The sequence below is a fragment of the Rissa tridactyla genome, chromosome 23, assembly GCF_028500815.1.
Source record: "Rissa tridactyla isolate bRisTri1 chromosome 23, bRisTri1.patW.cur.20221130, whole genome shotgun sequence".
Classification (NCBI taxonomy): Eukaryota; Metazoa; Chordata; class Aves; order Charadriiformes; family Laridae; genus Rissa; species Rissa tridactyla.
In genome coordinates, this window is record NC_071488.1 from 1,625,418 (window position 1) to 1,765,540 (window position 140,123).

The 140,123-nt window shown below is 50.6% G+C and overlaps 10 protein-coding genes across 11 annotated transcripts; 4 read left to right on the top strand and 6 right to left on the bottom strand.

Moving 5' to 3' along the window:
* Positions 1–47,907: 47,907 nt before the first annotated feature.
* LOC128901045 (scale keratin-like) lies at positions 47,908–48,308 on the bottom strand. Its single transcript, XM_054182794.1, has one exon. The coding sequence runs from the start codon at positions 48,271–48,273 to the stop codon at positions 47,908–47,910; it is 366 nt and encodes a 121-aa protein (XP_054038769.1). The 5' UTR covers positions 48,274–48,308.
* A 1,305-nt stretch (positions 48,309–49,613) lies between these two features.
* Positions 49,614–60,074, top strand: LOC128900929 (scale keratin-like). Of its 2 annotated transcripts, none has more exons than XM_054182619.1 (2): positions 49,614–49,679; positions 50,097–50,484. In XM_054182619.1, the coding sequence occupies exon 2, from the start codon at positions 50,119–50,121 to the stop codon at positions 50,482–50,484; it is 366 nt and encodes a 121-aa protein (XP_054038594.1). In that variant the 5' UTR covers positions 49,614–49,679; positions 50,097–50,118. The 2 variants fall into 2 exon arrangements, with proteins under 2 accessions (XP_054038594.1, XP_054038593.1); XM_054182618.1 differs by lacking the exon at positions 49,614–49,679 and adding an exon at positions 59,956–60,074 and having other exon boundaries at positions 50,119–50,389.
* LOC128900930 (scale keratin-like) lies at positions 54,067–54,537 on the bottom strand. The gene has a single exon (XM_054182620.1). It carries the CDS (start codon positions 54,535–54,537, stop codon positions 54,067–54,069), a length of 471 nt encoding a protein of 156 aa, XP_054038595.1.
* A 2,093-nt stretch (positions 60,075–62,167) lies between the features above and the next one.
* LOC128900906 (scale keratin-like) lies at positions 62,168–62,605 on the bottom strand. The gene has a single exon (XM_054182563.1). The coding sequence runs from the start codon at positions 62,603–62,605 to the stop codon at positions 62,168–62,170; it is 438 nt and encodes a 145-aa protein (XP_054038538.1).
* A 5,442-nt stretch (positions 62,606–68,047) lies between these two features.
* On the top strand, positions 68,048–68,485 carry LOC128900907 (scale keratin-like). Its single transcript, XM_054182564.1, has one exon. The coding sequence runs from the start codon at positions 68,048–68,050 to the stop codon at positions 68,483–68,485; it is 438 nt and encodes a 145-aa protein (XP_054038539.1).
* Positions 68,486–75,055: 6,570 nt separating this feature from the next.
* LOC128900909 (scale keratin-like) lies at positions 75,056–75,454 on the top strand. The gene has a single exon (XM_054182566.1). It carries the CDS (start codon positions 75,059–75,061, stop codon positions 75,452–75,454), a length of 396 nt encoding a protein of 131 aa, XP_054038541.1. The 5' UTR covers positions 75,056–75,058.
* A 4,926-nt stretch (positions 75,455–80,380) lies between these two features.
* On the bottom strand, positions 80,381–80,737 carry LOC128900908 (beta-keratin-related protein-like). Its single transcript, XM_054182565.1, has one exon. The coding sequence runs from the start codon at positions 80,735–80,737 to the stop codon at positions 80,381–80,383; it is 357 nt and encodes a 118-aa protein (XP_054038540.1).
* A 5,223-nt stretch (positions 80,738–85,960) lies between these two features.
* LOC128901176 (scale keratin-like) lies at positions 85,961–86,296 on the bottom strand. Its single transcript, XM_054183014.1, has one exon. The coding sequence runs from the start codon at positions 86,294–86,296 to the stop codon at positions 85,961–85,963; it is 336 nt and encodes a 111-aa protein (XP_054038989.1).
* Positions 86,297–103,353: 17,057 nt separating this feature from the next.
* Positions 103,354–103,716, top strand: LOC128901177 (feather keratin 4-like). Its single transcript, XM_054183015.1, has one exon. It carries the CDS (start codon positions 103,354–103,356, stop codon positions 103,714–103,716), a length of 363 nt encoding a protein of 120 aa, XP_054038990.1.
* A 31,272-nt stretch (positions 103,717–134,988) lies between these two features.
* Positions 134,989–135,576, bottom strand: LOC128901121 (beta-keratin-related protein-like). Its single transcript, XM_054182927.1, has 2 exons — positions 135,273–135,576; positions 134,989–135,170 (listed from the first exon to the last, which is right to left on the bottom strand). The coding sequence occupies exons 1-2, from the start codon at positions 135,574–135,576 to the stop codon at positions 134,989–134,991; spliced, it is 486 nt and encodes a 161-aa protein (XP_054038902.1).
* Between the last annotated feature and the right edge of the window lie 4,547 nt (positions 135,577–140,123).

A 140,123-nucleotide genomic window follows, 5' to 3' on the forward strand; every position in this document is an offset into this window, starting at 1 on the left:
TTGGCCTGGCCAGCGCTGAGAGGAGGGCAAGGATCCCCTCCCTCACGTGCTGGCCACACTCCTCCGCATGCAGCCCAACACACCGCTGGCTGCCTTGGCCCCAAGCCACCTTGCCAACTCATGCTCACCTTGGTGTCCCCCAGGGCCTTTCCTGACACGCTGCTCTCCAGCGTTGACGGCCATTTCCCAAGCCTTGGCTTGAACGCTGGCTCTCGTCCAGCCTCCTCTGTGCGGGTGCCCAGAGCTGCTGCCTTGCTTCTGCAGAGCAGCGGGACCCGGCAGAGCTGGTGCCACTCCTGGGCGGAGAAGGCCAGGCAAGGAAGCACTGCCAGCCCCTCTCCTGCCCTCTGCCCTTTCCCCACATCCTGCAAGCCCCACCAAAAGGCTCTCTCTCCCCTGCCTGCTGCCTCCAGCCTCCCTCTCCCCAAACCGCCCACCCTCTCCCAGCCTGGGAAGCTCAGGAACAGCATTTGCCCTCCCACTGCTGCTTGGCCCCCGCACCGGCGGTCTTCCCAACTTGCGACAAGGAGGGAGGGAGACGTGACTTGCATGCAGGAAACCTTTATTGTGCCCAGAGGGGCAGGAGAGAGCGACAGAGAGACGGTGGGCAAGACCCGACCCAGAGAGGCTGGATGCCACGTGTAGCAGCAGGCAGAGGAACCTTCTGCAGGGCATGGCTTCTCGCTCCAGATGGCTCCTTGGTGCAGCATTCCAGATGTTGAGGACTTGGCCCATCAGCCCCGCAGAGCCTTTTGGGTCCAGCTCCTTCCCTGAGCGAGAGCTGGGAGGCAAGGGCAGGAGAAGAGGCCAGGGAAGGGCCAAGGGTGTGCGGCACGGCGAGTGCCCCGTGCCCTCCAGCTCAGCCCTGCATGGCTGGTTGTGGCGTTGGCGTTTGGGCTGGGGGCAGCGCCCGGGTCTGGGCTGCGTCTAGCAGGGCCCACAGGTGTCCCAGAGCTTCTTGGTGTAGCGGGGCAAGACGCAAGGGCTGCAGGCAGGAGCAGCGTAGGGTCTGCCAAAGGTGCAGAGGCCTCCCGAGCCCTGGGTGGCGCCGGCACCGTAGAGGCCCCCCAGCCCCAGGGAGCCCCCAAAGGCGGGTGCTCCGGAGGAGCCCACCACGGCTTGCTGGGGGAAGGAGCTGAGGATGGGGCCGGGGAAGGTGACCACGACCGGGGGCGGCTGGATGAAGGCCGAGGAGTCGGGGCACTGGCGGGCGCACAGCTCGTTGCAGCTCTCAGCGATGGGCTGAGGGACGGCGACGCTGGTTTTTGGTGGGCACAGGTCGTAGCAAGACATCTTTGTGCGGGATGAGATGGTGCTCTGCAAGAGGGCAGAGATGGTGAGAGAGCAGCAGAGGGGAGCGCCCAAGACAAAAGAACCCAGGTCCTTGCAGGGGTCCAGGAGGAGAAGCGCTCGCGGACTTACCCTGTTCCTCGAGGAGAAGGCAGCCAGAGCAGTGGTTGGGAGAGCGTGGCAGAGGGAGAGCTTTTATAGTGGCCCCGCCATTGCTCAGCACCACCTGGGCCAATCTGCAGAGGCGGCACTCCCTGCTGCTGAGGAAGATGGGGCTGTCCTTCTGCCCCTCCCTGAGTCAGCATCCCCTCGCCACACCAGCACATGCCGCTTCCCAGGCTTTCCTCCCCTTTCTGCTCCATGGACTAAATGAGAGCAGGCATCTCCCTGCCGGGGGCGCGCACAACAGGAGAGGGCCCTGCTCCTGCAGCTCCTCGCTGCCTGCCTCGTGCTCTGCCCTCCAAAGATAGCTGTGCCCTGTGCCCGCAGCCAGGCTCTGCTGGCAGGAGAGCCGCGAGTGCCAGCTGGGCCAGCCCAGCCGGGGGCTGCTGTGGTCGCGCCAGCAGACGGAGCTCCCATGTCAAGAGCACGCCAGGGACAGCCCCTGACCAGCACCATCTCCCAGCAATGGGCTTGCGGGGACACTTGAGAGGGCTTTACAAGGCTGGGGCAGGGCTGGCAGGAGCCTGCGCCCTGTGGGTCCAGGTGGGTGTCTGTGCTCCTTGCACCATGTACCTCCGGGAAGAGCACGAGGGGTCTTTCTCCCCCAGGCTTGCACAGGTCCATGGCCAGGGCCTGCAGGCGCATGGAGGCCGGCTCCGTTGGACTGGCGAGTGATGCATCGTGCTGAGCAGGCAGTGTCCGAGAGGAGTGCCTTTCCTTTGGCATTTCGTAACCTCGCGCCTCGGCAGATAATAGCCACACAGTGTACGTCATGTGGGCGCTGGCATGCGGGAGGCCTTTGCAAGGCTGCCTTCTTGGCCAGCACCACGAGCCCGGACTTCCCTGTGGCACTGCAAAGAAGGCCTGGGTCCGCCCCGAGAGCAAGCCCTTGGGGAAGAGCTATGGCACGCAGGGCGCCTGCAGTCAGCCTTTGTCACGCTGCGTGCCCTCTTACGCAGCCAGATAATGAAAAGACAGCGGGGCTCATTTGGCCCATGAGGTGGCAGCTGGCAAGCGTGCGAGCGGGGTAATTGCAGGGGCTGATAGAGCGGGTTGGGGCTGCTGAGGAAACGGCGTCAGCAAAACAGCCCCGTGCCACGCAGGGAGGAGGCAGGGGCTTGGTTGCCACGGGCCACGTGCCCCCGTCGTGGCCAGCTCCTCCCCACGCTCGCTGGAGCAGCATAAAAGCGCTGGCCTGGCCGAGCGCTGGCATCCAGTGCTCCTGCCTCGCTCTGCTCAGGAAAAGGGTAGGTGGTGCCTGTGGGTCTGTGCCTCCTCTGGCAGGGGCCGGCGTGGGGCCTCCCTGGCCAGGAGAGCCCTGACGGCAGCGGCCGTGCTGGCAGCAGCCTTGGATGGCCAGGGCGCGCTGAGCCGCGGCAGGAGGAGGAAGGAGCCCCGTGGCTGCGGCACCCACAGCCGGGCCCTGCACAGGCTCTTGGGGAGGCCTTGCGTGCCCTCTGTGCACGCAGAGAGGGCAAGGCGAGGGGTGCGGAGAGCAGGGCACTGAGTAGGGCTGGCTGGGCAAAGGGCAAGCGGCGGGCGGTGTGGGCAAGGCGGTGGCTCTGTCCCCTCCAGCTGCGGGGCAGCTCTGGGAAGAGGGCACTGCTTGGATGGGGCATCTCCCCCTCGCTCACGACATCTCTCCTTGCGGCCGTGTCTTTCAGGCTCAGCTCTCTCACAGCAACGATGTCTTGCTACGACCTGTGCCCACCAAAAACCAGCGTCGCCGTCCCTCAGCCCATCGCTGAGAGCTGCAACGAGCTGTGCGCCCGCCAGTGCCCCGACTCCTCGGCCTTCATCCAGCCGCCCCCGGTCGTGGTCACCTTCCCCGGCCCCATCCTCAGCTCCTTCCCCCAGCAAGCCGTGGTGGGCTCCTCCGGAGCACCCGCCTTTGGGGGCTCCCTGGGGCTGGGGGGCCTCTACGGTGCCGGCGCCACCCAGGGCTCGGGAGGCCTCTGCACCTTTGGCAGACCCTACGCTGCTCCTGCCTGCAGCCCTTGCGTCTTGCCCCGCTACACCAAGAAGCTCTGGGACACCTGTGGGCCCTGCTAGACCCAGCCCCAAAGACCCCAGAGCCTCTGGGCCACCTCCGCTTCACGCCCCCTCTCCTTTCTCCTCTCCTGCCCCGCTCTCCATGACACCACTCTGCCTTGCTCTGGCCCGTGCCCACATGCACAACTCCACCAGCGTCCCACCGGGCACTTGCTTGTCTCTGCAACGACCACCGCCTGCCAGAAGCCTGAAGGAGCAGCTCTCTTGAAGCCTGGGGGGACAACCCGCCTGCCTCTGCCTTCCGTGTCTTTCTCCGTTCAATAAAACAAGCCTGCCTCCAACCCCTGCCTCTGCGTTTTCCCTCTCAAGGCCCAGGGTGGGCTGCAGGGCCTCCTCGCCCTGCCCGTGCTCCCCGCCAGCCGGGCCAGGGCAGTCTCTCAGCCCCAGCAGAGCCAGGCCCAGCTGCCTTTGGGGACAGCCCCCAGCCCTGCCATCTCTGGCCACACACGCTCCAAGGGCCCTGCCTGAACACAGGCTGCTCCCGTCCTGCAGGACATGCAGCTCCAGGGCGTTTGCAGACCTACAGCCTCCCTGCGCCTGAGCCAGGAGCAATTCCCGCCATGGCTCCAGCCCCTTTGTGTCTCTACGACTCTGCCAAATGCCCTATGACAAAAAGCAAAGGGCAATATTTCTTTTCCTCTTTACTACCCCGTTCCCTTTGGTTCCCTTTGGTTCCCTTCCCGCTTCTTCTGACCCTTCCTTCTCCCCTTCCACCTCCTCCTTCCCTTTCTCAACTCCTGCACAGACTGAAAACACTCCATGCTCCTCCGTTCTCTTCCACAGACAGCCCTGGGGCGTTTGCAGACCTCCAGCCTCCCTGCGCCTGAGTGCGGCTGCCCCAGGGGCCGGGAGCCTGCCAGGAGCAATTCCTGCCATGGCTCCAACCTCTTTGTGTTGCCCGAGGTCTGCTAAAGGCCCTGGGAGGAAAAGCAAAGGGGAGGCTCCCGCTACCCCTTCCTCTTCCCTATCACCTTCCCATTCCCTTTCCTCTTTTCTTCCCCTTTCGTTCCTTCTTCTTCTTCCTCCGCTTCTACTTCTTTCTATTCCTTTGCCCTCGGATTCTCCTTCCTCTCTCCTTGCCCTTTGCTCCTTCACCTTCTCTTTCCCCTTCCACTTCCTCATCACCTTCTCACAGCCACAACACACCAACACACTCCATGCTGGTCAGCTCTCTGGCCCAGACAAAAAAAAATCACAGAAATCACAGCCTGATTATTGTGGCAGGAGCCTTTGCAGGGCATCTTGTCCTGCTGCCGCCTCCAGCAGCGTCGCCCAGAGCCAGCTGCCCGGGACCATCGCCAGAAGACTTTGGCAAACGTGCAAGGACGGAGACCCCCGCAACCTCCCAGGTCAGCCGCTGCCGCTGCTCGCTCACCCTCACAGTGCAAAGAGTGGTTTGGGATTTGGAGGTGGAACCTCCTGCGTTTCAGCTGGTGCCCGTTGCCTCTTGTCCTGGCACTGGACACCTCTGAAAAGAGCCTGCCTCCATCTTCTTCACGCCTTCCCTTCAGGCACGTGTGCACCTCGAAGAGACCCCTCCCACCCCTGGAGCCTCCTCAGCACCAAGAGGAACAGTCCCAGCTCTCTCAGGCTCTCCCCACAAGAGACCTGCTCCCTGTCCCTGCATCACCTGCGTGGCCCTTTGCTGCGCTCTCTCCAGTAGCCCCACATCTCTCCTGTGCTGGGGAGCCCAGCGCTCCACACAGCACCACAGATTTGGCCTGGCCAGCGCTGAGAGGAGGGCAAGGATCCCCTCCCTCACGTGCTGGCCACACTCCTCCGCATGCAGCCCAACACACCGCTGGCTGCCTTGGCCCCAAGCCACCTTGCCAACTCATGCTCACCTTGGTGTCCCCCAGGGCCTTTCCTGACACGCTGCTCTCCAGCGTTGACGGCCATTTCCCAAGCCTTGGCTTGAACGCTGGCTCTCGTCCAGCCTCCTCTGTGCGGGTGCCCAGAGCTGCTGCCTTGCTTCTGCAGAGCAGCGGGACCCGGCAGAGCTGGTGCCACTCCTGGGCGGAGAAGGCCAGGCAAGGAAGCACTGCCAGCCCCTCTCCTGCCCTCTGCCCTTTCCCCACATCCTGCAAGCCCCACCAAAAGGCTCTCTCTCCCCTGCCTGCTGCCTCCAGCCTCCCTCTCCCCAAACCGCCCACCCTCTCCCAGCCTGGGAAGCTCAGGAACAGCATTTGCCCTCCCACTGCTGCTTGGCCCCCGCACCGGCGGTCTTCCCAACTTGCGACAAGGAGGGAGGGAGACGTGACTTGCATGCAGGAAACCTTTATTGTGCCCAGAGGGGCAGGAGAGAGCGACAGAGAGACGGTGGGCAAGACCCGACCCAGAGAGGCTGGATGCCACGTGTAGCAGCAGGCAGAGGAACCTTCTGCAGGGCATGGCTTCTCGCTCCAGATGGCTCCTTGGTGCAGCATTCCAGATGTTGAGGACTTGGCCCATCAGCCCCGCAGAGCCTTTTGGGTCCAGCTCCTTCCCTGAGCGAGAGCTGGGAGGCAAGGGCAGGAGAAGAGGCCAGGGAAGGGCCAAGGGTGTGCGGCACGGCGAGTGCCCCGTGCCCTCCAGCTCAGCCCTGCATGGCTGGTTGTGGCGTTGGCGTTTGGGCTGGGGGCAGCGCCCGGGTCTGGGCTGCGTCTAGCAGGGCCCACAGGTGTCCCAGAGCTTCTTGGTGTAGCGGGGCAAGACGCAAGGGCTGCAGGCAGGAGCAGCGTAGGGTCTGCCAAAGGTGCAGAGGCCTCCCGAGCCCTGGGTGGCGCCGGCACCGTAGAGGCCCCCCAGCCCCAGGGAGCCCCCAAAGGCGGGTGCTCCGGAGGAGCCCACCACGGCTTGCTGGGGGAAGGAGCTGAGGATGGGGCCGGGGAAGGTGACCACGACCGGGGGCGGCTGGATGAAGGCCGAGGAGTCGGGGCACTGGCGGGCGCACAGCTCGTTGCAGCTCTCAGCGATGGGCTGAGGGACGGCGACGCTGGTTTTTGGTGGGCACAGGTCGTAGCAAGACATCTTTGTGCGGGATGAGATGGTGCTCTGCAAGAGGGCAGAGATGGTGAGAGAGCAGCAGAGGGGAGCGCCCAAGACAAAAGAACCCAGGTCCTTGCAGGGGTCCAGGAGGAGAAGCGCTCGCGGACTTACCCTGTTCCTCGAGGAGAAGGCAGCCAGAGCAGTGGTTGGGAGAGCGTGGCAGAGGGAGAGCTTTTATAGTGGCCCCGCCATTGCTCAGCACCACCTGGGCCAATCTGCAGAGGCGGCACTCCCTGCTGCTGAGGAAGATGGGGCTGTCCTTCTGCCCCTCCCTGAGTCAGCATCCCCTCGCCACACCAGCACATGCCGCTTCCCAGGCTTTCCTCCCCTTTCTGCTCCATGGACTAAATGAGAGCAGGCATCTCCCTGCCGGGGGCGCGCACAACAGGAGAGGGCCCTGCTCCTGCAGCTCCTCGCTGCCTGCCTCGTGCTCTGCCCTCCAAAGACAGCTGTGCCCTGTGCCCGCAGCCAGGCTCTGCTGGCAGGAGAGCCGCGAGTGCCAGCGGGGCCAGCCCAGCCGGGGGCTGCTGTGGTCACGCCAGCAGACGGAGCTCCCATGTCAAGAGCACGCCAGGGACAGCCCCTGACCAGCACCATCTCCCAGGAATGGGCTTGCGGGGACACTTGAGAGGGCTTTACAAGGCTGGGGCAGGGCTGGCAGGAGCCTGCGCCCTGTGGGTCCAGGTGGGTGTCTGTGCTCCTTGCACCATGTACCTCCGGGAAGAGCACGAGGGGTCTTTCTCCCCCAGGCTTGCACAGGTCCATGGCCAGGGCCTGCAGGCGCATGGAGGCCGGCTCCGTTGGACTGGCGAGTGATGCATCGTGCTGAGCAGGCAGTGTCCGAGAGGAGTGCCTTTCCTTTGGCATTTCGTAACCTCGCGCCTCGGCAGATAATAGCCACACAGTGTACGTCATGTGGGCGCTGGCATGCGGGAGGCCTTTGCAAGGCTGCCTTCTTGGCCAGCACCACGAGCCCGGACTTCCCTGTGGCACTGCAAAGAAGGCCTGGGTCCGCCCCGAGAGCAAGCCCTTGGGGAAGAGCTATGGCACGCAGGGCGCCTGCAGTCAGCCTTTGTCACGCTGCGTGCCCTCTTATGCAGCCAGATAATGAAAAGACAGCGGGGCTCATTTGGCCCATGAGGTGGCAGCTGGCAAGCGTGCGAGCGGGGTAATTGCAGGGGCTGATAGAGCGGGTTGGGGCTGCTGAGGAAATGGCGTCAGCAAAACAGCCCCGTGCCACGCAGGGAGGAGGCAGGGGCTTGGTTGCCACGGGCCACGTGCCCCCGGTGTGGCCAGCTCCTCCCCACGCTCGCTGGAGCAGCATAAAAGCGCTGGCCTGGCCGAGCGCTGGCATCCAGTGCTCCTGCCTCGCTCTGCTCAGGAAAAGGGTAGGTGGTGCCTGTGGGTCTGTGCCTCCTCTGGCAGGGGCCGGCGTGGGGCCTCCCTGGCCAGGAGAGCCCTGACGGCAGCGGCCGTGCTGGCAGCAGCCTTGGATGGCCAGGGCGCGCTGAGCCGCGGCAGGAGGAGGAAGGAGCCCCGTGGCTGCGGCACCCACAGCCGGGCCCTGCACAGGCTCTTGGGGAGGCCTTGCGTGCCCTCTGTGCACGCAGAGAGGGCAAGGCGAGGGGTGCGGAGAGCAGGGCACTGAGTAGGGCTGGCTGGGCAAAGGGCAAGCGGCGGGCGGTGTGGGCAAGGCGGTGGCTCTGTCCCCTCCAGCTGCGGGGCAGCTCTGGGAAGAGGGCACTGCTTGGATGGGGCATCTCCCCCTCGCTCACGACACCTCTCCTTGCGGCCGTGTCTTTCAGGCTCAGCTCTCTCACAGCAACGATGTCTTGCTACGACCTGTGCCCACCAAAAACCAGCGTCGCCGTCCCTCAGCCCATCGCTGAGAGCTGCAACGAGCTGTGCGCCCGCCAGTGCCCCGACTCCTCGGCCTTCATCCAGCCGCCCCCGGTGGTGGTCACCTTCCCCGGCCCCATCCTCAGCTCCTTCCCCCAGCAAGCCGTGGTGGGCTCCTCTGGAGCACCCGCCTTTGGGGGCTCCCTGGGGCTGGGGGGCCTCTACGGTGCCGGCGCCACCCAGGGCTCGGGAGGCCTCTGCACCTTTGGCAGACCCTACGCTGCTCCTGCCTGCAGCCCTTGCGTCTTGCCCCGCTACACCAAGAAGCTCTGGGACACCTGTGGACCCTGCTAGACCCAGCCCCAAAGACCCCAGAGCCTCTGGGCCACCTCCGCTTCACGCCCCCTCTCCTTTCTCCTCTCCTGCCCCGCTCTCCATGACACCACTCTGCCTTGCTCTGGCCCGTGCCCACATGCACAACTCCACCAGCGTCCCACCGGGCACTTGCTTGTCTCTGCAACGACCACCGCCTGCCAGAAGCCTGAAGGAGCAGCTCTCTTGAAGCCTGGGGGGACAACCCGCCTGCCTCTGCCTTCCGTGTCTTTCTCCGTTCAATAAAACAAGCCTGCCTCCAACCCCTGCCTCTGCGTTTTCCCTCTCAAGGCCCAGGGTGGGCTGCAGGGCCTCCTCGCCCTGCCCGTGCTCCCCGCCAGCCGGGCCAGGGCAGTCTCTCAGCCCCAGCAGAGCCAGGCCCAGCTGCCTTTGGGGACAGCCCCCAGCCCTGCCATCTCTGGCCACACACGCTCCAAGGGCCCTGCCTGAACACAGGCTGCTCCCGTCCTGCAGGACATGCAGCTCCAGGGCGTTTGCAGACCTACAGCCTCCCTGCGCCTGAGCCAGGAGCAATTCCCGCCATGGCTCCAGCCCCTTTGTGTCTCTACGACTCTGCCAAATGCCCTATGACAAAAAGCAAAGGGCAATATTTCTTTTCCTCTTTACTACCCCGTTCCCTTTGGTTCCCTTTGGTTCCCTTCCCGCTTCTTCTGACCCTTCCTTCTCCCCTTCCACCTCCTCCTTCCCTTTCTCAACTCCTGCACAGACTGAAAACACTCCATGCTCCTCCGTTCTCTTCCACAGACAGCCCTGGGGCGTTTGCAGACCTCCAGCCTCCCTGCGCCTGAGTGCGGCTGCCCCAGGGGCCGGGAGCCTGCCAGGAGCAATTCCTGCCATGGCTCCAACCTCTTTGTGTTGCCCGAGGTCTGCTAAAGGCCCTGGGAGGAAAAGCAAAGGGGAGGCTCCCGCTACCCCTTCCTCTTCCCTATCACCTTCCCTTTCCCTTTCCTCTTTTCTTCCCCTTTCGTTCCTTCTTCTTCTTCCTCCGCTTCTACTTCTTTCTATTCCTTTGCCCTCGGATTCTCCTTCCTCTCTCCTTGCCCTTTGCTCCTTCACCTTCTCTTTCCCCTTCCACTTCCTCATCACCTTCTCACAGCCACAACACACCAACACACTCCATGCTGGTCAGCTCTCTGGCCCAGACAAAAAAAAATCACAGAAATCACAGCCTGATTATTGTGGCAGGAGCCTTTGCAGGGCATCTTGTCCTGCTGCCGCCTCCAGCAGCGTCGCCCAGAGCCAGCTGCCCGGGACCATCGCCAGAAGACTTTGGCAAACGTGCAAGGACGGAGACCCCCGCAACCTCCCAGGTCAGCCGCTGCCGCTGCTCGCTCACCCTCACAGTGCAAAGAGTGGTTTGGGATTTGGAGGTGGAACCTCCTGCATTTCAGCTGGTGCCCGTTGCCTCTTGTCCTGGCACTGGACACCTCTGAAAAGAGCCTGCCTCCATCTTCTTCACGCCTTCCCTTCAGGCACGTGTGCACCTCGAAGAGACCCCTCCCACCCCTGGAGCCTCCTCAGCACCAAGAGGAACAGTCCCAGCTCTCTCAGGCTCTCCCCACAAGAGACCTGCTCCCTGTCCCTGCATCACCTGCGTGGCCCTTTGCTGCGCTCTCTCCAGTAGCCCCACATCTCTCCTGTGCTGGGGAGCCCAGCGCTCCACACAGCACCACAGATTTGGCCTGGCCAGCGCTGAGAGGAGGGCAAGGATCCCCTCCCTCACGTGCTGGCCACACTCCTCCGCATGCAGCCCAACACACCGCTGGCTGCCTTGGCCCCAAGCCACCTTGCCAACTCATGCTCACCTTGGTGTCCCCCAGGGCCTTTCCTGACACGCTGCTCTCCAGCGTTGACGGCCATTTCCCAAGCCTTGGCTTGAACGCTGGCTCTCGTCCAGCCTCCTCTGTGCGGGTGCCCAGAGCTGCTGCCTTGCTTCTGCAGAGCAGCGGGACCCGGCAGAGCTGGTGCCACTCCTGGGCGGAGAAGGCCAGGCAAGGAAGCACTGCCAGCCCCTCTCCTGCCCTCTGCCCTTTCCCCACATCCTGCAAGCCCCACCAAAAGGCTCTCTCTCCCCTGCCTGCTGCCTCCAGCCTCCCTCTCCCCAAACCGCCCACCCTCTCCCAGCCTGGGAAGCTCAGGAACAGCATTTGCCCTCCCACTGCTGCTTGGCCCCCGCACCGGCGGTCTTCCCAACTTGCGACAAGGAGGGAGGGAGACGTGACTTGCATGCAGGAAACCTTTATTGTGCCCAGAGGGGCAGGAGAGAGCGACAGAGAGACGGTGGGCAAGACCCGACCCAGAGAGGCTGGATGCCACGTGTAGCAGCAGGCAGAGGAACCTTCTGCAGGGCATGGCTTCTCGCTCCAGATGGCTCCTTGGTGCAGCATTCCAGATGTTGAGGACTTGGCCCATCAGCCCCGCAGAGCCTTTTGGGTCCAGCTCCTTCCCTGAGCGAGAGCTGGGAGGCAAGGGCAGGAGAAGAGGCCAGGGAAGGGCCAAGGGTGTGCGGCACGGCGAGTGCCCCGTGCCCTCCAGCTCAGCCCTGCATGGCTGGTTGTGGCGTTGGCGTTTGGGCTGGGGGCAGCGCCCGGGTCTGGGCTGGGTCTAGCAGGGCCCACAGGTGTCCCAGAGCTTCTTGGTGTAGCGGGGCAAGACGCAAGGGCTGCAGGCAGGAGCAGCGTAGGGTCTGCCAAAGGTGCAGAGGCCTCCCGAGCCCTGGGTGGCGCCGGCACCGTAGAGGCCCCCCAGCCCCAGGGAGCCCCCAAAGGCGGGTGCTCCGGAGGAGCCCACCACGGCTTGCTGGGGGAAGGAGCTGAGGATGGGGCCGGGGAAGGTGACCACGACCGGGGGCGGCTGGATGAAGGCCGAGGAGTCGGGGCACTGGCGGGCGCACAGCTCGTTGCAGCTCTCAGCGATGGGCTGAGGGACGGCGACGCTGGTTTTTGGTGGGCACAGGTCGTAGCAAGACATCTTTGTGCGGGATGAGATGGTGCTCTGCAAGAGGGCAGAGATGGTGAGAGAGCAGCAGAGGGGAGCGCCCAAGACAAAAGAACCCAGGTCCTTGCAGGGGTCCAGGAGGAGAAGCGCTCGCGGACTTACCCTGTTCCTCGAGGAGAAGGCAGCCAGAGCAGTGGTTGGGAGAGCGTGGCAGAGGGAGAGCTTTTATAGTGGCCCCGCCATTGCTCAGCACCACCTGGGCCAATCTGCAGAGGCGGCACTCCCTGCTGCTGAGGAAGATGGGGCTGTCCTTCTGCCCCTCCCTGAGTCAGCATCCCCTCGCCACACCAGCACATGCCGCTTCCCAGGCTTTCCTCCCCTTTCTGCTCCATGGACTAAATGAGAGCAGGCATCTCCCTGCCGGGGGCGCGCACAACAGGAGAGGGCCCTGCTCCTGCAGCTCCTCGCTGCCTGCCTCGTGCTCTGCCCTCCAAAGATAGCTGTGCCCTGTGCCCGCAGCCAGGCTCTGCTGGCAGGAGAGCCGCGAGTGCCAGCTGGGCCAGCCCAGCCGGGGGCTGCTGTGGTCGCGCCAGCAGACGGAGCTCCCATGTCAAGAGCACGCCAGGGACAGCCCCTGACCAGCACCATCTCCCAGCAATGGGCTTGCGGGGACACTTGAGAGGGCTTTACAAGGCTGGGGCAGGGCTGGCAGGAGCCTGCGCCCTGTGGGTCCAGGTGGGTGTCTGTGCTCCTTGCACCATGTACCTCCGGGAAGAGCACGAGGGGTCTTTCTCCCCCAGGCTTGCACAGGTCCATGGCCAGGGCCTGCAGGCGCATGGAGGCCGGCTCCGTTGGACTGGCGAGTGATGCATCGTGCTGAGCAGGCAGTGTCCGAGAGGAGTGCCTTTCCTTTGGCATTTCGTAACCTCGCGCCTCGGCAGATAATAGCCACACAGTGTACGTCATGTGGGCGCTGGCATGCGGGAGGCCTTTGCAAGGCTGCCTTCTTGGCCAGCACCACGAGCCCGGACTTCCCTGTGGCACTGCAAAGAAGGCCTGGGTCCGCCCCGAGAGCAAGCCCTTGGGGAAGAGCTATGGCACGCAGGGCGCCTGCAGTCAGCCTTTGTCACGCTGCGTGCCCTCTTATGCAGCCAGATAATGAAAAGACAGCGGGGCTCATTTGGCCCATGAGGTGGCAGCTGGCAAGCGTGCGAGTGGGGTAATTGCAGGGGCTGATAGAGCGGGTTGGGGCTGCTGAGGAAATGGCGTCAGCAAAACAGCCCCGTGCCACGCAGGGAGGAGGCAGGGGCTTGGTTGCCACGGGCCACGTGCCCCCGGTGTGGCCAGCTCCTCCCCACGCTCGCTGGAGCAGCATAAAAGCGCTGGCCTGGCCGAGCGCTGGCATCCAGTGCTCCTGCCTCGCTCTGCTCAGGAAAAGGGTAGGTGGTGCCTGTGGGTCTGTGCCTCCTCTGGCAGGGGCCGGCGTGGGGCCTCCCTGGCCAGGAGAGCCCTGACGGCAGCGGCCGTGCTGGCAGCAGCCTTGGATGGCCAGGGCGCGCTGAGCCGCGGCAGGAGGAGGAAGGAGCCCCGTGGCTGCGGCACCCACAGCCGGGCCCTGCACAGGCTCTTGGGGAGGCCTTGCGTGCCCTCTGTGCACGCAGAGAGGGCAAGGCGAGGGGTGCGGAGAGCAGGGCACTGAGTAGGGCTGGCTGGGCAAAGGGCAAGCGGCGGGCGGTGTGGGCAAGGCGGTGGCTCTGTCCCCTCCAGCTGCGGGGCAGCTCTGGGAAGAGGGCACTGCTTGGATGGGGCATCTCCCCCTCGCTCACGACACCTCTCCTTGCGGCCGTGTCTTTCAGGCTCAGCTCTCTCACAGCAACGATGTCTTGCTACGACCTGTGCCCACCAAAAACCAGCGTCGCCGTCCCTCAGCCCATCGCTGAGAGCTGCAACGAGCTGTGCGCCCGCCAGTGCCCCGACTCCTCGGCCTTCATCCAGCCGCCCCCGGTGGTGGTCACCTTCCCCGGCCCCATCCTCAGCTCCTTCCCCCAGCAAGCCGTGGTGGGCTCCTCCGGAGCACCCGCCTTTGGGGGCTCCCTGGGGCTGGGGGGCCTCTACGGTGCCGGCGCCACCCAGGGCTCGGGAGGCCTCTGCACCTTTGGCAGACCCTACGCTGCTCCTGCCTGCAGCCCTTGCGTCTTGCCCCGCTACACCAAGAAGCTCTGGGACACCTGTGGGCCCTGCTAGACCCAGCCCCAAAGACCCCAGAGCCTCTGGGCCACCTCCGCTTCACGCCCCCTCTCCTTTCTCCTCTCCTGCCCCGCTCTCCATGACACCACTCTGCCTTGCTCTGGCCCGTGCCCACATGCACAACTCCACCAGCGTCCCACCGGGCACTTGCTTGTCTCTGCAACGACCACCGCCTGCCAGAAGCCTGAAGGAGCAGCTCTCTTGAAGCCTGGGGGGACAACCCGCCTGCCTCTGCCTTCCGTGTCTTTCTCCGTTCAATAAAACAAGCCTGCCTCCAACCCCTGCCTCTGCGTTTTCCCTCTCAAGGCCCAGGGTGGGCTGCAGGGCCTCCTCGCCCTGCCCGTGCTCCCCGCCAGCCGGGCCAGGGCAGTCTCTCAGCCCCAGCAGAGCCAGGCCCAGCTGCCTTTGGGGACAGCCCCCAGCCCTGCCATCTCTGGCCACACACGCTCCAAGGGCCCTGCCTGAACACAGGCTGCTCCCGTCCTGCAGGACATGCAGCTCCAGGGCGTTTGCAGACCTACAGCCTCCCTGCGCCTGAGCCAGGAGCAATTCCCGCCATGGCTCCAGCCCCTTTGTGTCTCTACGACTCTGCCAAATGCCCTATGACAAAAAGCAAAGGGCAATATTTCTTTTCCTCTTTACTACCCCGTTCCCTTTGGTTCCCTTTGGTTCCCTTCCCGCTTCTTCTGACCCTTCCTTCTCCCCTTCCACCTCCTCCTTCCCTTTCTCAACTCCTGCACAGACTGAAAACACTCCATGCTCCTCCGTTCTCTTCCACAGACAGCCCTGGGGCGTTTGCAGACCTCCAGCCTCCCTGCGCCTGAGTGCGGCTGCCCCAGGGGCCGGGAGCCTGCCAGGAGCAATTCCTGCCATGGCTCCAACCTCTTTGTGTTGCCCGAGGTCTGCTAAAGGCCCTGGGAGGAAAAGCAAAGGGGAGGCTCCCGCTACCCCTTCCTCTTCCCTATCACCTTCCCATTCCCTTTCCTCTTTTCTTCCCCTTTCGTTCCTTCTTCTTCTTCCTCCGCTTCTACTTCTTTCTATTCCTTTGCCCTCGGATTCTCCTTCCTCTCTCCTTGCCCTTTGCTCCTTCACCTTCTCTTTCCCCTTCCACTTCCTCATCACCTTCTCACAGCCACAACACACCAACACACTCCATGCTGGTCAGCTCTCTGGCCCAGACAAAAAAAAATCACAGAAATCACAGCCTGATTATTGTGGCAGGAGCCTTTGCAGGGCATCTTGTCCTGCTGCCGCCTCCAGCAGCGTCGCCCAGAGCCAGCTGCCCGGGACCATCGCCAGAAGACTTTGGCAAACGTGCAAGGATGGAGACCCCCGCAACCTCCCAGGTCAGCCGCTGCCGCTGCTCGCTCACCCTCACAGTGCAAAGAGTGGTTTGGGATTTGGAGGTGGAACCTCCTGCGTTTCAGCTGGTGCCCGTTGCCTCTTGTCCTGGCACTGGACACCTCTGAAAAGAGCCTGCCTCCATCTTCTTCACGCCTTCCCTTCAGGCACGTGTGCACCTCGAAGAGACCCCTCCCACCCCTGGAGCCTCCTCAGCACCAAGAGGAACAGTCCCAGCTCTCTCAGGCTCTCCCCACAAGAGACCTGCTCCCTGTCCCTGCATCACCTGCGTGGCCCTTTGCTGCGCTCTCTCCAGTAGCCCCACATCTCTCCTGTGCTGGGGAGCCCAGCGCTCCACACAGCACCACAGATTTGGCCTGGCCAGCGCTGAGAGGAGGGCAAGGATCCCCTCCCTCACGTGCTGGCCACACTCCTCCGCATGCAGCCCAACACACCGCTGGCTGCCTTGGCCCCAAGCCACCTTGCCAACTCATGCTCACCTTGGTGTCCCCCAGGGCCTTTCCTGACACGCTGCTCTCCAGCGTTGACGGCCATTTCCCAAGCCTTGGCTTGAACGCTGGCTCTCGTCCAGCCTCCTCTGTGCGGGTGCCCAGAGCTGCTGCCTTGCTTCTGCAGAGCAGCGGGACCCGGCAGAGCTGGTGCCACTCCTGGGCGGAGAAGGCCAGGCAAGGAAGCACTGCCAGCCCCTCTCCTGCCCTCTGCCCTTTCCCCACATCCTGCAAGCCCCACCAAAAGGCTCTCTCTCCCCTGCCTGCTGCCTCCAGCCTCCCTCTCCCCAAACCGCCCACCCTCTCCCAGCCTGGGAAGCTCAGGAACAGCATTTGCCCTCCCACTGCTGCTTGGCCCCCGCACCGGCGGTCTTCCCAACTTGCGACAAGGAGGGAGGGAGACGTGACTTGCATACAGGAAACCTTTATTGTGCCCAGAGGGGCAGGAGAGAGCGACAGAGAGACGGTGGGCAAGACCCGACCCAGAGAGGCTGGATGCCACGTGTAGCAGCAGGCAGAGGAACCTTCTGCAGGGCATGGCTTCTCGCTCCAGATGGCTCCTTGGTGCAGCATTCCAGATGTTGAGGACTTGGCCCATCAGCCCCGCAGAGCCTTTTGGGTCCAGCTCCTTCCCTGAGCGAGAGCTGGGAGGCAAGGGCAGGAGAAGAGGCCAGGGAAGGGCCAAGGGTGTGCGGCACGGCGAGTGCCCCGTGCCCTCCAGCTCAGCCCTGCATGGCTGGTTGTGGCGTTGGCGTTTGGGCTGGGGGCAGCGCCCGGGTCTGGGCTGCGTCTAGCAGGGCCCACAGGTGTCCCAGAGCTTCTTGGTGTAGCGGGGCAAGACGCAAGGGCTGCAGGCAGGAGCAGCGTAGGGTCTGCCAAAGGTGCAGAGGCCTCCCGAGCCCTGGGTGGCGCCGGCACCGTAGAGGCCCCCCAGCCCCAGGGAGCCCCCAAAGGCGGGTGCTCCGGAGGAGCCCACCACGGCTTGCTGGGGGAAGGAGCTGAGGATGGGGCCGGGGAAGGTGACCACCACCGGGGGCGGCTGGATGAAGGCCGAGGAGTCGGGGCACTGGCGGGCGCACAGCTCGTTGCAGCTCTCAGCGATGGGCTGAGGGACGGCGACGCTGGTTTTTGGTGGGCACAGGTCGTAGCAAGACATCTTTGTGCGGGATGAGATGGTGCTCTGCAAGAGGGCAGAGATGGTGAGAGAGCAGCAGAGGGGAGCGCCCAAGACAAAAGAACCCAGGTCCTTGCAGGGGTCCAGGAGGAGAAGCGCTCGCGGACTTACCCTGTTCCTCGAGGAGAAGGCAGCCAGAGCAGTGGTTGGGAGAGCGTGGCAGAGGGAGAGCTTTTATAGTGGCCCCGCCATTGCTCAGCACCACGTGGGCCAATCTGCAGAGGCGGCACTCCCTGCTGCTGAGGAAGATGGGGCTGTCCTTCTGCCCCTCCCTGAGTCAGCATCCCCTCGCCACACCAGCACATGCCGCTTCCCAGGCTTTCCTCCCCTTTCTGCTCCATGGACTAAATGAGAGCAGGCATCTCCCTGCCGGGGGCGCGCACAACAGGAGAGGGCCCTGCTCCTGCAGCTCCTCGCTGCCTGCCTCGTGCTCTGCCCTCCAAAGACAGCTGTGCCCTGTGCCCGCAGCCAGGCTCTGCTGGCAGGAGAGCCGCGAGTGCCAGCGGGGCCAGCCCAGCCGGGGGCTGCTGTGGTCGCGCCAGCAGACGGAGCTCCCATGTCAAGAGCACGCCAGGGACAGCCCCTGACCAGCACCATCTCCCAGCAATGGGCTTGCGGGGACACTTGAGAGGGCTTTACAAGGCTGGGGCAGGGCTGGCAGGAGCCTGCGCCCTGTGGGTCCAGGTGGGTGTCTGTGCTCCTTGCACCATGTACCTCCGGGAAGAGCACGAGGGGTCTTTCTCCCCCAGGCTTGCACAGGTCCATGGCCAGGGCCTGCAGGCGCATGGAGGCCAGCTCCGTTGGACTGGCGAGTGATGCATCGTGCTGAGCAGGCAGTGTCCGAGAGGAGTGCCTTTCCTTTGGCATTTCGTAACCTCGCGCCTCGGCAGATAATAGCCACACAGTGTACGTCATGTGGGCGCTGGCATGCGGGAGGCCTTTGCAAGGCTGCCTTCTTGGCCAGCACCACGAGCCCGGACTTCCCTGTGGCACTGCAAAGAAGGCCTGGGTCCGCCCCGAGAGCAAGCCCTTGGGGAAGAGCTATGGCACGCAGGGCGCCTGCAGTCAGCCTTTGTCACGCTGCGTGCCCTCTTACGCAGCCAGATAATGAAAAGACAGCGGGGCTCATTTGGCCCATGAGGTGGCAGCTGGCAAGCGTGCGAGCGGGGTAATTGCAGGGGCTGATAGAGCGGGTTGGGGCTGCTGAGGAAACGGCGTCAGCAAAACAGCCCCGTGCCACGCAGGGAGGAGGCAGGGGCTTGGTTGCCACGGGCCACGTGCCCCCGGCGTGGCCAGCTCCTCCCCACGCTCGCTGGAGCAGCATAAAAGCGCTGGCCTGGCCGAGCGCTGGCATCCAGTGCTCCTGCCTCGCTCTGCTCAGGAAAAGGGTAGGTGGTGCCTGTGGGTCTGTGCCTCCTCTGGCAGGGGCCGGCGTGGGGCCTCCCTGGCCAGGAGAGCCCTGACGGCAGCGGCCGTGCTGGCAGCAGCCTTGGATGGCCAGGGCGCGCTGAGCCGCGGCAGGAGGAGGAAGGAGCCCCGTGGCTGCGGCACCCACAGCCGGGCCCTGCACAGGCTCTTGGGGAGGCCTTGCGTGCCCTCTGTGCACGCAGAGAGGGCAAGGCGAGGGGTGCGGAGAGCAGGGCACTGAGTAGGGCTGGCTGGGCAAAGGGCAAGCGGCGGGCGGTGTGGGCAAGGCGGTGGCTCTGTCCCCTCCAGCTGCGGGGCAGCTCTGGGAAGAGGGCACTGCTTGGATGGGGCATCTCCCCCTCGCTCACGACACCTCTCCTTGCGGCCGTGTCTTTCAGGCTCAGCTCTCTCACAGCAACGATGTCTTGCTACGACCTGTGCCCACCAAAAACCAGCGTCGCCGTCCCTCAGCCCATCGCTGAGAGCTGCAACGAGCTGTGCGCCCGCCAGTGCCCCGACTCCTCGGCCTTCATCCAGCCGCCCCCGGTCGTGGTCACCTTCCCCGGCCCCATCCTCAGCTCCTTCCCCCAGCAAGCCGTGGTGGGCTCCTCCGGAGCACCCGCCTTTGGGGGCTCCCTGGGGCTGGGGGGCCTCTACGGTGCCGGCGCCACCCAGGGCTCGGGAGGCCTCTGCACCTTTGGCAGACCCTACGCTGCTCCTGCCTGCAGCCCTTGCGTCTTGCCCCGCTACACCAAGAAGCTCTGGGACACCTGTGGGCCCTGCTAGACCCAGCCCCAAAGACCCCAGAGCCTCTGGGCCACCTCCGCTTCACGCCCCCTCTCCTTTCTCCTCTCCTGCCCCGCTCTCCATGACACCACTCTGCCTTGCTCTGGCCCGTGCCCACATGCACAACTCCACCAGCGTCCCACCGGGCACTTGCTTGTCTCTGCAACGACCACCGCCTGCCAGAAGCCTGAAGGAGCAGCTCTCTTGAAGCCTGGGGGGACAACCCGCCTGCCTCTGCCTTCCGTGTCTTTCTCCGTTCAATAAAACAAGCCTGCCTCCAACCCCTGCCTCTGCGTTTTCCCTCTCAAGGCCCAGGGTGGGCTGCAGGGCCTCCTCGCCCTGCCCGTGCTCCCCGCCAGCCGGGCCAGGGCAGTCTCTCAGCCCCAGCAGAGCCAGGCCCAGCTGCCTTTGGGGACAGCCCCCAGCCCTGCCATCTCTGGCCACACACGCTCCAAGGGCCCTGCCTGAACACAGGCTGCTCCCGTCCTGCAGGACATGCAGCTCCAGGGCGTTTGCAGACCTACAGCCTCCCTGCGCCTGAGCCAGGAGCAATTCCCGCCATGGCTCCAGCCCCTTTGTGTCTCTACGACTCTGCCAAATGCCCTATGACAAAAAGCAAAGGGCAATATTTCTTTTCCTCTTTACTACCCCGTTCCCTTTGGTTCCCTTTGGTTCCCTTCCCGCTTCTTCTGACCCTTCCTTCTCCCCTTCCACCTCCTCCTTCCCTTTCTCAACTCCTGCACAGACTGAAAACACTCCATGCTCCTCCGTTCTCTTCCACAGACAGCCCTGGGGCGTTTGCAGACCTCCAGCCTCCCTGCGCCTGAGTGCGGCTGCCCCAGGGGCCGGGAGCCTGCCAGGAGCAATTCCTGCCATGGCTCCAACCTCTTTGTGTTGCCCGAGGTCTGCTAAAGGCCCTGGGAGGAAAAGCAAAGGGGAGGCTCCCGCTACCCCTTCCTCTTCCCTATCACCTTCCCATTCCCTTTCCTCTTTTCTTCCCCTTTCGTTCCTTCTTCTTCTTCCTCCGCTTCTACTTCTTTCTATTCCTTTGCCCTCGGATTCTCCTTCCTCTCTCCTTGCCCTTTGCTCCTTCACCTTCTCCTTCCCCTTCCACTTCCTCATCACCTTCTCACAGCCACAACACACCAACACACTCCATGCTGGTCAGCTCTCTGGCCCAGACAAAAAAAAATCACAGAAATCACAGCCTGATTATTGTGGCAGGAGCCTTTGCAGGGCATCTTGTCCTGCTGCCGCCTCCAGCAGCGTCGCCCAGAGCCAGCTGCCCGGGACCATCGCCAGAAGACTTTGGCAAACGTGCAAGGATGGAGACCCCCGCAACCTCCCAGGTCAGCCGCTGCCGCTGCTCGCTCACCCTCACAGTGCAAAGAGTGGTTTGGGATTTGGAGGTGGAACCTCCTGCGTTTCAGCTGGTGCCCGTTGCCTCTTGTCCTGGCACTGGACACCTCTGAAAAGAGCCTGCCTCCATCTTCTTCACGCCTTCCCTTCAGGCACGTGTGCACCTCGAAGAGACCCCTCCCACCCCTGGAGCCTCCTCAGCACCAAGAGGAACAGTCCCAGCTCTCTCAGGCTCTCCCCACAAGAGACCTGCTCCCTGTCCCTGCATCACCTGCGTGGCCCTTTGCTGCGCTCTCTCCAGTAGCCCCACATCTCTCCTGTGCTGGGGAGCCCAGCGCTCCACACAGCACCACAGATTTGGCCTGGCCAGCGCTGAGAGGAGGGCAAGGATCCCCTCCCTCACGTGCTGGCCACACTCCTCCGCATGCAGCCCAACACACCGCTGGCTGCCTTGGCCCCAAGCCACCTTGCCAACTCATGCTCACCTTGGTGTCCTCCAGGGCCTTTCCTGACACGCTGCTCTCCAGCGTTGACGGCCATTTCCCAAGCCTTGGCTTGAACGCTGGCTCTCGTCCAGCCTCCTCTGTGCGGGTGCCCAGAGCTGCTGCCTTGCTTCTGCAGAGCAGCGGGACCCGGCAGAGCTGGTGCCACTCCTGGGCGGAGAAGGCCAGGCAAGGAAGCACTGCCAGCCCCTCTCCTGCCCTCTGCCCTTTCCCCACATCCTGCAAGCCCCACCAAAAGGCTCTCTCTCCCCTGCCTGCTGCCTCCAGCCTCCCTCTCCCCAAACCGCCCACCCTCTCCCAGCCTGGGAAGCTCAGGAACAGCATTTGCCCTCCCACTGCTGCTTGGCCCCTGCACCGGCGGTCTTCCCAACTTGCGACAAGGAGGGAGGGAGACGTGACTTGCATGCAGGAAACCTTTATTGTGCCCAGAGGGGCAGGAGAGAGCGACAGAGAGACGGTGGGCAAGACCCGACCCAGAGAGGCTGGATGCCACGTGTAGCAGCAGGCAGAGGAACCTTCTGCAGGGCATGGCTTCTCGCTCCAGATGGCTCCTTGGTGCAGCATTCCAGATGTTGAGGACTTGGCCCATCAGCCCCGCAGAGCCTTTTGGGTCCAGCTCCTTCCCTGAGCGAGAGCTGGGAGGCAAGGGCAGGAGAAGAGGCCAGGGAAGGGCCAAGGGTGTGCGGCACGGCGAGTGCCCCGTGCCCTCCAGCTCAGCCCTGCATGGCTGGTTGTGGCGTTGGCGTTTGGGCTGGGGGCAGCGCCCGGGTCTGGGCTGCGTCTAGCAGGGCCCACAGGTGTCCCAGAGCTTCTTGGTGTAGCGGGGCAAGACGCAAGGGCTGCAGGCAGGAGCAGCGTAGGGTCTGCCAAAGGTGCAGAGGCCTCCCGAGCCCTGGGTGGCGCCGGCACCGTAGAGGCCCCCCAGCCCCAGGGAGCCCCCAAAGGCGGGTGCTCCGGAGGAGCCCACCACGGCTTGCTGGGGGAAGGAGCTGAGGATGGGGCCGGGGAAGGTGACCACGACCGGGGGCGGCTGGATGAAGGCCGAGGAGTCGGGGCACTGGCGGGCGCACAGCTCGTTGCAGCTCTCAGCGATGGGCTGAGGGACGGCGACGCTGGTTTTTGGTGGGCACAGGTCGTAGCAAGACATCTTTGTGCGGGATGAGATGGTGCTCTGCAAGAGGGCAGAGATGGTGAGAGAGCAGCAGAGGGGAGCGCCCAAGACAAAAGAACCCAGGTCCTTGCAGGGGTCCAGGAGGAGAAGCGCTCGCGGACTTACCCTGTTCCTCGAGGAGAAGGCAGCCAGAGCAGTGGTTGGGAGAGCGTGGCAGAGGGAGAGCTTTTATAGTGGCCCCGCCATTGCTCAGCACCACCTGGGCCAATCTGCAGAGGCGGCACTCCCTGCTGCTGAGGAAGATGGGGCTGTCCTTCTGCCCCTCCCTGAGTCAGCATCCCCTCGCCACACCAGCACATGCCGCTTCCCAGGCTTTCCTCCCCTTTCTGCTCCATGGACTAAATGAGAGCAGGCATCTCCCTGCCGGGGGCGCGCACAACAGGAGAGGGCCCTGCTCCTGCAGCTCCTCGCTGCCTGCCTCGTGCTCTGCCCTCCAAAGATAGCTGTGCCCTGTGCCCGCAGCCAGGCTCTGCTGGCAGGAGAGCCGCGAGTGCCAGCTGGGCCAGCCCAGCCGGGGGCTGCTGTGGTCGCGCCAGCAGACGGAGCTCCCATGTCAAGAGCACGCCAGGGACAGCCCCTGACCAGCACCATCTCCCAGGAATGGGCTTGCGGGGACACTTGAGAGGGCTTTACAAGGCTGGGGCAGGGCTGGCAGGAGCCTGCGCCCTGTGGGTCCAGGTGGGTGTCTGTGCTCCTTGCACCATGTACCTCCGGGAAGAGCACGAGGGGTCTTTCTCCCCCAGGCTTGCACAGGTCCATGGCCAGGGCCTGCAGGCGCATGGAGGCCGGCTCCGTTGGACTGGCGAGTGATGCATCGTGCTGAGCAGGCAGTGTCCGAGAGGAGTGCCTTTCCTTTGGCATTTCGTAACCTCGCGCCTCGGCAGATAATAGCCACACAGTGTACGTCATGTGGGCGCTGGCATGCGGGAGGCCTTTGCAAGGCTGCCTTCTTGGCCAGCACCACGAGCCCGGACTTCCCTGTGGCACTGCAAAGAAGGCCTGGGTCCGCCCCGAGAGCAAGCCCTTGGGGAAGAGCTATGGCACGCAGGGCGCCTGCAGTCAGCCTTTGTCACGCTGTGTGCCCTCTTACGCAGCCAGATAATGAAAAGACAGCGGGGCTCATTTGGCCCATGAGGTGGCAGCTGGCAAGCGTGCGAGCGGGGTAATTGCAGGGGCTGATAGAGCGGGTTGGGGCTGCTGAGGAAACGGCGTCAGCAAAACAGCCCCGTGCCACGCAGGGAGGAGGCAGGGGCTTGGTTGCCACGGGCCACGTGCCCCCGGCGTGGCCAGCTCCTCCCCACGCTCGCTGGAGCAGCATAAAAGCGCTGGCCTGGCCGAGCGCTGGCATCCAGTGCTCCTGCCTCGCTCTGCTCAGGAAAAGGGTAGGTGGTGCCTGTGGGTCTGTGCCTCCTCTGGCAGGGGCCGGCGTGGGGCCTCCCTGGCCAGGAGAGCCCTGACGGCAGCGGCCGTGCTGGCAGCAGCCTTGGATGGCCAGGGCGTGCTGAGCCGCGGCAGGAGGAGGAAGGAGCCCCGTGGCTGCGGCACCCACAGCCGGGCCCTGCACAGGCTCTTGGGGAGGCCTTGCGTGCCCTCTGTGCACGCAGAGAGGGCAAGGCGAGGGGTGCGGAGAGCAGGGCACTGAGTAGGGCTGGCTGGGCAAAGGGCAAGCGGCGGGCGGTGTGGGCAAGGTGGTGGCTCTGTCCCCTCCAGCTGCGGGGCAGCTCTGGGAAGAGGGCACTGCTTGGATGGGGCATCTCCCCCTCGCTCACGACATCTCTCCTTGCGGCCGTGTCTTTCAGGCTCAGCTCTCTCACAGCAACGATGTCTTGCTACGACCTGTGCCCACCAAAAACCAGCGTCGCCGTCCCTCAGCCCATCGCTGAGAGCTGCAACGAGCTGTGCGCCCGCCAGTGCCCCGACTCCTCGGCCTTCATCCAGCCGCCCCCGGTCGTGGTCACCTTCCCCGGCCCCATCCTCAGCTCCTTCCCCCAGCAAGCCGTGGTGGGCTCCTCCGGAGCACCCGCCTTTGGGGGCTCCCTGGGGCTGGGGGGCCTCTACGGTGCCGGCGCCACCCAGGGCTCGGGAGGCCTCTGCACCTTTGGCAGACCCTACGCTGCTCCTGCCTGCAGCCCTTGCGTCTTGCCCCGCTACACCAAGAAGCTCTGGGACACCTGTGGGCCCTGCTAGACCCAGCCCCAAAGACCCCAGAGCCTCTGGGCCACCTCCGCTTCACGCCCCCTCTCCTTTCTCCTCTCCTGCCCCGCTCTCCATGACACCACTCTGCCTTGCTCTGGCCCGTGCCCACATGCACAACTCCACCAGCGTCCCACCGGGCACTTGCTTGTCTCTGCAACGACCACCGCCTGCCAGAAGCCTGAAGGAGCAGCTCTCTTGAAGCCTGGGGGGACAACCCGCCTGCCTCTGCCTTCCGTGTCTTTCTCCGTTCAATAAAACAAGCCTGCCTCCAACCCCTGCCTCTGCGTTTTCCCTCTCAAGGCCCAGGGTGGGCTGCAGGGCCTCCTCGCCCTGCCCGTGCTCCCCGCCAGCCGGGCCAGGGCAGTCTCTCAGCCCCAGCAGAGCCAGGCCCAGCTGCCTTTGGGGACAGCCCCCAGCCCTGCCATCTCTGGCCACACACGCTCCAAGGGCCCTGCCTGAACACAGGCTGCTCCCGTCCTGCAGGACATGCAGCTCCAGGGCGTTTGCAGACCTACAGCCTCCCTGCGCCTGAGCCAGGAGCAATTCCCGCCATGGCTCCAGCCCCTTTGTGTCTCTACGACTCTGCCAAATGCCCTATGACAAAAAGCAAAGGGCAATATTTCTTTTCCTCTTTACTACCCCGTTCCCTTTGGTTCCCTTTGGTTCCCTTCCCGCTTCTTCTGACCCTTCCTTCTCCCCTTCCACCTCCTCCTTCCCTTTCTCAACTCCTGCACAGACTGAAAACACTCCATGCTCCTCCGTTCTCTTCCACAGACAGCCCTGGGGCGTTTGCAGACCTCCAGCCTCCCTGCGCCTGAGTGCGGCTGCCCCAGGGGCCGGGAGCCTGCCAGGAGCAATTCCTGCCATGGCTCCAACCTCTTTGTGTTGCCCGAGGTCTGCTAAAGGCCCTGGGAGGAAAAGCAAAGGGGAGGCTCCCGCTACCCCTTCCTCTTCCCTATCACCTTCCCATTCCCTTTCCTCTTTTCTTCCCCTTTCGTTCCTTCTTCTTCTTCCTCCGCTTCTACTTCTTTCTATTCCTTTGCCCTCGGATTCTCCTTCCTCTCTCCTTGCCCTTTGCTCCTTCACCTTCTCTTTCCCCTTCCACTTCCTCATCACCTTCTCACAGCCACAACACACCAACACACTCCATGCTGGTCAGCTCTCTGGCCCAGACAAAAAAAAAACACAGAAATCACAGCCTGATTATTGTGGCAGGAGCCTTTGCAGGGCATCTTGTCCTGCTGCCGCCTCCAGCAGCGTCGCCCAGAGCCAGCTGCCCGGGACCATCGCCAGAAGACTTTGGCAAACGTGCAAGGATGGAGACCCCCGCAACCTCCCAGGTCAGCCGCTGCCGCTGCTCGCTCACCCTCACAGTGCAAAGAGTGGTTTGGGATTTGGAGGTGGAACCTCCTGCGTTTCAGCTGGTGCCCGTTGCCTCTTGTCCTGGCACTGGACACCTCTGAAAAGAGCCTGCCTCCATCTTCTTCACGCCTTCCCTTCAGGCACGTGTGCACCTCGAAGAGACCCCTCCCACCCCTGGAGCCTCCTCAGCACCAAGAGGAACAGTCCCAGCTCTCTCAGGCTCTCCCCACAAGAGACCTGCTCCCTGTCCCTGCATCACCTGCGTGGCCCTTTGCTGCGCTCTCTCCAGTAGCCCCACATCTCTCCTGTGCTGGGGAGCCCAGCGCTCCACACAGCACCACCGATTTGGCCTGGCCAGCGCTGAGAGGAGGGCAAGGATCCCCTCCCTCACGTGCTGGCCACACTCCTCCGCATGCAGCCCAACACACCGCTGGCTGCCTTGGCCCCAAGCCACCTTGCCAACTCATGCTCACCTTGGTGTCCCCCAGGGCCTTTCCTGACATGCTGCTCTCCAGCGTTGACGGCCATTTCCCAAGCCTTGGCTTGAACGCTGGCTCTCGTCCAGCCTCCTCTGTGCAGGTGCCCAGAGCTGCTGCCTTGCTTCTGCAGAGCAGTGGGACCCGGCAGAGCTGGTGCCACTCCTGGGCGGAGAAGGCCAGGCAAGGAAGCACTGCCAGCCCCTCTCCTGCCCTCTGCCCTTTCCCCACATCCTGCAAGCCCCACCAAAAGGCTCTCTCTCCCCTGCCTGCTGCCTCCAGCCTCCCTCTCCCCAAACCGCCCACCCTCTCCCAGCCTGGGAAGCTCAGGAACAGCATTTGCCCTCCCACTGCTGCTTGGCCCCCGCACCGGCGGTCTTCCCAACTTGCGACAAGGAGGGAGGGAGACGTGACTTGCATGCAGGAAACCTTTATTGTGCCCAGAGGGGCAGGAGAGAGCGACAGAGAGACGGTGGGCAAGACCCGACCCAGAGAGGCTGGATGCCACGTGTAGCAGCAGGCAGAGGAACCTTCTGCAGGGCATGGCTTCTCGCTCCAGATGGCTCCTTGGTGCAGCATTCCAGATGTTGAGGACTTGGCCCATCAGCCCCGCAGAGCCTTTTGGGTCCAGCTCCTTCCCTGAGCGAGAGCTGGGAGGCAAGGGCAGGAGAAGAGGCCAGGGAAGGGCCAAGGGTGTGCGGCACGGCGAGTGCCCCGTGCCCTCCAGCTCAGCCCTGCATGGCTGGTTGTGGCGTTGGCGTTTGGGCTGGGGGCAGCGCCCGGGTCTGGGCTGGGTCTAGCAGGGCCCACAGGTGTCCCAGAGCTTCTTGGTGTAGCGGGGCAAGACGCAAGGGCTGCAGGCAGGAGCAGCGTAGGGTCTGCCAAAGGTGCAGAGGCCTCCCGAGCCCTGGGTGGCGCCGGCACCGTAGAGGCCCCCCAGCCCCAGGGAGCCCCCAAAGGCGGGTGCTCCGGAGGAGCCCACCACGGCTTGCTGGGGGAAGGAGCTGAGGATGGGGCCGGGGAAGGTGACCACGACCGGGGGCGGCTGGATGAAGGCCGAGGAGTCGGGGCACTGGCGGGTGCACAGCTCGTTGCAGCTCTCAGCGATGGGCTGAGGGACGGCGACGCTGGTTTTTGGTGGGCACAGGTCGTAGCAAGACATCTTTGTGCGGGATGAGATGGTGCTCTGCAAGAGGGCAGAGATGGTGAGAGAGCAGCAGAGGGGAGCGCCCAAGACAAAAGAACCCAGGTCCTTGCAGGGGTCCAGGAGGAGAAGCGCTCGCGGACTTACCCTGTTCCTCGAGGAGAAGGCAGCCAGAGCAGTGGTTGGGAGAGCGTGGCAGAGGGAGAGCTTTTATAGTGGCCCCGCCATTGCTCAGCACCACCTGGGCCAATCTGCAGAGGCGGCACTCCCTGCTGCTGAGGAAGATGGGGCTGTCCTTCTGCCCCTCCCTGAGTCAGCATCCCCTCGCCACACCAGCACATGCCGCTTCCCAGGCTTTCCTCCCCTTTCTGCTCCATGGACCAAATGAGAGCAGGCATCTCCCTGCCGGGGGCGCGCACAACAGGAGAGGGCCCTGCTCCTGCAGCTCCTCGCTGCCTGCCTCGTGCTCTGCCCTCCAAAGATAGCTGTGCCCTGTGCCCGCAGCCAGGCTCTGCTGGCAGGAGAGCCGCGAGTGCCAGCTGGGCCAGCCCAGCCGGGGGCTGCTGTGGTCGCGCCAGCAGACGGAGCTCCCATGTCAAGAGCACGCCAGGGACAGCCCCTGACCAGCACCATCTCCCAGCAATGGGCTTGCGGGGACACTTGAGAGGGCTTTACAAGGCTGGGGCAGGGCTGGCAGGAGCCTGCGCCCTGTGGGTCCAGGTGGGTGTCTGTGCTCCTTGCACCATGTACCTCCGGGAAGAGCACGAGGGGTCTTTCTCCCCCAGGCTTGCACAGGTCCATGGCCAGGGCCTGCAGGCGCATGGAGGCCGGCTCCGTTGGACTGGCGAGTGATGCATCGTGCTGAGCAGGCAGTGTCCGAGAGGAGTGCCTTTCCTTTGGCATTTCGTAACCTCGCGCCTCGGCAGATAATAGCCACACAGTGTACGTCATGTGGGCGCTGGCATGCGGGAGGCCTTTGCAAGGCTGCCTTCTTGGCCAGCACCACGAGCCCGGACTTCCCTGTGGCACTGCAAAGAAGGTCTGGGTCCACCCCGAGAGCAAGCCCTTGGGGAAGAGCTATGGCACGCAGGGCGCCTGCAGTCAGCCTTTGTCACGCTGCGTGCCCTCTTACGCAGCCAGATAATGAAAAGACAGCGGGGCTCATTTGGCCCATGAGGTGGCAGCTGGCAAGTGTGCGAGCGGGGTAATTGCAGGGGCTGATAGAGCGGGTTGGGGCTGCTGAGGAAACGGCGTCAGCAAAACAGCCCCGTGCCACGCAGGGAGGAGGCAGGGGCTTGGTTGCCACGGGCCACGTGCCCCCGGCGTGGCCAGCTCCTCCCCACGCTCGCTGGAGCAGCATAAAAGCGCTGGCCTGGCCGAGCGCTGGCATCCAGTGCTCCTGCCTCGCTCTGCTCAGGAAAAGGGTAGGTGGTGCCTGTGGGTCTGTGCCTCCTCTGGCAGGGGCCGGCGTGGGGCCTCCCTGGCCAGGAGAGCCCTGACGGCAGCGGCCGTGCTGGCAGCAGCCTTGGATGGCCAGGGCGCGCTGGGCCGCGGCAGGAGGAGGAAGGAGCCCCGTGGCTGCGGCACCCACAGCCGGGCCCTGCACAGGCTCTTGGGGAGGCCTTGCGTGCCCTCTGTGCACGCAGAGAGGGCAAGGCGAGGGGTGCGGAGAGCAGGGCACTGAGTAGGGCTGGCTGGGCAAAGGGCAAGCGGCGGGCGGTGTGGGCAAGGCGGTGGCTCTGTCCCCTCCAGCTGCGGGGCAGCTCTGGGAAGAGGGCACTGCTTGGATGGGGCATCTCCCCCTCGCTCACGACACCTCTCCTTGCGGCCGTGTCTTTCAGGCTCAGCTCTCTCACAGCAACGATGTCTTGCTACGACCTGTGCCCACCAAAAACCAGCGTCGCCGTCCCTCAGCCCATCGCTGAGAGCTGCAACGAGCTGTGCGCCCGCCAGTGCCCCGACTCCTCGGCCTTCATCCAGCCGCCCCCGGTCGTGGTCACCTTCCCCGGCCCCATCCTCAGCTCCTTCCCCCAGCAAGCCGTGGTGGGCTCCTCCGGAGCACCCGCCTTTGGGGGCTCCCTGGGGCTGGGGGGCCTCTACGGTGCCGGCGCCACCCAGGGCTCGGGAGGCCTCTGCACCTTTGGCAGACCCTACGCTGCTCCTGCCTGCAGCCCTTGCGTCTTGCCCCGCTACACCAAGAAGCTCTGGGACACCTGTGGGCCCTGCTAGACCCAGCCCCAAAGACCCCAGAGCCTCTGGGCCACCTCCGCTTCATGCCCCCTCTCCTTTCTCCGCTCCTGCCCCGCTCTCCATGACACCACTCTGCCTTGCTCTGGCCCGTGCCCACATGCACAACTCCACCAGCGTCCCACCGGGCACTTGCTTGTCTCTGCAACGACCACCGCCTGCCAGAAGCCTGAAGGAGCAGCTCTCTTGAAGCCTGGGGGGACAACCCGCCTGCCTCTGCCTTCCGTGTCTTTCTCCGTTCAATAAAACAAGCCTGCCTCCAACCCCTGCCTCTGCGTTTTCCCTCTCAAGGCCCAGGGTGGGCTGCAGGGCCTCCTCGCCCTGCCCGTGCTCCCCGCCAGCTCGGCCAGGGCAGTCTCTCAGCCCCAGCAGAGCCAGGCCCAGCTGCCTTTGGGGACAGCCCCCAGCCCTGCCATCTCTGGCCACACACGCTCCAAGGGCCCTGCCTGAACACAGGCTGCTCCCGTCCTGCAGGACATGCAGCTCCAGGGCGTTTGCAGACCTACAGCCTCCCTGCGCCTGAGCCAGGAGCAATTCCCGCCATGGCTCCAGCCCCTTTGTGTCTCTACGACTCTGCCAAATGCCCTATGACAAAAAGCAAAGGGCAATATTTCTTTTCCTCTTTACTACCCCGTTCCCTTTGGTTCCCTTTGGTTCCCTTCCCGCTTCTTCTGACCCTTCCTTCTCCCCTTCCACCTCCTCCTTCCCTTTCTCAACTCCTGCACAGACTGAAAACACTCCATGCTCCTCCGTTCTCTTCCACAGACAGCCCTGGGGCGTTTGCAGACCTCCAGCCTCCCTGCGCCTGAGTGCGGCTGCCCCAGGGGCCGGGAGCCTGCCAGGAGCAATTCCTGCCATGGCTCCAACCTCTTTGTGTTGCCCGAGGTCTGCTAAAGGCCCTGGGAGGAAAAGCAAAGGGGAGGCTCCCGCTACCCCTTCCTCTTCCCTATCACCTTCCCTTTCCCTTTCCTCTTTTCTTCCCCTTTCGTTCCTTCTTCTTCTTCCTCCGCTTCTACTTCTTTCTATTCCTTTGCCCTCGGATTCTCCTTCCTCTCTCCTTGCCCTTTGCTCCTTCACCTTCTCTTTCCCCTTCCACTTCCTCATCACCTTCTCACAGCCACAACACACCAACACACTCCATGCTGGTCAGCTCTCTGGCCCAGACAAAAAAAAAACACAGAAATCACAGCCTGATTATTGTGGCAGGAGCCTTTGCAGGGCATCTTGTCCTGCTGCCGCCTCCAGCAGCGTCGCCCAGAGCCAGCTGCCCGGGACCATCGCCAGAAGACTTTGGCAAACGTGCAAGGATGGAGACCCCCGCAACCTCCCAGGTCAGCCGCTGCCGCTGCTCGCTCACCCTCACAGTGCAAAGAGTGGTTTGGGATTTGGAGGTGGAACCTCCTGCGTTTCAGCTGGTGCCCGTTGCCTCTTGTCCTGGCACTGGACACCTCTGAAAAGAGCCTGCCTCCATCTTCTTCACGCCTTCCCTTCAGGCACGTGTGCACCTCGAAGAGACCCCTCCCACCCCTGGAGCCTCCTCAGCACCAAGAGGAACAGTCCCAGCTCTCTCAGGCTCTCCCCACAAGAGACCTGCTCCCTGTCCCTGCATCACCTGCGTGGCCCTTTGCTGCGCTCTCTCCAGTAGCCCCACATCTCTCCTGTGCTGGGGAGCCCAGCGCTCCACACAGCACCACCGATTTGGCCTGGCCAGCGCTGAGAGGAGGGCAAGGATCCCCTCCCTCACGTGCTGGCCACACTCCTCCGCATGCAGCCCAACACACCGCTGGCTGCCTTGGCCCCAAGCCACCTTGCCAACTCATGCTCACCTTGGTGTCCCCCAGGGCCTTTCCTGACATGCTGCTCTCCAGCGTTGACGGCCATTTCCCAAGCCTTGGCTTGAACGCTGGCTCTCGTCCAGCCTCCTCTGTGCAGGTGCCCAGAGCTGCTGCCTTGCTTCTGCAGAGCAGCGGGACCCGGCAGAGCTGGTGCCACTCCTGGGCGGAGAAGGCCAGGCAAGGAAGCACTGCCAGCCCCTCTCCTGCCCTCTGCCCTTTCCCCACATCCTGCAAGCCCCACCAAAAGGCTCTCTCTCCCCTGCCTGCTGCCTCCAGCCTCCCTCTCCCCAAACCGCCCACCCTCTCCCAGCCTGGGAAGCTCAGGAACAGCATTTGCCCTCCCACTGCTGCTTGGCCCCCGCACCGGCGGTCTTCCCAACTTGCGACAAGGAGGGAGGGAGACGTGACTTGCATGCAGGAAACCTTTATTGTGCCCAGAGGGGCAGGAGAGAGCGACAGAGAGACGGTGGGCAAGACCCGACCCAGAGAGGCTGGATGCCACGTGTAGCAGCAGGCAGAGGAACCTTCTGCAGGGCATGGCTTCTCGCTCCAGATGGCTCCTTGGTGCAGCATTCCAGATGTTGAGGACTTGGCCCATCAGCCCCGCAGAGCCTTTTGGGTCCAGCTCCTTCCCTGAGCGAGAGCTGGGAGGCAAGGGCAGGAGAAGAGGCCAGGGAAGGGCCAAGGGTGTGCGGCACGGCGAGTGCCCCGTGCCCTCCAGCTCAGCCCTGCATGGCTGGTTGTGGCGTTGGCGTTTGGGCTGGGGGCAGCGCCCGGGTCTGGGCTGGGTCTAGCAGGGCCCACAGGTGTCCCAGAGCTTCTTGGTGTAGCGGGGCAAGACGCAAGGGCTGCAGGCAGGAGCAGCGTAGGGTCTGCCAAAGGTGCAGAGGCCTCCCGAGCCCTGGGTGGCGCCGGCACCGTAGAGGCCCCCCAGCCCCAGGGAGCCCCCAAAGGCGGGTGCTCCGGAGGAGCCCACCACGGCTTGCTGGGGGAAGGAGCTGAGGATGGGGCCGGGGAAGGTGACCACGACCGGGGGCGGCTGGATGAAGGCCGAGGAGTCGGGGCACTGGCGGGCGCACAGCTCGTTGCAGCTCTCAGCGATGGGCTGAGGGACGGCGACGCTGGTTTTTGGTGGGCACAGGTCGTAGCAAGACATCTTTGTGCGGGATGAGATGGTGCTCTGCAAGAGGGCAGAGATGGTGAGAGAGCAGCAGAGGGGAGCGCCCAAGACAAAAGAACCCAGGTCCTTGCAGGGGTCCAGGAGGAGAAGCGCTCGCGGACTTACCCTGTTCCTCGAGGAGAAGGCAGCCAGAGCAGTGGTTGGGAGAGCGTGGCAGAGGGAGAGCTTTTATAGTGGCCCCGCCATTGCTCAGCACCACGTGGGCCAATCTGCAGAGGCGGCACTCCCTGCTGCTGAGGAAGATGGGGCTGTCCTTCTGCCCCTCCCTGAGTCAGCATCCCCTCGCCACACCAGCACATGCCGCTTCCCAGGCTTTCCTCCCCTTTCTGCTCCATGGACCAAATGAGAGCAGGCATCTCCCTGCCGGGGGCGCGCACAACAGGAGAGGGCCCTGCTCCTGCAGCTCCTCGCTGCCTGCCTCGTGCTCTGCCCTCCAAAGATAGCTGTGCCCTGTGCCCGCAGCCAGGCTCTGCTGGCAGGAGAGCCGCGAGTGCCAGCTGGGCCAGCCCAGCCGGGGGCTGCTGTGGTCGCGCCAGCAGACGGAGCTCCCATGTCAAGAGCACGCCAGGGACAGCCCCTGACCAGCACCATCTCCCAGGAATGGGCTTGCGGGGACACTTGAGAGGGCTTTACAAGGCTGGGGCAGGGCTGGCAGGAGCCTGCGCCCTGTGGGTCCAGGTGGGTGTCTGTGCTCCTTGCACCATGTACCTCCGGGAAGAGCACGAGGGGTCTTTCTCCCCCAGGCTTGCACAGGTCCATGGCCAGGGCCTGCAGGCGCATGGAGGCCGGCTCCGTTGGACTGGCGAGTGATGCATCGTGCTGAGCAGGCAGTGTCCGAGAGGAGTGCCTTTCCTTTGGCATTTCGTAACCTCGCGCCTCGGCAGATAATAGCCACACAGTGTACGTCATGTGGGCGCTGGCATGCGGGAGGCCTTTGCAAGGCTGCCTTCTTGGCCAGCACCACGAGCCCGGACTTCCCTGTGGCACTGCAAAGAAGGTCTGGGTCCACCCCGAGAGCAAGCCCTTGGGGAAGAGCTATGGCACGCAGGGCGCCTGCAGTCAGCCTTTGTCACGCTGCGTGCCCTCTTATGCAGCCAGATAATGAAAAGACAGCGGGGCTCATTTGGCCCATGAGGTGGCAGCTGGCAAGTGTGCGAGCGGGGTAATTGCAGGGGCTGATAGAGCGGGTTGGGGCTGCTGAGGAAACGGCGTCAGCAAAACAGCCCCGTGCCACGCAGGGAGGAGGCAGGGGCTTGGTTGCCACGGGCCACGTGCCCCCGGCGTGGCCAGCTCCTCCCCACGCTCGCTGGAGCAGCATAAAAGCGCTGGCCTGGCCGAGCGCTGGCATCCAGTGCTCCTGCCTCGCTCTGCTCAGGAAAAGGGTAGGTGGTGCCTGTGGGTCTGTGCCTCCTCTGGCAGGGGCCGGCGTGGGGCCTCCCTGGCCAGGAGAGCCCTGACGGCAGCGGCCGTGCTGGCAGCAGCCTTGGATGGCCAGGGCGCGCTGGGCCGCGGCAGGAGGAGGAAGGAGCCCCGTGGCTGCGGCACCCACAGCCGGGCCCTGCACAGGCTCTTGGGGAGGCCTTGCGTGCCCTCTGTGCACGCAGAGAGGGCAAGGCGAGGGGTGCGGAGAGCAGGGCACTGAGTAGGGCTGGCTGGGCAAAGGGCAAGCGGCGGGCAGTGTGGGCAAGGCGGTGGCTCTGTCCCCTCCAGCTGCGGGGCAGCTCTGGGAAGAGGGCACTGCTTGGATGGGGCATCTCCCCCTCGCTCACGACACCTCTCCTTGCGGCCGTGTCTTTCAGGCTCAGCTCTCTCACAGCAACGATGTCTTGCTACGACCTGTGCCCACCAAAAACCAGCGTCGCCGTCCCTCAGCCCATCGCTGAGAGCTGCAACGAGCTGTGCGCCCGCCAGTGCCCCGACTCCTCGGCCTTCATCCAGCCGCCCCCGGTCGTGGTCACCTTCCCCGGCCCCATCCTCAGCTCCTTCCCCCAGCAAGCCGTGGTGGGCTCCTCCGGAGCACCCGCCTTTGGGGGCTCCCTGGGGCTGGGGGGCCTCTACGGTGCCGGCGCCACCCAGGGCTCGGGAGGCCTCTGCACCTTTGGCAGACCCTACGCTGCTCCTGCCTGCAGCCCTTGCGTCTTGCCCCGCTACACCAAGAAGCTCTGGGACACCTGTGGGCCCTGCTAGACCCAGCCCCAAAGACCCCAGAGCCTCTGGGCCACCTCCGCTTCATGCCCCCTCTCCTTTCTCCGCTCCTGCCCCGCTCTCCATGACACCACTCTGCCTTGCTCTGGCCCGTGCCCACATGCACAACTCCACCAGCGTCCCACCGGGCACTTGCTTGTCTCTGCAACGACCACCGCCTGCCAGAAGCCTGAAGGAGCAGCTCTCTTGAAGCCTGGGGGGACAACCCGCCTGCCTCTGCCTTCCGTGTCTTTCTCCGTTCAATAAAACAAGCCTGCCTCCAACCCCTGCCTCTGCGTTTTCCCTCTCAAGGCCCAGGGTGGGCTGCAGGGCCTCCTCGCCCTGCCCGTGCTCCCCGCCAGCTCGGCCAGGGCAGTCTCTCAGCCCCAGCAGAGCCAGGCCCAGCTGCCTTTGGGGACAGCCCCCAGCCCTGCCATCTCTGGCCACACACGCTCCAAGGGCCCTGCCTGAACACAGGCTGCTCCCGTTCTGCAGGACATGCAGCTCCAGGGCGTTTGCAGACCTACAGCCTCCCTGCGCCTGAGCCAGGAGCAATTCCCGCCATGGCTCCAGCCCCTTTGTGTCTCTACGACTCTGCCAAATGCCCTATGACAAAAAGCAAAGGGCAATATTTCTTTTCCTCTTTACTACCCCGTTCCCTTTGGTTCCCTTTGGTTCCCTTCCCGCTTCTTCTGACCCTTCCTTCTCCCCTTCCACCTCCTCCTTCCCTTTCTCAACTCCTGCACAGACTGAAAACACTCCATGCTCCTCCGTTCTCTTCCACAGACAGCCCTGGGGCGTTTGCAGACCTCCAGCCTCCCTGCGCCTGAGTGCGGCTGCCCCAGGGGCCGGGAGCCTGCCAGGAGCAATTCCTGCCATGGCTCCAACCTCTTTGTGTTGCCCGAGGTCTGCTAAAGGCCCTGGGAGGAAAAGCAAAGGGGAGGCTCCCGCTACCCCTTCCTCTTCCCTATCACCTTCCCATTCCCTTTCCTCTTTTCTTCCCCTTTCGTTCCTTCTTCTTCTTCCTCCGCTTCTACTTCTTTCTATTCCTTTGCCCTCGGATTCTCCTTCCTCTCTCCTTGCCCTTTGCTCCTTCACCTTCTCTTTCCCCTTCCACTTCCTCATCACCTTCTCACAGCCACAACACACCAACACACTCCATGCTGGTCAGCTCTCTGGCCCAGACAAAAAAAAAACACAGAAATCACAGCCTGATTATTGTGGCAGGAGCCTTTGCAGGGCATCTTGTCCTGCTGCCGCCTCCAGCAGCGTCGCCCAGAGCCAGCTGCCCGGGACCATCGCCAGAAGACTTTGGCAAACGTGCAAGGATGGAGACCCCCGCAACCTCCCAGGTCAGCCGCTGCCGCTGCTCGCTCACCCTCACAGTGCAAAGAGTGGTTTGGGATTTGGAGGTGGAACCTCCTGCGTTTCAGCTGGTGCCCGTTGCCTCTTGTCCTGGCACTGGACACCTCTGAAAAGAGCCTGCCTCCATCTTCTTCACGCCTTCCCTTCAGGCACGTGTGCACCTCGAAGAGACCCCTCCCACCCCTGGAGCCTCCTCAGCACCAAGAGGAACAGTCCCAGCTCTCTCAGGCTCTCCCCACAAGAGACCTGCTCCCTGTCCCTGCATCACCTGCGTGGCCCTTTGCTGCGCTCTCTCCAGTAGCCCCACATCTCTCCTGTGCTGGGGAGCCCAGCGCTCCACACAGCACCACAGATTTGGCCTGGCCAGCGCTGAGAGGAGGGCAAGGATCCCCTCCCTCACGTGCTGGCCACACTCCTCCGCATGCAGCCCAACACACCGCTGGCTGCCTTGGCCCCAAGCCACCTTGCCAACTCATGCTCACCTTGGTGTCCCCCAGGGCCTTTCCTGACACGCTGCTCTCCAGCGTTGACGGCCATTTCCCAAGCCTTGGCTTGAACGCTGGCTCTCGTCCAGCCTCCTCTGTGCGGGTGCCCAGAGCTGCTGCCTTGCTTCTGCAGAGCAGCGGGACCCGGCAGAGCTGGTGCCACTCCTGGGCGGAGAAGGCCAGGCAAGGAAGCACTGCCAGCCCCTCTCCTGCCCTCTGCCCTTTCCCCACATCCTGCAAGCCCCACCAAAAGGCTCTCTCTCCCCTGCCTGCTGCCTCCAGCCTCCCTCTCCCCAAACCGCCCACCCTCTCCCAGCCTGGGAAGCTCAGGAACAGCATTTGCCCTCCCACTGCTGCTTGGCCCCCGCACCGGCGGTCTTCCCAACTTGCGACAAGGAGGGAGGGAGACGTGACTTGCATGCAGGAAACCTTTATTGTGCCCAGAGGGGCAGGAGAGAGCGACAGAGAGACGGTGGGCAAGACCCGACCCAGAGAGGCTGGATGCCACGTGTAGCAGCAGGCAGAGGAACCTTCTGCAGGGCATGGCTTCTCGCTCCAGATGGCTCCTTGGTGCAGCATTCCAGATGTTGAGGACTTGGCCCATCAGCCCCGCAGAGCCTTTTGGGTCCAGCTCCTTCCCTGAGCGAGAGCTGGGAGGCAAGGGCAGGAGAAGAGGCCAGGGAAGGGCCAAGGGTGTGCGGCACGGCGAGTGCCCCGTGCCCTCCAGCTCAGCCCTGCATGGCTGGTTGTGGCGTTGGCGTTTGGGCTGGGGGCAGCGCCCGGGTCTGGGCTGGGTCTAGCAGGGCCCACAGGTGTCCCAGAGCTTCTTGGTGTAGCGGGGCAAGACGCAAGGGCTGCAGGCAGGAGCAGCGTAGGGTCTGCCAAAGGTGCAGAGGCCTCCCGAGCCCTGGGTGGCGCCGGCACCGTAGAGGCCCCCCAGCCCCAGGGAGCCCCCAAAGGCGGGTGCTCCGGAGGAGCCCACCACGGCTTGCTGGGGGAAGGAGCTGAGGATGGGGCCGGGGAAGGTGACCACCACCGGGGGCGGCTGGATGAAGGCCGAGGAGTCGGGGCACTGGCGGGCGCACAGCTCGTTGCAGCTCTCAGCGATGGGCTGAGGGACGGCGACGCTGGTTTTTGGTGGGCACAGGTCGTAGCAAGACATCTTTGTGCGGGATGAGATGGTGCTCTGCAAGAGGGCAGAGATGGTGAGAGAGCAGCAGAGGGGAGCGCCCAAGACAAAAGAACCCAGGTCCTTGCAGGGGTCCAGGAGGAGAAGCGCTCGTGGACTTACCCTGTTCCTCGAGGAGAAGGCAGCCAGAGCAGTGGTTGGGAGAGCGTGGCAGAGGGAGAGCTTTTATAGTGGCCCCGCCATTGCTCAGCACCACGTGGGCCAATCTGCAGAGGCGGCACTCCCTGCTGCTGAGGAAGATGGGGCTGTCCTTCTGCCCCTCCCTGAGTCAGCATCCCCTCGCCACACCAGCACATGCCGCTTCCCAGGCTTTCCTCCCCTTTCTGCTCCATGGACCAAATGAGAGCAGGCATCTCCCTGCCGGGGGCGCGCACAACAGGAGAGGGCCCTGCTCCTGCAGCTCCTCGCTGCCTGCCTCGTGCTCTGCCCTCCAAAGATAGCTGTGCCCTGTGCCCGCAGCCAGGCTCTGCTGGCAGGAGAGCCGCGAGTGCCAGCGGGGCCAGCCCAGCCGGGGGCTGCTGTGGTCGCGCCAGCAGACGAAGCTCCCATGTCAAGAGCACGCCAGGGACAGCCCCTGACCAGCACCATCTCCCAGCAATGGGCTTGCGGGGACACTTGAGAGGGCTTTACAAGGCTGGGGCAGGGCTGGCAGGAGCCTGCGCCCTGTGGGTCCAGGTGGGTGTCTGTGCTCCTTGCACCATGTACCTCCGGGAAGAGCACGAGGGGTCTTTCTCCCCCAGGCTTGCACAGGTCCATGGCCAGGGCCTGCAGGCGCATGGAGGCCGGCTCCGTTGGACTGGCGAGCGATGCATCGTGCTGAGCAGGCAGTGTCCGAGAGGAGTGCCTTTCCTTTGGCATTTCGTAACCTCGCGCCTCGGCAGATAATAGCCACACAGTGTACGTCATGTGGGCGCTGGCATGCGGGAGGCCTTTGCAAGGCTGCCTTCTTGGCCAGCACCACGAGCCCGGACTTCCCTGTGGCACTGCAAAGAAGGCCTGGGTCCGCCCCGAGAGCAAGCCCTTGGGGAAGAGCTATGGCACGCAGGGCGCCTGCAGTCAGCCTTTGTCACGCTGCGTGCCCTCTTATGCAGCCAGATAATGAAAAGACAGCGGGGCTCATTTGGCCCATGAGGTGGCAGCTGGCAAGCGTGCGAGCCGGGTAATTGCAGGGGCTGATAGAGCGGGTTGGGGCTGCTGAGGAAACGGCGTCAGCAAAACAGCCCCGTGCCATGCAGGGAGGAGGCAGGGGCTTGGTTGCCACGGGCCACGTGCCCCCGGCGTGGCCAGCTCCTCCCCACGCTCGCTGGAGCAGCATAAAAGCGCTGGCCTGGCCGAGCGCTGGCATCCAGTGCTCCTGCCTCGCTCTGCTCAGGAAAAGGGTAGGTGGTGCCTGTGGGTCTGTGCCTCCTCTGGCAGGGGCCGGCGTGGGGCCTCCCTGGCCAGGAGAGCCCTGACGGCAGCGGCCGTGCTGGCAGCAGCCTTGGACGGCCAGGGCGCGCTGAGCTGCAGCAGGAGGAGGAAGGAGCCCCGTGGCTGCGGCACCCACAGCCGGGCCCTGCACAGGCTCTTGGGGAGGCCTTGCGTGCCCTCTGTGCACGCAGAGAGGGCAAGGCGAGGGGTGCGGAGAGCAGGGCACTGAGTAGGGCTGGCTGGGCAAAGGGCAAGCGGCGGGCAGTGTGGGCAAGGCGGTGGCTCTGTCCCCTCCAGCTGCAGGGCAGCTCTGGGAAGAGGGCACTGCTTGGATGGGGCATCTCCCCCTCGCTCACGACACCTCTCCTTGCGGCCGTGTCTTTCAGGCTCAGCTCTCTCACAGCAACGATGTCTTGCTACGACCTGTGCCCACCAAAAACCAGCGTCGCCGTCCCTCAGCCCATCGCTGAGAGCTGCAACGAGCTGTGCGCCCGCCAATGCCCCGACTCCTTGGCCTTCATCCAGCCGCCCCCGGTGGTGGTCACCTTCCCCGGCCCCATCCTCAGCTCCTTCCCCCAGCAAGCCGTGGTGGGCTCCTCCGGAGCACCCGCCTTTGGGGGCTCCCTGGGGCTGGGGGGCCTCTACGGTGCCGGCGCCACCCAGGGCTCGGGAGGCCTCTGCACCTTTGGCAGACCCTACGCCGCTCCTGCCTGCAGCCCTTGCGTCTTGCCCCGCTACACCAAGAAGCTCTGGGACACCTGTGGGCCCTGCTAGACCCAGCCCCAAAGACCCCAGAGCCTCTGGGCCACCTCCGCTTCATGCCCCCTCTCCTTTCTCCGCTCCTGCCCCGCTCTCCATGACACCACTCTGCCTTGCTCTGGCCCGTGCCCACATGCACAACTCCACCAGCGTCCCACCGGGCACTTGCTTGTCTCTGCAACGACCACCGCCTGCCAGAAGCCTGAAGGAGCAGCTCTCTTGAAGCCTGGGGGGACAACCCGCCTGCCTCTGCCTTCCGTGTCTTTCTCCGTTCAATAAAACAAGCCTGCCTCCAACCCCTGCCTCTGCGTTTTCCCTCTCAAGGCCCAGGGTGGGCTGCAGGGCCTCCTCGCCCTGCCCGTGCTCCCCGCCAGCTCGGCCAGGGCAGTCTCTCAGCCCCAGCAGAGCCAGGCCCAGCTGCCTTTGGGGACAGCCCCCAGCCCTGCCATCTCTGGCCACACACGCTCCAAGGGCCCTGCCTGAACACAGGCTGCTCCCGTTCTGCAGGACATGCAGCTCCAGGGCGTTTGCAGACCTACAGCCTCCCTGCGCCTGAGCCAGGAGCAATTCCCGCCATGGCTCCAGCCCCTTTGTGTCTCTACGACTCTGCCAAATGCCCTATGACAAAAAGCAAAGGGCAATATTTCTTTTCCTCTTTACTACCCCGTTCCCTTTGGTTCCCTTTGGTTCCCTTCCCGCTTCTTCTGACCCTTCCTTCTCCCCTTCCACCTCCTCCTTCCCTTTCTCAACTCCTGCACAGACTGAAAACACTCCATGCTCCTCCGTTCTCTTCCACAGACAGCCCTGGGGCGTTTGCAGACCTCCAGCCTCCCTGCGCCTGAGTGCGGCTGCCCCAGGGGCCGGGAGCCTGCCAGGAGCAATTCCTGCCATGGCTCCAACCTCTTTGTGTTGCCCGAGGTCTGCTAAAGGCCCTGGGAGGAAAAGCAAAGGGGAGGCTCCCGCTACCCCTTCCTCTTCCCTATCACCTTCCCATTCCCTTTCCTCTTTTCTTCCCCTTTCGTTCCTTCTTCTTCTTCCTCCGCTTCTACTTCTTTCTATTCCTTTGCCCTCGGATTCTCCTTCCTCTCTCCTTGCCCTTTGCTCCTTCACCTTCTCTTTCCCCTTCCACTTCCTCATCACCTTCTCACAGCCACAACACACCAACACACTCCATGCTGGTCAGCTCTCTGGCCCAGACAAAAAAAAAACACAGAAATCACAGCCTGATTATTGTGGCAGGAGCCTTTGCAGGGCATCTTGTCCTGCTGCCGCCTCCAGCAGCGTCGCCCAGAGCCAGCTGCCCGGGACCATCGCCAGAAGACTTTGGCAAACGTGCAAGGATGGAGACCCCCGCAACCTCCCAGGTCAGCCGCTGCCGCTGCTCGCTCACCCTCACAGTGCAAAGAGTGGTTTGGGATTTGGAGGTGGAACCTCCTGCGTTTCAGCTGGTGCCCGTTGCCTCTTGTCCTGGCACTGGACACCTCTGAAAAGAGCCTGCCTCCATCTTCTTCACGCCTTCCCTTCAGGCACGTGTGCACCTCGAAGAGACCCCTCCCACCCCTGGAGCCTCCTCAGCACCAAGAGGAACAGTCCCAGCTCTCTCAGGCTCTCCCCACAAGAGACCTGCTCCCTGTCCCTGCATCACCTGCGTGGCCCTTTGCTGCGCTCTCTCCAGTAGCCCCACATCTCTCCTGTGCTGGGGAGCCCAGCGCTCCACACAGCACCACCGATTTGGCCTGGCCAGCGCTGAGAGGAGGGCAAGGATCCCCTCCCTCACGTGCTGGCCACACTCCTCCGCATGCAGCCCAACACACCGCTGGCTGCCTTGGCCCCAAGCCACCTTGCCAACTCATGCTCACCTTGGTGTCCCCCAGGGCCTTTCCTGACATGCTGCTCTCCAGCGTTGACGGCCATTTCCCAAGCCTTGGCTTGAACGCTGGCTCTCGTCCAGCCTCCTCTGTGCAGGTGCCCAGAGCTGCTGCCTTGCTTCTGCAGAGCAGCGGGACCCGGCAGAGCTGGTGCCACTCCTGGGCGGAGAAGGCCAGGCAAGGAAGCACTGCCAGCCCCTCTCCTGCCCTCTGCCCTTTCCCCACATCCTGCAAGCCCCACCAAAAGGCTCTCTCTCCCCTGCCTGCTGCCTCCAGCCTCCCTCTCCCCAAACCGCCCACCCTCTCCCAGCCTGGGAAGCTCAGGAACAGCATTTGCCCTCCCACTGCTGCTTGGCCCCCGCACCGGCGGTCTTCCCAACTTGCGACAAGGAGGGAGGGAGACGTGACTTGCATGCAGGAAACCTTTATTGTGCCCAGAGGGGCAGGAGAGAGCGACAGAGAGACGGTGGGCAAGACCCGACCCAGAGAGGCTGGATGCCACGTGTAGCAGCAGGCAGAGGAACCTTCTGCAGGGCATGGCTTCTCGCTCCAGATGGCTCCTTGGTGCAGCATTCCAGATGTTGAGGACTTGGCCCATCAGCCCCGCAGAGCCTTTTGGGTCCAGCTCCTTCCCTGAGCGAGAGCTGGGAGGCAAGGGCAGGAGAAGAGGCCAGGGAAGGGCCAAGGGTGTGCGGCACGGCGAGTGCCCCGTGCCCTCCAGCTCAGCCCTGCATGGCTGGTTGTGGCGTTGGCGTTTGGGCTGGGGGCAGCGCCCGGGTCTGGGCTGGGTCTAGCAGGGCCCACAGGTGTCCCAGAGCTTCTTGGTGTAGCGGGGCAAGACGCAAGGGCTGCAGGCAGGAGCAGCGTAGGGTCTGCCAAAGGTGCAGAGGCCTCCCGAGCCCTGGGTGGCGCCGGCACCGTAGAGGCCCCCCAGCCCCAGGGAGCCCCCAAAGGCGGGTGCTCCGGAGGAGCCCACCACGGCTTGCTGGGGGAAGGAGCTGAGGATGGGGCCGGGGAAGGTGACCACGACCGGGGGCGGCTGGATGAAGGCCGAGGAGTCGGGGCACTGGCGGGCGCACAGCTCGTTGCAGCTCTCAGCGATGGGCTGAGGGACGGCGACGCTGGTTTTTGGTGGGCACAGGTCGTAGCAAGACATCTTTGTGCGGGATGAGATGGTGCTCTGCAAGAGGGCAGAGATGGTGAGAGAGCAGCAGAGGGGAGCGCCCAAGACAAAAGAACCCAGGTCCTTGCAGGGGTCCAGGAGGAGAAGCGCTCGCGGACTTACCCTGTTCCTCGAGGAGAAGGCAGCCAGAGCAGTGGTTGGGAGAGCGTGGCAGAGGGAGAGCTTTTATAGTGGCCCCGCCATTGCTCAGCACCACGTGGGCCAATCTGCAGAGGCGGCACTCCCTGCTGCTGAGGAAGATGGGGCTGTCCTTCTGCCCCTCCCTGAGTCAGCATCCCCTCGCCACACCAGCACATGCCGCTTCCCAGGCTTTCCTCCCCTTTCTGCTCCATGGACCAAATGAGAGCAGGCATCTCCCTGCCGGGGGCGCGCACAACAGGAGAGGGCCCTGCTCCTGCAGCTCCTCGCTGCCTGCCTCGTGCTCTGCCCTCCAAAGATAGCTGTGCCCTGTGCCCGCAGCCAGGCTCTGCTGGCAGGAGAGCCGCGAGTGCCAGCTGGGCCAGCCCAGCCGGGGGCTGCTGTGGTCGCGCCAGCAGACGGAGCTCCCATGTCAAGAGCACGCCAGGGACAGCCCCTGACCAGCACCATCTCCCAGGAATGGGCTTGCGGGGACACTTGAGAGGGCTTTACAAGGCTGGGGCAGGGCTGGCAGGAGCCTGCGCCCTGTGGGTCCAGGTGGGTGTCTGTGCTCCTTGCACCATGTACCTCCGGGAAGAGCACGAGGGGTCTTTCTCCCCCAGGCTTGCACAGGTCCATGGCCAGGGCCTGCAGGCGCATGGAGGCCGGCTCCGTTGGACTGGCGAGTGATGCATCGTGCTGAGCAGGCAGTGTCCGAGAGGAGTGCCTTTCCTTTGGCATTTCGTAACCTCGCGCCTCGGCAGATAATAGCCACACAGTGTACGTCATGTGGGCGCTGGCATGCGGGAGGCCTTTGCAAGGCTGCCTTCTTGGCCAGCACCACGAGCCCGGACTTCCCTGTGGCACTGCAAAGAAGGTCTGGGTCCACCCCGAGAGCAAGCCCTTGGGGAAGAGCTATGGCACGCAGGGCGCCTGCAGTCAGCCTTTGTCACGCTGCGTGCCCTCTTATGCAGCCAGATAATGAAAAGACAGCGGGGCTCATTTGGCCCATGAGGTGGCAGCTGGCAAGTGTGCGAGCGGGGTAATTGCAGGGGCTGATAGAGCGGGTTGGGGCTGCTGAGGAAACGGCGTCAGCAAAACAGCCCCGTGCCACGCAGGGAGGAGGCAGGGGCTTGGTTGCCACGGGCCACGTGCCCCCGGCGTGGCCAGCTCCTCCCCACGCTCGCTGGAGCAGCATAAAAGCGCTGGCCTGGCCGAGCGCTGGCATCCAGTGCTCCTGCCTCGCTCTGCTCAGGAAAAGGGTAGGTGGTGCCTGTGGGTCTGTGCCTCCTCTGGCAGGGGCCGGCGTGGGGCCTCCCTGGCCAGGAGAGCCCTGACGGCAGCGGCCGTGCTGGCAGCAGCCTTGGATGGCCAGGGCGCGCTGGGCCGCGGCAGGAGGAGGAAGGAGCCCCGTGGCTGCGGCACCCACAGCCGGGCCCTGCACAGGCTCTTGGGGAGGCCTTGCGTGCCCTCTGTGCACGCAGAGAGGGCAAGGCGAGGGGTGCGGAGAGCAGGGCACTGAGTAGGGCTGGCTGGGCAAAGGGCAAGCGGCGGGCAGTGTGGGCAAGGCGGTGGCTCTGTCCCCTCCAGCTGCGGGGCAGCTCTGGGAAGAGGGCACTGCTTGGATGGGGCATCTCCCCCTCGCTCACGACACCTCTCCTTGCGGCCGTGTCTTTCAGGCTCAGCTCTCTCACAGCAACGATGTCTTGCTACGACCTGTGCCCACCAAAAACCAGCGTCGCCGTCCCTCAGCCCATCGCTGAGAGCTGCAACGAGCTGTGCGCCCGCCAGTGCCCCGACTCCTCGGCCTTCATCCAGCCGCCCCCGGTCGTGGTCACCTTCCCCGGCCCCATCCTCAGCTCCTTCCCCCAGCAAGCCGTGGTGGGCTCCTCCGGAGCACCCGCCTTTGGGGGCTCCCTGGGGCTGGGGGGCCTCTACGGTGCCGGCGCCACCCAGGGCTCGGGAGGCCTCTGCACCTTTGGCAGACCCTACGCTGCTCCTGCCTGCAGCCCTTGCGTCTTGCCCCGCTACACCAAGAAGCTCTGGGACACCTGTGGGCCCTGCTAGACCCAGCCCCAAAGACCCCAGAGCCTCTGGGCCACCTCCGCTTCATGCCCCCTCTCCTTTCTCCGCTCCTGCCCCGCTCTCCATGACACCACTCTGCCTTGCTCTGGCCCGTGCCCACATGCACAACTCCACCAGCGTCCCACCGGGCACTTGCTTGTCTCTGCAACGACCACCGCCTGCCAGAAGCCTGAAGGAGCAGCTCTCTTGAAGCCTGGGGGGACAACCCGCCTGCCTCTGCCTTCCGTGTCTTTCTCCGTTCAATAAAACAAGCCTGCCTCCAACCCCTGCCTCTGCGTTTTCCCTCTCAAGGCCCAGGGTGGGCTGCAGGGCCTCCTCGCCCTGCCCGTGCTCCCCGCCAGCTCGGCCAGGGCAGTCTCTCAGCCCCAGCAGAGCCAGGCCCAGCTGCCTTTGGGGACAGCCCCCAGCCCTGCCATCTCTGGCCACACACGCTCCAAGGGCCCTGCCTGAACACAGGCTGCTCCCGTTCTGCAGGACATGCAGCTCCAGGGCGTTTGCAGACCTACAGCCTCCCTGCGCCTGAGCCAGGAGCAATTCCCGCCATGGCTCCAGCCCCTTTGTGTCTCTACGACTCTGCCAAATGCCCTATGACAAAAAGCAAAGGGCAATATTTCTTTTCCTCTTTACTACCCCGTTCCCTTTGGTTCCCTTTGGTTCCCTTCCCGCTTCTTCTGACCCTTCCTTCTCCCCTTCCACCTCCTCCTTCCCTTTCTCAACTCCTGCACAGACTGAAAACACTCCATGCTCCTCCGTTCTCTTCCACAGACAGCCCTGGGGCGTTTGCAGACCTCCAGCCTCCCTGCGCCTGAGTGCGGCTGCCCCAGGGGCCGGGAGCCTGCCAGGAGCAATTCCTGCCATGGCTCCAACCTCTTTGTGTTGCCCGAGGTCTGCTAAAGGCCCTGGGAGGAAAAGCAAAGGGGAGGCTCCCGCTACCCCTTCCTCTTCCCTATCACCTTCCCATTCCCTTTCCTCTTTTCTTCCCCTTTCGTTCCTTCTTCTTCTTCCTCCGCTTCTACTTCTTTCTATTCCTTTGCCCTCGGATTCTCCTTCCTCTCTCCTTGCCCTTTGCTCCTTCACCTTCTCTTTCCCCTTCCACTTCCTCATCACCTTCTCACAGCCACAACACACCAACACACTCCATGCTGGTCAGCTCTCTGGCCCAGACAAAAAAAAAACACAGAAATCACAGCCTGATTATTGTGGCAGGAGCCTTTGCAGGGCATCTTGTCCTGCTGCCGCCTCCAGCAGCGTCGCCCAGAGCCAGCTGCCCGGGACCATCGCCAGAAGACTTTGGCAAACGTGCAAGGATGGAGACCCCCGCAACCTCCCAGGTCAGCCGCTGCCGCTGCTCGCTCACCCTCACAGTGCAAAGAGTGGTTTGGGATTTGGAGGTGGAACCTCCTGCGTTTCAGCTGGTGCCCGTTGCCTCTTGTCCTGGCACTGGACACCTCTGAAAAGAGCCTGCCTCCATCTTCTTCACGCCTTCCCTTCAGGCACGTGTGCACCTCGAAGAGACCCCTCCCACCCCTGGAGCCTCCTCAGCACCAAGAGGAACAGTCCCAGCTCTCTCAGGCTCTCCCCACAAGAGACCTGCTCCCTGTCCCTGCATCACCTGCGTGGCCCTTTGCTGCGCTCTCTCCAGTAGCCCCACATCTCTCCTGTGCTGGGGAGCCCAGCGCTCCACACAGCACCACAGATTTGGCCTGGCCAGCGCTGAGAGGAGGGCAAGGATCCCCTCCCTCACGTGCTGGCCACACTCCTCCGCATGCAGCCCAACACACCGCTGGCTGCCTTGGCCCCAAGCCACCTTGCCAACTCATGCTCACCTTGGTGTCCCCCAGGGCCTTTCCTGACACGCTGCTCTCCAGCGTTGACGGCCATTTCCCAAGCCTTGGCTTGAACGCTGGCTCTCGTCCAGCCTCCTCTGTGCGGGTGCCCAGAGCTGCTGCCTTGCTTCTGCAGAGCAGCGGGACCCGGCAGAGCTGGTGCCACTCCTGGGCGGAGAAGGCCAGGCAAGGAAGCACTGCCAGCCCCTCTCCTGCCCTCTGCCCTTTCCCCACATCCTGCAAGCCCCACCAAAAGGCTCTCTCTCCCCTGCCTGCTGCCTCCAGCCTCCCTCTCCCCAAACCGCCCACCCTCTCCCAGCCTGGGAAGCTCAGGAACAGCATTTGCCCTCCCACTGCTGCTTGGCCCCCGCACCGGCGGTCTTCCCAACTTGCGACAAGGAGGGAGGGAGACGTGACTTGCATGCAGGAAACCTTTATTGTGCCCAGAGGGGCAGGAGAGAGCGACAGAGAGACGGTGGGCAAGACCCGACCCAGAGAGGCTGGATGCCACGTGTAGCAGCAGGCAGAGGAACCTTCTGCAGGGCATGGCTTCTCGCTCCAGATGGCTCCTTGGTGCAGCATTCCAGATGTTGAGGACTTGGCCCATCAGCCCCGCAGAGCCTTTTGGGTCCAGCTCCTTCCCTGAGCGAGAGCTGGGAGGCAAGGGCAGGAGAAGAGGCCAGGGAAGGGCCAAGGGTGTGCGGCACGGCGAGTGCCCCGTGCCCTCCAGCTCAGCCCTGCATGGCTGGTTGTGGCGTTGGCGTTTGGGCTGGGGGCAGCGCCCGGGTCTGGGCTGGGTCTAGCAGGGCCCACAGGTGTCCCAGAGCTTCTTGGTGTAGCGGGGCAAGACGCAAGGGCTGCAGGCAGGAGCAGCGTAGGGTCTGCCAAAGGTGCAGAGGCCTCCCGAGCCCTGGGTGGCGCCGGCACCGTAGAGGCCCCCCAGCCCCAGGGAGCCCCCAAAGGCGGGTGCTCCGGAGGAGCCCACCACGGCTTGCTGGGGGAAGGAGCTGAGGATGGGGCCGGGGAAGGTGACCACGACCGGGGGCGGCTGGATGAAGGCCGAGGAGTCGGGGCACTGGCGGGCGCACAGCTCGTTGCAGCTCTCAGCGATGGGCTGAGGGACGGCGACGCTGGTTTTTGGTGGGCACAGGTCGTAGCAAGACATCTTTGTGCGGGATGAGATGGTGCTCTGCAAGAGGGCAGAGATGGTGAGAGAGCAGCAGAGGGGAGCGCCCAAGACAAAAGAACCCAGGTCCTTGCAGGGGTCCAGGAGGAGAAGCGCTCGTGGACTTACCCTGTTCCTCGAGGAGAAGGCAGCCAGAGCAGTGGTTGGGAGAGCGTGGCAGAGGGAGAGCTTTTATAGTGGCCCCGCCATTGCTCAGCACCACGTGGGCCAATCTGCAGAGGCGGCACTCCCTGCTGCTGAGGAAGATGGGGCTGTCCTTCTGCCCCTCCCTGAGTCAGCATCCCCTCGCCACACCAGCACATGCCGCTTCCCAGGCTTTCCTCCCCTTTCTGCTCCATGGACCAAATGAGAGCAGGCATCTCCCTGCCGGGGGCGCGCACAACAGGAGAGGGCCCTGCTCCTGCAGCTCCTCGCTGCCTGCCTCGTGCTCTGCCCTCCAAAGATAGCTGTGCCCTGTGCCCGCAGCCAGGCTCTGCTGGCAGGAGAGCCGCGAGTGCCAGCGGGGCCAGCCCAGCCGGGGGCTGCTGTGGTCGCGCCAGCAGACGAAGCTCCCATGTCAAGAGCACGCCAGGGACAGCCCCTGACCAGCACCATCTCCCAGCAATGGGCTTGCGGGGACACTTGAGAGGGCTTTACAAGGCTGGGGCAGGGCTGGCAGGAGCCTGCGCCCTGTGGGTCCAGGTGGGTGTCTGTGCTCCTTGCACCATGTACCTCCGGGAAGAGCACGAGGGGTCTTTCTCCCCCAGGCTTGCACAGGTCCATGGCCAGGGCCTGCAGGCGCATGGAGGCCGGCTCCGTTGGACTGGCGAGCGATGCATCGTGCTGAGCAGGCAGTGTCCGAGAGGAGTGCCTTTCCTTTGGCATTTCGTAACCTCGCGCCTCGGCAGATAATAGCCACACAGTGTACGTCATGTGGGCGCTGGCATGCGGGAGGCCTTTGCAAGGCTGCCTTCTTGGCCAGCACCACGAGCCCGGACTTCCCTGTGGCACTGCAAAGAAGGCCTGGGTCCGCCCCGAGAGCAAGCCCTTGGGGAAGAGCTATGGCACGCAGGGCGCCTGCAGTCAGCCTTTGTCACGCTGCGTGCCCTCTTATGCAGCCAGATAATGAAAAGACAGCGGGGCTCATTTGGCCCATGAGGTGGCAGCTGGCAAGCGTGCGAGCCGGGTAATTGCAGGGGCTGATAGAGCGGGTTGGGGCTGCTGAGGAAACGGCGTCAGCAAAACAGCCCCGTGCCATGCAGGGAGGAGGCAGGGGCTTGGTTGCCACGGGCCACGTGCCCCCGGCGTGGCCAGCTCCTCCCCACGCTCGCTGGAGCAGCATAAAAGCGCTGGCCTGGCCGAGCGCTGGCATCCAGTGCTCCTGCCTCGCTCTGCTCAGGAAAAGGGTAGGTGGTGCCTGTGGGTCTGTGCCTCCTCTGGCAGGGGCCGGCGTGGGGCCTCCCTGGCCAGGAGAGCCCTGACGGCAGCGGCCGTGCTGGCAGCAGCCTTGGACGGCCAGGGCGCGCTGAGCTGCAGCAGGAGGAGGAAGGAGCCCCGTGGCTGCGGCACCCACAGCCGGGCCCTGCACAGGCTCTTGGGGAGGCCTTGCGTGCCCTCTGTGCACGCAGAGAGGGCAAGGCGAGGGGTGCGGAGAGCAGGGCACTGAGTAGGGCTGGCTGGGCAAAGGGCAAGCGGCGGGCGGTGTGGGCAAGGCGGTGGCTCTGTCCCCTCCAGCTGCAGGGCAGCTCTGGGAAGAGGGCACTGCTTGGATGGGGCATCTCCCCCTCGCTCACGACACCTCTCCTTGCGGCCGTGCCTTTCAGGCTCAGCTCTCTCACAGCAACGATGTCTTGCTACGACCTGTGCCCACCAAAAACCAGCGTCGCCGTCCCTCAGCCCATCGCTGAGAGCTGCAACGAGCTGTGCGCCCGCCAATGCCCCGACTCCTTGGCCTTCATCCAGCCGCCCCCGGTGGTGGTCACCTTCCCCGGCCCCATCCTCAGCTCCTTCCCCCAGCAAGCCGTGGTGGGCTCCTCCGGAGCACCCGCCTTTGGGGGCTCCCTGGGGCTGGGGGGCCTCTACGGTGCCGGCGCCACCCAGGGCTCGGGAGGCCTCTGCACCTTTGGCAGACCCTACGCCGCTCCTGCCTGCAGCCCTTGCGTCTTGCCCCGCTACACCAAGAAGCTCTGGGACACCTGTGGGCCCTGCTAGACCCAGCCCAGACCCAGGCGTTGCCCCCAGCCCAAACGCCAACGCCACAACCAGCCATGCAGGGCTGAGCTGGAGGGCACGGGGCACTCGCCGTGCCGCACACCCTTGGCCCTTCCCTGGCCTCTTCTCCTGCCCTTGCCTCCCAGCTCTCGCTCAGGGAAGGAGCTGGACCCAAAAGGCTCTGCGGGGCTGATGGGCCAATTTCTCAACGTTTGGAATGCTGTACCAAGGGTCCATCTGTTTCCAGAAATGAACCTATAGAGAACATCTCTCTTCCTGCTTAAACACGTGGTTTCCAGCCTCTCTGGGTGTTGCCCACCGTCTCTCTGTCGCTCTCTCCTGCCCCTCTGAGCAGAATAAAATTTTCCTGTATTTATGTTGTGTTTCTGTTTCTCCTTTTTTGAAGTTTATTGCACGGGAGCTTTATTAGGGAGGATGCTGGACTCTTTTTATTTTACCAGGGAATTTTGCATGTCTTGCCAGGCCTTGGAGAGAAGATACATTTTCTGGATTCTCCTTCTCCAGGTGCAGATGAGTGGTGCTTATCTCAGGGAAAATCTTCTTTTCTTTAACTGGGGAGAGAAATAAGTCTACTGCAGAAGTGTAACAGTGGGGAGAAAGTGATTTTACTAGAGATGTCTCTTCATTAATTGTGTGCATACTTATATATAAATATGTGTACAGATATCTATTTGGGCCATAATATTCATACACTAGGTCTTCGTGTCTCAGCTACTTCTCATGGTCTTCTAGAAGAAGGAACAATGCCACCCTCCCACTCTCCAAAACTTTGTAGTTCTGTGAAACTGCTACTGTATCACATTCAGGGATTTTGTAACTCCCTGTGGTCAAATGCAAACACAGGTCATCATTTTCTTAGTTTTGCGTAAGTTGACCTATCCTATCATATTATTTTATCACTTACTGTGGTACATGTGAGATTAATTACCTTGAGATTATTTCCATTCGCATTTCTTTGATTCACTTTGTCTTTTCTAGAAGTAGTAATATGTCAGCAGTAAAAGGAAATTGGGTGTGCTCTTCCCCTTGTTTTCACAGGTTCTGCTTATATTACCACTACTTTCTGGTATTCTGTATTTACAGTGCATTCACTCAAGAATATGCCGTCTCCCAATACCTTACTATCACACCGATTTGGTGCTACTCAGTTACTTTTTCCTCCTCTGTCACTTCTTTCTGATTATAACCTGTATTACACCAGATCTTTTCTCCGTACTCAGCGGGCAGACGGCTTTGCGCTGTGTTACTGAAGATCATGCCGTTATTGTTACTCCCATCAGTTAAGCCATCTTGTTTTTCCAGTCTTAAAGTCTGATTCCCTCCTGTTTATTGCCACTCAGCTTTATATTATCAGCACATAAAACACAGTGCTCCCAAATTATGTGCCAATGCCATTTATGCAAACAAGTAATTAGAGGTTTTGAGACTGATCCTTGAGTGACCAATGTAGTAAACTCCCTCCATACCTATAACTCCCATATAACATTAGACACTGACAGAAAGGGCATCTCTATGCATTATTTTGCAATCAGACATGAGCTCACCCTGAACAGGCATCCATCCCAAATAGAAGCTATGTAATCATGTTAGCTGCGTGCTAATAGCTCTCACCAATCTTGTTATCTTGGGCTAGGCACTTGCTCTCTGACACAATATACATCTAATTGGGTCCTGGCTGGTACCTGCCTGACACTGCCTCTTTGAGAGAGTCAGTGGAAGGAAAACTTGGCAGTCGGAGCTCAGGTGTTCAGCTATGATCGTGTTTAATTTACACCCAAGTACCTCTTAGAGGCTGCGTGTGACAGTAAGGATCCTGGTGTCAAGCAGAAGAGAAATGGAGAGGACGCCTGGCATCCATGTTTTGTAAAGCTGTCCCAGGAACTGCCCTTGGCTGGAGCAGTTGGGAGGAAAGAGAGCTTTGCTCAGCACAAGAGAGGCACCCGAGCCAAGGAGATGCCTGGCTGGTGTGACAGAAGCCAGGAGGTTGGTTACTGGTCTCCGGGGAATTCACCGCAGCAGTGTCCTCGCCCTCAAACCATGTGAGGACGGAGAGAAGCAGCAGGGAGAGAGCCATTTCCTTGTGTCCTTGTGCCCAAAAGCCTTCCTTCACCTCAGCTGTCTGGGCTCTTCTCACAGTCCAGGCGCTCGTGGGGCAGGAGTTGGGGTCTCAGCTGGGCCCTGCAAGATCCAGACCCTTCCTAGGCCCCCCAGACTTTTCCCCAAAAGCCCAGGCCCATGAGGGCAGGCAGCATTGAGACAGGGAGGATAAAGTGAGGAGAGAGAGGAGAACCTTTCAGTGAAGGGCTTTTCTTTTGGTCAAAATATTCTCAATAAGTATTTGCTAATCAGTAAAAATAAAATAGTATTTTCTTGAAAGAGAAGTGAGATTCACAAGTACTATACATTAATTTCCATTTCAACCTGTTAGTACTTACAGCATGCAGCCATTTGCCATCCAGTTACAGGGGTGTTGAAATTACCTGTTAAAACCGGACTTGCTATTGCATGATACTGACAGAAGGTTGAGACTAAGAAAATGTACTTTCATGCACGGTGTCTTTCTTTGAAAGAGTCTCAGCAAAGTAACAGGTAAATCCTCTGTAATGCATTAGTTCATATTCTTTTTGCTTCATCCAGCAACTTGTGCTCAGTCAAAACTTCCCTGAGGCAACTGTTATCACAGCAGTGACTAACAAAAAAAAGAAAAGGTAGTGCTTCATCTTGGCTCATCAGATACCTATCTTAAAAATTATTTCCCATTGTTTACCTCCCTCCTATTGTTCCTTTTCAGAATATGCTTTGAGAGAACTTCAGGCCATGTTTTTCGACTTTGTCTTTGAACACAGTTTGATGGTTTCTAATACATTATCTGGGGAGATGTAAAAATCAAAAGGAATTCCAGCACTAAATTAACTAGTGGAAAAAAAAATTGGACTAATCACTGAAAGTTTGGCAGATAGAATAATTAGTGTGGGGGAGATGATAATTTCAGCTCATAGAAATGAAATACTGGGCATATAGGTTTTTTAGCAGGACTATGTACGGCCAGGGCTGGGGGCTGTCCCCAAAGGCAGCTGGGCCTGGCTCTGCTGGGGCTGAGAGACTGCCCTGGCCCGGCTGGCGGGGAGCACGGGCAGGGCGAGGAGGCCCTGCAGCCCACCCTGGGCCTTGAGAGGGAAAACGCAGAGGCAGGGGTTGGAGGCAGGCTTGTTTTATTGAACGGAGAAAGACACGGAAGGCAGAGGCAGGCAGGTTGTCCCCCCAGGCTTCAAGAGAGCTGCTCCTTCAGGCTTCTGGCAGGCGGTGGTCGTTGCAGAGACAAGCAAGTGCCCGGTGGGACAAAGGTGCAATTGCACATCTGGGCAGGGGCCGGAGCAAGGAAGAAGTGATGAGGCAAATGAAGAAGGAAATGAGAAGTGTAATTTATGGAGTTATTCTGACTCCACTCTATTAAGTGGAAGTCTTTGATGCTCTGCCCCTTACTCAGGAGCTCCATTGAGGATCAAGACTGTATCATGCATTTCCCAGGCGTTCTTTAGTAAAGGGATATTTCTGTAGGATTTAGCAGGGCCCACAGCTGCCACGACGGTACCTGCTGTACCGGTAGGAGTAAGGGCTGCAAGAGCCAGAACCATAAGATCTACCATAGCCATACAGACCCCTGTAACCCAGGGAGCCCCCCCCATAGCCATACAAACCCCCACAGCCCAGGGACGAGCCCCCATAGCCATACAGACCCCCGTAGCCCAGAGATCCTCCATAGCCCCCCAGACTGCCATAGCCCCCCAGACTGCCATAGCCCAGGGAGCCCCCAGAGCTCCCAAGGACAGGAGCTCCAGAGGACCCCACAACAGAACCCTGGGGAAAGGAGCTGAGGATGGGGCCGGGGAAGGTGACGACGACGGGAGGTGGCTGGATCACAGTGGTGGAGTCAGGGCACTGACGGACACACGGCTCATTCCCACTGTCAGCCAGGGGCTGGGGACGGTAGACACCACAGGCGGAGGGGGAGCACACATCGTAGCAAGCCATCTCGCAGGGATGGAAGTCAATCTACAAGAGTTGATTTTACCAAGTATAAGATATTATTTACATACGTAAAAGTGCTAGAGAGTTCTCTGCCTTCCCCCAGATAGGAGTGCTTTGCAGTACACCAATTTGCTCATGTCTATTACATAGGAAAATTGAAGCAGAACAGCTAAATTATTTGCTCTGATGCTTTGGTGAGTCACTGGATCTCCAAGACTGGGACTCCAAGAGTAGAGTGTATTGTTATGGATTTCATGACTCTAACTCTTCTTTCCCACTGATCTCCTTTGTTCTAAGCCTTGTGAGAACAGGGATTATAAGTAATTGTCTATTCAGATTTTACTCAGTAAGTTGTTTGATGAGACCATTACAAGAAAATTGCAAAGATTATTGCCGCCAGTTTCCAAACATTGAATCAGGTCAGTAAGATATTTGCGACTAGCTTAACACCACACTGTTTTGATTCTGGGCTCTGATCTCTTTTGAAAAAAAAATCTGACTCTAAACAACTTGCCCCCATTAACATGAAAAACCCATCTCTTCTCCTCTCAGCTTCTTAAATTCCTTCCAATATCCCTCTTTCTCTTAATTAAATAAATTTCTTACAGAGCATTTTCAACAGCTCTCAATTCATCTCTGTGACCTCCTCTGCCTAAGCCAGTGCCTGATCTCTGGTAGTGTTCATGCCCATTTATCTTGAGTTAATGTAAAAGCACCTTGACTGATTTGTAATGGAATAAACTGCAGATAATGGAAGGTCTGCTCCTAAGCTCAGCATTTCCCTGTGAACCATGAAGACTTAAACTTTTCAAATAATTTCCCATATAGGCAAACAGGGCAGGGGAATGCATATTGATCTAGTCACATAATTTCTTCAGCTGTTGGAAGTGAACTACTAACGAACTTAATTTTCTGCAATATCGAGAAACTTTCAGTTTGCTTTGAAGTTAAATGCCAACCCTGAATGCAGAGAATAGCTGTCCATAATATAATCATTTTTGTAAGCTTTATCTTTTCACCTAACCTTGTACTCACTGGTTCTTAATGGAAGAGACCATCCTAGATTAAATTGTATAGCAAAGACTTACTCCAGTAGTTGTAAAGAGCAGATTCAGACTTACCCGATTTGCTGAGGAGAGCGCGTGAAGAGAAGAGGTTGGAAGAACCCTGAGTAGGGAGAGCTTTTATACAGTTCAGACTGCCTGAGGGATGAGAAGCTGGTTTTATGAATGTGGATCTAATTAGTTGACACGGCACATTTTTTGTATTGATGGCTCCACAAAGTGATGAAATTTTTGCTCTCTGTTTTTGTTTATTACTTGATTTCAATTATCATGTAACGTAACACATGCATTACATCACACAAGGTTCTTTCATCTAAAAGAGTGATGGGTGAAACCAATACATCTTTCATCCTAAAACACGATTCATAAAATTAATATCAATTTTCTGTTCTCTTTGGAGTTGAGCCATGTAGTAAGCTGCTTATACACAGATATTCTTCTTTTGCTGTCTTATATGACAATAATGCCCAAACATTTATCAGAAATAACCTGCCGTGAGATGTTGCTGTCAAAGTCCCATACATAAGTTTTCTCTCTTCTTAAAGATAAAATGCAGTCTATTGTTAAATCCTCAGGAGAGTGGGCAATATTTCTTATGTGCTTAGGTTTATTTCCGAGAGATGATAAAATTCATATTGGAATCCATGGAGGATTCCCAATACTCTCTGAATTTTGGGCAGAGATTATATTGTGGGCATTCCCGAACACACAGAGGCACATGTCCAAAACAGCCTTAGGTTTTATCGGACCCTCAAACTACAGCTTAAAGCTCAATTTAGTTCTGAGAGGAGAGATATTTATTTTTAATATAAACTGATGAGACTTCCTGCTTAAATCGAAGACCATTCACAGGTATTAAAGGATTTCTGTGACTCTTCCTTCACTTGCATACCCAATAGATAAAAGCAACCTTTTAGACATCAAAGTGTCATTGAAGTGACATCAAAAAGTGGACAGATTCCCAGTGAATATCTGAAATCATAAGCAGTCAGGGATATTCAAACTTTCAGCTCAGTTTGATCCACAAGTTTGAGAGGATACATTTTTCTGAAGTTTCCTTTAATTTCTATCTTGCTCCTCAGGAGTCCTTGATCCTGGACTATACCTGATCTTGCAGGTAACACCATCATTGATGGCATCTTTCAGTAGAGAGTAATTATGAGGTGGGAATTCGCTGGGAAAAGCAAATGCTGGCTTTTGCTGAGGTTTCTTTCTTTGTTTATGCCATTGTTGTAACACTATATCATTATCATGGTTATCATAATCATGAACATAGTTATCTTCAGACCACATATTATTTCCAAATTATGAGCTTTTCCAAATCTGGAGATACATATGGAAATTTCCTCAGCTACAATACTGAAAAGGGCCACCTCAAAGTTTTATGAGGGCATTCCAAGGTATTTTCAAATACCTCAAGAACACTCATTACTAGCTTGTACATACTGTGTCATAATTACATAAAAAGTATGCCTGGATGCATACACCCCACTATTAGGAGAGATTATCACATTAAAATAAGGAAGTTAAAGTCACTTGGGTCTTTCCCATAATCAGTTCGTGTTTTATAACACTTTTTGGACCTTCCTTTCTTTGACTTTAAGAATAAAATCTATCTTATGTTTTATTAAAGTGCACATTGGTCCAGAAGCAGAAATCTACTTATGTTAATGGAACTATTACACCCCCCCAAAAAAATTCCAAACCCAAAAACCAAACCCAAAACCAATGGAGTCTCTCTTCATTGTGTCAGGGCTAGAATCCTTTTCAGTAGCCATGTCTTATCACCTGATTTACTTGCTGTCCTGGTTTGAGGTAAAACAGAACCAATTTTCTGATTTGTAATTTTACTTTTTAGCTGAGCCTCTTCTAACTGACTAAAGTCTGAAATTAACAGCGTATTGTTCAGAAACTGTTCACTCTCAGAGTGATAAGACCTGATTATACCAAGGAATGGTACGCAGCGAGGCTCTTGCTTATACTTATTGCTATAACAACCAAGGTCAGCTAACTTCGCTGTTTGCCCCATTAGAGGGTCGGAAGCAGAGAAGCATAGAGGGGTCCCACCTGCAGGGAGGAGTGGACAGGACAGGTGACCCCAAACTGACCAACAGGGTATTCCATCCCATACGCAACACGCTCAGTATAAAAGCTAAGGGATCAACGGGGCAAGGCTGCTCTGGCTTGTTTTTCTCTTTCTTCAATGGTCGACATCTGAGGAGGACCCTGTCTGTTCATCTGCCTTTGATCCCAATCCGAGCATTCCTGACTCTAGTTCCGGAATACAGATCATGTCCATCACTGACTCCAGTCTGGGACTTTCCCTGTGTCTGCTGGTGACGCGACCATCATCCTGGGAGCTGTATACTTTTTTTAAGTTTTATTATTATTTCGTATTTCCTTATTTATTATTATTTTCATTAAAGTGGTTTAGTTCTTTTTTCTAAACTCATAAATCTCCTTTTCTCTTCCTCTCCTCTCTGAGGAGAGAGCCAGGGGCAGGGCCATCTGTCCTTCTGATTGGCCAATCTGGCCAAAACCACGACACTTGCTTTTCTTAGTCCTGTGTTCTTAGATATGTCTCTCTAACACATAACAATAGGAGGAGAAAACATGATAAAGCATAAAGGAAAGAAATGCTCATGAAACAACTCAGAAGAATCAGTTTCTATAGACCTGTGACTGACAGCTGAAATATTTCCCTGTTTCTGGGACTGAAATACAACTAGTAGAAAACCATCCAAAAGCCATTAAAATATGCTCCCGATTATTGCGTTTGGCTTGTATTGGGTAGCTGGAGGTAGAAGTGGTAACTAAGCCTGCAGAAAGAATGTTGTTACCCTTCTTTTTTTGTTTCTGGCCTTCATTTTGAGATCCTAAAAGAAATTCCATTTTTTCTCCAGGTATATTGTTCATTACACTAAAAGACCTGTAACTGGACAAAAGAAATGACTGTCTTCCTGCCATCCTAACAATGCAGGACTCTTAAATAAATTAAATCAGCTTACTTCCTCACCTAATGCTAAAGGGAGCAATGGAATAATAAAAAATAATCCTACATGTAAAGCCATGAGATAATAGTTCTGTGGTTGAGTGTGCATGTCATGCTATGTGTGGGTTTGAAATGCCTGCAACGCACAAGCAATAAGCAAAAACAATTTCAGCACTTTGAGAAACTACGTGTCCTACAATTTGGGGTTGGTACCTAATTATGAACTCACGCACAGGATGCCTAATATCCTCCAGGCGATCGACAGAGCTGTATAAAAACTCTCTGCACGAAGTCTTTCTATCCACTTCTCTCGCCTTACTCGCCTTCGTGAATTGGGTAAGTCAGATTTCTCTACAACTTTGCTAAACTTAACTTCCTGTCAAGAACTCAGGGTCTTAATTTAGGGCCAAGTCCTCTTCAGTTACTGCCAGGCTGACAGTGATACGTAGATTATGTGCTGCTTGAAATAATGTTTGTTATCGCATTCATTACCAGGATCTGTAAAGATAGGCTCCAGAAGAGGGGTATATCAAGCAATTTTGAATCCCAAACTTGCAACATTTTAGCATTTTAAAGAATTCCTTGACTATTTTAGAAGATAAAGAACAGTTCATATACATGGTTTCATATGGCTGCATTTAGTAGAGTTCTGCAGAGCCGAAAACAGGAAACATCAAACTTACTAAGTATAAACCCTCAACCAATAGTAATGTAATAGTATTAAAATTAGCTCATCTGGAAATACCAAAGATACAATCGAAAAGTACATGACTTTGTCTTACTAAAGTCCAAACTAGCCTCCAGGTTACAGTTCTAGGAAGAACAGTAATAGAAAACACTTTTACTTCTCAGGTTTACTACTGATACCCTGTTGGACTGCTTCATCATAACCTAATGTTTGATATTTCTTTGTTAACCTAAATGACTGTGTTTTACAGATTGACTTCCGTCCCTGCGAGATGGCTTGCTACGATGTGTGCTCCCCCTCCGCCTGTGGTGTCTACCGTCCCCAGCCCCTGGCTGACAGTGGGAATGAGCCGTGTGTCCGTCAGTGCCCTGACTCCACCACTGTGATCCAGCCACCTCCCATCGTCGTCACCTTCCCCGGCCCCATCCTCAGCTCCTTTCCCCAGGGTTCTGTTGTGGGGTCCTCTGGAGCTCCTGTCCTTGGGAGCTCTGGGGACTCCCTGGGCTATGGCAGTCTGGGGGGCTATGGCAGTCTGGGGGGCTATGGCAGTCTGGGGGGCTATGGCAGTCTGGGGGGCTATGGCAGTCTGGGGGGCTATGGCAGTCTGGGGGGCTATGGCAGTCTGGGGGGCTATGGCAGTCTGGGGGGCTATGGCAGCTCATCCCTGGGCTGTGGAGGGGGCTCCCTGGGTTACAGGGGTCTGTATGGCTATGGTAGATCTTATGGTTCTGGCTCTTGCAGCCCTTACTCCTACCGGTACAGCAGGTACCGTCGTGGCAGCTGTGGGCCCTGCTAAATCCTACAGAAATATCCCAAGTGAGGCATAACCAACAAACGAGATGGGATGGTTTCACAGCTAAAGAGGTCTGAGCTTCCACTGCTCTGTTCCAAGACCAGGGAGCTGTACCCTTGCAGCCCCCCTTGAATTTCTCCTCTTAACTTGTACTTTCAGTTTCTGCCTTAATGCTTCTACTGTCACATTTCCATATTGCCTGGGGGAAAACATGTAACAAAGTTGCTCAAAATGGTTCCTGTTTGTTGCAATTAACAGCTAAGACTCAGGAAGAAAAAAAATAATCAACCCTATGTGAATGTATCCCTGTCTGGAGAACAGTTTGATACTTGTCGGAGACTCTGAAAATGTATTCTTTACCTCACTATCATTAAAAGTTTATTGCATCAAAGTTGCCATGTTCTGCTGTTCTTGTCTCATGTTTTCACTCTTGTTATTTGCCTTTGGAGAAGTCTAACCTGTGCAGTTGTCAATACCAGTCTAAACTATGTAGGATGAGTGCCCAGCCCCCAAAAAATCAGAAATTTCAAATGGATAAAAGCAGTTTGAAGCCCTCAGCCCAGAAATAGCTACTGTCCTGCCCTCCCCATTTTTCAGATAAAGATTCTTGACATTTTTGTAGAATTTGCCTTCTTGGTTGAACATTCACTGGTTACAGTTTAGTAGTGGTAGAGAAATGAAAGAGTAGGTAACTAATTTTAAACTCTTTCCTAAAAACATTAGACTTCAGCAAGAATTTCTTCCAACTAAGTCTTTATCTCCTTAAACTTCAGATTCTCCCTCGAATACTTAAACTCTGTCCTTAGTAATAGTTTCTACTGAAAGTTAACCTAATTTTCTGTCAAATCCTTAAAGAAAGAAAGTTTTCTGGACCATACAATGGAATGTTTCAATCTGAAATGTGTGTAATAGCCTTTCTGTGTAATCATGAACTCTAAGGTGTTGGATGTTTTTTTGACAGAAAACTCCATTCAGCTGCCCCAAGGGCTGATTCATCTGTGCCAGAAGAAGAGCCGGAACAGATAAAACAAAGTTATGGTACCTGGAAAGCCTAAAAGGTAGAAAAAGTCATAACCCTGTACACACATCCTCAACACCATTGTTGTGTTTCCCAACTCCTCCTGCGTGGGAAACCCTCACAGCAGAAACCCCTACTTTGAGCAGCTCTAACTTTCAGCCTCTCCCATGATATTCCTCATCTAAAAGGTCCATTAGATAGAGTCTACCCACCTCTGAGGAGCTCTTTTTCTTCTTGCAGCTCCTCCAACTCTCTCCTTCTCAGCAGCTCCATCCCAATACCCTTCACCACTCTCTCCCCACCTCCTTAAATCACTTCTGGCTCAGGACCATCCCTCCCACCTGAGGGCCTCATCTGCCACCCTTTGCCCCATAATCTGCTTTGAATCCAGCCTCAGCTGAGCCACCAGCTCTGCTCCTGCTATGATCAGCAAAGATGTTTAAATGGCTCATTAGGGAATGGAGGCTTAGTCTGATTTCTTTCTAAAAATAATGTTGTTATTATTGGAACCCAGGCCAACTGGGGAGGGAGGATTCCTCTTCCCAAATGCATGCACTGAGTGCTGCAAGTGGTGACTGATTTCAATAATAGCTGGACCATTTCAGCTGTGTGTTTGAGTCTGAGCCTCATCCTATGTAAGGATGTGAGTTTTCCCCAGCTATAGAGAGGAGAGTTGTCTATCCATAGTAGAAGAAATGAAAACTAAAAGTTGATTTGTTTAATGCAGAGTAGAATCACTTTAATGAACGTTCACAGAAATGCATTGTAGAATATCAAGAATATGCATCAGAGTGCAGGCAACTCTTTCCATAATTGTTGTTCTTCAGCTGGACAGTGAAGTGCCATTTTATAAGAATAAAAATTAAGTGTTTTATCCCGCCCATTATACACATAGATGGAAAAAAGCCCAAAAGACCATGAGTAAAGGGTGAAGAAACTAAGGACGCGCTGTGTGGTCCCAGCTCCACTGCAGTGGGGTGGCAGGACTTCACAACATCTCCTTTGGGATGATGGCTGTGGATCAAGATCGTATCTCACAGTTGCCGGTTATTCCTTACTCGGGATATTTCTGCAGGATTTAGCAGGGCCCGCAGCTCCCACGGTTGTACCTGTTGTACCAGTAGGAGTAAGGGTTGCAATAGCTGGAACCATGGGGTCTACCATAGCCATACAGACCCCCGTAACCCAGGGAGCCACCATAGCCCCACAGACCCCCATAGCCCAGGGAGGAGCCATAGCCACCATAGCCCCACAGGCCCCCATAGCCCAGGGAGGAGCCATAGCCTCCGTAGCCCCCAGAGCCCCCAAGGACAGGGGCTCCAGAGGATCCCACAACGGAATCCTGGGGGAAGGAGCTGAGGATGGGGCCAGGGAAGGTGACAACGACGGGAGGTGGCTGGATGACAGTGGTGGAGTCAGGGCACTGGCGGACACAGGGCTCGTTGCAGCTGTCAGCCAGGGGCTGGGGACGGTAGACGCCGCAGGCGGAGGTGGAGCACAGGTCGTAGCAAGCCATCTTGTAGGGATGGAGGTAAGCTGCAACACACACTGATCATTAGACTAAGTACAAGACAGACTTCAAGACTTTACATTAAAATAATGAGTCAAGTAGAGGATTTTGAGTAAATAACTTGATTTCCCACTTTGCAATCATAACCCTCAATTTTCAAATAGTAGATTTTTGAAAACTCTCTAAAAGATGTCTACACATCCAAAAGCACACAGAAAATGTTTTGCCTAGCTCTGAAAGTGTTCATGAACAACCTTCAAAGAACTTAGAGATATTTCTACACATTAAACTGAAAACTGAGAAGCAAAACCAAGGAGAGCAAAGTGACTTTGTCCAAGGACATTTGATGAGTCAGTAGTAAACCTGCTGAACCCAAATCCAAGTTTTCCATGAGATGTAGTTTATGTATAACTTAATTATAGTAGCTTCTTCTTACCACTCAGCCCAATTTTGCTGAGTTGTAGGAACAACAGATTATAGGATTGTCACTACCCAGATTGCTCAGAAAGCCATTTGACAAGATAATAAAAGACAAATGGTGGTGTTATTATCCCAATTCCCATCTATGCAGCTACTGTATGGACACAGCCTGGACAATTTCAATATAAATAGTGTTTCAGTCCCTAATATCTTTCAAAAAAACTAATTTCAAATTATTATTCCCAGGACAAACCAGTAGTCCTTGGCAAACCCAAGAATTCAGGCTATGTTCTCCCCTCTAAACTTAGTTATTTTCTCCAAGAGTGACTTTATTCTTCACTCACTATGTCCTGCAAGTCCTTAGCAGGGTTCTGAGGAAGAATATGAAGGCAAGAAAGTAAAGGACAGCCAGAAGATTTGCTGTACCAGGACAACACACACAACTTTCTCAGATGCATCGCTTGTTCATCAGGTTGCATGAATGGCTGCAGTTGTGAAGCCCTTATTAAATGTTGAACTTCATATGCAAATTTTGGAATAGGTTAAATACATTGAAGTAAGAACCATAGAATATCTCAAGTTGGAAAGGATCCATGAAGATCATCGAGTCCAACTCTGTGCTCCTCACAGGACTACCTAAAACTAAACCGGATGACTAAGAGCATTGTCCAGTCACTTCAGGGTCCAGTGTTTCCAACACTGAGAACTCTGGAGGGCCCCCCACACCAAATAGGTGCACCTGCCACCCCAGAGCCAGCAAGAGAATCTATGTCCCAAAACAACAGAGATACACTCAACAGTATGGGTGGCGGACACCAACTGATGTTGAAAAGAGCAATAGAAAGATACATGGATAGCAATAAAGAAGAATCAGACTTACCCAAGTCTCCAAGAAGTCAAGGGAAGTGTTTGGAAGAGCTATGAGAGAGAAGAGCTTTTATATTGGAGCAGCTAGAGGTACAAAATCAACACTGGTTGCCCGCCCCAATTTCAAACACGTGTAATCCATCAAGATGATGAAATTGCTGAGTTCATTATTGGAGTTTATGAGTCCTTTCAAATTTGTTTGTAGTAAGGACCTGAACATTACTTTAGATTACGGAGAATTCTTTCATCTTGTGATGACTTTGGGAAAATAAAAACCTGGCATTATTCCAGTCACTTCCTTGAAATTACAACAGAAATTACTAAACCAGATCCTCTTGTATTAACTTAACACCTGGAGAGCATCTCATGGGTTTATCAGAATTACATACTACTGTCATGGACAGGATTTTTGTTTACGTACATAAAATTCACATTACAACCTGCCAGGACAAAAGTTAGGGACTATCAATGGGATATGCAGAAAAGTTGGGGGTGGTTTCTGCCTGTTTTATCTTCCTCACCTACAGCTGGGGGACACAGCACCCTTGATGATGTTTTCCAGTAGTATTTGACACTGGCTGTAATGGGGACAATTCCACTCAGAAGAGCAGCAGCAATTCCAGGGACCTACAATGTATGCTCTAGACTCTAAATAGGGCTCATACGGAAATTAAAATTTAACCTTGAGCAGAAAAAAATGGTGAAAACCTTTTTTTTGGAGTGCTGGGAACTCTTTTCATGCAGATATGAACTGAATCAGTTTCTCCATCCATCAGTCACTCAAACAGTTGTATTGTCTTACAAAGATGTGTAGGGCTAAGCCTGCAGAATTTCACGGAGAAGACAGGAAGGCTTTGTCTTCCTGAGGTTTGCTTTTGTTTTTTAAGAGATGAACAAGGAATGAGTTTCTGATGTTAAGTAAAGCTACAAAGGGATTGAAGACCACAAAGAGACTTTTTCCAGGTATTGTTGGTTTGATGCTGTTAGTAACAAAGATGGTACTTGAGAATATTTAATAGGAAGCTGAGGAAAGCTAAGCTTTTTCAGTACAAATGGGTCCTCTGATGCAAAAATTGAAATGTAACAGAAGTGCTTTGAATTACTGACTTTGATTCTCAGGAATTCATGACCTCCTGCAATACACTATTGTTGCTGCAGGCCATAACTCCAGAACAGGGCTGAGGTGGCAGTTTCTGTGAACAGGCAACAATTATGAATTTGGAACACACCACACAAACAAAGGCTGGTTCTTCCCTTGTTTACAGATGTGTTATTTTAATACTGCAGACTCTATGCCATAGATTATCTCTAAATTATGAGGTGGGTTTCTCAGCCTTTGAGGTGGTTAGAAGTTTTTTTGGACAACATTATTTTCCAGCTTCCAGGGAGCAAGTCCTTTCAAGTGCCTCAAACTATCTACTAATGGTTTGAGAATGCATTCTTACAATTAGGTTAAAGGCATGTACCTGGATTTAGGTGCCTAGCAATTATGGAATGACATCACATTCAAATACATAAGTCAAGGTATTTGTGTCCTTGGCATAACCAGTTCATGGCTGAATACTGGGGATTTGTGCATGTTCAGAATTTTTCAATGTAGAAGTACAGAAGGAAATATAAAATTTAAATAAAATACAGCATTTCATAAGCTGTATAATCAGTCTAGCTTTATCATTCTCAGTTGCACATCAGACCACAGAAACAGAGGACTTGATTATTTTCTTGAGATGTTACAATTCTATCAATGATCAGCCTTTATCCATGTAAATGATTTCTCTGTCTCTATTGTGGGATATTTCCAGATAGCTTTAGCAAGATGCCACCAGTCATGTTTCATTTAATTTCCTTTCTCAGTAGGCTTCAATGTTGCCTGATCTGAAGATGGAACTAAGGGTGGATCCCTGAAGGTTTTGTATCAGGAGACAGAAGACTGCAAAATGTGGGTGACGCCTCACAAAGGAAGTGCCTTTCAATATTGAGAACAGAAAGGGTAAATATCAGTTTGCTTCTAGGCTCCAAATTGGGTTGAAATACGGTGAGAGAGATCTGTTAGAAAAATCTGAGTGGTTTATATTATATCCCTGCCTTTTGCTTAAAATGGTCCAAAGGACTTGCCAGTGTTTGAGAAAAGGACAGGAAGGGTAATCCACGACTGAATACATAACAAAGAGAGCAAGAAGTATTTCCTGAAGTTCCTCGTTCATTGGATGAGGCCAGCATTGTGTTCAGGAGCAAAAGCCAAACAAGATAAAACCATTTAAGGACCAGAAGATGGTTTCTGTGGTTTCCTATGGCTTCCTTTGGGTGCAGTATTGTTCTTACAATAAGTAACTGAGCGTGCAAATGATAAAGATAAAAATGACAACCCAAAGTTGCTCTAATGAGTTCCATTTTGTCTCCAGGTGTCTTACAGCCTGGATTTAATGGAAAAATCTGTGCTCATCAAGGGACCACAGCCATGCAGTGAGCAGCTCGGTTTTGCCATTAATAATGGAGAAGCTGAGAAAGAGCGTTAGTATAATTCTTGTTGTAACACCAAGGATGTGAATGGAACGATAACAGGAATGAATATGACAGATAACCATTTGAGATGAAAGAGGCTTCTGTGATGAAATGCACCTATCATATTTCATGAGACTTCGAACCAACAAATAAACAAATAGTCAGCAAAACTTTGAGGACCTACGTGTCATATTAGGTTTGGGTTTGCCCCAATTACGCACATGCACAAATTGCACCTTAGGTGATCCCCATGATCTAGGGAATTGTATAAAAGCTCTCCCAACTCAGGGCTCTTCATTCCACTTTGCTCGCTTTATTCACCTCCGCGAACAACGTAAGTATCATTCTACCTGATCTCTTTCCTAAACTTTGAATATCTCTTTTCTGATAGTTTTAATTAAGGTTGGAATCATCCATAAGTATTCCAAGATTCTTAATAATGTTAGATGATCTTGCCATGAATTTATTTTTCTTATTTGGTGTTGGATATCCATGTATTCGGGTTTAAAATGGTAAAACTAGACTTTTCAAAAATTATTGTTTCCTGTTAGTAGAAAGTTGAGCTATCAAAGCAGCTTCCAAAACATCAAAAGAAGGCTAGTTCAATCACTGGGGATTTTTTAAGGATTTTGCATGTAAGTTTTTGTTATGTGTCTATGTATATGTTTATATTTGTGGAGGTGACAAGCTTAACCAGAAAGAATGGAGAAGTATTGTCTAAAGAATTATTAGAAAACAGAAATGAAACTAGGAAATCTTAACCTAGCCTTTACATTGTCCTCACTTTGAGCAGGAAGTTGGACTAGATGACCTCCAGAAGGCCCTCCCAATCTAACATTTTATTGGTTCTAGTTGGGGGAAGAAATTGTTCACAGGTGGTATTGATTCCTAGTCCTTCCACAGGTGTTCTTTTAGATTGGATCAGGTCCTATGGCAAAAAATCTTTCTGAAGAGCTCAAATCAGCCTACTGGAGTAGAAACTCAGCCCTAGATATCTGAGTGTACCAGTTTCCCATCTGGGAAATCAAAAAATCTTTTCACTCACCCTGCGACTCTCAAGCTACTTTGCAAGCATTTCGGGGCAGGGAATGCCTTATTTAATCCAAGTTTATAGCATGTCCAGCATACTGGCAGCATGATTTTAGCTATTGCTTCTGGAAGCACGTTACAAGTCAATATGCCAGAGTTGTTCTTCCAGCTACCTATTAATTTACCATGGGCTTTGCTGGTTGTCAGGTTACACTGCTTTGTTTTTGCTAATAGAAAACAAAAAAAAATCTTTTAGACATGGACATTGTAAGGGTAGGTGAAATGTATAGTGGAAGTAATTTGCAAAGTAAAATGATGGATAATGTTTTTGCAGTGTTTGACAGTGGAGTAGAACAAAGAACTACTTTTCAAAGGGAACCAAGTATAAGAAATTAGGAATGAGACCATTAGAAGAGATGACTGCTCAGAATGCAAACTGGGCAGTGCTGATTTACAAGAGGGAGAGATGTCACATGGAAAAGACTGAAGAGAAGGAAGGACAATCGAGACCTGAAAGATAATGCCATTATTCTAGTCCATGTAGCCAACTTTCAAACTCTATTTCCCATTTAATTTATACCTTTCTTTTATTCATCAGTGTGTGTTGCCACTTACCTCCATCCCTACAAGATGGCTTGCTACGACCTGTTCTCCACCTCCGCCTGCGGCGTCTACCGTCCCCAGCCCCTGGCTGACAGCTGCAACGAGCCCTGTGTCCGCCAGTGCCCTGACTCCACCACTGTCATCCAGCCACCTCCTGTCGTTGTCACCTTCCCTGGCCCCATCCTCAGCTCCTTCCCCCAGGATTCCGTTGTGGGATCCTCTGGAGCCCCTGTCCTTGGGGGCTCTGGGGGCTACGGAGGCTATGGCTCCTCCCTGGGCTATGGGGGCCTGTGGGGCTATGGTGGCTATGGCTCCTCCCTGGGCTATGGGGGTCTGTGGGGCTATGGGGGCTCCCTGGGTTACGGGGGTCTGTATGGCTATGGTAGACCCTATGGTTCCAGCTATTGCAACCCTTACTCCTACTGGTACAACAGGTACAACCGTGGGAGCTGCGGGCCCTGCTAAACACAACAGGAAAATCCACTGAATAATGTTCAAGTGAAAAGCAAAATGCAGATTCACCAGTGAGCAGATGAGTGACGGCTTTGGGAAAGAGCTCACAAATCCTGCTCAGTGCAGTGCCATCTGCATGTTCTGCACCTCTCCTTTTTTTCCTTTGAATTCTCTCCTGATCTCTTCATGGGTTCAATTCCTTGTTATCTTCTGCTTTATCGTCCTTGTGACTGAATGCAGTGAGACATCTAACAGCATCTTTCAAAATGCATTTGACTGACATCTTGGATATACATTCTTGATATTGCAATGTACTTGTGTTCTTTTCATTCTCATTAAAATTCTGTTGCATCATTTAAAATAAGTGTGTTGTGGTTTTGCACTCTCATCCATTCTGAATTTGCCAACTTTTCTGGACAAAGCTGCCTGGTGTACATATAGCTGCAATGATATTGTGCAAACCCTGCCCACATAGTGAAAGTCTCCATGAGGAGCCCTGGCTAGGCCTGTTTCACCACAGAATTGCAGTAACAGGGTCACAAAATGCTGGTCATAAGTGAAGAGCAGCCTTCTCTACACATCGCTTTATTAGAGTCCCCCTTTGTGAGTTTGTCAGATAATTCTTAGGACCACAAATGTCTGTTCACCCTCAGAAAGTTAAGCTCTTCCTTATTCCACTGCAGACTTCTAATCCAACGTCATAGAAATCATTTCACCAGCACAGCTCTTATTGGAAGATTGGTGACTGACATTAAATGGAGTTCAGATTCTGGGTTTCTCTAGCACAGCCCAGCCCAGATCCATGCTATTCAATTGTCTCACGCTCCAAATTTCAGGCTGTGTGTAGATGACACTTCTCCAAAACCACAAGAAGGACCATGTGCATAATTTCACAGTATATCTGATAGAGTTTCTGGGTTTGGGACTTCTTTGGTTCTGTTTAAGTTATATATATATTAAATATAAATAAATTTCTGTAAATATTATATAGGTAGCCTAAACCTGAACAAAAATACTGCACCATACATGGCATATCTTTTTAGGTTATCAGTAAAGCATGTAACCATCTCCTGATTCAAGCAGATCTTTATCTCACAAGATAGTTTTCTTTATGTGGTTCAGTTGCCAAAAGATCTTAGGCTACATATTTTGCTACAGTAAGAAGTATGGCTAAGCATAAAGTAACAGCGTTCAGAGAATATCCAACCAGGAACTGAAGGCAGAATATGAAGAAAGAATGGCAAGAGCTGCTGCGCATGCCCAGGTCCATGCTCTGTCACTGAACAGTGCAGACAGCACACTTCCCAGCACTCATTCCCTAAAAAATCAGCTCTAAATCTGCCTTTTATTTCTTTTTACTTAGTTATCTCTGGTAAATTGAATAGCTCTTCCAGCAAGAGCCACAGCTTCCGCAGTGGTACCCAGTATAAAAACAACAGCCAACAGGGATGATCTACTTGCTGCCAGGACCTGAAAATTTGTAAGAAAATCTGTTGTGATGAAGACTACCATAACAAAAGCTCCTGTAACAAAAGGAGCCCTTAAGAATGGGTGCTAACAGAGATCCTGCTATGCGATCCTGAAGGAAGGAACATCTGGGCTGTAAGGTGGTGACAATGGATAGTGGCTGAGCTGCTGCCCTCGGGTCAGGGCAGTCTGCTCCTTGCAGCTATTGGCGCTGGCGCTGGACATGAATTGGCCAACTGGAGACAGGACTAAGTGTAAGTGTAACGCAGCACGAAGTCCCCTGGAACAGGAAGAAAAGCTGAGATCTCATGGAAATGGGAAAGGCACAGCAGTCTGGATCCTCTGCAACACTCATTTAGTTCCAGATCCATCCCACCTGATTGTGGCCACCTCACCGAGATCTACTTGCTACTGTGGATGTAATTCCTCAACTTTATATAAGGCCTGTAAGAAAAATGATTTCTAAGTGATGGTTAATCATTGCTGAGCGGAAACAGGAATACAGAACGCCCTTCCTCAGGCAATTGGAAGACCAAGTAATTAACTGTGAAGAGGACGTATCCTCTGTTAACCATGGCTGCGACTGAGGCTGTTGAGGAGCAAGAGCACAGAGCCATTTGTAGGGCTACAGCCTCGGGTTTTGGTATCTGTTTAGCAGATTATAACTTTGAGATTAGAAGTAGATCTAATCTAATGTCCATATAGGAGCAGACACCTCCTATACAATCCATTGTGGAAAACACCAGTTTAGCCCTTAAAATCCGCATATAGCTTTGCCTCCTCATAAATGACAAAAGAGGACTAACTTAAATTTACGGAAAAAGAACAGTTTGATATCTAGAAAACAGCTGGCTCTAGGAAGAAGAAAGCAAGAGAAGTAAATACAAGGTGGTTTTCAGGAGGGACTTTTTATACATTTCCTCAAACTGCCTGAAGAACCTGAGTGTCCCATTAACACCAGCCCATAGTTATCACACACGGTTCACCTCAAAATGATGAAACAGTTTTGCTCAATATTTATGTTTATTAGTTGATTCAAATTCTCACACTGCATGAAATGCAAATTACAAAACAAATATTTCTTTCATCTTAGCACTTAATTGGCAAGACTCATTCCTGGTAACATTCCATTAAATACATTAGAATGACAGGAGGAATTATGCTGGCTTCATTTATTTACCTCTTTTATTGGTTGACATAGTGCTGGTGGCTCAAATGTTAATCATAATTACCATCTGCTTTCATACGCAGGTTCTCTTTCCATCCTTCCTTACCCATGTTAGATAAAGTATAATTGTTAGAAAACATCGTGTCTTTCTTGTGAAATCAGCAACCCTTGTGTGAAGTTGGAATTAAGATTTGGACAGGACTATCCTGTACTTTTCAAGGGGAAAAATCAAAAGATACATTGCAAAGTACTTTTTAAAATCATCTGGACCCATGCCTTGTCTCCCAGACTACCCAGTTCTTCCGTTTCTTCATGTTTTAGAGGTGAATTCATTAGTCACAACAAAGGTAAACAGTTTCTTAGCCAGCATACAGGCAACTTGTTAAATATATTTTTTAAGGAAGCTGAACATGTGTTTAAAACCAAGAAGAAAGGCAGAACACTCACTGTTAGGCTAGGAAAGTCCTAGGAAAAGCTTTCAAAATGTGAGAACAGAGGCAGAGGTTGCAGATTTTTGTGCTACAAACACTGAAGGGAATGGGAATTAATACAACATTGGCACTGAAGGAGCTTATACACAAACTTAAACAAATAAATGAAAACCTAAATTATAAAAGAAAATCAAGTGAAATCTTAAGGTTAGAAATCATGAGCTGGTAAAGGGAACAGGAAGAGTGCACTTGAGCAGTACAATTTAATAAATCTGTTTCAAAATGCTGAGCTGCTTGAATCTAACCACATACTTATATTACAATAATGACGGACCACTTCATGTGTAAACTACTAAGGAGGGTTTGGGAAGTGCTTAAAAACACAGACAAAAGATATTTGAACACCATTTGTGAGTATTGCTGTTCTTGTGATCCCCTAGGGCCATCACAAAGTCGGGGGAAAAAACAACCTCATCATTTACATATAACTTCTGGCAGAAATGTTGCTGTGTTTGTTAAATAACAAACTAATTCATCAGCAAACGATGATTTCTGAGGCTGGACCAGGCACTGCTTATTACACAGAATTTCAGAATATGGGAAGATGGGTGGGACATACTTCATCAAACCTTCCCTGTTTAAAAGCTGGGTGTTTCAGCTGCCTCCATAGTCGATGAAGGCGAAATTGTTATGTTTTGAGGGTGATATCAATTCTGGGAAGGTAAGCATCTAAGACAGGGTGAATTGTCTCGCAGAAATTCTTGTCCCTCCCCACTAAGTACTGGGGAAGGCTGAGTAATTTCAAATGACAAAGTACTTGAAATCTTGGCAGTGAAAATTGGGCTCTGCAGCAATATGTGCTCTGCAGGTGATATCCTGCTAGTCAGCAAAGAAAGAAGAAAAAAAAAAATCCATTGTTGCAATAACTATTCCTTGGGTAATTCCATCCCTTTTCCTACCACTTACTCAGTAGTCTGGGAAGAAGCACTCAAAAATGGTTCCTGTGATATCCTCCATCAAAACTTTGGTTCAATCACTTTGTAAGCTGAAGGGGTAGATCTAAAGGCAAACTGCACTCCATCATAGGAACAAAAAGAAAGAGAAGATATAGACTGAATGAACGCAGTGGTGGACGGAAACGTATAATTTCACATAGAAACTGAGAAATCTGCACCTGCTTCACCACTGTCTTGTGTTATATCCTCCTTCGGAGCTCTGCCTTGTCAGTACAGCTTAGCTAGAAACTATTAATCTGTTTGCATTAGCAGCCATTCCACATTGCTGACCCTGCCAGATAACCTCTGTGTGCCTTTGCAGATTCCAAGTGAAATATAAGGAAAAATAAGGAAAAAATACTGATATCCCTGAAGGGAAAACTTTAGACTTTGGTTTAAACACTGTTTCAGGTACTAAAATACTATGTTTTCTGCTGGTCTTGCCAAGCAGCAAGGAAAATTGAGAATTTCTAAATCAAAGACCATTAGATGATGTCCGTGATTGCCATGCATGCAGGACCTCTCTGATGTTTTGTGGCTGTGGGTGGGAAAAGGATCAGAAGGTGTCTTCCACCTCACAGAATATTTCATTGCAAAATGTGTGAGTAGATTAGATGACAGCCTAGATCTAAAGCAGTTAAATACAAACATGTATATGACAGCAGGTTATAGCTCTGATTAAAATCATTACGGGAAGTTAATGAAGGAAGTGTTAAATAAATAGAACCAGTTTAATTCCTCCCTCAATGCCAGTGAGCAGGGTGGAATGATACCAGCAACGAAGCTGGTCAATTAGGCTTCAAGATGAAAGAGAACTGGGAGCTGGAATGTGCATATCATGCTCTTCAGAGATTTAGGGTGATTTTGCAAACAGCAAGCGAAAAGAGTTTCATCACTTTGGGAAGTTCTATGTGCTTCAAATTGGGGCTGGTCGATGATTATGACTTCATGTGCACGGTGTGCCTCAGCCCCCCCAGGCGATCCGAAGTACTGTATAAAAGGAGCAGGTAGGCAGAGTCATTCCGTCTCCCTCTCCTCATACTCTCCTCTGCATCAGGTAAGTCTGATGACATTTCATTTCATTTTATTTCATTCTAGATGGCAGAATGCCTTTGCACTGCAGCTTAGAATACTGTTCACTGCTATTACATTAGAGTTTTTAGGACTATTTTTTAATTCTCTTTCTCTCTCTTTTTTTTTTCTTAGCGTGTTAGCAAGTTGTATTACTGGTAGGATTTTAGAGTCAAGGCCAGGTTTTGAGGCATTTATTTCACTGTAATTCATATTTGGGCATTCTTATACTGTTAGCAGATTGAAAACGTAGGATCACATCAGTTTTAAAATGCAGAATTCTCCTGTACCATTTCAGTTAATGACTGAATCAGAGAGACATGGCCATATTCTGACCTGTTTAACCACCCAGCTGAAGAAAGAGCATTATCTACATGGAAAATCTATTGCAGAATAATCCTAGCTTGTATTTAGTTTTTATGGATAGGTAAAACCTAAATGCTGTATGATTTAAACCCTAGTTATTTTCACCAGAGACCAGTGGTCTGAGGCAGTGTGTTTGTCATGTGTCCCTTTGTAAATCCAGATCGTGATTAGTTGTTCAGATACGCTAGGCTTAGTGACTTGATTCTCTGCATTTCAGGGCTACTTTATGAACAAAATCATCTTTCCCCTTTTTTTACTGGAAAAAGTGCTAAGCCACAAACTTTTGTGACCAGATGTTTAGCTGAAATGTTAGTTTGCAAACTGTATTTTTATCTGATGAGGGATATCAGCTCTTTATGTTTTACCAACCTGCTCCGCACTCTGTATGACATTACACTGCTATGCCAATAAATATTTGGATAGAAGGATATTATAGGGTATCTGTACTTATTATATCAAATATATGAATCTATCCCCAGACTCAAGTGTTTTGGGGATTTTACCAGAGGGATTACAGAGATTAAGAGAACGCAGAACTAAAAGGGAGCAACTGAAAGTATATTACCTCGAAGAGATGGAAAAGAAACAGGGGACAGGAAAGGAGGAGGAAATGTGTCATCAAAGCAGTGCTGGGTTCTTGATTCCATCCGATCTCTCCTAAGCCAGAACCTGCTTTTGTCCCATTTGATGTAAGGAGATCGGCTCTAATGTAGCTCCTGCTGTTCCTGGCTTCCAAGACGCATTCACCAGGGAGGAGAGCTGGCGTTTTAGTAAAAAAATGTGCCGCTGACACTCTGTTCCTCAGGAAGGGAACACAAATTTTTTTAAAAGAAAAAAGTAGCTATTTCAACCGGCTTGGCAGATTTGACAAGTGCAGGGATTACTGCATGGGGAAGATGAGAGCAATGCTGATTGACAGGAAAGTTTGTGAACAGCGTCATCAATTTTGCTTATGCTGGTGATCATTTTGCCTCTTCCCCAACAAACCAGCACCAAACCTTGTCATGTTGTTCCGGTACATCTCATGCTTTGTTTTCACACAGCTCTGTTCTCTGTGTTTCAGGATCGCCTTCATCCCTGCAAAGAAATGTCTTGCTACGACCTGTGCCCCACCACCAGCAGCATCGCCTGCCCCCAGCCCATCGCTAACAGCTGTAATGAGCCATGTGTCCGCCAGTGCCCTGACTCAACGGCCCTCATCCAGCCACCCCCGGTTGTCATCACCTTCCCCGGCCCCATCCTCAGCTCCTTCCCCCAGCAAGCCGTGGTGGGCTCCTCCGGAGCACCCGCCTTTGGGGGCTCCCTGGGACTGGGGGGCCTCTGTGGCGCTGGGAGCCTCTACGGTTATGGGGGCTCTCTAGGATATGGGGCCCAGTATGGATATGGGAGTTCAGCCCTCTCCACATTTGGCAGCGGGTACTGCAGCCCGTACTCCTCCCGCCGGTCCAGCCGGTTCCTCCGCAGCAGCTGTGGACCCTGTTAGGACCCAGAGAGGTCTCAGAAGAGCCACATGTGAAGGCCCAAATGCAGAGCAATGAGGATGGGTGTTCAGCGTTCCTGCAGCCCTGCAATGGAGCTACTGCCACTTAGCATTTCTGATCTTCTACTTTTGTTTACTCTTCAGGTTCTATTGTTGCCTGTTCTGGCTTTCCCATTTTTTTTAACCATCATGGGGCAGCCTGTTCCATATGGACATGACTTATAATGACAAGTATCTTCATTGGCAGCTGCACAACAGACAGAAGAAAGCCAGCTGAGGACAGCAATACCTCTGAGCAGGACATTTGTTGAACATTCTCTGAAATTGTCTGGAAACAGATTTTTCATATTCTGTGATATCTCGCTTTGCAAATATAAGCATTTCTTGCTCATTAAAATTTTGTTGCATCACACAGCAGCCTTATGGTTTCCCTTCCTCCCTTCCTCCACAGCCTGCCCTGGCTGGTATCTCCCCATGGGCAGGACCAAGTTGCTAACTAAGCTGTACTGCAAAACATTTTAGCACAGACTGAATTTACAGTGTCACAGATGTTTCCATAATGATTCTCCCGAGTAGCAGCTTCCCACCCTTTGAAGATATGAAAAGTTTAAAATAACATAATGTCTTAACTCCTGCTATTTAAACATTATTTCAGCGGGGCCCTTTCCATGAGCATCCAAATAGGGAATTGTGGGTTTCCATGTTGAGCTCAGCATGACCACAAATGCCATTAAGGTGCTGCTCAGCAGAGTACTTTCCAAATGTAAATTTGCACCTATAAAAATCACAGATACAATGCTCAACCTACAGCATTGACCTTGCTTAGCAGTACTTAATCCCCAAACACTCCATGCAACTAATACTTATTCCTGCATGCAGTTATCAGCCTTTCCACCCCAGTTAAAAAGAGGAATAATACCCATTTCCTCTAAGAAATAACTGTAGTACAGTCTCAGGAGAAGCAGAGACTCAGTCCTAAGCTTCTGGTAATAGACCTAGCTCAAATTGTAAAGGAGACACATTCAGTGCTGCACAAAGAATAAAGCCAATCCCTGCCCTCAAGTGCTTTCAGAGTGAATAAACAAGACAAGCAAAGCATGAGCATCATTGCTCTTTTCCCTTCTTTGCAGATAGGCGTCTTTTATACAGAGATTAAAGGCCATGTTTTCCATACCAATAAAAACATTAGTAAATATTTTCCCCAGGTGACAAAGGAATCGCTTGGCAAAGCCCAGAACTGAATTCCTCTCTCCAATATCTGCATCTAACAATTGACATACAGTCTGTTTCCACTTTTCTATTCCACTGGTTAGATCAGGCTTGCTTTTCTCTGTTACTCTCATCTGCTTTAGAAAAAGAGGAAAATAAGTGAAAATAATTTTAGCTGAAAGACTGTACATGGCAGGTCTGGTAGTATACAGGATACTGGAAATTTAACAGATCATAGAATCATGGAATGGTTTGGGTTGGAAAGAACTTTTAAAGATCAGCTAGTCCAACACCCTGCCACAGGCAGGGACATCTTTCACTGAACAGGTTGCTCAAAACCCCATCCAACCTGACCTTGAGCACTTCCAAAAACCAGTGACCTCAGGATTCAAGACACGGTTTATTATAACTTGTTTTCTAAGTAAAAGGGGAGAATGAACTAAAAAAAGATTCCTTTCTTGAGGTTTATCTGATAGCGCATTTTATTTAAAATATCTGAAACATTCAAGTTCAGGTCCTCCAACTGCAAAACTGATAAAAGGTAGACTGCAAGTAGTGACTTTGCTAATTCCTCCAGAATCAAACCCGGGAAAGAAGCTGGCATTCAGCAGAGCATATTTCTGGTTCTGTTATGTTGAGCCATTGTGCCTGCAGGCTATTTACTGGTGGTGTGAGTCTGAACCACATGAAAAACCATTAGGCTCTAGTAGTGACTAAATATTTAGTGAATCCACCTATTTAAATCAAGCATGAAAGGCTTAACTCCCACAGATATCTGTCTTGAACTGTAATTTAGTGCGTGGGGAGGACATATCCTTCAGGCTGTGTTTACAACACCTTTATGAATCAACTTCTGATTGCATCTCATTTACCAATAGTCTTACCTTGTACTAGGATATAAACACATGCTCAGAGCACATTTAGAAGAGAGAGAGGAGAGTGTAGTGACCTCTATAGTTCAACATGAGACAGTGTGATTTCATTTATTGTTTCTTCCTTGTTCTTGACAATTACTTGTTTCCCTGACAGGAGGAACAGGAGTCTGAGTTGTCAGTGCTGTCAACAGCCTGGACGTCCTGTGGCTGACCAAGAACTGCAAAAGACCTCACAGTTACACCTGATCTAGAAGACACCCCTGCTCGTTTCAGGGGGAATTAGAAGACCTTTAAAGGTTCCCTTCTTACCCAAACCATTGTACAATTCTATGTGATCCCTGTGTTGCAGTGGCCAACAAACCATCAGAATCTCAGTACTGTTTCCAGATTATCATGGAGTTTCCTTCTCTGGAGATATTCAAAACCCTCCTGAATATGATCCTGTCCAACCCACTCTAGGTGAACCTGCTTTGGCAGGGGGGTTGGACTAGATGATCTCCAAAGGTCCCTTCCAACTCCAACCATTCTGTGATTCTGTAGTCATGATTACCAGCAGCTGATGTTCCTCCCATCTTGTATCTTCATGTGGTGTGACCTGAGATGCATTGGGTCTGCCAGTGGAATTAATTCTCTTCTACTCTGTTCATCTGTGATTACATGATTACACTTACATGGAAGTGTAATGCAAATTAATCCTGCTGGGCATTTGGAGAGTGGCAGATTGCTGATGATCAGGAGCAGTATAGAACAATGGAAGGCAATTAAAGAACTGTCCTTTGGTGTTTGCTCTCGTCTATGGTCATAACATTCAAATTCAGGCTGGCAGATGAGAACCAGCAATGAGAATTTTGCAGTTTCTGCTCTCCAAGGGACAGTCACTGCAGCGGTGTTGTGGAGTGCTATGTCTTCAAGCACCATTCCAAGGCAATAGAGTCCATCAATCAATTAATTCATACTACAGGGATCTATTAATAGTCCAGACTCTAACTTCTAGCTCCCATGTGTGCCTTTTCTGTAGTATAACAAGTGGGTAGGCAGAGCAGCTCCATCCAGGTCTGCTGACAACATCCACAATGAAGGATGACTGACTGCATCCTTTCACTGCAGCAGGACAAACTGCCTGCTATTGCAAGTCCAGTGCAGAGGTGGAGCAAGATGGGTAATTCTACCATTCTGTGTGGGATGAAAACAAAAATCTTGAAAAGACTTCTATAGTGATCAAAACCATAGCAATGCGTCTTGAAAATATCTGATCTAGTTGCTTTAGTGCTCTTCATACCTAGTCTTAGTGACTCCAAGAATAATCATGCAGCAAATTGGAGACAGAGGAAGCATGAAAACAAGACCAAGCCTTCAGACACATCCTAACAAGAAAGAGGTGTTGCCTGGCTACATCTTTGTAGCCCCATCTCATTTCACCTAGTTTTACAAGTGAAGTCACACCTCCAAACCCTTTGAAGTTATTACCACATACTTGATCCTGTCCAAACAAATTTCTGCAGCCTGAGATGGGGTTTGCCTGCAATGAGCCTGCTCAAGTGTAGTGAAGTTTGTCAGTGCTTTGCTGGCATTCCCAGGAACAGTGGCTTCACACAGAGAGGAGCAGAAGTGCTGAGCAGTGTCTGATGTCTGGTCCATCCTGATTGGCATTCCAAGCAGAGGATGGGGCGAATGACTCTTAATAGCTGTGCTAATTTTATGCAAATTGCATCACTAGAAAAACAGCTCCACAGAACACACTGAGCACCCTGGAACCAGGTTGCTGTTGTACAAAGAGAAGTGCTGGATATGCCGAGTATCCACAGCCATCTGTGAGTAGACCGTAATTTAAGTGTAAAATTCCTGAGATGGAAAATATTATTTGGCCTGAATGATATGTTTTGTTCTTCAGGGAAGACTTAAGAATTATTCTTTTATTTATGTTAACTGGGGCTGCCAAAAATGTAGAGGTATTAATGGGAAAGTTCAAAGAACTCACAGAATTTCAGTGAAGATCTGCTATTCAGTTAAAAATTCCTGTTGGCTATTCAAAGGAAAGTCCTGCCCACAGATCACTACATGCTATTTTTAAACAATGAAAGACTTCACAAAACCAATGTATAGGGATATAATTAAATTGGAGCCTTGGGCAAGTAGTGAGACACAGGGAAGATCTTCAAAGTTACTTGTCTGTTTAACCTTCTTTGCTAACATGTACCAAATACACACTGTAACCACACCTGTCCTGGAGGAAATTTCAAACTTAGTTGTAAGGGTTACAAAACATGTTTATCCAGCATGAAATTACTTTTGTGTCATTATGTTCGCTCCTGCTTAAAGGACCTGGTCACCTTCCAACTTTAGGCATTGAAAGAAAGCAAACACTGTCGTGTTTCACTACAGGGACTGATGCTCACCAAGACTGGTATATAAACAAAAAATATTGGACAAAAAAAAAGACAAGAAAGTTCAGAATTCTGATGCACAATATTTTAATGAGAAAGTAAGATGTAAAAGATCTTTTGGAGAATTAAAAACATGGGGAAAATATTGCCAGGGTCTCATTAGAGGCTGCAAGCCAAGAATTCCTCCAGGGTTATATATTCCTCATACGTTACTCTTTTTCATGGCATGGGAAGATTTATACAATCTCATCCCACTTTCAACCAGCCAAGATCATGGATATAACTAATCTGAGGCCATCATTATTAGGAGCTACCGGAAAGAATAGTCAGGAAACTAAATTAAACTGCTAGCTTGAGATTGCATGTATGATTTTCAGAGATGCACAGTTCATGCTCCAGGAACAAAGTGGCAGTAACAGGAGGAACATCTTCCTCTGTGTTGGGTGATTGCTCCTGCGTATTTAACATGGTCTGCAGCTCCCAAAACCATAAGCACTGGATCCATAGGAAGAATATGACCTCCCATAATTGTACAAGCTCCTAGAGCCATAGGAGCCACTGGGACCCAGAGAGCTCATGGATCCAACCAAGCTCCCAATGGTGGATGGTGCTGAGCTGCCCACGATGCTCTCCTGAGGGCAGGAGCTGAGAATGGGGCCAGGGAAGGTCATGACCACAGGTGGGGGGTAGATCACGGCTCTCGAATCACCACAGGATGTAACACAGGGCTCACTCCAGGCATTTGCAATTGGTTGTGGGCAGGTGACTTCGCAGGGTGCAAGGCAGCGGGAGCTGATCATCTGTCCGTAGGAAGACATCTTCTGGGAATGCAGATAAATCTGAAACACATAACACCGAGGCAGCACAAGGCTGAATGCTCAGGGACAAATATAGTGGAAATTGTGCTTTGAAGAGAAAGAATGAAAGATAGCGAGAAGACCAGACAGAGGCTGAAGATTTCAGTTTTATCTCAACAGCAATATCCCTTTTCTTGTCTTCTCATGCCTCCTCCTCTCCCCCAGAACAACCTCTGTTTCTTTTGGCTCCTAATTATGGAGCCAATTTGATATATGAAAATATCATTAACAATCAAGGAAAATGTGTATTTGAACTCAAATTGTCCTCCTATCCCATTTTGCCTTTCCACCATTCCCTGTTAAATCTGACTTACTGTGACACTTGACCATTTTTTTTTTTATAAATAACTGCAGAAAAGAAGAGAAACACTGGCTAGCACCTATACAGTAACATCCTGTGCTGGTTCTGCACCACCTGTAATTATTACAGCTGTATGAGGCAAGTCATTGTTATTCCATCTTTAAGGAAGAGGTAACTGAGGGTTAGAAGTGAATGCATTGCCCAGAGTTATTTGGTGAGGCAACAGGAGAGATGGAGCTAAAATTCAGGCAAGCCTGGTTGTTAATGGCAGTGTTATTCCCTAATCTTTCAGATGCTACAGCTGGCAGCAGGGCTCCCCTGCATGTTCTGTACAGAGATAAAATGAGCAGCAGCCACATCCCTGAAGAGCTTGTAAAGAGAGTTTCCTTGGCAGATTCTCCCGCATTTGGGTGGGAACGCAGTGCCAGTGAGGTTTCCAGTATAACTGGGACTCCTGGGAATGTGGTCCCAGATGACTTGCTGAAGATGACCAAGGTGACAAATGACTGGCAGAAGTAGGAACTGTGCATAATCTTGTGGAGTCCTTTTCTTTAATCATATGATCACTTGATTACTCATAAAATCAATTTACAGCTCCTCTTGATCTCTGTCCTGCCTTACTAAAACCCATAAAATGGAAGGCTGGGAATAAAGAAAAGGAATAAAGTCCCACCCATAACAAGTACATGATTTAATGCACGACAGGATTCAAATTAATTCAGAAGTAATCACAAAGAACAGGACAAAATGTTATTCCTAACAGTGGCTTCCTAGTTCAGTCTGAGAGTCAGAGTTAACTTTTCTTGGTACTCACCATTACAAGTCAACACAAGCAAAGTAAGGCAGATTCCTAAAGGCAGGAGGAAACAGGAATTTGCTAACTTTCACTATAAATAAGTTTGCAAATCTCAAACTTTCAGCTGCTCTGAAAACAGTTTTCCTGCCCTTTTACAGCCTGCCACTGAGTAAGTAGGAAACAGCTCTTTCTGAAAGAAAGCTTCAAACTTTTCATACATTCCAGTTAAAATCCTGTATTGTTACAGCAATATATTAATAGCAACAGCATCTGTCTCCAACTTACCCCCTCACAGCAAAGAGTCAGGAGAAATGGTTAGAGCAGCCCACAACTGGGAGCGCTTTTATACCTTTTCTTAGGCAATCGGGAGGATATGAAACATTCTTCATGTATGATGCCCTAATGCATTATCAAACAAAAATTCACTCCACCTGTAACTGCCCCAGATAATGTAATTATTTTGCTCAGTCATGGTGATTACTATTGCGTTCTTCTCATTACTCTGGCAATGTAACTTTTTTCTTTTATTGCTTTTTCCTATTTCTCTGGTTGCCTCATGGAGCAAAGATTGCTCAGAAGTTTATCCATAAACAGAATATGCTGACGTACCTGAGATACTACCCCACTTTTCCAAGTCATGCTCCAGTAAGGGGGCATTGTGCAATTAATCCCATCATACCCACGCACATTAATTCCTATGACTCTGATATGAGGCACATTCGACTCCATAGACACCTTCTGACTGAGTTATAGGTTTGGAAATGGGAAGCATTTGTACCCATCTTTCTGGCCAAGAAACAAACACAAAGCACATGGCCCACTTTAAACTTTAAAAGTACAGGTGGAGTAACCTGTAAGCAAGGAGCTACTGTTATCCAGCCCCGGCATGAGGGCAGGAGCCTCAGACAATGAGAAATTCATATCCGTCTTTCATTGTCAGGGACCCCATGGGATCATTGCTGAAGATCTCAGGGCTCCTGAGTGATGAACGATTCATGGTCTGAGATGAAACAGGTCAGGAAATGAAGCCGTGCATCACCCTAAGGAAACCTTGGGCTGGAATCTTAATGTGCAGTTTCAGCTGATGCAGAAGTTTGGCCACTTACTTCAGCAGATTTTGTCCTCAGATCCAGTACCTTGTCTTCAGTTCTTCAGTTATTTACTGACAATACTATTTTCAATAGAGTCTATTCATTCTGTGTACCTGAGTTGACATAACTTAGGAATGCTTTTTTAACCTCAAGAAGGTGAGTTCTTCCCCTCTAAAATCCATCCCCTTCTAGGAAATTTAAGGTTCAATGCCTGGTTTTGAGTAATCTTGAGACTTGTATTCCAAAATGCTAATTTTATTCCAGTTTGTCCATCAGCATTTGGTAACTGTTACCAATACTGCAGTGTAATGCTGTACGAGTGACCCACGCAAGAAGGTTGAGGAAGCCTTGGGATTTCCCTCATGGTGTTTCCTAGCAATGCCTGTGGAGACGCCCAGTAAAGCTACTGATAGTTTATGGTAGACAATTCATATAAACAAGAAACAGGAATAGAAACAAAGGGAATAAGATGTTGCAGGGAAACAACCCACCCGATCTGCTCCTCCTGCCCGAACCACACCTGGTTTCACTTTAACTGGAATCAGGTGATGACAGTGATGACAGATGAATCACACAATTCTTGGAGATGCACCCCTCTGCTAACCATCCTGCTCTCCTCACAGGGCAAAGGGAGCAATACGCTACTCTCCATACTGCTGACACCCCAAGCTGCCTTTTTTTTTTTGACTCATGATATTCAGGGTTACAGCCCCGTGATTTGCTTTTGTAATTTTACAGACTCACAAAATGGCATCTGGATGTTTTTTCCCATATAATGGGAGTTTCATGTGCTTTACCAACTTAAACTGTTCACAGTCATTTTTGCCAGTGCAAATATGGCATAGTAAGATATTCTGAGACAAATGGCTCTATGACAAGCAAAGTTAGTGTGACATATGGACTACCTTTGCACATATTCCTTGTATCACGAATTACAGTACTGCTGTGGCACATATGGAACCATTCTATGTGAACAATCATCAAACCCATTTACTAAAATAGCATCAAATATTTTATCTATACCAAGCATATAATTTTATTGTAACACCATCAAAAAAAGACATTCAAATGTGTCTACAAAAACTTCCATGAATTGAATTTGGATTATTTCTTTACAAATGTGACTAAAAGCTCTTCCTGATTAGCTTGATTGAACACCACAATCAAGAAGAGCAAAGGGACATCCTTCATTTCAGTTTGTAATTGAAATCCAAACTCAGGACTCAGGATGCCCAAGTATTTCTGTGCAATTGTCCCAAGCCCATGGTGGACGGCTTTGGAGTCATCCATCCAACAGTGCATCTTATACAGCGTGGGTGGAATTCGTCTCGTCTGGTAACACAGCCCACCCAGGTTGTACTGGCATGTCTACTACACCCTAGGAGGAGTCAAATAACAGCACTCGAGTGGGTGAGCCATATGAGAGAAGGAGAATGCAATGAAAAAGGAGTAACTGCCAACAAGGAGAAGTTGAGTAGCACTTTCCATTTGAAGAGCAGTATTTCTAAGTTCTTAAAAAATAATATTTGTGCTTTGCTATGACTATACTTCAGGCCAAAAAGCATGACTGCTGTTGATATTGATACATTAAACTCTGTTGAGGGAATGGCCACAAAACTTTGCTGGGACTGTAAACTATGTTCATCGGGATCACGCAAGACTCAGCACTGCGCTCTTGTGGCTTAGCTGAAAGCGTGACTCAAGCTGAGTAACTCACAGTTATCTCAGACACCTCTTGACAAGGTGAATTCACATCTCGGAGCTGAAGTGTCGGTATAGCCTCAACTTGTATGAAAATTGTGGTGCCATTTCCAGATAAGAATTATGCGTATTTGGGATCTCCCCGTATAGCATTGCTGCCAAGATGAAAGTGTCCTTTTTAGGGGGGTGCTTGTTTTTTTCTGATAAGACAACTAAACTGTCCCCAGCTTCCTTGGGAACAGAGAGCTTCTCTAGTTTGCAGCAGTTCCTTTCTTGGAGGCTTTGATTTTTAAAAAGTCTTTCTTAAATATCATTCTGATGATATGACTATGTAACAGTAGACTGTTTTGGCTGATTTATTTGAATATAAAAATATAGCTGTCCTAAATATTGGCATATTCTAACCCTAATAGCAACATTCTGCAGATATATTATTTGGCACATATGCTTCCCAGTGAAAAAGCATTTTTGTGATGGCATTAACCATGTAAGATGCAGACTCTGGTTCTAGCTGCCGGGAAGGAGGAATTACGCATTGCACGGGACACATCCTGGCCCTGTGCACCTAGGTGCATTTATTATCATCAACTAATCAAGGGATGTAAAGGAGAGAGGCGTGAAGAAAAGTTGGAATAAAACAAAAAGATAACATTAGGAAGCAGCATGATTTTTATTAGGAACAAGAAATGGCATTTACACTAATAACAGAAAAAAAAAATAAAATTGAAGGAATGTTTCCAGTTTCTCAGACCTGATTATAAGCAATTCGTCAACAGGGTTGATGAATGAATGTGAATGAAGCATTCGTTCACTCAAGATGGTCTTTGTTCCCTATGGCAAATCTAATTTTGCCAACCAAGTTCTGATCTGCACATGCAGGAAGGCTTTGTTGAGCACAAAAGCTTAACACATAGGAGAGCAAAGCAACTTCCCTGATTTAAATTTTGTTACATCTTCTAGGTTGAACACGAAAACCAGAAAACCAGTACATGTGTTCACAGAGAGGCTAAAGCATAAAACGACCCAATTTCTCACCTGTACTGTCAGAATGGAAAACACACAGTTTGAGAAACCAGTGCAGGTTACAGCAACAACATCACAATCAAAAAAAGCATAAGAAGGACAAGCAGAAGAGTGGTTCCCATAGGTGCTGAGCAGCACGCATAGGTCCCAATGGATTAGTTGGCAATCATGGGTGCCCAAGGCTTTGGAGAGCTCCTCAACGCAATTGCACATCCAGGTCTTGCCGTCAGATCCAACACTGTTTCTCCTGCTCTCCACATCTTCTGCCATGCTTAGCATGGCCCACAGCCCCCATAGCGCTGGCTCCAGAGCTGGCTGGAGGAGGAGGAGCAGGAGGACAAGGAGCCCCCATAGAGAAGGGAGCCCTGCAGGCCCCTGGGGCGGCCCGGCCCCAGTGGGGATGAGGTGCCCACGACGCTCTCCTGAGGGCAGGAGCTGAGGATGGGGCCTGGGAAGGTGATGACCACAGGTGGTGGGTAGACCACGGCACGGGAGTCCCCGCAGGAGGTGACGCAGGGCTGGTTCCAGGCGTTGGCGATGGGCTGTGGGCATGTCACCTCGCAGGGTGGGAAGCAGCGGGAGCTGAGCTGCTGGCTGAAGAAGGACATCCTGCGGGCAGGGAGGGGAACCTGCAATACACCGGGGAGCCTGAGTCAACCCACTGCTCACCAGCCACCACGCAGACCACCCTGCGCTGCCTTGCCAGCAGCAGGGAGGCCTCAGGACATGCCATGGGGAATTGCTCTGCTGAGGCTCAGGTGCTGCTTCTCTCTCTTTCTCTTTCTCTTCCCCCTTCCCCCTTCCCTTCCCTCCTTCCTGCCTCCCGGGCAGCTCCTCTGTGCTATCCCAGGCTCCCTGCTCCCTGAGTGCTGGCCACCCCCAGAGTGACCTGTGGCAAACAAGATGGAGATCACCCATCACTAGGGTTTGCAGCAAAACCCACTATAGGTACCAAAGCCTGCAAAATAAGTGCATTTTCAAGGAAAAATAGAGGCATAAGGAAGACAAGCAGAGTATTTCTGAAAGATTCAGTTAAATCTACTGAAGCGCAATGCTTTAAGTCAGAAAGCTAAACTGGGGTCAAACTTACTCAGGACACCAAAGAGGAGAAGCAAAGAGCAGCCGTCTGAGGCTGGGTCTGCTGTGAGCCCTTTTTATACCGTTTCTTGGGCTGCCCACTGGTCTGCAACACCTTGTGAACAACATCTTAATTAGCTCCCAAACGAATAGATTACACATCACTCCTCAGCTCCTCATTCATGCAAATAGTTTCCTCACTGTTAGGAAGTATTACTCAGCCCAGGTTTTTCTCAGTGTCTCCCAGGTTCTTCCTTCTTAGAAATCACTCAGCTGACTTCCCCAGCTTTGCAATATGTCGATTTATTTTCTTACAGGCACTGGAGCTTCTATTGCCGAAGTTGTTTTCATACTCTACATTCGTTACAATGTTTTAACTCCAGATATATTGCTACCTTCTTGGGGGACCATTATTAAATTTTCCCTGGGAATACCAAGGAATATGCAAGACTTTTAATCCCTTTCCTATCCTGGTGCAGGTCAGTGTTGGGGTACCAAATCACTGAGGACACTGCAAACACCCAAGTGAGGGTCCAATGCAATCGTCTTCCATAGGAGTTAGATTTTTAGTGTTCAGCTCCATCTGCTTTCAGCCACAGCCCCTGGCGTCTGCTCTTGCCCTTGTATGGTCTCTCCTTGGGGACAAAAGGAAGCACACGGGGCTAGACCACAAATTAGACCCCAATCTCGGGTGTCCCATAACACAGGATAGAACATCCCACTCCCCTGTGTGGCTTTAAAGGATTGTCTTTCTCTATTCTATTCACATCCAAGTAAGACAAAACCCCCCAAACCCCACTATTTTAATAGTTAGTGGAGGATTTTCCTCACATCAGACACAGAGTCATAATATTGCCGCAGCCAGAAGGGCACGCTAGCCTGCATAAATCAAGGCTGTGGTATGAAGGCTTGAGAGGGATGCAGGAGGGAATGTATGTCTGTCTTTTTATGTTCAGAGGGGAAAGAAAATGCAGATGATTTGTAAGAGTTCACCAAAAAAATCACCTCTATGCTTTAGTGTGCTGTATCAGACCTGCAGTGCGTAGCTGGGACAAGGAACAAGGCAGATGGAGTAAATCTCCCATCTTTATTCCAACTACAAACTCTATGGTGCTTCAGCTTAGTATGAGCAGGGATTTAGAGAAGAAAATGAGCCCACAGTGCATTGCAGTACTTGTGATACTGAGCAGTGCTTGAAAAATACTGGCTCTGTGGAGCAATCACGTAAATCAGGTAGTTTTGCAACATTTTTGTCACATTGGCAAAATCAGCAAAATGCTGCAGGAAGTGAAACTGCTTCAAAAAGTTTAAGGAAGAAACAAGAGGGTGTTGGAAGAGACCGATAATTGATAATTGTCTGAAGATGAATAAAACAATCATAGAAGTTTGGGGAGTGACGTGCTTTGTTGTGTTTTGTAACAAAATAACCCTGAAACATAAAGGATGTCTCAACCCCTCCAGGCAATCCAAGAAGATGGTATATAAGGGCTTCTGGCTCAGACGTCCTCAGATCACAGGTCCTCACTTCTCCGCTTCATTGATCTGAGTAAGTCTGATCCCTTCATCATCTTTTTTATCTTTAGGTTTGGGTTATTTTTAACCAACTCCTGCACACCCAGTCTGAACTGCGATGGTGTCAGTACCTACCTTTGCATGAAGACATTTTTCCTTGACGTTCTCACTGGCACTTAGGTCAGCTGCAGATCTGTCCGAGCTGCTACAGCAAGTCCCAGGGGTTCAGCCAAGATGGGGCTCAGTCCAGGCACTTTTACTCTTGTGCTCAGGGTGAACCGACTGGTGGACCTGGGCACAGCTTCTCACTGGCTTGGGCAGCACTCAGGGTGTAGAGAGCCTGGGAGGGAGGGAGGAAGGAGGGCAGGGAAGGGGGAAGGGGGAAGAGAAAGAGAGAGAAGCAGCACCTGAGCCTCAGCAGAGCAATTCCCCATGGCATGTCCTGAGGCCTCCCTGCTGCTGGCAAGGCAGCGCAGGGTGGTCTGCGTGGTGGCTGGTGAGCAGTGGGTTGACTCAGGCTCCCCGGTGTATTGCAGGTTCCCCTCCCTGCCCGCAGGATGTCCTTCTTCAGCCAGCAGCTCAGCTCCCGCTGCTTCCCACCCTGCGAGGTGACATGCCCACAGCCCATCGCCAACGCCTGGAACCAGCCCTGCGTCACCTCCTGCGGGGACTCCCGTGCCGTGGTCTACCCACCACCTGTGGTCATCACCTTCCCAGGCCCCATCCTCAGCTCCTGCCCTCAGGAGAGCGTCGTGGGCACCTCATCCCCACTGGGGCCGGGCCGCCCCAGGGGCCTGCAGGGCTCCCTTCTCTATGGGGGCTCCTTGTCCTCCTGCTCCTCCTCCTCCAGCCAGCTCTGGAGCCAGCGCTATGGGGGCTGTGGGCCATGCTAAGCATGGCAGAAGATGTGGAGAGCAGGAGAAACAGTGTTGGATCTGACGGCAAGACCTGGATGTGCAGTTGAGATGAGGAGCACGACTCTCTGAAGCAGTGGGAACCTATGCGTGCTGCTCAGCACCCATGGGAACTGCTCTTCTGCTTGCCCTTCTCATGCTCTATTTGTTTTTAGTGTCGGTTTTCTCAAAATGTGTCTTTTCCATTCTTAGAGACCAAATTACTGATTACATAAAATCTGCTTCTCACTGTTAAAGCACTAAAGCACTTGTATCATTGAAAACTTGTTCATGACTGTTTTTAATTGTTTGGGAGAACGTTTTTTCTTTGGTAGTTTTTTTATTTTGACACCCATATGTCTAACAGAAAGATTCATAGATGTCACCTTGCACTGTGATTTGTCCAGTCCAGCTGAAATGTGAAGCAAGAAAGAACAATGTGCTAAAAGTAAATCACTTTGATGCACACTGTTATGTTGGCCCATTTTTAAAACACTGAAGTCCATCTTGTATTTTTGCTTTGCTTAAAATGTACGCTTTTTGCTCCCAATAAACGCTTATGATTGCATCCAAACAACGTTCATCTGTTTGCATTCTTCTCTGTTTTGGGGTAATGCAGCCTCTGCAAACCAATTGAACCAAACAATCCCCTTATCTCAGAGATCTGTAGAGGAGTGTTCTGCTTTTACAGACAGTGTTTATATAATGTCTACAGATTCCTTCATCAGGAAACTGCTTACACCATGCAGAGCTTCCCTGTGGCCTGATTTAATCTTTACAAGGAGCCAGTTGTGAGAGAACTGCCCAACCCTTTGATAATATTTTCAAGAAAGACCAGTGTGAAATACTAAATAGCCACTCCAAAGGTATTTTAATAGCTCATCCCTACTTCCCCTTCCTTTCCATCAGCTTTTACCAGAATTATTGTCATTCCATACACCATTAAAAAAATAAAAAGGTTATATTACATTATGCTATGATTCTATATAGCATGGAGAGGCAAAGAGAGAGTATTAGACAGTGCACAGCAGCAGAGGGAACTTCCCAGAGACACTCAAAGACAGAAAATTAGCTAGTGCTGAATGCCCAGTCTGAGATACAGGAAACTTGAATCCTCTTCCCTACTTTGTACTTTCATATCCAGCTTTCTAAGATCATAAAACTGCCTCAGCTGGGATCATAAATGCCCAAGAGCAAATGTCTTTTGCTAGCTTCGCTTCTCATTACTGTGCAAAGTAAAGGAGCCTCCTGGCAGAATCCAAAGAAACAGGGAAGCAGAAATTGGAGCCTAGAGAAGGTCAGCAGAGCCACATGTCAAAGAGCAACTCAGATGACCAGAAAAAAACTGCAACAAAGTAAAAAGAGAGAGTTCTCAATAAATAGGGAGCAGTGATCCAGCAGTGTTCAGCTGGAAGCAATAAAAAATTGCTTCAAGGTGAATAGAGAAATTAGCCAAGCAGTCCCTCAGCTGTTGCTGTTCCACTAACCCTATGTAGCAGAGTACTGCACAGCACCTCCCTGGAATTCCAGATCTGGGCTGTCGTGTAATATTTTAAGTACAAGTAAACGGGAAGGATTGAGTGTGCAATGAAGATAGAGCCAACTATGTCTCCCTGCAGACAGCTGAATGTTGCCTCTTCTGTCTGCCGCAGTAGGTGTGCTTGGTTAACTACTACTTTCTGGTAAGTGTCCTGCTCTCTCCTGTTGTATTTCCTGCGTGCGTGTGGCTGGGCATGAAAATAATGTCTCCCTTCTGTTCCCTGTATTGTTTCCTGTAATTTCTAGTGTTTCTGCAATTTTCTAGCAGTACAAATTAGTGCAGCGTGAGGTCTAAAGCAGGCACACAACATGGGAACACTCATTGCTGAGCAGACGGTGGATGGGTTAAGGTCTTCGCTCCCCTCTTGCCACAGGGGTTAACTAGGATGGATGTACCTACACTCTGCACAGGAGGTTCTCTCAGTTCTGTTATTCCATAGAAACAGAGAGAAAGCAAAACCAGAAGGCTAAAATTATGATGCAGCATGATTTATTTTAATGGGTGATAGAGGAGGAAAGTTTAAAAGAGCAAAACATGATCCTCCAGAAAATGAGGAATCTGAAGCTTTTACAAATGAGGTTTCTTCTTTCAAGAAGGTTCATTTCAAGCAAGGTCTTCTTTTCTTCTTTCATAGCTGTAAGTTTGATGATGCAGTCCAGTTTTCATCCATTAACACAACTCTTGAGTGATATTAGGTGGTTGCAAGTGGGAGAAATCACAGTATACAAACTTTTCCATTATGCTTCTTGTACAATGTTATTAGGTTGAATGTAGAAGGAGTATTAATGCATTTGAAAATTTGGACCATGAGAAGAACAGAAGAATACATTTATAGCTAAGAAAGAAGAAGTACATAAACAGGTACAAGCACAAATGCAATGTGAAGTGTTAACAAGAATCAACCTTTTTATGGCGGCATCTTAAAAGCCCATCTTACTCTTGAGTTTGGATCTTGCATTCAGTATCCTGACTGCTCTTGGTGCATGTATACTCCTGCTGGGTTTGGCAGGGCTCACACCTTCTAGAGCGATAACCACTGAACCTCTGAGAACAATAAGGGTAGGAGAACTTGCTTTCCAGTGATCCCCCATAAGCAAAAGAGCCTCTGTAGCCATAAGATCCCCCATAGCCAAGTGAGCTCCCAATGGCAGCTGGTGCTGAGGATCCCACTACGCTTTCCTGAGGGCAGGAGCTGAGAATTGGCCCGGGAAAAGTGATGACAACGGGGGGTGGGTAGACTATTGCCCTGGAGTCACCGCAGGATGTGACACAGGGCTCGTTCCAGGCATTGGCGATGGGTTGTGGGCAGGCCACCTCACAGGGTGTGGAGCACTGGTAGCTGCACAGCTGTCTGTAGAAGGACATCGTTCTGTGGTGGAAGTGGATCTGAAACAGAGAAAGACAGATTACGTGTAAAGCAATTCAATGGTAGGTCAGAGATTTATCTTCAGGCACTCAAGCATCTTTGATGAGGAAGCTACGCACTTGAGTAGCTTCCTGAACAGAGATGGTGTGGCTTTGTAGTTCCTGTCTCTCTCTTCCACCTTTTAGTCATACTGCTTGAGCTACATTTATCTTCTGTCCTCGCCGGACTCTCAGCTCTTCCTAACCTTCCTCTGTACATCAAGCAACTGACACTTTTGACACAATGTGCCAGGATATATCCCAACGGGCTACATCAGAAGCAATGCTCAATTCTGTTCTCTTGTAAAGGAGTACAAACATTTCTGTACTTTGAGACCGATGGCCATCTCATGCAGACCCCTTTTTCTAGGACAGGATTTACAGGACCACCTGTTACGCAGGGCTTCAAAACTGAGCTTCACCTTCTACAAAAGTCAAGATAAGGCTGCAGCTCATTTCTATACCAGCTTTAGGAAGTAAAAGTTGTGAATCCTTGAAGCACTTAGCAAGGACTCCAATATTCCCTCAAGAAGCTGAATAATGCGTTCCCAAGCTCTCTGCAGGATCAGTGAAGCTTTTACAGAAAGACCAGCCTTGCTAGTGCTGTGGCAGACACCTACATAGGACTCAGCTAGAGCTTTCATTAAAAAAGCATATGAAAAAGACACAAAGAATTAAAAACTTACTCGATTCTCAGAGGAGAAGTCAGGAGAAGCTGCTGAGAGAGATGTGAGCAGCGTGTGCTTTTATACTGCTGCCCAGATAGCCTGGAGGATCTGAGCCATCCTTTGCCCACAATGTTTGATTCCATTCAAACCTGAAGCGATTACACGTAATGCCTCACAGTGTATAATCATTTTGCTCACTGTTTGCTGTTATTAGGCAATTCCCAGCTTCCCTCTACGCCTTACTACGTCATCCCTCTCTGAACTTTGTGATCACCTTCAGATTCACTGGAACTCCAAAAGAATGCACAGGCTTCACCCTTCTGCAGCAATGAGAGATAGTTCAGTTAAGATAAAACCATCTCATTAACAACTGTATTATATTTTATTTCTTTTCTATTTTAAAATCCACTTGGAGATGGGGGACAGACTGTAAAGCCTAACCTCGAAGCTCCAGGGTGCAAGTCTACTTATTTTGCCTTTTCAAGCCCCCAATTCAGCTGCTCAGTCAGGGTCTGATGTGCTGGCACACACAAGCCAGCAAATCTGTGCAGTTCACTGTAAAGCAGAAAACAAGCATTTAGTTAATGCATAGTAGAAATGCTGCTGCCTGTAAACTGCAGGCAGTTGTGTGCAGACCTGTGTGCATTTCTTGTACAGATCTTCTCACCCCAACAGCCCGAGCAAAGAGCAATTTATGGCCTGAAGAGAGGTTTTGCTCAGACTCTAAGAACTGCAGTTTATTCCCCTCCTTCATTTCTACCACCCACCCACTCCCCATCTTTGCTTTACAGTTAACTCTGTGTGTACTCTGGAACACTTATTTCCAAATGTAGGTGCCTGACCCTCATCTGCTCCAACTGAATCTGACCCCACCGAATTTAGCTGGTCTCAGCTTATATTATGCTCTCTCTAATGATTTCAGCGATGTTTCCCTAAAACACTCCGACTCTGTAACATTGTATCTAGCTGTCTCTCCAGTGCATGCCTTTGCTTCAAGACTCAGTATTTTCCAGCACTGTATTTTGAACTGGTATTTCAGAACTATATATAAAATATTTTTTGTATCTGTATTCTTGGTCATAGGCAGCCTTGTTTTCAGAAGCCAGTGGCACAGAGCACTTTTCAGGAAGGAATCAGAATTTGTTCAAGATGTCTCAAACTGAGTGAGAGAATCAGTGGTCGTTCTACAAGATAAGTTTAAAAAGAATCTCAGTGATCCTGAGAAACCAATAAATGCTTTAGCCCTCAACTTTCCCTATGACCCATACAGTACAGGAGACACATACAGAGAGGGGAAACTCAAACTTTTTTTTTTTTATTTATTATCACAGCCCTCTAATAGGATTCTCCAGGGCAAGACTTGAAGTAGCAGTGACCTGACGGTCATCAGGGCTCAACTCCTTGATCAACACAGCAGTAGGGCAGATTGACAGCAGGCAGTTATCGGGGATGGGGGAGGGTGGGAGGAGCGGTGGCAGCGCACAAAGGATTCAGCTCCCAGACTCTCGGCAAGTAATGAATTACAGCAATAAATTCCGTTGGGCATTATTGTGGCATCGTGGACCATGAAGCCAGGTGCCTAATACTACTTAGGATAGAGAAGGATGTAAAAGTCAAACAATCACAAAAAAGGAGCTTTATTCATTCCCACACAAAACCAACGAAGGGAGTGGATTGATACCAGGAAGGATCTGGTCATTGAAGTTCGGAAAGGAAATGAACCATGAGATGTAACATTGCATAACAACATGATGAAGTAGGGAACAGCAGAGTAATTAGGATAAGTCAGAAATTTTTTTGCATCATCAAGATGGGCTGAATATGCAACAAATATCAGTTGATACAGCAGCAGATCCTCATGAGCAAGGTTGTTTCATACACATAAGGAATTTAAGAAAGTGGAAAATAGTGCTCAATTGTAAAATCTTTTCTGGACACTCCTTCCTCTTGTTGTATGATCCCTGCTAAATTGGCTAAGATTAAATTTATTCAATAGTTTCACAAGTATTGAAATGCAGATAAAAGAGCGTCTTTAATTATTGATTGTATATTCTGCCAAAACCATGATTCTTGTAAGAGTTTGCCATGAGTCTCTCCCCAGGGAAGCCTTTTCTGCCTTTTCAACTTGCAACAGTCTGTGAAAATGTGTTTCTAAATTATTAGGCAGGGACTTCTAGGACAGAATAAGATTGCTTAGGGTACCCTGTTGCTCTTGTTTTCACATTGGTTAATCTTTATACATAATCTTGAAATAGTTTCATCATTCCTGAACGTGAAAACATTTTGCTGTAGGTCGCCTTAGTTTCGTATGTTCAGCTTTGGCAGAAGGTTGGGATGATCCTCAGCAGACTTTACCAGCTGGCTGAAAACTTGCACAACCTCTGATTTTTCTCCATATAGGGAAGGAAGGATTTCCAGATGGCCGTTTTACAGTGTAACATCACCAGAATTTTTGTTTAAGCTTTTACTTTAAAAAAAAAAAAAAAAATCCATACACTGGTCAGAAGAATGAAAGGCAATTCAGGGGTGTTAGGTGGGAACAGGAGGTATGGTGGTAACCATTTAGGGTCTGTCTGGGGGGGAAAAGAGAACGTCAGAGACATCAGAGATGAGATGTCTGACCCATGCCGTAGACCTGCAACAGCTCCACTTGCAAATCTTTAGCTGACACTGCCGGATGAACAAGGAAAACTGTATCAAAATGTGCATCTAGGCATTATTTCTCCAGAGGTTTCATGGAAAGATGGCTAAGGATTACACAACAGGAAATATTATTGCCATCTTCAAAGCACCAGGGTGGCTCAGCTGCACTGAGTAAATCCAAGTGGGTCCGGTCCCTGCCCTCTGCTGGGTTTTGTGGACTGGTGGAGGAAAACAGATATCCCTGCACAAATATCACACCTTATCTGTTTATTTTTCTTCATCCCAATGTGTTTATTATCTCTTTTGGTGATTTCATCAAAACATTTGGAGGAAATGCAGGGTAGAAAAATAAACAGTGAAGAATGAAACAAAAACAGAATGAGCACAAGGCAGGGAACAGATTTTGCGTGGTCTGCTTTGCTCTTTTCTTACTTCTGGCTTCACCTGAAAGAATTTCTTGCTCTCTTAAGTGATCTTGTGGACTTAATGGTAACAGATCATCTCCTCTGATGCCTCATGCATGCAATGCTTGGCTGCATCAGTAGCTTCTCCTTGCCCTTTGTGACCCTTCTGTAAAATCATATGTCCTGCTATTTTTCCTTCCATGTTAACTTTTGGTTTTTAATTCTGTATGGAGATGGGTTTTCTACCTTTCCTCTGGCCTGGGAGGGCAGGACGTGTTCCTGAGTGTAAAACCCACACACATTCTAACTGTACGGATGGCAGGAATAGGCAGACCTGTGTTTTCCTTCCCAGCTCTTCCTCTGAATCAGAGACTGATGGGAAGACAAACACTGTGCCCTCATGTCTCAATCACCTTCCCCGTAACAACCACCTGGACCACAGAAGTGTTGAGAAAAAGCTGTCTTTTAAAGCATGTGCTGCATTCCTAACCAGGTAGTCTCATTCCTAACTGCATTGTCTCCAGCTGGGGGATGCCATGCCTGCACCTGCCTGGCAGCTGGCTCGGCATGGGGTGAGGTGCCCATGGGACTGGGCGCAGAGCACTTCGCAGTGGGACTCCCTCTGTGGCTGGTGTCCAAAAGACAGACAGATGTGCATCCCACTCGCCTGTTTTGCTATCCATCACAATGATGTGTATGTCCCGGGATAGTGCCCTGGGTGCCTTTGGACCTCTGTACTCCAGGACTCATAGGAGGTAGACAAACATCACCTGTGGGATAGGAAGTAGAAGGAAAAATTATAGAATCATAGAATTGCCTAGGTTGGAAGGGACCTTTCAGATCATCTAGTCCAACCATCAGTAGGTCTGACCAACTTCTGTTTGAGAGAGGTGCTGGAATTCTACCACTGTATCCACGATCTGTGCAGTGCACTATGCTCGGCATCACTGTATTTGGTTTCCAAGGCCATATTGGGCGCTGACTCCGTACAACAAGGCATCAGCCCATTACAGCTTGTGACTTTATCTTGGCTGATAAGATGGCAACAATGTGTTTAGTTAAGCCCGGCTCTTCCAGGAGTTCGATGCCCTTCAGCAAGTGGAAAACTTGGCATTGTCAAGACTGCACAAGTCAGACCAACAGGGACTTTGACTGTCACTTTGGGAGAGGAAGAAGTCAGTAATCCTCATCTGGCCTACTGACTCAGCATGCATTTTTTCCTCTTTTCAGGGGAAAATGCCTCTCTCAGCTTGCGGTAAGGAGTGAGTAGAGATCCTTTTGCTGTACACTGAATCCTGAAGTATGCCCACGCCTTCCAGGCTCCCCTTGCCCCAGTATTTTTAGTAGCTGTGCCTGGCCCTCATTTCCTTTCCTTTCCATGTCCTCCTGGGAGAAATGGTATGGTGGCTTGGATGTAATTGTTGCCAGGAGGGCTAAGGAAGGGCTCCACAGATGCCTTACTTTTGAGGTCTTGAGGCTCATCATGCTCACAGGGACAGTAGAATTTACACCACTAGAATGCAGGAAACAGGAGGCCAGGGTAATGTTCACCACGTATGTGCCTGTATCAGATTTGCTTTTGGATCCCAAGACACAGCAAAAAAATAGAACTTGCATAACATCCACAGCTATGAAACATTTAGGATCTCTATCAAGGTCTGGGATTTCCTTTTAACACTTTAATTAGTGCAAGAGACCAGTCATTGAGGATTATTTTAACATCAGTGGGCAACAGAAACCCTACAAATAAAAGCAGAAAACACGATATTGTGATGCTGAAAGGATTTTATTGGAACTGACAAATGGGTTTTTTCAGACCACAGCAATACTGCAGGGACCAATACAGAGGAATTAAGTTAAATTTACAGAAAAGCAAACTAAAAAGGAGTTGAGCACTGTGCCAGAACATTGTGAGCTAGGATCTGATACAAATGGAAAACAGAGTGCCTGGACTTGTTTCTCGAGCTGGACGAGCGTGCACAGCTCCTGAGGCCTCCCATTGCACCTTGGAAAGCCATGCTCCTCACTCACAGGTTGCGACTTTGTTCTTGTTCCTTCTGGGTCTGGCCACCCAGGGAAACCCCACAGGGCTTAGTGGGGCGGTATATCTTGCAGCTGCGGGAATAGCAGGAGTAGGAGTACCTGCCACCCTCAGGTGCCCCAGACCCGAAGGAGTTCTGGCCTTCCAAGGCACCCCCGTAGCCAAAGGAGCTGCCTATCTCCAGTGGGGCTGAGGAGCCCACGATGCTCTCCTGAGGGCAGGTACTGAGGGTGGGGCCTGGGAAGGTGATGACCACAGGTGGTGGGTAGACCACGGCACGGGAGTCTCCACAGGAGGTGATGCAGGGCTGGCTGCAGGCGTTGGCATATGGCTGTGGGCAGGTCACCTCACAGGGTGAGTAGCTGCCGTAGTTGCAGACTTGCTTGTAGGAACTCATCTTTCTGGCTGGAAGTAAGTCTGAAACACACAGGGTGGGAAGAGCAGGGGTCAGGGGTGATAATTCCAGGTGCCTTTGAGAAGGGGAGCCCTCATTTATTCAAACCAGTGACAGTGAAACTATGCATTCAGATGGCGAATGCCACAGGTAAATCTGGTTAGAACTAAGGGTGAGAAAGATAAAATGCATTTTACTCTATTTTCTATTATTCCGTTTCAAATCTTGAAATAGTTCTTACTCCTGAGAAATTCAGATACAGAATGTTGTAAATTGAACTGCTATGCAAGCTCAACCCCCCCCCCACCTCCCCAAAGAGCACGACTTACTTGGTTGAAGAGAGGAAGAGCAATGCGACTCCAAGAGAAGCAGTTGGAGGACTCTGGGCTGAAGGTGCTTTTATACAGTTCCTCAGTTTGCCCTGGGGGAAGTGAACCATTGTTGTCCTCATTTGTACTCATTGTCCCTCAAATACACTTTTTTGCATATGTCACTCAATCAAGGTGGTTGTGATGCATATTATTTCTCCTAAGAAACTCCACTTCAGCTGTTTTTATGTCTATGTCATAGTCCTTAGACTTCCTGCATGTCAAACCAAGGGGTCAATTTCCATCTTTGTTATAACTCTGTTGACTTTATTGGAGACAGAGGGAGATCAAGATTTACTTTGCTATAAATCTGCAAATTAATTTTTCAAATTATGTTGCTGTCTTATAACTAACATCTCTTTATGAGTTGGCCATATATTGGTGTTTGCTTGTTTTTCATAGTGTTATAAATACTAAGTCAGAGCTGGAGACAGACATCTCAGACCTTTGTCCAAAGCCACAGCAGTCTCTTTGGACCTTCTATCACTATTTCAGTTTAAGTTTTTAGCTTTTTCTAGCAATTAATTTATAGAGAAAGAAAATTTAAATTTTGGAAGCAGTAATTGTAAATCCTTCTTTTTAAATTCAAAGTCCATTTTTAGCATTGGACTGTTAGCTACAAATTGCCACTGGGGGAAATATTTTTGCAATACCCAGAACTGAGTGCTGCAAAACAGGGTATTGCATTGTGCCCTGTTTAATGACAGGTTTTAACTTTTACAGATGAAACATACGAATTAATATACAGCTCTCCGCTAATGTAACTGGGCTTAGAACCAAAACAGAAGCATCTTTGTGATCATCAGCCTTGATTTAGGGAATATATTCTTTATTAATCCTAAAGATTTCATACATCAGCATGCATTGATTACCGCATTTTGAAAGAAGTGCAGAAATTATATGATTAAATCTCAGCAACCTGTGTTAGCCACCATGTCCCTGTCCTTTTTTTTTTTTTTTTTTCCTGTACTGAGACATGCCAGAAAGTCTGTGTCAGTTATGTTCAAGGGTTTGCACAGCCTTAATTTCCTGTAAATGAGCTGTTCTTCTGTGTAGACAGGAATTTTTCTTCCTATTATGTCTTGGAGATGCGTATTTAGCTTGTCAGTGCCTTGGAGCTGGACAATCTCCTATTTTGTTTCTTACAGTTCTCCAAACAATGGTCCTTGACTCAGTGTCACAGTGCAGATGAAAGAATGAGGACTTGGTGTGCTGAGTGCTCCTCCCAGCTCTCCCACTGAATCAACAAGCGTGTTCTTTACCCTCAGTCTTTTAATAATCCCATCAAGAAATCAACAATAAAAATTACCCAATTCATTTGGGTGTTGTACAGATGAGTGGTTGTGTACAAAACAGTGAAAAAACAAGGATTTTGCATTCTTTTGAGGCATAAAAAGAAAAAACTAAGATTGAGAAATAAGGATGGGAGTATTAAAATAGGCAGTAACTAAACTGGCGTGATCACAAAGCAAATGTGATTTCCGGGGAAGGAATTAAAAAGATCTCCACAGACTGAGAGCATTTCTGGAGTCTGAGGAGGAAGATGACTATTGAGTGAGGATGAAGAAAAGAAGGTAATGATTGAGAAGTGCCTGGTTTGGCAAAAAAGTAATTAACACAGGTCAGGCACCATCTGGTCATTTTCACTGAAGAAGGATGACTGGTCACTCCCAGCTCAGGAGACCTCTGCCTGGTGTAGATCTGCCCTCCTAAAGATGCTGAGCCTGCACGGCATATGCTAGAAATCAGAAATAGAGATTTATTGTTCCCCATACCCCACTGCTCTGCCACCCCACTGTGCTCACTCTGGCAGCTGGAGTTGCCACTTGGCCCCTCGTGTTCCTCAGACCTTCAAGTGACCCTGGCAGCATGGGTGTGAAATATACAGGGTGTGTCTTAAAAACTAGCAGATGGCCACTTATCACAGTTGTTTCCATAGGGTAGTATCCAACTTGTAAACACAGAAAGAAAAAAAATGTAGATGTCCAGATTATAGACATCCTTCATGGTCCCTCATTCTTCCACCATCCCTTTGAGAGTATGCCCTAACTCAGATGACCATTAATGTTGCTTTGGCAACCTTCAGTTTTATCTGTGTGGCGCTTTAAGGATTTAATTCACAAGACTTAGAGAGTCCAGTGTGAGGATTCCCCACTGCTGCCTTCCAGGTCTGACAGATCCTGGGGGTTCGGGGTTTTGACCATTAAACTAATTTCATTTGAACTGATCTCATGGATCACTGCATACTTTGGGTGCGCACCACAGCCAAATTCTCATCTAATTTCTTCTGCCTCCAAACTAAACTGTCCCTTTTGCAGTTTTGTGCTATATTAAGCATTTTTCCCCCCAGCAGGTAAAATATTGCTCTGCGGCACCCAGACAAAATGGGAAATTTCTACTGATGATATCTAGAAGAGATGATTAAGACAGAGGCCACATAATTTACCAAACATCTCTTGGCAATTAAGTGAGCCTCTGGGAGGAGATCTTGGGCATGTCTTGTACTTGTTAGTGTTATTATTTGTAATTATAATTCTATTATCTCTTAGCTTATGTAAACGAGGTTGGCGCCCAGATACCATGAAAATAGAGAGCTCAGACAGTCACCACTGTCAGGAACCAATAAACAAAACCAAGTAGTTTTAGGTATGGTGAAAGGAAGAATTACTCTCCCCACTGGAGAGAGCACCCAGTGCAGAGGGCAGATTGTCCTCACCCCAATGCACGCAGGACAAGGAGGGTGTCTAAAAACCTCTTTTTTGGCAAAGGTTAAATTGGAAATCTGCTCCAGACCACTGTGCCTTAACTGGGACATCTTTACTTTGCATTGGGTCTAGACTTGATGCTGTTTTCTGTTTTCCATGTTGTAGTTTCTTAACCTACGTATGTAACCATATGTAGGTTGAGAAGCAAGACCCAGGGAAATGTGCCTTTTTATAATAAAAAGCAAAGAAATCAGAGCATTCCCATCATGCCTGATAAATCCCCAGGAGCGTGGATTACAGCTCACCGTAGGAGAGGGACACGGTTAAATGACTTTTGCTGTCAAAAGGGAGTCATCGTGTGTAACCTAATTCAACTCTCCAATTACTAAATGCTATAAGCAGTATTTTTGACATATAAATCCTTTAAGATCATCCCATTTAAATGTGATCTGTGGTCTGTTACATCAGGTGAGGAGCTGGGTATAATATTCCCAGTTGTAAATTTATTTATTACAAACTCCTGTACTCAGCTAGAGCAGGGTCCACTGTCATGAAAAGCCCAACGTGGTATTTTGGAAAAAAGGAGCTGTTAAAAGTAGTATATTTTGGAGTAGCTTGTGCAGGAGACTAATTCCTTCCTAGCATTTCTAAGCAAGAATTTCCTTCCCCCTTTTTCATCTTGTTTTTAACTAGGGTAATATATAATAATATTCACCAGGAATGAAGTGGGATAAGGAGACTTCTGTAGCATGTCAGTCCCATTTCCCCTCCCTCCACCACCCAACCTTCAAAACAGGCTGTAGAAAATCCCTGTTAACATCAGAAAGGCCATTATATCGCAGAGGTGCTCCTCTGTAGCTTTGAACAGGATGATCACTGTAACTGAAACACCCAAGGGCTGCGGTATATAGGTTATTTTTTTTTTTTCACCTACTGAGGTAAAAAGCGAGCAGAATGGTATCTTTGTAAAAAGGTCTCCAAGTTTTATCTCCCTTTGCTACTAAAAGGTTTGAAAACCTTTACAGCAAGCATGACAAAATCAATATATTATTTCCAAAAATAAGTTTGCTTTGTCAAATCAGCAATCCTCTGTTGTACTGCTCTGAGTTATGTGCTTTGAAACTTGGACAAGTGGAAGAAGGAAGTTAATTTCTGCAATGAGTAGAAAGAAACTAAGGGTGAATACCATCCCTATTTTGAGATGAAAGATTTCTTTAGACTGCAGCATGGATGTGGTATCATTCAACTAATAATTGCTTAACAGCAAGCAATATGCAAAGATTCCTCCACCCGTTGACGTGACAAATACAGGAAAGTTTGTTTTGTAAGGAGGAAGGGCCGCATGCCCGAAGCATGGCTCAGCCCCTCGACCTGCTCTCAGGAACCCTATAAAAGCACTTGGAGCACAGAGCTCTTCAGACCATTCTTCTTGGCTTCTCCTTGGTGGTGAACTGAGTAAGTCTGACCTCAATTAAATCTATTCTATGAGTTTAAAAGCTACTTTGATAAGACCTTTAATGTATTTATGTCTCAGCACTTAATATGTCTTTGCTTGTTGTTGGAAGAATGTTACTTTCATAAAAAAAAGATTCTCTAACTTCTTTCAGCTTGGCAGCTTTGGAGGGTATGGAGGGTATGGTGTGGATATGGAGAGTATGGGGCTTCAAAAGCTGCTTGCATGTTTCACAGAAGGAATGCTTTATTATATTATCTATGCTTGGGATTGCTTTGCAAATGAAGATAGGATTTTTAAGAACAGTTTTAAATAAATGTTTCTAGGTTAATCCTCACCTATCCTTAATGAGGCTTTGCTGAATTCTATCAGGTTCTCAAATCTTCATTATTTCTGCATAAGAATTGCAATCACACTTTATACTTAGCTGTGGAAGAGTAACTTTCTGAATATTGTATGGTTTGAATAAATGAGGGCTCTGCTTTGCAAAGGCACCTGCACTGTCAATCCTGACCCCTGCTCTCCCCACCCTGTGTGTTTCAGACTTACTTCCAGCCAGAAAGATGAGTTCCTACAAGCAAGTCTGCAACTACGGCAGCTACTCACCCTGTGAGGTGACCTGCCCACAGCCATATGCCAACGCCTGCAGCCAGCCCTGCGTCACCTCCTGTGGAGACTCCCGTGCTGTGGTCTACCCACCACCTGTGGCCATCGTCTTCCCAGGCCCCATCCTCAGCTCTTGCCCTCAGGAGAGCATCGTGGGCTCCTCAGCCCCACTGGAGATAGGCAGCTCCTTTGGCTATGGGGGTGCCTTGGAAGGCCAGAACTCCTTTGGGTCCAGTGCCTCCCTGGGTGGCAGGTACTCCTACCCCTGCTATTCCCGCAAGTACACGACTTACAGCCGTGGGAGCTGTGGGCCCTGCTGAGACCTGCAGGGAGCTGGACACAGCAGGGACTTGAGCGAAATCTCAGTCCACGAGTGAGCAGTGAGACTTGGCTTTCAGAGGGGCAGTGTACCAGGCTGCAGTGGGGGGTCCTTAGGGGCTCGGCACTCTCAGCCACCCTGAGAAACAAGCAGAAACACTTGATTTCCCTTCCTGTTGGATTAGGTATTAACAAGACCCCAACTCTGTGTTTGAGGGGCTGTTTATGTAAGAAATATAGAAAAGGCTTTAGTTTAAATTCAAGTGTTCTAAGCATCAGTGCAAATTAGATTCTGTATGTTCTAGCCTTTCTTCATATATGGACTGATTTTTCATGGCTTTTGAGATATATACGCTGCAAATGCAACGAAGACAAAAGATCATCTTACAAACTGCAGCCCTCAAAGATGACAACCACATCCACCCCCAGCAAACCCTGCAAATGTATTCTGTACTCTCTGGATTGTCATGTTCTGCTGCTATGAAGCCCTTCTCTTGTTTCAATTAAAGTTTCTATTGCATCACAACATTAGCCTTCTGCTTTCCTTTTCTCCTCAGCTTAAAACTGTTGGACAATGATGCTAAAATGATGCCTCATTTGAGACCCAGGGTCCCCTAGGTGTTAATCAACAGCAAAGGACAAGATGTCCTGGGCTTTATGTGCATTGTCCACTTATTTGCAGGATGTGGACGTCCCTAAAATCTTTTGTAACTATTAGTGGTGAAAGTGGTGGGATTAAACAGTCACGCTGGACTGTGGATCAGAGGTTATCTTCATCCTCCCACTAGCTTGTGAAGATAAAGGAGTTGCCCTAAATATCTTCACTACGTTTTAAAAGCACATTTGCTGCTTAAGGTCTTCTGCTAATTACAAATGCCAGTATTAGGAATAGATTTCTATCCTGGGAAAGCCCTGGTTCAGCTTCTGCATGGAGCTGGACCCCAACAGTGCAGAGGCAATGGTGTGCAGTTTGATTTCCTCTGGTTATTATGAGCATTCTCTTTTTGCTAAAATGGAAGGGTCAAACCTCTTATTTCCAAAGGAACTGAGTACTTGTGGAAGAAAACTGCCTTTTGTTGACTGCTTGAAAATTATTGCATCATCTGGAAGAGAAACCAGGGAGCTCAGAAGGAAGAGAAGTCTTTTTGTTGAAACAGAAGTAAGTGGATAACAGGTGGAAAGAACACCAGGTCAGTGCTACGCAATATGGCTTTTAATTGACATGAGAAGCAGAGTTACTAACAGTTGCAATAACACAGGCAGTAAAGACAAGCACTTCAGGACCCTTTATATCACAAAAGTTGTCATATCAAGTCATGCATTTGGTATAAGAATTTCTGCTTTCCTTATTATAGCTGGATAATTTCAGTTATATGTCCTATTTTGATCCCTTTATGATATATTCCTTTTAAAGCAGACTATACTAACACAAATGACATTTCCATTATTCTTCTACTGGAGTGTCATGGAAGGCCACAAAACAATGTATAAATTCCTACAACATATTAAACTGAGCATTGTTTAACTTCGAGGGCATTGAGGACACCTCAATACTCGTGGCGCACAGATCTCTTTTTGCAACTGAACATCCAGCCCTTCTCCAGGAACAGTGCGATAAATGCATAGGTGGGAAGGTATAAACAGAAGATGCCAAAAGCCTAAAGTGTGAAATGGAAAACATGCTTATAGGTTGAGCTGGTTGTATTTTAATAGTAAATAGCAAATTTGCTCCAAGATGCAGCTTTAAGACAATGAAAATTTTCAGCTAAAGTAATCTAAATGGGGAAAAATGAGAGTTTGGAAAAGAAAAAGTGGTTAAAAACATTCTGAAGCGTTAAACTTTGACATCTCTCTAAGAAAAATTGCTTTTACTCTCTGCTTTAATATTTGAAAGATCAGATTTTAAAAGGAGATGTTTTCCAGGTGGATTTTTTTCTTCTTCTTCCTTGAAAGATTCCTTTTCTTTGTTAACCCTGACTACTTTTTTTTTCTTTTATCTGTGTGTGTGTGCATGTATATAGCTTTACAGTTTGTCCAGCTCTACCTATAAGCCTGTTTTTCTGGGCACCGCTGAGAGCTCCCAGCTCCTGCTGGCTTCAGTCAGAGCAGTGAGCTCTCAGCTCTGCTCAGGCTCAGACTCAGTTTCCCATCTGTTCTGATCTTCTGCCGTGTTTTCCATATCCTGGTTGCTGTGTGCAGTGAATTCTGATGAAGTATTTAGCATGACCCGCAGCTTCCTCGGCTGTAGATGCTATACCGGCGGGAAGAGTATGGGCTACAATTTCCCCTTCCCAGTAATGAGTATCCAGAATTGTAGGACCTGCTGTAATTGCATACACCCCCATAACCATTTGAGCCTCCAAAAAGAATGGAACCCCTTAAGCCAACAGCATTTCCATAGCCCCTGTAACCAAGATAGCCCCCAGAACCAAATAAGTGACCACCGCCGAGTGGTCCACAGCTGCCCACGACGCTTTCCTGTGGGCAAGAGCTGAGAATTGGTCCTGGGAAAGTCAGGACAACGGGTGGTGGGTAAATGACTGCTCTGGAGTCATCACAGGATGTCACACACAGCTCGTTGCTGGCATTGGCCAAGGGCTGAGGGCAGGTCACGTCACATGGGCCACTGTATGGTATGCACAGGTCCCCGCAGTGAGACATCTCTCTGGAAAACAGGTAGGTCTGAAACACAGGGAGGAGATCATAAAAACACCAGATCCCTAGAAAGTGGTGCACAGCACCCTGCAGGGAAGGTTGCCAACCACCAGTCCCTTCCTGCACCTGGGATGAACACACTACATGGGTAACTGAGAGGTTTGGAGGGCAGCTGGGTGCTCTGCTAAGGCATGTAGATAGGTTGCTTTCTGTAAATAGCTTTAAAAAAAAAAAAAGGCAAGTTTCATTCCAATTCCAAGTTAGACCTAATTCTTTCTGTTTCAAAATATTGTTAGAAATTCTGGCTATTTCAGAGTTCGGCAGAAGCGCTAACTCTGAGCAGAACTGTGTGGAATTTCTGTGGTCGTGCCTGGAGCCAGTGCAGAAACAGGAACCTGCCCTCAGGAGCTCTCTAACGTGATATCCTGTACTTATTAGATGAGTTCCTGTGTACCTCAGGGCACTGACTGCAGTGCATCCTCTTGCCTCAAGGCATAGATTAAATACAGAGTACGAAGCTCCTTTCATTGAAATGTTTGCAGCCAATGAGCCCACTACAGCAAATATTATCATAAATACAATGGTAAATGGCATCAGACAGGGTCTGGAGCTAAAATGGATTGTTTTATAAAGGGGAGAGCTACTATTTGAGATCAGACCTCGTTTCAGCCTAGCCTACTGCTTTCTTATTTACAGATATTCTAGTTTCCTTTAATTTTCTGTAAAAAATATTCAGTGCTGGTGCACTTGATGTGGAGGTGGTGGGTTTTTTTCTATGACAAAATTGTGCCCTATCCTGAAAATTGAGTCTTTCTATGTATTTCCACCTGCCCAGACCTTACACGTGCACAGGAGATATGAATCTGGGTATGCATGAGAAGAGAAAAAGGATTAAAGTTTTAAACTTCAGTAGCTGTATATGAAAGAATGAACATTTGGTTAGATAGCTAAATAACCATCCTAAAAATAAAATCTCCGGTATCAAAGTATTTCTATAGTGAGACTGTACAAAGCAGAGGAGAGAATTTAAACCCCCGTGTACTCAGTGGAAAGTGTCTAAACCCCATATGGGTCTGAGTCCCACATTTACTCCCCCAAATCCATGTGTCAAAGCCCATAACAGACTGCTTGCAGTAGAGACTTTTTCATAGTTATAGCAAACCTGAGAGTAACAAAACTTTACACCAAAATCTAAGATATAAGAGTCAAAAGAATAAGACAAATCAGACTTACTTGATCCGCTGAAGAGAGAAAGTTAGAAGAAGAAGGTAAACAGTCTTGAGCTGCAAGTGCTTTTATACAATTCTTCCAACCGCCTGGGGGCTAGAAGACCTATTTGTTGGTGTTTATCTCATTTACTTGCATATCAGATGTTGTTGCTTGGATGATTCCTTCAACTGCTGTAATTATCTTTCTTAGGGTTAGTTGTTAATTGTGAGCCCCATAGGGTGTGATATCCATCTGACAACTGACTTAGGCTTCTTCATGATCACTAGTTGCAGCTGACAACACATAAGTTTCTTTTCAAAAAAAAAGTGCAAAATTCCTCATGAGATTTCGAAAAGTTTGGCTTGAATTCCTTGGTCAACGTGTTGAAGAAATCCAAATCCTCCAGCTGGAAGCAGAGCTGGAGACTAAATCAATCTGTGGACTTTCCATTTCTACAGAGAATTATAACTTCTTTAGACAAGGAATTAACAGGGTTATCACTGGAAAAAGAGGGCTTTTATCATTTGTACTATGTATGTTTAATTAGAAGAGTTTAATTTAGCACACTACAAGGCTGGTTTTCAAGCTGTTTTTAAACAACATAAGCCCAGATTTTATGCAGGGTAATCCTCTTAGGTACCTCTTCAATTGATAGAGCAAACTTACATCATACAAAGACCAGAAGGTTCATAAATTTAAGACTTTTTGATTTTAGTATAGCGGAGAGAAAATTGTATTCTATGTCAAAGAAAATAACCTTGACCTGCAGAGCTATGAAGGGCCTGCTTAAGAGAATAATAAGATCATGTTTTAAAGTGAAACTATTACTCATTATCAAGACCTAAAACTGCAGCAACATGTCATTAATTTTATTACAGTAGAACTCTGTATCTACAACACGGTAATCACACAGAGGTGCTTTGAAGTCCTTTATTCTGTGGAAAAAATTAGAACAACCCAGATAAGTGTTGCCTAGAGCTTCCTCATAACCACCCCACATAATTTAAGTATAATCTATGCCAGAAAGGACAAGGCTTAAATTGTTCAAGAGTGTAAACAAGAACGAGAGAGGAATGAATTGCAGCAAGGCATGTGTCTGCTGCCAAGCCTGCACAGGAGGCACCCTGTTTCGCATTGACAAACGAAATGGGAAAATGCCAATTCAGAAAGTCATGAGTTGAGAAAGGCCAACCCAGCGGTCAGGGTCAGCAGTGCCACTCACAGCCACCATGGCAATGGACCTTATCCAAAGGTTGGGAGGAAAAGACAGAAGAGTCTGGAGAATGGAAGGTTTCTGCCAAGGCCTTCATAAGTATTGTTATCACAACCAAAGCCTCTGTGAGCGTCTGTCATTTTTGCAAAGCAAGATAACTGTGGGTTTGTTATCACCCTTTATTCTTATCTCAAGGGGATGCTGCCTTCAGCCAGCCCCAAAGTAGATGAGGATGGTGAGGTACCACGTGCTGTGCCAGGAGCACGTTAACATCACCAATAACAAGCACCTAAGTAGACCAACTACTGCCCTGGGCTCATTCCTATGGTGATCACCTGAGAAATTAAAAGAGAAGTAACCAAATCATCCACCACAGCAGGCAGAGATCTTTGAAAGGGCAAAAGCTTTGAGAGGCCTGTGACATGTTGACCTAAAACCTGCCAAGCTGGTTAAAAACTGGCCATTGCAGCCAGTGGAAAGAGTGTGACGTTCCTCCAATAAGGCAGAAGAGAACCCAGAGACTGGAGGTCCCAAAATCTCCCTTTCTGTGGACTACAGAGGGAGTCCAGCTGGCTGGCTTAGCCCTAAGTTAGGTGCCTAACTGCATTTTTTCTCACTTTGCACAGAAAGACTTCTTTGGGGGCAGGAGAGTTGAGTCTCTGTAAGCCTGAAACAAGCTGCAAGGGGCTGTAAGGATAAATCAGTAAATATAGTGGCCAGGAGTGAGTGGATTCCTGACCACTCTTTGACATGATTGATGCCCTTCTGGGCAATCAGCAGAAAATTTCAGATTGACACGTATGGACTTGTTATCTTATTATGTAGACTATAAATTCCAGTAATTGTTAGATGCTCCAGTTATATTGGACACCCTAAAGGGACAGATACTGCACAAAGGCAGGTCATGAGATATTGCCTTTCCTGAGGGCTTTACTGTGTAAGCATAAAATAATAGCATGAAAAATTGCAGCAGCCAATTTTATAGAACTAGTCATGATAGTTATATCTAATAATTAATAGGTGCAAAACCAACAGTGGATGTTAAGAAGCAAAGCTCATGTTAATCCTTTTAAAGCTGACTTAGAAACATTAGCAGTGCCTTTACTAACATTTGCCTTCAACAGTGCTGCTTCCTCTGGTCAGTGGTTTGGTCTTTAGCACTTATGAGTCAGCAGCAATAACAAATGAATAATTTATAGCATGAAAATACAACTGTAGGGATGAGTTTTCAGAGTTCTGGTAGCTTTGATGATAGTTTGCTGACTGCCGCCAGGGGAAAATTAACTCGGTTTTATAATGGGGAACGTGTACGTTGTCCTGTCAGATCAGACCAAGCCAGGTCCCCAACTCTGACCCCCAGCATGCCTTGAAAAAGGCAGGATGGGCACACTGGTGCACAGACGCTGCCTCAGGACCCCAGGAGTGTCCTGGCACACATCCACAGCTCAGGTTAGACTCTGGAATTGTGTGTGTGCCATCAAAAACTTCTAAAGAAAGCATAAGAGCCAGAACTGATGAACTGTATAATAACACATTTTATGTCCTCCAAACACCCATCAATTAGAACTGAATTAGAGTCACCACTGGGACAGATGCCAAGCTGTCATTATGGGGAGCCTTCAGCCTCTGACTGTCTCACAGCTCTTTCTCATTCCTCATCCCTTTCCCAGGAAGCTACATGGGCTTCCTAGCTCAGCTTCAGGAACACCACAGTGTCAGAGCAGAAAATGCCCTGGCACAACCCTCCCACAAGTGCTAGACAAAAGCCAAGTACAATGCTGGAGCATCCTTCAGGCAGAAGCTACATGTAATGCAGCATCTTCCACAGAGTGCTGGCTCCTGGCCAGAGCCACACTCTCAGCCTTGTGCCCAGGGGAGGGCTCGGCCCATGGAGTTAAAAAAAAAGGCTGCCAAAACAAAGTCAAAAAGTTTTCATTTAACAAGGTGACTATCAATTCTAAGGCTTTCAGTCATAGTCTCCTTGGGGAAACATTCCCAATGTTATGTTTTAGAGAGGAAAGATTAGTCAACACTGGGACGTCTTACTCTGGCAATTACCAGGATGGTAATAACCCCCACCACTGCAGTCAGAGAACCATCTTTGTTAACATCTCCTGAAATGCCTGTTCTGAACAAGCCCAAGACTTTCCCAGGCTGTTGCTCCAGGGATCTCAGTGGTGACTCACCATAATCTAGAGATCATTTTGACACACTGGCAGCAAACTGGTCAACAAAGAGAAAAAACATGAGCAAATTAAGCACCGAAACAAAAATATTCTTTATGGCAAGGAGTGATGAGTAATTCCAGGGCACAGAGCTCCATCCCAACCTTTTCTGATGAAGTGCAACCATGAACTTTGTCACTCTCCTGGCTTCTCCATGTTAATTACATCATGTCTTTTTCTCTGTCCGCAAATAGGCTTTGGTCTGCATGTATGTGACGTGTTGTGGTTAGACAGGATTTTGGGTGGCGTTCAGCTCCAGATGTGCAGGTTTGAAAGAATATTTTTAAGTTAGGTGTCTCTAGCTTTCTTATTTGGCGTACGTCTGTTGCTTATGCCACTTGAGAGCTTGGTAATTGACTTTTGTGGGCTGGCATGGAATTGTTACAGGGAGGGAATAGTAACTTGCATCACAGGAGGATGCCTTACCTTTGAAAAATAATATCTCTTGGCTCATTAGCATGTCCTACTGACTCAAGTTTTGGAAACTAAAGAGTATTGCCTTGAAGATTTGCTGGGATGATTCATATGCAAAGATTAAATCTTGATGAGGGATATGGTGCTGTGAGCCCTGTGCTTGCCCAAGTGTGTGGTGAAACATTCCTAACTGCTTTGAAAAAGTTGCTTGCTCAGAATGGAATAATTGTTGATACTTGTCAATCTTTTTAATGTGTTCACAGTATTGGGCTTTGTATTGCGTTTTGATTATAGCTGTTCTAGAGAATACCCATAGGCACAGGTAACCGAGTGCATTGCTCAGGGACAGGTAACTCTGAAGAGGAGTGACAGGAAGGTGAAAGCTTCTCCACTCACCTTGTGGGGCTTTTGTGGGGCCCCACACATCCACAGGGCTTGCACTTTCCTAAGATTTCATATTTAATAGGCTGTTTTGAAAGTTTGCCACTCACTGAGTGTCCCTAACTCAACTGTAAAAATGAATCAGTTCTCCTCCCAACGATCTTTTTTTCTTGCCTTGTCCAGTGTCATGGTTATCTAGTCTTTTCTTGCTGCCAGGCCAAAACTGTCTGTTATTTAATTTATATCAGGGCAGCCAAACATTCAAACTTAGCTGTGGCATTTAGGAAACATTACAATTTATGTTAGTGTCAAAAGATAACAACAGCTGAGTCTAATCCCAGCTTCTCCATGGAAGCAAGTCATTTAGCTTTAGGGCAGCAATTATCTTTTCTATAAAATTGACATAATAACTACCTACTTTCCATAAAATACTAGCAACGGCAAAAAGCGATGAAAAACAAAACAGCTGGGAAAGTGATAGGCAGCAGACTTGGAGTGGTTTCATGGTGAAAGGAAAAAAAGAGATTAAGAGAAGGGACTGGTGCAGGTTTATCACTGGGCTGATCTTCATGAAGAGGCATTGACGAAGACTTTGCAGAGGCTGTGGCATCCCAGCAGCTCTCCTGGGCTTGTGATGGGCAGCAAGGTCTTCAGACACCAACCCAGGCCACGTTCTTGGCTGCTTCCTGATGACCCTGGTGGAGAACACGTACCTAGACTTGCCTGCAGCACACACCTAGACTTGCAGGTAGGTTTTGCAGTCCCTGCTGAGTTTCCCTCACATCAGTCACACAGAGTTGGTTCCACAGGAGGGCAGCAGCCCTAGCATGGAGCTGGGAGACCAGACCTGCATCCCGGCTGGGTCCCGCAGCCCCACCAACCTCACCCTGTCCCCTCAGGAGAGACCAGCCTGCCCCAGAGCACATCCCCCTAGGCTTGGATGGGAGCTGGGAATAAAAAAAGGAATAAAAGAGGAATAAAAATCCTCTGATGGAGACATTTATTAATTGCCACCTCAGACCTTACCAGCCATGGGAAGATGCGTTCCTGCCTGCTACCAAGTGTCTTTGCTTTGATGCTTTATCTAGAGCTGGTTTATTGCTCCGGTTTTCCTGTTTTCCTATGTTTACCTCTCTCCTCAAATATCCAACTAGGATTAGTTGGGTTTGTGGTAGGCAGCTGAGCGGACAACATTGCTAGTTGTGAATGCACAAGTTTTTCTAGCCTGGTAGCTTGGGGCTTGACAAGGTTGCTGCCTGAGTGGTTTCCCTAATAAAAACTCATAGGGTGCTGGGCTTTTAGCCCTTTAAACTACCAAACTCTACTCAATAGAGGGGTAAAAATTGCTTTGCATTTTTTTAAATGTTAAAAAAACCAGCTTGTTTTAAAATGTGGTCACCTGGAGAATTAACTTGTGCTTCTAAAACTACTGGGCTGAGGGGTCCAAATGTACTTTGTGAGCCTCTCTCTTAAACTCAGGCTGATTGGAAACAACCCTACACCTTGATCATTGATGTGAAAGGTATCATCGTAAAACAAAAGAAAAGCAACTTTATAGTGAAAATCATCAGTTTACTAGAAGGAAAACATTCTGAGAATATATGGAGATAAACGTGTGTGAAATCATGACCTTTTTTTCCAAATCAGTTATTACAGAGTCTTGGGGAATGTAACCCAAGTAATATACTATTAACATTATATTAACATACCACTTTACATGTGTAATACATCGGTGTGTGGTTGTGAAGCACCCTGGCTCCCTTTGTTCTGCGGAAGTCTTGGGTTATTTCTGGGTGGGTATAATTGCAAGAATGACATGGTATTTCCTAGGCACCCAAAGACTGTGACTTCAATCATCAAACACATGTACATAGCCATTAGGGGAGACTGAAATTAATATAATCTTTAGTACAAAACCAGCATCTGAAATTACTTGGCATGAGCAGGACACACCTGATGTCCTAAACGGCGTCTGCCTAGAGGGATCCACTGCTGGCACCAGCCGGGCAGACATAGGTACCTGAGGCTTTGACCAGGACATCCAGAAGCAAGTAAGAAACTGGTGCTTCAGGTCCACACGTGACTGTTGACACTCACACGTGAAAATGAGTTCTTTGCAAAAGCAGGCTGGAAAAGTTTTGATGCAGAAATATGAAGAATAGCTTGAATCTGGCTCAGTTCAGTTTGTTTATAGAAAAGAAGGCCTCCAAATAGGAATGGTTCTAAGTTAGAACAGGAGACTCTAAAAATATACATTTTGCTATAATCTAGATGTGCATACTTAGGAAATGCAGAACCACATTTCTCTAAGAATGGGACTTCTGCTCACTGGTTTCTAGACTGCAACCTAGATTGACATCCCATTTTCACACAGGGACCTACAGAGCAGAACCAAATCCTTCATTTTACCTGAGCATCAAGTTTTGAAGGGTCTAGGAAGAGTCTCCAGGCCACATTCTGTTCCTCTATAGAAGGCTGAGTGTCACCGAGAGAGCATTGCAAATAAGTAGCAGAGGAAAAAGGAGATTCAGAAGGCCAATGGTTTGATGCAGCAGCATTTTAATGTAAATGCAAAGTAGAGTAAACATTTGCAGAAAGAATAATGCAGACTAGAAAGAGCATATTTCTAGAGACAAGAAAAGCTAAAATCAATTACCCATCCCAGTGTGACGCATTTCATCGACATGTTCACTTTCCTCACTCTCGCTGAGCCTGACATTCAAATCCCTCTGTGTGCTTTGTTTTAAAACCATGGTCAATGTCAAACTGGGTAGAGAAAGCTAAAAGCAGAGACGCAAGATGCAAAGCCACAAGAATAAAGAAAGCAATAATCTAAGCTAAAGCACTATTAGATGTAGGGTCCTGGTTTTCAGGGGAGCTTCCTTCTCCAGTAGCCATGCCTGTAAATCACATGCCATACTCTTTCACTTCTTTGTTTGTTCTTTTCCCGTGACTATTCTTTGTTTTAGGTGGATTAGATCTTCTTACAGAAGCCTCTCTGGCAAGGATGCTTCCAGCGGGTGGAATAGGTGTAGGAGCGCTCTGGCACGCACTGGGAAGTGCACTGGGGAGTACACGTAGTAGTGCACTTGGTAGCGCACTGGGGAGCGCACTGGGGAGCACACGGAGGAGGACATGGAGGAGGACACGGAGGAGGACATGGAGGAGGACATGGAGGAGTGCACTGAGGCTCGCACTTTGTCACAAACTGCGGGGCACACCGATCGATGCAGGGCTCCACACACTCAATACCCTTCTGTGCTGAAGCAATCCCCACGCCCGACTCTAAGGCACCAGCCAGCTCAGCTGACTCCGTGGAGCCCACAATAGTTTCCTGCGGGTAGGTGGTGAGGATGGGTCCTGGGAAGGTCACGACCACAGGAGGTGGGAATATAATCACACGGGAGTCTGGGCAGGCAATGACGCAGGGCTCATTGCAGGCAGCGGCACGGGGCTCGGGGCATTTCGTGTCACACGGGACAGAGCATGGCTGAGCACACACGGTTTTCTCGCAGGACATCTTTTAGCTCTTCTGTAGACCTGCAAGGTATGGGGAAAGAACAAATTTAGAGTCATAGAATCACAGAATGGTTTGGGTTGGAAGGGACCTTAAGGCTCGTCTCATTCCAACCCCCTGCCATGGGCAGGGACACCTCCCACTAGACCAGGTTGCTCCAAGCCCCGTCCAACCTGGCCTTGAACCCCTCCAAGGATGGGGCAGCCACAGCTTCTCTGGGCAACCTAAAAATTCTATAAAACCAAAGGAGCTGGTAAGACAGGATCAACGTTTGAACTAAGCTCAGGTGAGCCCTGAAGAGACACAAGTTGGTAGATAGGTAGATACCCATTCTGTTCTGCTTTGCTTTGCTCTTCTCCTCTGTGGCCTTTCAGAGCCCAATGCCTTCCTGCCGACACCAAACAACATCTTTGGGGCTACTTCTTAAATAACATCTGCTTTCTTCTACGTAATTTGGACTCCAGAGGGGGAGTTCAGTAAAATTAGGGAGATACAGCAGCAAGCATTGCAGAAATGGAAAACACAGGAGAGGTTTTACTGTGCCAAATTTATGTATTCTCTGGGCTAGGCAGAAAGAAGCGTATAATCCTTGTGTTGTGCATGAGGGAGTCCATCCCTTAAGGATACCAAGTACCATGTTTTTAATGCAGTTAGTTTGTAACAGTTGGCTTTATTACAGCATATTTAGTATCAAGCTCACTTGGAAAAATCAAACAAAGAGCCTTTTGCAAGATCACAAGGAAAAAAATGAAGCACAGCAAAAACCTGAAAGCAGGTGTCCTGAATTTAAATTTCAGAGGGAGTAAAACTGTTCACAAACCTGGACAGAATTCTACGCCTTCTTTCTTTCTTTTGAAATAAATTGAAGGGTGGGGAGGTAATTTGGAAAATGTCATAAAACTACATTTCAGGATGTCATTTCAAACTTATCCAAGTTCCAAATCAAAGCACCAAATGAAGGAGACAGTTAATCTGTTGTTTCAGATTAAATGGAATATTTTGATTTCAGACAAGGAGATTACTTATTTTTTTGTCTGAGTTGCACATTAGAAAAGCCTGGGTGGGGCTCAGTTTGACTCAAGCAATTTTTCTTGGATTTTTTTTCCCTTTTGTTGTTTTAGACACAATGCCAAAATACCCATTATTCACCTAAACTTCTCCTGACCTTAAATACTAATCCAGACACTATCTTCAGGTTCCCACCCTTACATTCTACTACATATCCTAATTCTGTTTTCCTGACTTGACCCGCAAAACCCTCAGCAGAAAGCAAGCCAGAGAAAATGGATAGACAAAAAACAGACATGAAAACATAGCATACAGTACAAAACATTTATAGTGGATAATATATTCTTACACAACCTGTTGAATGTTTTGCATAAGTCCACTGCTTTGCATGAACAGAACAAAACCACCCAAAGCAACTTCCCGAAGAACATACACCTTAAACAGACATTTTCTGGGTTCCCGCTTCCTCTGCGTAGCTGTCCTGACAGGCGATTTAGCAAAGCCCTGGCCATTCAGACCGACAGCGAGTGCCCAAGAGGGTCCCAGGTGGGGCATTTCCAAAGTCAGCCCAGGAATCCAGGGCCCCATGCATGGAGACGCTGTGTCTCAAAACCTGGCTCCAGTCTGAAAGTTGACTGCAGCCATCTCACCATCTCGGTATTTTTAAAGCCTACCTCAATATTTACACCCAATACCTCTGCCCAAAATTAGGTAAAAACTGGAAGCTACAAGGTCAGAAAAACACTGCTGGCTAAGATATTTTAAGGCTACCTAAAGACTATATGCGTTAAATTTCCATAAAGTAATGGAAGTAGGTATCTTTAAGATTATCTAGATTTCAGATGTATTTTTTAATCTCAATCCGTCAGTGCCTTTGGATGAATAATTAGCAAATGACTCTTTCATTAAAATAAACTCCTGAATGTTGCACAGAATCGCAGAATATTAATCCAAAATTCAGCCCAGAAGCAAATGCAAAGATTTCAAAAATAATACTCCTTTTTTTCTTTTTTAGGAAAAAGAAGTTACATCAGAATCCAACTTACTCAGTTCACCGAGGAGAAGTCAAGAGAACCTGCTGGAAGGTTTCTGAATCATGGATGGTTTTATATACCTTCCTGGACCACCGGGCTGATGCAAGAAAATAACGTCATATTTGTGCATTAGGTTCCATTACTCCCCAAACAAAATTTGACACGTAATTACAGTAATTGTTTTGCTTACTGTTTGTGTTGATTACCCTATTCTCACCAGCACGTGACTTGCATAGTCCCATCCCTGGATTCCTTTCATTTCATGATTTTAAGCATCAAACCCGGTCCTGCAGCCCTGGCGGTGGGCAGGCAGCTTACAGGAGGTTCTTGGACTCACGTATGAGCCCTGGCAGTGCTGCAGCCCAGCAGAAGCTCTGCAGGACTCAGCCTTGCAGTTCCTTAGAAAACAGGAGTTTGTTTTCCTTGCTTAACATCATGACCTCCAAGAATGCATAAGAGCCTAACCTAGTATTAGTAGTAAGTGTGCTTGCTAGTTTAAAGCTTGTTAGGATGTGTTTACAGAAAATGTAGTCACTGCATGACTGGAGTGTCAGGATTGCCTTGGAGAGACACTCCTAGCAGAGCCCAGCATTGCCCGTGGTGGCCCGGTTCCTCATTTGATCTTCAAGCCTCTTTCAAGGCAAGAATATAACACAGTGCAAAGGTTTGATGTGTCAGCTACAGCCCAAGTTGAGCATGAAAGGTCTCCTTCTCTGCAACATGACTCCTGGCCAAGCCCAGGAAGAAACACGAGGGGAGAAAGCTCATTTTGGTTAAAGTCGGGTGGTGAGAGGGAGCTAGGAATTGCTCAGTCTGGTTTGGAATAAATCACTCTCTACCTCCTGTCCCTTTCACGGTGGTTTTGGTCACAGCTGCACCAGAAAAATGCTTATAAGTGTGGCAAAGAGTGCTGCGGGAAACTCAAGGTAAGTGAGCAATGTGGTGGCAGAGCTGGTCATTCCCCATTCAATATACAGGTGGGCCAGAGAAAAGAGGAGCAATCAGTTTATTTACGATTGCTCAGGAAGGCTTTGGTGGTAGAAAGGACTAAGAATTACGGCACCGATTTGTGCCCAACTTGACCTGCTGTGATGAAGCAGCAATTCATGCCATGTTTGAAACACAGACCCAGCCCCTTCAGGTGATATAATACTATTTAAATCAGCAAATATGCCCTGATTTAGAAAGGTGAATGTTTGACCAACTTGCTTTAAATAGTATGATTAGGATAACAAATGCAGAGCTGGCTTTTAATCAAAAAAACTAAAGGGATCCAAATTCCCAAGGTGTTTGTCATTGTCTGATTCAGCGAATCACATGGGTGGCCCTGACATATATATTTTAAAGTGACGCTATGATTCAATACTGTGGAGTTTAATACTGGCAACCTGTTATTAACATCATAACACCACAATACTTTGCATGTATAAAACATTAGTGGGTGTTTGCAAAACTATCTGAAAGCATTTCCTCAGAACAATTCCAGTAAGTGTTCTTGCCTAGAGGAGCCTGCAGCATCACTCTGCTTCCAAGAGATAATTGATAGCGTAGAAGTTGCAACAATAATAAGCAAAAAATGTTGTATATGTACAGAAATGAGGGAGGGGAAATGAAGCCAGAAACTGTTCAATGTTTGGGCTGATTATTGTCCCAAAGTCATGGTCCCAACACCATGGTGTGACAACCAGAGCTTCTACCCAGCTGGAGCTGCACCACTAACTTTTACCCCCTGTTCTGGAGCAATGCAGGGGAGATGAGAACGTGCCACTGAGAGAGGATTTGAATAGTATCTGTCAGGTGCTGTTCTTATAGGTGCAGCCCAGCACATCAACCTCTGGCAGCTTTGGAAAAGTCTGGAGTGGCTGGCATTCCTTTCCAGCTCCTTTCAGTGGCATCAACCCTGCCAGGCAATTTTTGCCATGATTCCTCCTGCACTTTTGCTAACGCTCAGCTCACATGGCAGCATCCTCCTGTAGCTTTTGCCCTGTATTTGCCTGTCTAAGAGGCATTTCCAGCTTCAGCTGTTCAGCCTGTGTTATGAGTCTGACGCAGAGGCTCCATGGCAGGAACAGGGCTGAAAGAAGAACTGCTCTCACCCTCCTGGCATGAGCTCGCTTACCCAGAGCAGCTCCAGAGGGAGCTTTTGAGTGAACCCATCATTCACATATATATATATATGTATTTATTCTCTTGCATATATTTATTTATTTACATGTATAAAAGCCGTGATAAGGAAGCAATTGTACAATAACTGTGGGTAAAGAATTTCAGACTGGTGAAGTAACAAAATGCTGTTGTGAACAGGTAAGTTAAATGAATATGAATTGCTTGAGAAGGTGAACATTCTTCAAAAACAGTGCTGAGCAATGCCAAGGGCTTAAAAAAAAATTATTACTTGAAAAAAAACAGAATTATAGGAAATCATTGTCAAAGAGAACTGGTGAGGTTGCCCAACTGATATGCTCCCCTGAATTATTCCTGGAAAAGATTTGCCTAAGCTGTTCATAAAAACGTTCCAGTGCTGGGATTCCATCTTCTCACTTGCAAATCTGTCAGCACCTGGCTGCTGCTGCAATTGGAAAGTGGGGTGGTTTTATTCCCTAAAACTAACCTATCTTCTTCATTGCAATGTGAGATGGTGACTTCATCTCCTGCTTTCCCACTGAAAAAAGGGTATTTTATTGTCTTTCTCCTTGAAGTATTGATTTATGATTTTATACTCCTTCTTATGAGCCTCTCTAAAGTAAAGCAATCAAATATGCTGCATAGCTTCTGTGAAATAAGACCAAAATGAGACTTAAACAAATTCAAGTAACTGCAAGGGTGGTGGTGGTGGGGAGATTTCTCTAATTAGGAAAAACTGTAATTAGAGAAGGAATAATGTGCAAGCATTTAATTATAACTATAATTAACCATTGGAATAATTTGGCAGAGATGAATGATTCCTTACTGACTTTGAATCAAAAACTGGTGTTCAGTTAAAAGGTGTGTGATAGTTTAAAGAGAAATTATGGAACAGAGAGAAAGCACTGGGTAATATTTTCTGTCTCATAATGTCCAGAAGATCTCTCCTGGCCAAAAAAATCTGGAGGCACAAGAATACAAAATATCTGTTATGACTTAAGGTATGACGTGGCACCAGCACCCAGTTTCAAATCCTGCCACTTCCGTGTTTTCATTCCGATTGATAGATTTGCACAAATAGTGGAGAAAGAAAACCTATGTGCATACATGACAGGAGGAAAGAAGGTATTGCAAGATTTCTGATTAAATTAAAAAACCCAATAATATTAAGGTGAGACAATTATGTAATAAACTGCAATTATGTCTATAATGACAATAAAATAGTGTCTACAGTTCATCTAAACACAGGAGACCTAGCTTCAAGTGAGCTAGTGTAGCTACTTTTGGCATTGAAAGAGTTTCTTCCCATGATCTTAAAATCTGGGTAGAGATCTGTGATTCACATTCCTGACACTGTTGCTTTCACAGGGCAGGTGAAGTTCGTGAGGATTCATCATTTTTTATTTGCTTTTCTCTCCATTGCCTTTCCAGACCTCCAGAGACATGGAAGAGAAAGCAGCTAATCTTATTTATTATATTTGTACCTCTGTTTTTCTCTTTTCCCTTGTTCACATTTAGGTCTTATACAGACACATCCATGTTCTTTGTTTTGTCAGCAAAGTAGTCCAACCAGATTCATTCAGACGAGTCATGTTGTTACGGGAAAGTATCTTAATAACAATTAAGAGGAGCAGGGAGCACCACATCAAGAGAGAGCTGAAGGACATGTGTGCACACAAATCTAAATATTCAATGTTTCTCTAAGAAAATTATAAAACCCAGAACCCTTCAAGTGCAAGAATTAATACGTTACAATTAATTAGAGATTACATTGTATGTTCCTGTTTTCAAGAGGATCATGTCTGCCAACCTAGGTCATATTTCTAGGAAGGCACCAACTGATTTACCCCTTTGATTCTGTGCCAGGTGAAACTCCTAGGAAATACTAACAGATGTGGTGCAAAACGTACGTTCCCCCCATCAAACACAATGCTATAGTGTAATGAAGGGGCCCAATTCTCCTCCAGGACACTCACAGATTTCTCAGGGCTATTGGTGCGTTACCCAAAAGATTACTTGAAAATATAAGTTACAAGGTTAAAAAAATAAATAGAGGGTTGAGTTTGAATGCAACGTAGTTTTAATGAGAGAGAAGCACAGGATACATTTGGTGAAGAGGGGCGCCCAGAGCACAAAGGATGTTTCCCAGGGCTTTGGGAAGTGATGCCGCTCCATGCAAAGTCCATTGCTTGGACGTCACCGGGTGGCAGCTGCCCCTGCCAGGTCAGCACAGCCCAGGGCTGCTGCAGCGCCAGACGTTGACCCTTCAGAAATATCCAGAGCCACAGCTTCCTCCACCGAACCTCCTGTAGCCAGAGGAGCCCCCACCGTAGGAGCTGCCTCCTCCGCAGGAGCCCCCAAAGCCCCCACCGTAGGAGCTGGAGCCAAAGGATCTTCTGCCTCTGTATGAGCTTCCAAATGACCTGCTTCCTCCGTATGAGCCCCCAGAGCCAAAGGAGCTACCCCCTCCATATGAGCCCCCCATTCCTAGGGAACTGCCGCCTCCGTATGAGCCCCCCATGCCCAGGGAACTGCCCCCACCATATGAGCCCCCCATGCCCAGGGAACTGCCACCTCCGTATGAGCCCCCCATGCCCAGGGAACTGCCCCCACCATATGAGCCACCCATCCCTAATGAACTGCTTCCTCCATAGGAGCCCCCTGATTCAAAAGCGCCCACTGGCCCTGGAAATCCCCCAATGGGTGATGGGAATGAGGTGCCCACGATGCTCTCCTGAGGGCAGGTGCTGAGGATGGGGCCTGGGAAGGTGACGACCACGGGGGGTGCGTAGACCACGGCACGGGAGTCCCCGCAGGAGGTGACGCAGGGCTGGTTCCAGGCATTCACGCGTGGCTCTGGGCAGGTAACCTCGCAGGGAGAGTAGCATCTACTGCTCACAAGCTGTCCTCCTGAAGACATCTTTTGTGATGTGGCTAAATCTGCAGCACAGGTTAAGGAGTAAAAGTAAAATGTATGTGCAGCTCTGTGCCTTTACACAATCATCGTGACAATACAAGCTGTATGTTTCTTGATAAAAGGAATTGTTTTCTTATAAAGATGAGAACTACTCTTCTGGTGATACCTAACTTTATTCTGAATTAATGTTCTTCGGCATGGTTAAAGCTAAATAATACAGACACAAATACAACTTCTCTTGCAGTCCAATGTAGCTGCCAGTAAGGAATACACCTTTCTAAAGCATCTTCACCTGTTTTAATTCTGAGAGCATATTGTCTTCCACCACTAACCTCTAGTTCTGGTAAGGGCAAATAGTTAATTTATTCATCTCAGATATTGGGTTGTTTTGGAAACAGGATTGACAGACCCTGTAGTTGTAAGCAGAAATCAACAGTGGTTCTTTCCATATATATATGTGTGTGTGTGTGTATGCACACGTATTTTAATAAATGCCAAGCTGTAAGTTTTTAAATTGTAACCTCCTTATCAAATTGACAAGATTTAATTGACACTTTGCCTTTGTGGTTTGGAAGGACAGAGCCACACATTTTAAGACCTGCGCCTACCAACGGTTACTGCTGAATGGCTACAAAAAATTTATCTGCTTAAGAAATAAGATATTGCTGATCATAGCTGACAGCTGATCACAGCTGACATAGAATTCATTCCCAAGTTGAAGACTGATAGCAACATCCCAGTTAATATAAAGGAATTTAAAGAAGGAGTACTTACCAGGCTCACGGAGAAAATCGTACTGAAGTTGTTGGTGACCCTGGAGGAAACTCAGCGCTTTTATATACCCCTGCAGACTGCCGCCAGGATATGCAACACACTTTGGGACATGGGGCAGAATAGTTAGCCAGCAAAACATTTTGCTGTATAAGCCACTTCTAATTGTAATAATTGTTTTGTTATCTGATAATGATTAGTAAATTGGTTCCACATCATATAATATGTGCAACACACCCTTTGTCTTACTTTAATCCTTAAATAGTTTTTGTATTCATTTTATGACTAGTGCCATCTCCTGACCTCATTTGAATTGCAATGGTAGGGAACTGAGCTCCGTTTCCTTTGCAAGGTAAAAGCATCAGTTTGGCTTGGTCAGGAGAAATACTTTCTGTTCTGTAGAAGATTCCATTTAAACTTAGAATTGAACAGAGTTGGGAAAACTGTAAATTTAATCTTTATAGCTCCTTAGATGGGAGTGGTCATTTTTTCTGCCTGTTTAACATCCACCCAAGTAACTGCTTACAGAGGTGCATAATCAAATGACCACTGTCACCCAAGTACAAGGAAGCACTATGTGAGAACACAGAGTAATTTTATTCTCATCCTTCTCCTTTCGTCACCTTTCAGGAGAGCTGTTGTATTCTAACCTGACACACTGCTGTTGTCCAGGAGGCATCGTTTGAGAAAAAATAACATCTTTTTGGATATGGATGCACATAGAGTGTACAAAGATGATTAAATTTAAAACAAAGCAAAACCATCTTGATAATGACAAGGACTACTTTTTTTTTCAAGAAAGCCACAGCAGTATTCCTGGACTATACTTAAAAGCCGCATGTATTAGAAGACAGAGACACAAGTGCATAAATAGGAAGAGATATCTCTAAACAACATTTCCTTTATCAATAACCAGAAACATAGTGAGAACATTAGATGCGATCAATATTTTTGTGTGGTTATAACAGCCAAACATCTACCGGATTTGTGCCAGAGGTATCAAACACCCAACTTAAATGTTGGTTTTTTTCTAAACCAAAGTGAACTAAAGTAAGTCTAGATTTTGACTCTCTGGCACTGCTGTGGGAGGACAGCAACTGCAGCCCATCTGAATCTAAATGGTTGCAGGTTTCAGCCTGTTCTACCTATCATTCTATGTTTAATATTTATGTCGTTATGATGTTTAGGTTTAATGTTTATCTTTAATGTTTATATCATTTATATCACCAGATTTCTGGTGTTTTCAAGCCCATTTAGAAAATAGAGCACAGGCAGCTTATACAGTTAAGGTCTTGCATCAGAATGTGAACGAGTCCTGTCAGGCATCAGTGAGCACCTTTTGATTTGACAGTTTTGCCAGTCAGCAATTCTTCGTTAACTCCTCAGTTAATGTGAATCCTCCTGGTTTCTTACAGCTGGGTTGAGAAATATCCATTTATAGGAAAAACCCTGGGCGCTGCTGCTGTTTGTCATGTTTCAGCATCACTGGCAAGCAGTAGCACTTCTATTAACTACCCAACTATTTTCAATCCAGATTTTGAAGAATAAAAATGGAATTTTGTGTACGAAACCTGTTTATCAGCTCGATATAACCCTTGCACGCACCTATACTCATTCCAGTTTCAAATCCAGTAAGGGCCAGGGACAATATCAGCTGCTCCGTGACTTTGTCAGGCTCGGAACATAAAATAAAACACAAGGTGTGTAATGCTTGTAACGTGACTTGGAATTAAGAATAAAGTTGTGATCACATCACTTATGAGAACAATTAGAACAATTAAAGAAATAATCCATACAGCAAAACAGTTTGGCAACGTGTAGGAAGCTCTTGCACAAAGCGTGGCTCACATCCCACTGGTGGTCTGAAGAGGTATATAAGAGCGCTCTGAACGCTTCAGTTCCATCGACGACATCTCTTCATCTACACTTCTCCAGTCCTGGTGAGTTGGATCTACTTCATTCTCTATGTGAACCCTAGGAAAAAACTTTCAGTATTTAACTGAGGACTTAGTCTTCTGCAGAAATTGTGATGCTAAGCAATGTTGTTTGCCTTTTTTCATAGATTAATTTTTATAGTAATTTAAATATATACCTTTATAGGCAGAGCTGATGAATTTTAAGACTGGATTTTCACAGGCACTTGGATCAATTCAATATTGTTGGTTAGCTCCAGAGCTGTGCATTATAATCCAACAAAATCTAGAAGATGAACTACTTCCAAAGACACATAGGCTTTGGCTTTTCTCTCCATGATTATCAGTATTTCTAGAGCAGCAGAAAGTACTTTGCGAAGTACCAGGTGTTAGTGCATACATGTTCAGAAGAAGTGTAAGAGAGACGAACTGGAATCTTTCTAAACACTCTTCTTCTACCCTTTCTTCATGCTTGTGAAAGACATCAGATCTGCAAGCTTTATCCTTTTGGCATTTGGGCATTGTACTGATGCTTTATCTCCTGCTGCAGATTTAGCTACATCACAAAAGATGTCTTCAGGAGGACAGCTTGTGAGCAGTAGATGCTACTCACCCTGCGAGGTTACCTGCCCAGAGCCATACGTGAACGCCTGGAACCAGCCCTGCGTCACCTCCTGCGGGGACTCCCGTGCCGTGGTCTACGCACCCCCCGTGGTCGTCACCTTCCCAGGCCCCATCCTCAGCACCTGCCCTCAGGAGAGCATCGTGGACACCTCATTCCCATCACCCATTGGGGGATTTCCAGGGCCAGTGGGCGCTTTTGAATCAGGGGGCTCCTATGGAGGAAGCAGTTCATTAGGGATGGGTGGCTCATATGGTGGGGGCAGTTCCCTGGGCATGGGGGGCTCATATGGTGGGGGCAGTTCCCTGGGCATGGGGGGCTCATATGGAGGCGGCAGTTCCCTAGGAATGGGGGGCTCATATGGAGGGGGTAGCTCCTTTGGCTCTGGGGGCTCATACGGAGGAAGCAGGTCATTTGGAAGCTCATACAGAGGCAGAAGATCCTTTGGCTCCAGCTCCTACGGTGGGGGCTTTGGGGGCTCCTGCGGAAGAGGCAGCTCCTACGGTGGAGGCTCCTTTGGAGGAGGCCGGTCCTTTGGTGGGGGGAGCTCTCTGAGTGGTGGGGGCTCCTCTGGCTACAGGAGGTTCGGTGGAGGAAGCTGTGGCTCTGGATATTTCTGAAGGGTCAACGTCTGGCGCTGCAGCAGCCCTGGGCTGTGCTGACCTGGCAGGGGCAGCTGCCACCCGGTGACGTCCAAGCAATGGACTTTGCATGGAGCGGCATCACTTCCCAAAGCCCTGGGAAACACCCTTTGTGCTCTGGGCGCCCCTCTTCACCAAATGTATCCTGTGCTTCGCTCTCATTAAAACTATGTTGCATCTGTATGTTTGCCTCACGTTTTCTTTCTCATCTTTTCACCTACAAACCACTTTGATTATGAAACACATTGTCATGAACCAGGTGACAGCTCAAAACTTTCTGTCCTAAGTCTGTAGAGAAGGTGGAGACCTCAGAGCAGCGCAAAATGTTGCACCCTGTGACACATTGCAGGATTCTCCTGCTGAGCTGGAATTCAGCTTCTTTATGATGTGCGATTACCTTACCTCCTAACTGCAGAGCTACATAATGAGCGCAATCAAATTATCTAATTGTTTTCAAATTGAGCCAGTTTCTTCAGTCCTATTAATGTTTTGCTTGGAGCTGATGAGTTTCTTGTCTTCAGTCATTAAACAAATCACAGCTTAAAATTCCTTAACTTTAAACACGGGAAACTTTAGCAATTGCTTAATTGTGTGTGTATCCTCTAAATTTTTTTATTTTCTAGCTCCAAAAGCCATCAATTAAAATTTTTGTTATTTCCATTTTCACCTTAGTTTTAACAAAGAGATAAAAGTCAGATTTTCAAACTGGGACCAGGAATCTATGACAGGGACATTCTGTGTCTGGCTCTGCTTATAGTCCCTGTGTTTCAGTTCATTCTTCTTGACTTTCTGAACATGAATGATTCTGTAGTTCAACATGAAGTGTAAAAAACAAAAAAAATATTTTTAAAAAATATCTTTATTTGGTTTCTTGATCTCACCCCATATGTTTTTCAAGTAACATCAAATGGAGTAGAGCCAGGTTTTAACGCATCCTTAGCATTCAAAGGACTTCTCTTGGAGACTCACCCATGGGTCCCCTTGCATTTCTACTCCCAGCAACAGCTGCGGAGAACACCACCACAAGGTGTTATTTCTGGTCCTGTGTCACTCATCACTTATGAAAGTCTCTCTTGCACACCCGTATGATGTGAAAGCACATTATGCTGTCATATAAATGCAGCCCTTTGATGGGGCCACTGTCAAAAGAAATTCATAAATGTCTTCAGGTATTCAACACTGCAAGTTCAAGGTGACGAATTTCAGAAATCAAGTAAGGCTTATGTGGTTGATTTGCTTTGGTTACCATTCGCAATCCCCAGATAAATGTATTTTTTTATTGGTTTGCATTCTTTAGGCACTCTTGTTAACTTATTTAAGTTGTCTAAACCTCAGACGTCTCCAGGGAACCATGATAATTCCTATAAACTGATTCTAAATGAAATATGGTGACAGAATGGATGAACAAAAAGACTCCTTCAGAAGAGAAGAGTTGGGCTATACCAAAGAAAGTAAAATGAAAAAGAAAAAAAAAAAAAACAACCAAGAATTTCCAGTCTTCAGCTGACCATGTCTCATCCCTTACACTTTATTTTCCTACACTTTCCCCCATCGGCCAGGGAGAGATAATATTAAGCAGCCTGAGCTCTTCTGAAAAAGTCTTGTACATGTGGCATTTTAAATATCTCATCTCTTATTTGACATGAAATGAAACAGCTGCACTGATGAAAAATGGTTTATTTGAGGGTTGTCTGTAGCAAGTGACTTCTGTTTGCTATCTGTTCATACCCCAGCACAAAATATTGAGTCATCAGCTTCGGAAACCTTCGTGCCCTACAGAGAAGCAATGCTGAACTATTTTGTGTGCTTAAATTTTGAATGCTTCATTCAACCACCCTTTTCGCAACACCTTTATTACTTAAGCAATTATTATCATATTACCATAAAAACACATAATTGTTGCTCACAGGCTATGTAACCAGCTCTAGGAAGCTAATGAGCTAGTGGAAAGGATGGGACCAAAACGGTCTTGTGGAGAAAGAAAAGCTGAACAAAATTCGATTATGCAGGAGGATTTTATTACAAAGAGGAAATGGGATACACTGCAGAATGAGGTGGCACACAACACAAAGTGACATGTCCTCTGTGCAAGGGAAGGGCACAGCATTCACTGCCTACAAAGAGTCCATTTTCCACCAGTTGTTCTTCTCCTGTCACAGTTTTATTGACAATCTCTGTGTCAGGCCTTTCAAAATTTTTTCTTCTTAGACTGGCACAATGAAAACAGGGATCTAGCATTGTGAGATGATTAACAGAAGCTGTCATTAATAATAGACAAAGTGAAAAATGCAAGGAAGAGGTGTGGGCCCAGTTTTCAGAGGTACCGAGCAAGGGTGGCTCCCATGGCTGATGCAATGGGCTTTCGCCATCTCTGAAAGCCAGCCCCAGCTGATGATCCAGATCTTGCATTTTCACCTCCTAAGTTGTTGTGCAGTCTGCAGGTGTTCGGGCTGCTTTAAAATGAGCCACAGCTTCCAAGGCAGGAGCCATGGCTACTCCTGTAGGACCGCCTGCTGTAGCAGCCCCCCAACCCTGAGGAGCCTCCATACCCAAAGGAGCCCCCAGACCCATAGGAACCCCCCATGCCTGAGGAGCCTCCATACCCAAAGGAGCCCCCAGATCCATAGGAACCCCCCATGCCTGACATGCCCCCAGATCCAAAGGAGACCCCCATCCCTGAGGAGTTCCCAGAGCTGAATGGGATCACAGCACCATAGGGCTGGGGAAACGATGTTCCCACAATGCTCTCCTGAGGGCAGCTGCTGATAATCGGGCCTGGGAAGGTGAGGACAACTGGTGGGGCGAACACCACAGCTCTGGAATCCCCACACGATGCCACACAGGGCTCAAGGCTGCTGCTGTAGGCACATGGTTGCATGCACGTCACCTCACAGGCGGGCAAGCACCGGGAGCTGATGTTGCCATACATTGTTCTCAGGGTTTGAGGTGAAGCTGGGAATGAAAACATACAGTCAGGAAACCATCACAGCCAGGTGCCGATGGGTGCCCATCACACCCATGAGAGCAATGGGGTTAGGTAGGCAGATTAGATCCTTGTTCACGCTTCTTACTCCTCTCTCAAGCCCTCCTACCCTCTGATCCCTTCTCTTCTTCTCTTCTTGGCCCTATGGAAGGCACCTAGAACTTTGTTTATTCAGTAGGGTTTAGCTTTATATTTGCACCTCAAGTTTTGAAAGACATAAGAAAAATAAAGTAACTCTTAAAATTCTATCTTTAAATGTAAAATTGCTTCTTACCACTGTCTACAAGTTACTGCAGTGAGTTTCCTATGAAAAGTAAGATTTCACTGCGACATCTTATTGCTAAAATCACAAAATACAGACACAAGAAAGAGTCCTCACCTAAAACTATCATTACAGAGACATGACAGATATAAATTATTAGCTTAAATCAAACTCACCTGGACCACCAAGACAGGTAAGTCAGGAGAAGTTTTTAGGAGACTCCTGAGATGTTCCCGCTTTTATACGTTTTTTCAGCAGCTCTAGGGATGTGAGGCACCTCATAAAATCTCTAGCACTTACCAAACTATAGGTTTTCTTTTCTGAGTGACTCCTCTAATACCTGTAATTATTTTCATAGTTTCAAATTAGTAAATCATCCCCAGACCTACACGATATGACTCTCATATCATAAATTTGGGCTTTCTATTGTGTTGAAATCATACAGCCAAATTCCTGTGCATTCTGCTGACTGCACTGGATTTACAATGGAAACCGATTGACCACCGCTTATTCTTTTTTTGCTATTGATTTACCAAGTGGCCCCCAGAAAGACCAACCCTGCAAGTCTGCTTTCAAGAATGATCTGACCTTGACGCTGAGCAACATGAGATCACTTTGAAGTTCAACCTCATTTCTAAGTTTGAGATCCACCTTGGAGCCAAAAGACCTGGTGATCTTTGTGTATGCCCTTACACGGTCCTCACTGTCACCGTATCACATCAGCAGAACATCCTGAAGTGAACTTTGATACATACTTGGGTAAAATTACTCAGAGGGCTCAGAGCTTAAAGGAGATGCCATGTGTCACTTCAACGCCATTTATCTGTGTTTTGAAAGACTTTTTGCAGGGCCTTGTCCTGGCCAGTGCTCAAGAACAATTTGTGAGACCCAATTCTGTCATGGTGCTGTATCATCCATTTGGTCAATAGATACAGGCGGGGTTGCAAAAAATGCTGACCCCCCCCCATCCAAGGTGGGGTTGGACAATACCATTTGGGAGGTATTATACCTAAATCTAAGGCTTACAAATAAATTGTGGAACTGACAGAGCAGTAAGCCACCTTCCTTAAAGCCATCAGAGAAGTAAGCAGAGAGATCAACTGCTCTTTTAGTTGGAAACACAATGATGCCAAAAGGGTTTTTTCCTTTAAGTTTGAGACAAAAGGAAACTGCTGGGTGTTGGATGCCTGTCACTCAAAGTAAGGCTGCAAATGGATCACTAATTATGAACTGAAATGAAAACAATTACAAGGCTTAGAACAGTATATTTTTCTTGGTAAGTGACAATAATTTCGTGAATAAGAGATGACCTCATATCCTTCCCATTGTCTAAGAAAATGTATAAAAGAGTAGAGAACTAAGAACTCTTCTATTCTTCCAGCTTCCCTGACTTACTCCTCCAAGACAACCAGGTAAGTGTAACTTCATTGCACTTCTTTGTAGCTACAGATTACTTAAAACTTCTTTTTTATCTTGCAAAATGCTAGCAATTTTAGAAAAGCTGAGATAAAGAGAAGAGTAGATTTAGCATGGATTCTTGGAGAAGCTGGGGGAAAGGGAAGAACAGGGTGAGGAAGATTCTGATACTTTCATCTGGAGACTTCGTGAAGTTACAGGAAAATCTTCCTGTAGGGCTACTTTGAAAAGAGAATGAATGGGACTTTCCAGAACAAGTAATTGTATAAGGATCGGGTAATTTAGTCACAGAGAAAAGAGTAATATTTTTTGAGAGGTTCAAAAGAATAACAGACAGAGACGGTACACAGAGGAAGAAGAACTGAGAAGCTTTAAAAGGGGTCAGTCAGGAAGGAAACGACAGGGAAAATGGACACTGTAGGGGAGGGTTGAACTGGGAGCTTATGAGCAGCTGGAGGAGAAGGACAAGGTTCACCTGGTTCATGCTGGGAACCTGTTGGCACCTGACTGTGATGGTTTCCTGACTGCATGTTTTCTTTCCCAGCTTCACCTCCATTCCCCAAGAATGATGTCAAACAAAGTTAGCTCTGAGTGCTTGCCCACCTCTGAGGTGACATGCACGCAGCCATGTGCCTACAGCAGAAGCCTTGAGCCCTGTGTGGCATCGTGTGGGGATTCCAGAGCCATCGTGTACCCCCCACCTGTTGTCATCACCTTCCCGGGCCCAACTCTCAGCAGCTGCTCTCAGGAGAGCATTGTGGGAACATCGTTTCCCCAGCCCTATGGTGCTTTGATGTATGGGTCTGAGGACTCCTCAGGGATGGGGGTCTCCTTTGGATCTGGGGGCATGTCAGGCATGGGGGGTTCCTATGGTTCTGGGGGCATGTCAGGCATGGGGGTTTCCTATGGATCTGGGGGGTCATTTGGTCCTGGGGGCATGTCAGGAATGGGGGGCTCCTTTGGGTATGGATGTGTGTCAGGGATGAGGGGTTCCTATGGATCTGGGGGCTCCTTTGGGTATGGAGGCTCCTCAGGGATGGGGGGCTGCTACAGCAAGAGGTCCTACAGCAGCCGTGGCTCCCGCCTTGGAAACTGTGGCTCATTCTAAGCAGCCTGAACACCTGTGCAACAACTTAGGAGGTGAAAACGCAAGATCCGGATCCTCAGCAGGGGCTGGATTTCAGAGATGGTGAAAACCCATTGCATCAACGGGAACCACCCTTGCTCGGTACCTCTGAAAACTGGGCCCGCGCCTTTCTTCCATGTTATGCCTCATCTTCTATCAATAGCAGTTTCATGTGACGGCTTCTCTCCTTAAATTCTTGTTAGTCTTGTACTATGAACTTTCTGGTGGAGTAAAAATGCTTCGGAATTTGCAAGTGGGACTTTGCTGCAAAAATTTCAGCTTTACCTTGTGATGTGCAGTGCGTTATTTCATCGACATGGATGGTCTAGCTGCCTTTGGACTATGGAATAGACCATTAATGAACTACACCATTCCAGTCTGTGGCGCTTATTGCATGTCATATTAAAAGTCTTGTTGAATCATATTACTAGCTTTATGGTTTTCCTTTTCTTCCATTCTGCTTTGCAAACTAGTTTTAGTGAAATTGAACTCAGTGGGAGTCAAAACAGGAGGTGGAGCTCCATGTATGTAAAGGGAAATAGAATTCAATGCCCTCGTGAGTGGCTGCATAAAAGCACTGGTCTCACTGTTTTGTCTGTGCAGGGAAGTGTTTCTACATGTTTTAGTGTCTGACCTGGAAGGAGTCATTCCCGAGTACTCAGTTCCATTTGAGAATGTTTTGGATAATGTGGTTTGCAGAAGATGGGGAGTAGTTGTACCTACATTCAGCTTCATGTGGCTGTACTCGCACAGTATTAAGAGGACCAGAGTCAGTGATTTTGAGGCTGAGCCAGGAATGTCTATATAAACTGCTGTGACATGACTTCAGTGAAGGTGATGCCTCACAACTTACAAAGGAGAGCTACAGCCCCACACAGTTCTGACTCAATAGGCTGAGGAACGAGACATTGAGTAATGAGAATGCAAATTGCTGGGCCGTTGCTGACGCAGTCTTCTTGGTGGTGCACAAGAGCGAGGTCAGACATTCCTGAGCTGAGACTAAAACTGGAGTCGCAACCGCTAAGAAACTCCTTCAGTACTTTGGGACCCCAGTGCGTGTACATACACACCTCTGCACGTGTCTTCAAGCAGCTGAAAATACCAATTCCTCACTAGGAGGAAGGATTTATACCCAAATAAGAACAATCCTCCTTTTTTAACAATCAAAATATATATTATTAATTAAATCTATGGATTATGATCTGGCTAGCAGAACGCCATTACTTTGTTTGATAGGCTTCTCATAAAGTAACGCCATTACCACTGGGTGATATAATTAAAGCAATATTTTGTTAATGTTATGGTGCAGCACATTGCATGTGTAAGCCCATAATATGAGTAGAGCTATTTGAATATTTCTCCTAAGATTTTCTGATTGAAATTCCTGTTTCATCAAAAGGTTTGCAGACATATCATCTTAGAGATCCATTAAAAGATATCAATGCAAAAAAAAAAAAATTTAAAACCAGGTGCAAAGTTGTGGGGGGAGAATCTGCTTCTCAGACAGTTCTGGCAATGATTGTGCACAAGACACTTTGTGATCCTTAATTCTAAGAGAGCACAAGGGCATCCACGTAGCTGTTGCCTGAGGGATCCCATGGTGATGCTTAACAAGCTCCGATCATTTGCTGCATAAGTGCTTCAATTAAGTGAACAAACCACAAGGATTAAGACAATCAAAGGAAGGAAATGAATGTTTTGCTTGGCACAGCAGCACTCACTCAGCCTTCGCACAAGCCCTCTCTTGTCACTAAGAGCAGCACAATCAAAATGGCTCCCAAAAAAACCACCAATACAGCTGCTGGGGTGAATTTCTCAGCTTACTTCAAGGCATGTTGCAGGGTGCAAGATTTGTAGTCTCATTCTCAGTCGCACACAGATAACTTCTTCCCATTTCTTTTGGCCCTGCAAGCCTACAATACTCAGATCTAGGCTAACCCATTTCCCTTAGCAGTCTGTAAGCAGATAAACTATTTTACCATCAAGGCTCGATAAATCAGCACAATTTTGCCTTCTGATTGAGTCAGGACACATGCAGTCATTTTAACCTCCACTGAGGGTTAAAACAATTTCCTTTGGGATATTCAAGGAATGACTGGTAATGACCCTGAGTATCTGACCTAGCTTCTGTTACCTTGGTTTTGAGTTAGAGCTGTACCAGACCATCTCCACAGGTTGTCCCAACTGAAATTATTCTACAATTCTGTTCTAATTAGTATGTATGCCATGATATAGATCAGAAGGGGAGAAAAAAATACTCTAATTAAGTATTTCTGAAAAATTATATTGGTCATACAGATGAATTAATTCTTCTCTGATGACAGTCCTCGATTAATGCATAAGAATTGATCCACAAAGTTAACTTCTTTCAAAGTGGTCTGTAACTAAGAAACTGCAGTGAAATGAAAGCCAGAAGACAGTGACATGATGCAACAGGGCTTTAATACAAACAAAAAGTGGAATACATTCTTGCAGAATGAGGCAATGCAGAGACAAAGAATGTAATCTCCATTTCAACAAGGACTACAAACAATCAATTCAGAGGAGCACAGGGCTCACAAGACATTCTTCTTTCAGCTGGATACTTTCACAGTTAAGTCCCATTACTTGTTTTACTCTCTTCAGGTTCAGAAAGAACAAAACATAACGTGAGCAAATGACAAAGTGAGACAACATTGGCATCTTAAGCCTTAGATAAAACATAGCGCAAATAAATCCCAAGCAACCCCAGCTCCTGCTACCATTGGCTGGAGCAGAGGCTGCTTGTTAAGTCTGATTTCCAGGTCTGTGTGTCAACTACTAGTTAGTATCTTACTGTTCCTTCAGTCATGACTCTTAAAGATTTAAAAAGGCCCATAGTTTCCATAGCGATACCTATAGTATCCTCTGGAAAAATAGGGGAAATAATTTCTACCAAATCCTGAAGAAAATGAGTTTCGGTAAAAACTTCCCAAACGGTAGATTCCACCACCACATGAGCCCTCCCCACCATATGAGCCCCCTCCGATGCCACCACAAGAACCACCTGAACCATGGTGGGACCCCATCCCGTAGGAGCTGCCTCCACCACAGGAACCGCCAGAGCCCATTCCTCCACCGCCAGAGCCCATGCCTCCGCCACAGGAACCGCCAGAGCCCATTCCTCCGCCGCCAGAGCCCATGCCTCCGCCTCCGGAGCCCATGCCTCCGCCTCCGGAGCCCATCTGACCTTCAATTTCAGGAATGGCAGTTCCCACAATACTTTCCTGAGGACATGAGCTGATAATGGGTCCCGGGAAAGTCACGACAACAGGTGGCGCGTACACGATTGCTCTTGAATCTCCGCATGAGCTGACACATGGTTCATTCCAACAGTTGACATATGGTTGCGAGCACGTCACTTCACATGGCGCAGCACAGCGGGAGCTAATGATCTGTCCATAGGTAGACATCTTTCCAGAAGGCAAGTCAACCTGAAAGGCAGAGAGTGCACTAGCCTGGTAAAGTTATAGCCAGAGGAGTGAAAGAACAAACTATGTCATAGTAAAGTGGGTTGCGTAGATGTGGTGAATGATATTCAGATCAGCAGATGCAGATACGTATGTCCAAGTCATCTACACAGAACTTAAAGAGTTAGTGATTAAAAAATATAAAATAATAATTTTTTAAAAAAATCACCATTTCCAAGGCACTATCTATTCTACTCTAAAGCGGTCTTGTGCATTACAAGATCTCACTAATCAAGCGAGATGAATTACTGGGTAGAGGTTCCTAAGTCTACTCCCACCCCTCTCTAGTGCTCCATTTTACCCATAGCCTATTATGAAAATAAGTTCTGGAAAGCGTGTCTCTGTCCTTTTGGAATGTCCCGTCTCCATAGATAGATGCTCAATTCCTAGGAATTGCTACCACCCACATTTTTTAATCTCTTATTCATTTTTACTGCTACACGTGGTGATGTCTATATCCATCCCATTTGCAAGTTACAGTTTCCAAGTAAAATGTTTTAGAGATTAAGGTCCTACCCTAAAATTGGGTAGGATCTATAACCTCATTTTAATGCTACCTATAAATCCAAATCTATAATTATGAACGGATTCAGTTAAATCAGACTTACCCAGTCACCAAGAAGAATAAGTCAGCAGAGGCAGCTACAGAGACCTGAGTTACAAGCACTTTTATAGGCTGTCATAGATAATAGAAATTGGGAGATACCTTTACGCAACCGTTCTCTACATCTTGTGAAACAGAATGTTTTCCCCTGGTGATGCCTGCCTTTGTTGCAACCATTTTGATAACAGCATATGATTATTAGATAATTTCCCATCCCACACAGCAGGATGTGTGCACTTCACACATCTTGTCTTTTTGCTGAAAAACTCACCAGAAATTGAGGTTGGTTTTCTCTTAAAAACTCGTTAATGCTTGCGAAGGCAGCTCAGAGATGGATAAACTACATGCTGCTAGTAAGCCCAGGATTCCAGTTCATCATCTTGGATAATAATAACCAGTGGCCTTCTGGAATTTTCCTCTGTAAAAGTAGGAGATCTTTTAACATTAAACAGCCATTAGAGTCCATGGCCATTGTGTACTCACTCCAGGGGCTTTGGCACTGGAGTTTATGGCTTGGGACTGTCCTTTGGACAGATGTTCTCCTACATGACTGTACAATGTCCGAAGTAATTAGACAGCAAGAGATACCAGAGCAGTTCCCAGACTCTCCTGTGAGCACTAGGATCAGGCACAATAATCCAATTAGAAATTCAGCTACGGAGAAGCACCCCTCTAAGCTTTTACAATTTATTATCAGCTCCTCTTCTCAAGGAATCATCCCCTTCCAAGATGCCTTCAGGATAAACACCAAAAAAATACTAGTTACTATGAAGAAATTGAATTTTCCTTTCTGAGTATGCTTGATGGAGGCCAATATGAGGGGAGGAACAATGTACATTACCTGTGGGCCTAGAGGATCCAGAGGAAACACTACCTGAAGTACAGGTCCATAATCTCACCGCGACTAAATTCGCAAGGCCTGACGAATGCCAATACTGTGATTCACATAATCACATTTCCATAAAAAAACCCTGTTAGCTACGTTCTTGTGGCAAATTATTAAAACTAAAGCTAAAAAAAAAAATACATATTATTTTATTTACATTTCATGACCGTGAAATCAGTATAATGACCAGAGGAATGTATGTAGCTGATAGAGATACGACAGCAAGCTGCACAGAATAATATGACTCATGTAATTTGTGGGAATGAGAAGTAACTAATAATTATAGTGATTGACAGCTGAAGCAATTGAAGGAGTTACCAAAACAAATATTTTATAAAAGTTCATAGGGACCTCTTTTTGAGGTTTTTTTCCAGTGTATAGAAAACTTGTTCAAGACACACATGCAGAAAACCTCACTGGCTGGAACCATCCACAGTTTGCTTTCTGTAACCGATGCTTTCCCCTGGCAGATTTAAGTGAGGTAGAAACCAGTAGAGCAGACACAGTCTTTCAAGCTCAAACTGTACTCAGCCCTTATGCTCTACTGATATCCTTTTAAAACATAAGATACAAAACTGCAAAAAAGTCATTCAACATCCCCTTTCACGTCACCTGAACCTCAGCTGTCTTACATCAAAGAACTCTTTTAGACCTAGAGAAATAGATATCATCTCTCACCAGGTGAAAGCTAAATACCACTGAAAACACAAAGGAAACACATCAGGGATTTTGTATTTTCCTCTAAAGAATTTGTTGCTTTATATACAGAGCAACAAACTGACGTAAAGCAGAACCTGGCTGAGGAATCCCAGGCTTGGTGCTTATAGCTTTAGATTTAAACTCACCTCACATAAAGCAATATTGAAGCATTATCTGAAAGATTCCTCAGCTTATTTTTTCTAGCATGTTGTTGTTGGCGGCAGCTTTATTGATTTTCTGGTTTTAGAAATCCCAGTACTGTGCTCTGATCCTTACAGAGCTGCTTTGCATACTAAGATTAAATCTTGAAGAGGAAGCTGGTTTAATTGCTATTGCTCTCACCTGTGCCAAGCTATAATTTTCTAAATTGGTCTGAAAGCTCACTTGTATGAAAGGAAATAGCCTCTATTATTATCACAGATTGTAGCAAAACATTATCTTTAGCCTTCATTTTTCCACAGATTTTATCACAGCAATTCCAGGCAGAGAGTGCTTGTAAGAGAACAACAAACACCACATAGCAAAATAAATAGGCTAAAATATGGGTATCAAGTGTGCAAACTTCAGGCTGCTTTGGATCCTGGCAAACCATATTTTGACATAGGTTTCCAGCGCGGTCTGAGAGCTGTCACCTGGAAACATATTTCCAAAACTGCACAAACTGGGGGGCCAATATTACCCAGGACTTTTTGGGCTTACCTAATTGCAAGACTGAAGGTGAAATAAGGAACGAAGGGACCAGATCACCACTGTCTGCTCTTTCATTATCTGTGCTATTGTATTGTTCAGACCATAGCAACATCTCAGCTTTGTACTTTTATGTTCATTGTAAGTTGTGCATTACATTTTCTTGATTCCCTTTGTTCGCTCCTATTAAATATATCTTTAAATATATATCTTTTTTTGTTGGTGGCCTACTCCTCTCACTGCATCTGGAGCTGCTGGAGATGATTTACTTACACGATTCTATTGTAAGTGTAAGAAACCTCATGACTGTGGGCCAAGTAGAGCACAAGACAACAGAAAAAGAAAAAAAAAAACCCACAAGAAAGAGTCTAGATCGATAACAGAATTTGTAGTTTTCCAGAAAAACTGATGCTTCCACCAGTTCCCAAAATCAAAGGAACTTCATTTCTTCTTAAAGCCACACCCACATCCACCTTCCTTTTCTCAGGTTTTCTCTTATATTTATGACAATCTTCTCCAGCAACCATTTCTTAGAACTTAAAATCCCTGCTTGCTTGTCCTGTCAGTCACTCAATAAAACAAAACAAGTCATTGTGCCTGAAAGTTGGGCTTGGTTGTGTAACCCTGTGGTTGCCACGGAAGAAAGGGGAACATAGGGGTTAGATGCCGCTCCAGATTGAGATAGCTACGCTTGGGTGTTTGAAAATACGCGTCTGAGTTTCTCTTACAGTCAGCGGACACATTTGGTGGAGCCTGGAGATCTACCCATGTGTTCACCTTTCCATAAATGTTTGCATTTCGTCAAGTGGGCCCTGGAAGATTAGAAACCCCACTGCTATGGAGACCCTGTATTCAAGAGACCCTGTATTCAGCCACCACTGTGTGCTCCAGTTTCCATTGGCGCTAAAATAACTTCCTTCTATTTTTTGCCCTTTCCACACTCCTCACTGAATCACCTTTCAGCAAATTTCACCCTCATCCCAGGGGGAGTTCATACTTGGTGACCTCAGTCTAGTCATCTCCCATTTGCATCCTGAATATTTACTCTCATCTTTAAACATTTAGTAGCAAACCCCAGCTCTCTTGTTATATGGATTTCCTCCCTTATGGATAAGTTTGGTTACATTTTCTAGCTACGGTGCAACAAAAGGTGGTGATTAAATAATTATACAGACAAATAATTCTGAACTGAAGAATTGTTCCCCACCACTAAATGAGATTTGCTCAGAGCTTAGGAATAACTACACTAGTGCAACCTTACCGGGCTTCTTTCATCTTAAAAACAAAACAGAACTAATGCTATTTAACATACGAGCTCTGCTCTCCTCAATAGAAACCTGAGGGTATGTGAAATTGCAGCCTAAGGTGTAACAACAGCTTGCATGTCTGTGTATAGTTTACCTTTATAACAAAGCTAGCCAATGTTCACCTCAGGCTGCACACAACATACCCATCACCCGAGCAGGTTTTCCAGGTCAGACCCACCTTGCATAACCAGTTGCAGGACTCTGAGGGCTACTGGGTCATCTGAAGTCCCCAGCTGTGGGAAGAGTTGATGTAGCAGCATTGATAAAGCTGAAGGGTTGCTCCATAGCTCACCCCACCCCACCCCTG

What these genes read in the sequence shown, in the direction of transcription:
- LOC128901045 (XM_054182794.1), bottom strand. Translation starts at nt 48,273, where the DNA reads ATGTCTTGCTACGACCTGTGCCCACCAAAAACCAGCGTCGCCGTCCCT.
- LOC128900929 (XM_054182618.1), top strand. Translation starts at nt 50,119, where the DNA reads ATGTCTTGCTACGACCTGTGCCCACCAAAAACCAGCGTCGCCGTCCCT. An exon ending in CCAGGGCTCGGGAGGCCTCT is followed by an intron (nt 50,390 to 59,955) that starts GCACCTTTGGCA and finishes TGGGCTGTGGAG; the next exon opens with GGGGCTCCCTGGGTTACAGG.
- LOC128900930 (XM_054182620.1), bottom strand. Translation starts at nt 54,537, where the DNA reads ATGGCTTGCTACGATGTGTGCTCCCCCTCCGCCTGTGGTGTCTACCGT.
- LOC128900906 (XM_054182563.1), bottom strand. Translation starts at nt 62,605, where the DNA reads ATGGCTTGCTACGACCTGTGCTCCACCTCCGCCTGCGGCGTCTACCGT.
- LOC128900907 (XM_054182564.1), top strand. Translation starts at nt 68,048, where the DNA reads ATGGCTTGCTACGACCTGTTCTCCACCTCCGCCTGCGGCGTCTACCGT.
- LOC128900909 (XM_054182566.1), top strand. Translation starts at nt 75,059, where the DNA reads ATGTCTTGCTACGACCTGTGCCCCACCACCAGCAGCATCGCCTGCCCC.
- LOC128900908 (XM_054182565.1), bottom strand. Translation starts at nt 80,737, where the DNA reads ATGTCTTCCTACGGACAGATGATCAGCTCCCGCTGCCTTGCACCCTGC.
- LOC128901176 (XM_054183014.1), bottom strand. Translation starts at nt 86,296, where the DNA reads ATGTCCTTCTTCAGCCAGCAGCTCAGCTCCCGCTGCTTCCCACCCTGC.
- LOC128901177 (XM_054183015.1), top strand. Translation starts at nt 103,354, where the DNA reads ATGAGTTCCTACAAGCAAGTCTGCAACTACGGCAGCTACTCACCCTGT.
- LOC128901121 (XM_054182927.1), bottom strand. Translation starts at nt 135,576, where the DNA reads ATGTCTACCTATGGACAGATCATTAGCTCCCGCTGTGCTGCGCCATGT. An exon ending in CGGAGGAATGGGCTCTGGCG is followed by an intron (nt 135,171 to 135,272) that starts GTTCCTGTGGCG and finishes ACCATGGTTCAG; the next exon opens with GTGGTTCTTGTGGTGGCATC.